The sequence below is a fragment of the Pseudorca crassidens genome, chromosome 11, assembly GCF_039906515.1.
Source record: "Pseudorca crassidens isolate mPseCra1 chromosome 11, mPseCra1.hap1, whole genome shotgun sequence".
Lineage (NCBI taxonomy): Eukaryota > Metazoa > Chordata > Mammalia > Artiodactyla > Delphinidae > Pseudorca > Pseudorca crassidens.
In genome coordinates, this window is record NC_090306.1 from 17,910,175 (window position 1) to 18,054,353 (window position 144,179).

The following is a 144,179-nucleotide window of genomic DNA, read 5'->3' on the forward strand; positions in this document are numbered from 1 at the left end:
TTATCTATCAATCATCTATCTAATTATTTGCTTACTGAGGGACAGCTGGGTTGTTGCCAGTTATAAGCCATTAGGACTAATACTGCAGTGTACATTCTTGTACACACTTCCTCATGTACATATGTGGGATTTTTGTATATACCTGGAATTGAAATTTGTGGATGGTAAAGAATGTCTATCTTCAACTTGATTAAATACTGCAAAATTTCTCTCCATAGTTTTATTTTTTTTAAATAAATGTATCTTCCCATCAGTAATGTACACTTGGCCCTGTCAGAATTCAAAAACTTTTCCAATCTAATGGATGGGTATAAAATGCTGTCTGTTGTTGTTTTAATTTGCATTGCCTTGATTATTAGTTATAGAAGTATTATTTTTGTAAGTTTATTTGCTGTTTGGATTTCTTCTGAAAATTAATATTCTCTTCCCATTTTTCTCTTGGGTGGTTTGGTTTCTTATTGATTAGTGGTATTCTGAATACCAATCCTTTTTTCATCATATATGTCACAATTATCTTTTATCTTTTTTATGACTTAATTTCATGAAGTTTTAAATTTTAATGTTTTCAAATTTGTCAGTCCTTTTCCTTCAGGGTGTTTGCTTTATGAGACTTCTTTATAAAATCTTTCCTTAACTTGCAGTCATGGAGACTTGATCCTATATTTCTATATTTTCTTTTTCTTTTTTTTTTTAATGTGACTTACTTTTTATTGAAAGTATCTTGCATTCATGACTGATGCTTTCTGGGTTATGCCATACATTTTAACATTAAAGATTAAATTATTTTTTACATGCAAGTAGTGTTTATGGTTTTTCCCACATAGGATTACTGATTATAAAAAGATGACACACCACATGGGTTAAGTGTCTTTTTTAATTGAAAAGCCAGCAAACTGTCTAATTCTGTTTCCTCCCAAAACACAAACTGAATAGTAACTGAACCTCTAGCCAACATATTCAAAGCTGAGAGGATTAAAAATGCAAAAACAAGTCCTCAGATCCAATTAACGGAGCCCTGCTACATACAGGCTAATCAATACCAGTGGTACTCTGACTCCAGGAAGCTGGAAGACATTCTGATAACCCCACTCTGATAACATTTACCTCAAGTAGCCTTTTTCCAGTTTCCAACTCATGAATAAAGATAATACATTGTTAATTCTATTTCAGAAAACTTTTGCAAGTTGTTTTACTTACAATGCCAACTTTTAAAGCATATTTATTTATTTATTTATTTAATTTATTTATTTTTGGCTGCATTGGGTCTTTGTTGCTGCACATGGGCTTTCTCTAGTTGAGGTGAGCAGGGGCTTCTCTTGTTGCAGAGCACAGGCTCTAGGGGCCCGGCCTTCAGTAGTTGTGACTCGTGGGCTCTAGAGCGCAGGCTCAGTAGTTGTGGCGCACGGGCTCAGCTGCTCTGTGGCATGTGGGATCCTCCCAGACCGGGGATCAAACCCATGTCCCCCGCATTGGCAGGCGGATTCTTAACCACTGCACCACCAGGGAAGTCCCTACAATATCAACTTTTAAAAGTCACTAAACTAAAGTTAACCGGACAATAAACTAGGCAGAAATTGCTTTACAAAAAGAGGGAGAGCCCAAAATGCTACTTTCTATGGAGAACCCACAGTTCAATTTTATTCAGAGCAAAGAAAAAAGAACTTTTGATCATACTAGAAGAAACTGAGCCATAAGTTTGGAATCAGTACTGAAACTACACATGCAATGAGGACAACATTCTGCTAATACAACTGATTTGCTGCTGCATTTGTGGACTGTTTTTCTGATATTAACAACTATAAACAAAGCAGTGCAACTAGTATTTGGAACAATCCTTACAGTGTTACAGCATCAGACACAAAATGTCACTTCTCACACCACTGGTTCTCTTTGTGTACCTGGGCTTCCTCTTCTTCAGTAAAATCTTTTTTTTTTTTTTTTTTTTTTTTTTTTTGTGGTACGTGGGCCTCTCACTGCTGTGGCCTCTCCCATTGTGGAGGACAGGCTCCGGACGCGCAGGCCCAGCGGCCATGGCTCACGGGCCCAGCCGCTCCGCGGCATGTGGGATCTTCCCAGACCGGGGCACGAACCCATGTCCCCTGCATCGGCAGGCGGACTCTCAACCACTGCGCCACCAGGGAAGCCCCAGTAAAATCATTTTTGATATTGAATGTCTTTCGAATCTCCTCAGGAATTTTCCCCTTGATCATATTGGCAACAGTCCTGCAGGTAACATCAAGCAAACCTTTGATGTCTAAGTAGTTTGCTGCCAATATAAGCTCAAAAAGTGTTCCTTGGTCAACTTTCAGGAATTCTTGATCCCAAACAGGGATATCGTCTGTTCACTCTTCTTTGTCCTCACCATCCTCAGGAGGAGGCAGATCATCCTTGTGGTGGGTGCACCCCTGAATGACCTTTTTTAATATTGCTGCATTAACATTTGGCAAGGGGACTGGACCAACATCTCCTTCATCAACCATTCCCAAATCTTCCAACATGGTCTTAATAGTCACAGATTGTTTCACAATTTCAACATCAACTTCAAATATCTCTCCACCAGAACTCTGCAACTTAATTGAAGGCATGGTGTTAGGGCTCAAGGAGATGGCGGGCCAGCGGCTGATGAGAGCAGGGTGGCATCTGCAAAAAGAAAAACAGAAAAGTGGAAAACAAGGCCAACCGATCCTATATTTTCTTATACACTTTTTTCATTCATTCATTCACATTTTGAAAATAACTACTGCCTTGTCAAAGACATAAGTATGAACTAAAGCCTCTAGTTTACATGAGGGTTCACTCTTTGTGTTGTACAGTTCTATGGGTTTTGTAAAATTCATGTCATCTATCTGCCATTACAGTATCATACAGAGTAGTTTCACAGCTCTAAAATTCCCTGTGCCCCATCTATTCATCCTTCCTTCCCTCTGGCTAGACGCTTGGCAACCACTGATGTTTTTATTGTGTCTAATATTGTTTTGCTTTTTCCAGAATGTAATACAGTTGGAATCATTTTATAGCCTTTTCAGATTGGCTGCCTTGACTTAACAATATGCATTTAAGGTTCCTTTTTTTTTTTGGTGGATTGATCCCTCATTCCTTATTATTGCTGAATAATATTCCATTGAATAGATGTACCAGTAGTTTTTGTTGTTGTTGTTTTAGTTTTTTTTATTCTTACTCACCTATTCACAAATATCTTGGTTGTTTCCAAGTTTTGGCAATTATGAATGAAGATTCTATAAATATTCATGTGCAGGTTTTTTGTGTGGATGTACGTTTTCAACTCATTTGGGTAAATATCAAGGAGAATGATTATGGATCACATGGTAAGACTATGTTTAGCTTTGTAAGAATCTTCCAGACTCTTCCAAAGTGGCTGTACCATTTTGCATCCCACCAGTGATGAATGAGAGGTCCTGTTTCTGTACATCTTCACCAGCATGTGTTGTATTTCGGATTTCAGCCATTCTAATAGGTGTGTAGTGTTATCTCGTAGTTTTAAGTTGCAATTCCCTAATGACATGATGTTGAACATGTTTTCATATGCTTGTTTGCTGTCTGTATTTCATCTTGGGGTGAGGTGGCTGTTCTGATCCTTTGGCCATTTTTAAACTGGGTTGTTTTCCAATTGTTACGTTTTCAGAGTTATTTGCATATTTCAGATACAAATCTTTCATCAGATATCTGTTGTTGCAAATATTTTCTCCCAGTCTGTGTCTTGGATTTGCATTCCCTTAACACAGAGAAGTTTTTCACAGAGCAGAAGTTTTAAATTTTAATTAAGTCTGTAAGCAGATAGGCTAGGGGGGTCCCCAGAGAAAGAAAACCAGGCATGGCTTTCTTGACATAAGAGAAGCCATTTTTGGCCTAAGCCATTTTGTGATCTAAGCTTGGCTGCAATGCTTGCCCTTGAACAGGTCTCAGTAATTAATGATCTTAAGGGAACAAAGGAATGTAGCAACAGTGGAAAAGCAGTCAAGCAGCAGCAGTTCAGCTATAAAACAGTCCTAGTTCCTCCTCAGTGGATATACGTAATCTGATACATACCTTTGAGTTGTTCTACAGGAACTAAGCAACCCCCCACCCCCACCCCGGCCCTTTAGTCCAAGACTAAAGCTTGGACTCTGTTGACCTTTGCCCCAATAATATGCTGAATTCTCCTTAACTCAAGCATATTCATGAATATGCATGTTCCCTTAGCTTAAAACTTCTCCAATTTTGCTGTTCGAGGAGACGTTGCTTTGGGAAAGATCCCTGGTGTTCTCACTTGCTGCAAGTAATAAATACTACCTTCTCCAGCTCTTTGCCTTGGTTGTGTCTTTTGGCTTGACACCCACGAAGAGGTAAACCCTGTTTTTGGGTAACAGTGGGATCAAAAAAATTTTCCCATACAAATAGCAGTTATTCCAGTACTGTTTCTCCATCCTTTCCTAATTTTCAATGTCACTTTTATCATATTCAAAGATCTCACACGTGTGTAGGTCTTTTTCTGGAATCTTTATCATGCTCCACTTGTCTATTTGCCCATTCTTAAACCGTTATATCATAAATCCTGGTAGGATGTGTTCTCCCAACTTATTCTCTAACCCTCCCGCCCCGACAAAGAATTATAGCAGCTTCTCTTCAACCTTAAGTTTTGGTGTGAATTTTAATGCCACTTTAACAAGTTCTGTGAAATACGCAATTGAGATTTAATTGTAACTGCACTATACTTATTGGTTTGTTCAGTGAAAACAGATCTTTTTAATAAGTATCTTTTCTTATTCATGGATATGGTTCATTTCTCCATTAATATAATTTCATCCATAAGGGTCTTACACATCTTTTGTTAGTTTTATACTTAGGTACCTAATAGTTTTTTTTTTTTTTTTTTTTTAGGTCTTTCTAGTTATTAATGGATACTTCATTAAAATTACAAACTTGTATAATCCCCCAAATAATTTTTGTAATTTGCTATTAAATCATTTCACAATTCAAACCATAGCTTCAAAATTCTTAAAATGCCAACTGTTTAATAATAAAAAATACAAATTATACAAAGATACAATAGAGGGAATTCCCTGGTGATCCAGTGGTTAGGACTTCACGATTTCACTGCCGAGGGCCTGGTTGGATGGGGAGCTAGGATCCAATGGTGCCGCCCAAAAAATTAAAAACCAAAAAAACCCAACAACAACAGATACTACCTGAAATGTGAAATTAGTATATTGATTATTTCTCCCCAAATTGAAAGGAATGCATAATTTAGAGTTTCTCCTAGTATACGATTTAAAAAAGAGACTAAGTCTGGAAAATGTTGAATCAACTGTCTTGCTGTCTATAAAACTCTCTTCTCCTTCTTTTTAATTTATGAAGTTTAACTTTATTGATAGTGAGCTATTTATTTTGTGATTTACAAAGGTAAGTATGTTCTTTCTGAACAATCAGAATGTAAACTGATGTTAATGAGATAAACATTTTGACTGTTAATTAAGCTGAGTCCAGTTAGCGACTTAATTTACCACTAACAAACGTATTCACCATTTACCAAATGCTGCAGGCAAGACATTAAGAGGTCAAATCTCAACCCATTTTCCTGAAATCACTGGGAAAATTAGGAGGTCCCAATAAATTACTTGTGGATTACCCAGTTTCCAATATTCCCCTAGCAGGGGAATTAGGTGCTATAAGACAATGAGACTAAATGTTTGAAGGTAGCCCTTTCAAGGCCCACTCAGGGATCCCCTGAAACAGGCATCTAGCGGCTGAGCCCCAAAACTCCATTCCTTCCATCTTCATCCTACACTATAACCTGTTTTGGCTGACTCTGAATAACTCTCGGTATGATCAAACGTTTGGCCTTAAAAACACATCTTGAAGTGCAGTCGCTTTCTTACCCAAATATCTTAACTGTCCCAAATACCATGATCTCCGTACACTGCTGATGGGAATTTAGTTGCCAACCCAACCATGTGGTTAGTCCTCAGCACACAGCGGCTCCGAGGTCAAGGAGACCCAGTTAACCCAGCTTGCCCAGACTCAGGCCAAATTCAGAAGCTGATCCTGGAGTTATTTCAGGGCACTTCCCTGGCTTCCCAGAAAAACTCAGCCCTACCTCAAACCCAGACCCCAAGACCCTCCCGATCAGGTGAGCTAAAGCTTCAGAGCCTTTCGTTCAGAGCTTGGCAGGGCTCAGGATCATTCCAAGCGGGAGCCCCACGTTTTAAAGACTAGCAGCACGCACCGCACTGTCCGATAACGGCCGAGGAACCTAACTCCAGGCACTAGGCCCATTGTGCCCGCGGCTAGAAACCCCGCCTTGATCCTAACGCAGCCGAGGCCCTGCCCCGCGCGTGACGCCAGCGTCAGGCCAGTCCCGGCATGCTCCGCGCCCGCCGGCGGCCGAGCGCAGACGAGACGGATATTCCCCGTGAGCAGTCGCTGGTCAGTTCAGCCGCTATCCAGACCTGGGTCGGCGAGAGTGCCGCCACCAGCTGTTCTCCTACCGCTCTGCCGTTATTCTGAACGCCCCCAGCCCTCCCGCGAGGGCGCCCCGGGACGGAAGGATCCAGCAGCCTGTCGGCGCCCGCCGTTCTCGTGGTCGCCGTCGCCGTCGTAGTTGTGGTAGTCTCTGCCGTAGCCTGGGCCATGGCCAATTACATCCACGTCCCGCCCGGCTCCCCGGAGGTCCCCAAGCTGGACGTCACGGTGCAGGATCAGGAGGAGCAGCGCTGCCGGGAGGGGGCCCTGAGCCTCCTGCGACACCTGCGGCCGCACTGGGACCCTCAGGAGGTGACCCTGCAGGTAACGCCCACACCTCAGCCCCGGGTCTCAGCCGATCTTGACGCGGCCCCGGGGGGCCGGGGGGCGGGGGCGGTCTCACCATCCCTTCTAGTCTCCGGTGAGCCGGCAGGACCTCTGGGAACGTCGTCTCCCCCCGTTCTTTGGGAAGTGATCCTGTATTTCCTCCGTCACACCTAGGAAGGTCACTCCCCCTTTTCCTTCACCATTGCTTATTGAGGTCGTCCTGAGGGCGGCTTTTCTCTTTCCAGAGGCGGCTACGTTCGTGACGCACCCCTTCCACCTCGGGAAGGTTCCTGTTGATCGTTGCCCCTCCTCCCACTCCCCTGTCCCTTCTAAGTGCGAAAAGAACGTTTTCCACTCCCTTGCGAGGGGTCCTCGCTTATCGGCCCAAGCCACCATCTCCTCGCCTTTCACAAATAATGTGGTAATTAATCTCTGATCTTTTCATTTCCCTTCCCTCCCCTCCCCCGTCGGTGTACTCCCATTGATGCTCACCCTAAGTCTTACCTTCTCAAGTCCTGGGATTGGCGACAGTACTCGATTCCAAAGTAATGACCGAGGTCCTCATGGGTTCTTCGGTAGCCCTGAACACGTTATTTTATTTGTATCGGTACTTCTGAAAATGTTTTAGTCATCTTAGTAAAACTAACAATATCTGATGTTAGAAGGATCAGCGGCTTGTGAATATTTCTTTTTCCTGAGCCACAGTATTCATAGATAGACAAAAATTGGGAGAAAAAGTCCTTAAGAACCTATACATTTTTAAATAGCTTATTTCTAATAAGTTACGATTAAGCATACATGAAATTTATTTTGAATACTAATTTGTATTTAACTTTTGGAGTTTCAGATACTATATACGAAAATGAACCTCCTTTTCCCTTGCAAACACAGAGTAATTTTAAAGGCTGGCATATTTTAGGTTTGTTTCAAATCTGAGCAATAATGTAAGAGTATTCATTTGAAGTAGCCACATCATCTGCCTTATTTTATTGACTGATTTGTTTCAGCAATGTTAACTGACTTAACAGTATCTCAGATTCTTTGGTAAAGTAGTCACCTATACAAAAATGAATAAAACATGAACAGTGCCCTAGGGCCCAGAACAGTTCTCGACACTTCAGCTTTCATGAATGTTGGCTTCAGTTCTTACTGCCTAGAAGAGTTAGGAGCAGATTAAAAGGACCCATATGTTTTGGAAAAAAGTTAAGACAAAAATTTTGAAAATTTAAGGGAATGTTTGTTAGCCAAGTATGTAGGACATAGTGAATCCAAAATGATTTTCATGTGTAATTAAAAAAAAATAGTATATTTTCTTTAAGGAAAATTAGTTTAATTGAAACTTACAATTTGAAACTCTAGACTTCTTTAGTTTATTATTCATTAACTTATTTGTAGTTTATTATAGAAGATCTTTATATTTATTAAAATGAGTTATATTCTGGCAGTCAATTATAAATTAAACAGATATTAATTAAAAACATTGCTACTTCGTGGTAAACTCTGGTACTGGCAAACCATATTACTTTTTAAGCAGAGACTTAAGAGTTTGAAGCTTTGAAGACTGGAATTTCAGTTGATGTGTTTGTCTGTAGAACAGCAGGAATAGCTACCCAGAGGTACATTAGGTGTGTTTTTAATCATTTAATCCCCCGAACAACCATTTTAGATAGATACTATCTTTTTAGGTGAAACTCAGTGAAGTAAAGCCAGGATATCGGTTTAAAAAAAAAAAAAGGATAAAATATGCTAACATCAAACTGTTTTTTGATTGTTGTACTTGGGATTGAATCTTAATCTGATACCCATGTAGCAGCTTTTGACTTTAAGACCTTTGGACTCATTGTCCAAACTTCTAATATACTTATTTGTAAGTGAAGGTAAATACTACCATTTTTTTTTTGCCCTTAGGGTGATTGTTATTTAGAAATATAATCCCTCCATTTGCAAGTAAAGCTATTGATCCAGAAGCTGGAACAACTGCTAAGCAGAGTAGATGGTTATTCATCTCTCAGTATGGTAGATCTGACTCCCACATTCTAGGTCATTATAAACTCTGCTTTTATGATGCTTCAGGATTTCTTTAGTAAATATCAATGGGAATATTTTCTTTTGAGATTTGCTTTTATATCCTTTGAGGTATAAAGATAAACATCATACCTAACATAATAGTCAACAGATTAAAACAGGTATCAGTAATGTAGCCCATATTTTAAAAAGATTTTTTCTAAAATTCTTATGTGAATAAAATGCTTTAAACATACCTTAGAAGCTTACTCTAGTAATACTTATTTTACCTGGCACTTACTCCTACAGCTGAACTATTGAGAGCATTTTGGAAAATCCAGAAGCAAACAGAAAAAGACTTCAATGCATTCAGAATAATAGACGGCCCAGTCTTTGCTCACAACTTATGGACACAGGGGATAATATATCTCATTTTAGATAGAGTCTTAAAAAGTTTAATTATTTTTTCCCTATCTGTGCAAAATTAAAAGAATACAATATAAAAGGAGTGGTGAGCTTTGTGGAGTGTAGTATCTTATAATAGGCAGAGTGGTTCTAAAACAATACCAGTCACAATGTTTTTTATTTAATAATATTTTACTATTTATAAAGAAAGCACTTTCACATACATTCTCCCAATGACCCTGTGAGATAGATGTAGACTGTTAATATGTATTTTATAGTTAAATGAAAATGAACTTGGGAGTTTGTAATGGTAGATCTGAGATGAGAACTCATCTTATGAATTATTGCTCTTTGAGAAAAGTTTATGTTTGTATATTATGATTAAGACAGGGAAGCCATTTCTGTGTGAAATCAGTAATTTTTTAAAAATTAAATCTTTGGCTCATAGAAAGATTTTGCTTTAAGTTCCTTAAACATAAATTTGCATTACTTTTCCACATGTGACATTATTTTGGAAACGGGATTCACTTCAGCTTTCTTTTAAGATAGTTACTATCTAATAGTAAAGTATTTGAGTGGGTGGTAGGACCTAAGACTATTTGACTATGGCTAAGAGAGATGTGTTGTTTGATAGGTTCCTATATATGTGGATAACATGTGGCCAAAAAGTCAGGAGCCTACTGTACTAGTTTATTTTCAGGTATTAATAGCTGTGTGACTTGGACTGAGCAAACCACTTCACCTCTCTGGGACCTCAGCGTAGTGTAGTGGAAAGAAGATGGGTTTTTTTTGTTTTTGTTTTTGCGGTATGCGGGCCTCTTACTGTTGTGGCCTCTCCCATTGCGGAGCACAGGCTCCAGACGCGCAGGCTCAGCGGCCATGGCTTACGGTCCCAGCCGCTCCGCAGCATGTGGGATCTTCCTGGACCGGGGCACGAACCCGTGTCCCCTGCATCGGCAGGCGGACTCTCAACCACTGCGCCACCAGGGAAACCCAAGAAGATGGTTTTTGAGTCCTGATTCCAGCCTTTTGTCACCTTTGGCAAATTTTAAAATCTCTATAAAAAGGACTTACTCTCTACCTTGGAAAATAGTAGCATAGTAGAAAATAGAATTTAACAACTATAGTACTCATAGTCATTTTACTGCTAGTACTAATTTTACTACTTTACTACTAAGAGTATCAGGAGAATTAAATGAAATACGTAAAATTATACATAGTATGTTTTAGTACTCCAACTTCCCCCAGGCTCTCCCCCCACCATTTGTAAGTGGAAAGTTGTTATGAAAGAATTGTAAGCTCCTAAAATTCAGTAATTTTAACATGTATTTTTTTGTACTGGCATAATGCTACTTCTCAGCAGCATTCCTTGTAGCAGAAGGTAGCCATGGGAGAATGGAGGAGGGAAGGCTTAATAGAAGATGGGGTACCTGAACTGAGCTTGGAAGGAAAGATAGGAGATGGAATGGGGAAGTATTTCTGGGCAAAGAAAAACTGCTTTCACAAAAGCTAGACTATGAGTATCTTGGACAGAATGGTGTATGAACAAGAATAGAAGTGGGAGTGATTTTCAAATAAGGGAGTGCTTAGATACGAAGGTTTTATGCCTCTTTAAGGAGGTGGTATTTTATTATCTAGGACGTGATGGGAAGCTGGTGAATGTTTTTAAGCAGGTAAGTTATATCATATATATTTTAGAGAAGTGGCAGATTACAATTTAGGCAGCATTCATTGAAGGAAATGCTTTGAATTGGGGATTAAGTGATCACTTACAAAGGACATTGGTGGTTTTGAAACTGATGGTTATTGCACACTAAGGATGCTAAATCAGTATAGTGGGTTGAAACCACTTCAGTTTAAAAAGATGAGTTAAAATAAGATGTGATAGGATAGATCAGAGTGCATTGCAAGTAATAAGGTAAGTATTATCTTGTGAAGCTTTTAGTTTTATATAAAAGTATATATGCACTGAATTAGAGGATAAATACATTTCTTTCTGTGTATTGCATTAAAAAATGTTTGTGAAAGACTACCTAGGAGAGACTTATTTTAGTACAGACAAGCGGTGCTGGGATCCAAATTAGGATAGTGGCCTTGAAGATGGAAATAAGGGACAGATTTGACATTTCAGAAAATAAATGTTCAGGACTTGTTAATTGCTTGCAGGTGAGGAAGGAAGTGGGAAGCTTAAGGTTTTTTTTTTTTGTGGGTGACAAAAATAAGGGAAGTAATGAAAAGTATATTTAAGGAATCAGGTTGTATTTTTCAGAATTTTATCTTTTTTTTTTTTTTTCTTTTAATCTTTCGGCCACGCTGCGTGGCATGTGGGATCTTAGTTCCCTGACCAGGGGTTGAATTCACGCCCCCCTGCAGTGGAAACACAGAGTCTTAATCACTGGACTGCCAGGGAAAGTCCCCAGGATTTTGTCTTATAAGGAGTTATTTTGCTCTGATATATCTGATGGACTATAAATAGGTAAATTTTTATCACCCTTTTAAAAACTGTGAGACACAACAAACAAACAGAAAAATGAATGAAACATAAATTGTTGTAGAATAAATACCTTCGTAACCCCAGCCCAGGGAAAGAGAAAATATTACCGGCAGCCCAGAATATCTCCCCTTTCTCTTCCTGCTCCTAACTTTTCCCTCCCTCTAGTGGTAATCACAATAGCAGTTTAAAAAAAAATTGTTAACAAACAGAATATTTTGAATTAGTCATTTTTTCCAGTACTCTGAGAAAATATACTGTGTATGAATTTTTTAAATAAGAGACTATATGATCATGAAGTAATTTAGTTTTACTGAAAAGATATATCACAATATTAAAACTTTGAGTAGAAAACTACCCACTTCCTATTCATAGTTTATTAAAAAAATCAACTGTTTTGTTTTGTTTATTACCTTCAATTTCTCCCTTAAATATTTTACATAGTTGTTATTGAACCTTATGTACAATTTTTAAAAATTAATTTTTATTGGAGTATAGTTGCTTTATAATGTTGTGTTAGCTTCTACTGCACAGCAAAGTGAATCAGCCATACATATACATATATTCCCTCCCTTTTGGATTTCCCTCCCATTTAGGACACCACAGTGCATTAAGTAGAGTTACCTGTGCTATACAGTATGTTCCCATCAGTTGTCTGTTTTATACATAGTATCAATAGTGTATATGTGTCAATCCCAATCTCCCAATTCCTTCCACCCCACCCCTTTCCCGCTTGGAATCCGTACATTTGTTCTCTATGTCTGTGTTTCTATTTCTGCTTGGCATATAGGGTCATCTATACCATTTTTCTAGATTCCACATATATGCGTTAATATACGATATTTGTTTTTCTCTTTCTGGACTTACTTCACTGTATAACACTCTCTAGGTCCATCCACATCTCTACAAATGACCCAATTTCGTTCCTTTTTATGGCTGAATAATATTCCATTGTATATATGTACCGCATTTTCATTATCCATTCCTCTGTTGATGGACATTTAGGTTGTTTTCATGACCTGGCTATTGTAAATAGTGCTGCTATGAACATTGGAGTGCATGTCTTTTTTTATTTTTATTTTTTTTTGCGGTACGCGGGCCTCTCACTGTTGTGGCCTCTCCCGTTGCGGAGCATAGGCTCCGGACGCGCAGGCTCAGTGGCCATGGCTCATGGGCCCAGCCGCTCCGCGGCATGTGGGATCTTCCCAGACCGGGGCACGAACCCTTGTCCCCTGCATCGACAGGCAGACTCTCAACCACTGCGCCACCAGGGAAGCCCTGCGTGTCTTTTTTAAAATAAATTTATTTATTTATTTTTGGCTGCATTGGGTCTTCGTTGCTGCGTGCGAGCTTTCTGTACTTGCTGTGAGCGGGGCTACTACTCTTCATAGCAGTGCACAGGCTTCTCATTGTGGTGGCTTCTCTTGTTGCGGAGCATGGGCTCTAGGCGCACAGGGCTTCAGTAGTGTGGCACACAGGCTCAGTAGTTGTGACTCACGGATTATAGAGCGCAGGCTCAGTAGTTGTGGTGCACAGGCTTAGTTGCTCTGCTGCTTGTGGGATCTTCCCGGACCAGGGATCAAACCCATGTCCCCTGCATCGGCAGGCGGATTCTTAACAGCTGCACCACCAGGGAAGCCTCATGTGTCTTTTTGAATTATGGATTTCTCTGGGTATATGCCCAGTATTCTGGCTCATATGGTAGTTCTATTTTTAGTTTTTTAAGAAACTTCCATATTGTTTTCCATAGTGACTGTATCAATTTACATTCCCACCAACAGTGCAAGATTGTTTCCTTTTCTCCAGACCTTCTCCAGCGTTTGTTTGTAGATTTTTTTGATGATGGCCATTCTGATGGGTGTGAGGTGATATCTCATTGTAGTTTTGATTTGCATTTCTCTAATAATTAGTGATGTTGAGCTTCTTTTCATGTGTTTGGCCATCTGTATGTACAATTTGTATTCCGTTTTTTCATGTAGCCTTTCATAAATATTTTCCCATGTTGGTATGGTATTGACCACAATTTTTGATAGCTACAGACATAATATTTGGTCATGTTAAACATCATGTGACTTAATTACTTTTAAAGTGAGGTTTTAAAAAAAATTGTAAAGAGTATAAAGAGGAAAATTAGAAAGGCTCATATTCTAACCCTGTTGATTTTGTTTAAAAAATACAAATGATACATGCCCTTAAAAAACAAGGCTATAAAATGAAAAGTAAAAAATCTAGCCCCCCCAACACTGAGTCATTCTCCCCAAAGATAATTTTGTGAACAATTTCTTTTGAACTTATAAAAAATTATCAAATTATAGATTTACCAGCGTACATTATCTACCTATGTTTATAAATATAGTAAATATAACTATATTCTTTTTTGTATACATAAGTAAGTTATTCTGTATCTTGATTTTAAAAATAATATATCTGAGACATCTCCATGTCAGTATGTATAACCTGCCCCATGTTTTTAAAAAAAAATTGAGTTGTTTTTATTTTTTAGGTATTAAAAAAAGTATTGCAGTGATCTGCTTTTATACATATATTTTGGATAACTTTTCTAAGTATATCCATAGAGTAAATTCTTATTAGTGGAATTAAAAGGTTAAAAGTAAAAGAAAAAAAATCATAATCTTCAAGGAATTGGCTCACACAAGTGTGGAGGCTGGTAAATCTGAAATTTGTAGGGCATTCTCTGGTAAGCTGGAAGCTCTCAGGCAGGAGTTGATGTTGTAGTCTTAAGGCAGCATATGTTCAGGAAAACTGAAGTTTTGCTTTTACAACTCTTCACCTGATTGAATGAGGCTCATTCATGGGAACTAATCTCTTTTACTTGAAGTTATCTGGTTAATACGTCTGCAAAATACCTTCAGAGCTGCATCTAAATTAGTGTTTGAATAACTGGGTATTGTAGTTAATCCAAGTCGACACAAAACTGTTATGCTGTTTCTCAGTTTCATATAATTTATACTTCTCAAAACAGTGTTGGAAAGTATCCTTTTCTCTATACCTTGTCCAACCTCTGATATTAAATTAAAAAAATTTTTGCCGGTTAGATACATGAAAATGGTATTTTGTTTTGTTTTTACATTACTTTTAATTTTGTTATTTTTGAAGATGGTGGAATCCAATAGTTACTTCCACAAAACGGTTAACTGACATGCATTAATTCCATCTTTCTAGGCTTATGGGCTGGTCCAGTAGCCATTGTCTTAAAGAATAATTGAAGCTTGTCTTTCCCGTTGTATTGGCCTGTGCAAGCTCATTCATTTGAATTCAGTAGTTAATCGGTCATTTTAGACCATAAATAAATATCGAAACTCTGCTTGGTATCTTAATCATCTTTAAGGACTAAAGAAATTTCATAGTAGCTAAGGTAGAGTTTAATATTTTTATCATCTCAGGGTTTGTAGTTGCAGGGCAGTGTCACGTACTGAAAGAAGGTATTGGATTATGTTTTGGGCTTCTCAAGATGACCTTCAAGTTCACTGATAATCACTTTAACTTCTAAGGTGTCATTAAAACTGTAATTTCTTTTTGTCCACCGGGTATTCTGTATTGCTTCAAAGAGCAACCTGTGCAGGTTTGGGCAATTCTTTAAGTTCCTAATTGATATGGTCAATTAGTCCTGGCTGAAGGGTGAATTTATGTCTTCTGTTACAGTACTAAAATAGGGAAAGTGTTACTATAGAACATATTTATCTCAGTATTACATTCTGGCAAAGGAGACAGAACCACCTCTCATAATACCTGTTCCAGCACTCCACTTTGCATACAAATATTCACCATCAACAGTGGCATCCTCATGTCCTCGCAGGGTAACTTGCTCCTTTAAGAGTCTCTCACATAGGTTTTGGATTCAGTGCATTGGGCTTCCCTGTCAAAAGGTTTCTTCTCTACCTCTAGGCCATTTTACCCACTTATGTGAATTTGGCCTTGGGTTCCCAGCTGCTGAGGGTTGGGCCAAGATCTTGGCCTCACAGTCAGTTTGCTTATTTCCAAATTGGTGGCAGACTCTTAATATCATCTTTGTACCCTGGCTTTTTAAAATCTCCCAAGCTAGAGTAAATATGGTGGATTTGTTCGGGGCACTCAATGCTGGGAGACCACTAGCAGGTCCCATCAGTCCATCCAATCTGATAATGCTTCATTAGAAAGTTTTGCTTCAACCCCATCAATGTCTGCTTTATTCATCCAGTTTTTTGATAACCATGAAAAACTTTCACTCTATTGGGACAAGTCATTTGCCATCTCCCTTATCTTTTCTGCTTACTTGTAATTTAGTTTTCTTACTATCATCCCTAAGACCTGTAAAGGGAAGCTTGAGACAGCAAATCAGATCCAGCATCCTGAACAGTTTATGTTGGTAACAGGAGAGTTACATGGGGGACCCATGTAGAAGGAGAAACCTTTATCATGGTATTCACCATGACCTAGGGGTGGGGCATATTAAGTGGTTGAATATCCTGGTCGCTGTAAGGCCAGTCTTGTATGGCCTGCATATGCAGTATATCAGCCACTTCATCTGGAGTGATTGATCCACTTTGCATGCAGAGGAAGGACCGCACAATTCCCCTTCTCAGGAAACCGACTTAGTAGCCACTTCTATCCATTCTTCCAGTCTAGCAGTCTTGCTGGGATTAGGTTGCTGTATGTTTGGGTTAGTTGCAGCCATTCAGGACTGTTCAGTAGTAAGCTGTGGGTCCTGCATTAGCCTAAACATGCCATGGACTTCAAACCATAGATTGCTCCTAACTTGACCATTCTGATGATGAGACAACTTTACACTATATCCTCAGGTTTCAGTAGTTTCCTTATTTTGTGCCCTTCCCACCTGAATCATTTTGGTAAACAGAGGATGAGTTACAGAGGTCAAAGAAGAGTTATCTGCTGTGGAGCACGAACTCTTTTGTGACAGTTCTGTGCTTAGCAGCCTGATGTTGTATCGGACCATCTGGAACCCGGGTTGGTGCAACATCAAGATCTACCCTATAACGGTCTTTATCTTTCTGTCGTAGGTAGTATGGCTAACAGCAGCCAAGGAATCACACATTTAGCCAATTTCTCATTATTTTGCACTTTATTGTGGATTCAGGGACAGCTGTTCTGGGGTTGGAGCTATCATTTTTAGGTTTCACTTACTTTTACCTCTTGTAATAGATGACAGCATGCCTGCTGTTTCATACTGTGGGGAATCTGGCAAACACCTAGGCATCAGGGATTGATCATCCACTGCCCCTTCCTTATTCGTTTTTCAGATAATACTTAACAATGTTACAGTGAGTCTAGGGTCATGCTAGCGAACCCATAAACTTGAGGGTGTATCCCTGAAACAGATTAAGAGTCATGACATCAGGTTTTTATCCTGTTTTGCCATTGTATGACTTTGGAAAAATATGAGAACTTACCTAGGTCATAGTTTTTTCATTCTACAAATTGATCATTCAGTCTATATATATAAAAGCAAACATTTATTGAATATCTCTGTGTTCTATGTTCCACTCTTTCTCAACGTTTTAGTAATTACTCTCTGAAGAGAAGGTTAAATTATGTTAATTTTTACCTAACAGGAGAAATTAAATACTGAAGAATAGGATTTTGCAGGTAGGGTCGAGCTTTAGAGAGCCACAAACCATTGTAACATCTCTAGATTTTTTTCTTCCCTCAGTAACCAACTTTTGCTCCTTTGGTGGTGATATCATCTCTGTTGAAAATGTAATACATGAAAGAAATTTTATTTTATTTTATATATATATGAGAGGATATGTATCTGTATGTATATCTGTATCTCCTCTTTAAGATAGTAAATTAAAATTAATTAAATTTAAACCAAAGTACTAAAGTACCTATGCATTTATTTTCAGTTTTAAAAACCTTATCGTTTTAGGAAATTTTCTCTAGGGTTACTGTGAGTTGAAGGTAATCAAAAGATTAATTGGCAGTACATTTTTTCTGATCTGAATATTACATTAACTCTTTTCTAGTTAAATTTGTTGTTGATGTGTGATATACATAATAAAAAGTGCACAAATCTGAAGTGTAGAACCTGATGAATTTTCCTACAAAGCAACCACACCCATGTAATAAGTATCCAAGTCAGGAAACAGATTTGGGAAATGGTACCCCAGAATCCTCTCTTACACTCTTTTGGAGTCACTATCCATCAACTCTCCCCAAGCAAGTGTTACTCCTATCCTGATTTTATATCGTAGCTTTCCCTCTCTATGAATTTTTTTTAATGGAATCGTATGGTATATACTTTTTTTTGGGGGGGTGGCATATGCTAAAGTTATGAGATTTATTTCTGTATATATAGTTAGTTCTTTCTTATTCTCATTGTAAGAATATACCTCAGTTTATTTATCTTCTGTTGGTGGACACTTGGGTTGTTTTCGGTTTTTGGCTATTACAAATTATGCTGCTGTGAACATAGCTGTATGTTTTTTGATGAGTGTGAATATCTGTTTCTGTTAGGCGGATACTTAGAAGTAGACTTGCTGGGTCATCTGGTATGTATTTTTAGCTTTAGTAGATACTTTAAGTTTTCCAAAGTGGTTGTGTCAATTTATACCCCTAATGGCAATACTGTATGAGTGTTTCAGGGGTGCTGCATTTTTACCAACAATTGTTATTATCTGTCTTCATTGTTATCATTCGGGTAGGCATTAAGGGTATCTTATTATGGGTTTGATTTGCATTCTCTTAATAACTAGTGCATCTTTTTTCTGTGGGTCGGATATTTGAATGTCTTCTATTTTGAGATGCCTGTTCAAGTTTTTTTGGCTAATTTTTCTCCTGGATTATTTTTTTCCTAATGATTTGTAGATGTTCTTTACATATTCTATATTTGAGTTCTTTTTAATTTTTTTTGGCCACGCTGCACGGCTTTGCAGTATCTTAGTAAGGATTGAACCCAGGCTCCCCAGCCGTGGAAGCGCGGAGTCCTAACCACTGGGCCGCCAGGGAATTCCCGAGTCCCTTTTTTTTTTTTTTTTTTTTTTTTTGCGGTACGCGTGCCTCTCACAGTTGTGGCCTCTCCCGCTGTGGAGCACAGGGTGCGGACGCGCAGGCTCAGCGGCCATGGCTCACGGACCCAGCTGCTCCGCGGCATGTTGGGATCTTCCCAGACTGGGATCTTCCCAGACTGGGGCACGAACCTGTGTCCCCTGCATTGGCAGGCGGACTCTCAACCACTGAGCCACCAGGTAAGCCCCCGAGTCCTTTTTTTAAAGAAATGTATTATAAATGTTTTCTGCCAGTTGGTGGCTTGTATTTTCACTCTTAATAGTGTCTTTTGATAGTCTTAACACCAGTTTTTCAATATTTTCTTTATGGGTAGCATGTTTTGTGTCTTGATCTCTTCCTATGCCGAAGTCCTGAAGATATTCCTCTATGTTTTATAGAAACTTTATTGTTTTGCTATTTTACATTTTGATCTGAAATTGTTTATGGTGAAGGTGGAGGAGGTCATGACTCATTTTTCTTCCGAATGGCTCTCAGTATCCAGTGATCCAGTATCACTTATTGAAAAGACCATTTTCTCCCCATTATAGTGTTTCCTGAAACCACCATTTTTCCACCATTATAGTGTTACCTTTGTCATAAACCAGGTGGCACTGTATGTGGGTCTCTTTATGAATTCTGTTCCTTTAGTCTGTTTTGTCTATTATTGTATCAGTATCACAGTGTCTTGACTACTCTCAGGTTTTGCTTCTAGGTCTTGGTATGGTATAGTTACTATAATCCTTGGTATGAGACACTAGCTTTTTTTTTTTTCTTCTTTAAAATTGCCTTGACTGTTCTTGGCTTTTTAAATTGCCATGTAAATTGTAGACTCAGCTTTTCAATTTCCTCAAAAGAAACTAGATGACATTTTGATTGATATTTTTGTGGAATCTATAGATATTTGAGGAGAAGTGAATTCATTAACAATATTGAGTCTTAGAATCTATAAATATGGTATATCCCATTTATTTATTTAGTTTCTCTCAAACTTTTGAAGTTTTCAATGTAGAGATCTTGCATTTTTCATGTCATTTTCCCCCCAGAAATTTGATGCTTTCTGATATTATTTAAAGAATATCATTTTAAAAAAAGGTTTGCTGTTGATATAGAGAAATTCAATTGATATGTTAATACATTGAATTTTTCACACGTTCTAATTATTTCTTTTAATTTAGATACTTTGTGCATTTTCTCTGTTTCTGCAAATAATGACAGTTTTGTTTTTTGCTTTCCTATTCCTACTTCTGTTGTTGTCATGTCTTTTTTTTCCCCCACATCTTTATTGGAGTATAAATGCTTTACAGTGTTGTGTTAGTTTCTGTACAACAAAGTGAATCAGCTATATGTATGCATATATCCCCATAGCCCCTTCCTCTTGAGCCTTCCTCCCACCCTCCCTATCCCATCCCTCTATCGTCACAAAGCACCAAGCTGATCTCTCTGTGCCATGCAGCAGCTTCCCACTAGCCTTACATTTGGTAGCGTATATGTCAGTGCTACTGTCTCACTTCATCCCAGCTTCCCCTTCCCCTACCCATGCCCTCAAGTCCGTTCTCTACGTCTGCCTCTTTATTCCTGCCCTGCCACTATGTTCATCAGTACTACTTTTTAAAATTCCATATATATGCGTTAGCATACGATAATTCGTTTTTCTCTTTCTGACTTACTTCACGCTGTATGACAGATTCTAGGTCCATGCACTCCACTACAAATAACTCAATTTCGTTCCTTTTTATGGTTGATATTCTACTGTATATATGTGCCACATCTTCTTTATCCATTCATCTGCTGATGGACATCTAGGTTGTTTTCATGTCCTGGCTATTATAAATACTGCTGCAATGAATATTGTGGTACATGTCTATTTTTGAATTATGGTTTTCTCAGGGTGTATGCCCAGTAGTGGGATTGCTGGGTCATATGGTAGTTCTATTTTTAGTTTCTTAAGGAACCTCCATACTGTTCTCCATAGTGGCTGTATCAGTTTACATTCCCACCAACAGTGCAGGAGGGTTCCCTTTTCTCCACACCTTCTCTAGCATTTATTGTTTGTAGATTTTTTTTTTTTTTTTTTGCGGTTCGCGGGCCTCTCACTGCTGCGGTCTCTCCCACCGCGGAGCACAGGATCCGGACGCGCAGGCTCAGTGGCCATGGCTTACGGGCCCAGCGGCTCTGCGGCACGCGGGATCATCCTGGACCGGGGCACGAACCCGCGTCCCCCGCATCGGCAAGCGGACTCTCAACCACTGCACCACCCGGGAAGCCCTGTTTGTAGATTTTTTGATGATGGCCATTCTAACCAGTGTGAGGTGATACTTCATTGTAGTTTTGATTTGCATTTCTCTAATGATTAGTGATGTTGAGCATCTTTTCATGTATTTGTTGGCCATCTGTGTCTTCTTTGGAGAAAAGTCTATTCAGGTCTTCCACCCATTTTTGGATTGGGTTTGTTTTTTGATATTGAGCTACATGAGCTTCTTGTATATTTTGGAGATTAATCCTTTGTCAGTTGCTTCATTTGCAAATATTTTCTCCCATTCTGAGGGTTGTCTTTTCACTTGTTTATGCTTTCCTTTGCTGTGCAAAAGCTTTTAAGTTTCATTAGGTCCCATTTGTTTATTTTTGTTTTTATTTCCCTTACTCTAGGAGGTGGATCAAAAGGATCTTGCTGGGATTTATGTCATAGATTGTTCTGCCTGTGTTTTCCTCTAAGAGTTTTATAGTGTCTGGCCTTACATTTAGGTCCTTAATCCACTTTGAGTTTATTGTTGTGTATGGTGTTAGGGGGTGTTTTAATTTCATTCTTTTATGTGTAGGTGTCCATTTTTTCCAGCACCACTTACTGAAGAGTCTGTCTTTTCTCCATTGTATATTCTTGCCTCCTTTGTCAAAGATGAGGTGACCATATGTGTGTGGGTTTATCTCTGGGCTTTCTGTCCTTTTCCATTGATCTGTATTTCTGTGTTTGTGCGAATACCATACTGTCTTGATTACTGTAGCTTTGTAGTATAGTCTGAAGTCAGGGAGCCTGATTCCTCCAGCTATGTTTTTCTTTCTTAAGGTTGCTTTGGCTATTCGGGGTCTTTTGTGTTTCCATACAAATTGTAAAATTTCTTGTTCTAGTTCTGTGAAAACTGCCATTGGTAATTTGATAGGGATTGCATTGAATCTGCAGATTGCTTTGGGTAGTAGAGTCATTTTCACAATATTGATTCTTCCAATCCAGGAGCATGGTATATCTCTCCGTCTGTTTATGTTATTTTTGATTTCTTTCATCAATGTTTTATAGTTTTCTGAGTACAGGTCTTTTGCTTCCTTAGGTAGATTTATTCTTAGGTATTTGATTCTTTTTTATTGTGATGGTAAATGGGATTGTTTCCTTAATTTCTCTTTCTGATCTTTCATTGTTAGTGTATAGGAATACAAGAGATTTCTGTGCATTAATTTTGTATCCTGCAACCTTAAAATTCATTGATTAGTACTAGTAGTTTTCAGGTGGCATCTTTAGGATTTTCTATGTATAGTATCATGTCATCTGCAAACAGTGACAGTTTTAATTCTTCTTTTCCCATTTGTATTCCTTTTGTTTCTTTTTCTTCTCTGATTGCTGTGGCTACGACTTCCAATACTATGTTGAATAATAGTGGCAAGAGTGGGCATCCTTGTCTTGTTCCTAATCTTAGAGGAAATGCTTTCAGTGTTTCACCATTGAGAATGATGTTTGCTGTGGGTTTGTCATATATGACTTTTATTATTTTGAGGTAGCTTCCCTCTATACCCACTTTCTGGAGAGTTTTTATCGTAAATGGGTGTTGAATTTTGTCAAAAGCTTTTTCTGCATCTATTGAGATGATCATATGGTTTTTATTCTTTAATTTGTTAATATGGTGTATCACATTGATTGTTTTGCATATATGGAGGAATCCTTACATCCCTGGGATAAATCCCACTTGATCATGGTGTATGATCCTTTAAATGTGTTGTTGGATTCTGTTTGCTAGTATTTTGTTGAGGATTTTTACGTCTATGTTCATCAGTGATTTTGGCCTGTAATCTTTTTTGTGTGTGTGATATCTTTGTCTGGTTTTGATATCAGGGTGATTATGGCCTCATAGAAGGAGTTTGGGAGTGTTCCTCCCTCCACAATTTTTTTTTTTTTTCCTCCGCAATTTTTTTTTTTTTGCAAGAGTTTGAGAAGGATGGGGTTAACTCTTCTCTAAATGTTTGATAAAATTCTCCTGTGAAACCATCTGGTCCTGGACTTATGTTTGCTGGAAGATTTTAAATTACAGTTTCAATTTAATTAACTGTGATTGGTCTGTTTATATTTTCTAATTCCTCCTGGTTCAGTCTTGGAAGTTTGTACTTTTCCAAGAATTCGATCATTTCTTTTGGGTTGTCCATTTTATTGGCATATAGTTGCTTGTAGTAGTCTCTTATGATCCTTTGTATTTCTGTGGTGTCAGTTGTAATCTCTCCTTTTTCATTTCTAATTTTATTGATTTGAGTCCTCTCTCCTTTTTTCTTGATGAGTCTGGCCAAAGGTTTATCAATTTTGTTTATCTTCTCAGGGAACCAGCTTTTAGTTTTATTGCTCTTTGCTATTGTTTTCTTTGTTTCCATTTCATTTATTTCTGCTCTGATCTTTGTGGTTTCTTTCCTTCCACTAACTTTGGGTTTTGTTTGTTCTTCTTTTTCTACTTGCTTTAGGTGTAAGGTTAGATTGTTTATTTGAGATTTTTCTTGTTTTTTGTAGTGAGCTTGAATTGTTGTGAACTTCCCTCTTGGAACTGCTTTTGCTATGTCCCATAGGTATTAGATCGTTTTGTTTTCATTGTTATTTGTTTATAGGTATTTTTTGATTTCCTCTTTGATTTCTTCAGTGATCTTGGTTATTTAGCAGCACACTGTTTAGCCTCCGTGTGTTTGTGGCTTTTACTGTTTATTTCCTGTAATTGATTTCTAATCTCATAGCATTGTGTTCAGAAAAGATGCTTGATACGATTTCAGTTTCCTTACATTTTCCAAGGCTTGATTTGTGACCCAAGGTGTGATCTATTCTGGAGAATGTACTGTGTGCACTTGAGAAGAAAGTGTACTTCTGCCTTCGGGTGGAATGTCCTAAAAATATCAATTAAGTCTATCTAGTCTGTTGTGTCATTTAAAGCTTGTGTTTCCTTATTTATTTTCTGTCTGGATGATCTTTCTATTGGTGTGTAGTGAGGTATTAGAGTCCCCCACTATTATTGTGTTACTGTCGATTTTTCCTTTTATGACTGTTAGCATTTGCCTTATACATTGAGGTGCTTCTATGTTGGGTGCATAAATATTTATAATTGTTATGTTTTCTTCTTGGATTGATCCCTTGATCATTATGTAGTGTCCTTCTTTATCTCTTGTAACTGTCTTTATTTTAAGGTCTATTTTATCTGATATGAGTATTGCTACTCCACCTTTCTTGTGGTTTCTATTTGCATGGAATATCTTTTTCCATCCTCTCACTTTCAGTCTGTATGTGTCCCTAGGTCTGAAGGGGGTTTATTGTAGACGGCATATATACGAGTCTTGTTTTTGTATCCGTTCAGCCAGTCTGTGTCTTTTGGTTGGAGCATTTAATCCATTTACATTCAAGGTGATTATCAATATATATGTTCCTATTACCATTTTCTTAGTTGATTTGGGTTTGTTTTTGTGGGTCTTTTTCTTCTTTTGTGTTTCCCACTTAGAGAAATTACGAGGATTCGCTTGTATGTTATTTGTTACTTTTCCCTTGCTGCTTTTAATATTTTTTCTTTGTATTTAATTTTTGATAGTTTGATTAATATGTGTCTTGGCATGTTTCTCTTTGGATTTATCCTATATGGGACTCTCTGTGCTTCCTGGACTTGATTGACTATTTCCTTTCCCATGTTAGGGATGTTTTTGACTATAATCTCTTCAAATATTTTCTCAGACCCTTTCTTTTTATCTTCTTCTTATGGGACCCCTATAATTTGAATGTTGGTCCGTTTAATATTGTCCCAGATGTCTCTGAGACTGTCCTCAATTCTTTCTGTTCTTTTTTCTTTATTCTGCTCCCTGGCAGTTATCTCCATCATTTTATCATCCAGCTCACTTATCTGTTCCTCTGCCTCAAGTAATTCTGCTATTGATTCCTTCTAGAGTATTTTTAATTTCAGTTATTATGTTGTTCATCACTGTTTCTTTGCTCTTCAGTTCTCCTAGATCCTTGTTAAATGTTTTATTTTCTCCATTTTATTTCCGAGATTTTGGATCATCTTTACTACCATTACTCTGAATTTTTTTCAGGTAGCTTGCTTATTTCATCTTCATTTATTTGGTGTCGTAGATTTTTGCTTTGCTCCTTCTTCTGTAACTTTTCTTTTTTTCTTGCGGTACACGGGCCTCTCACTGCTGTGGTCTCTCCCCTTGTGGAGCAAAGGCTCCAGATGCACAGGCTCAGCGGCCATGGCCCACGGGCCCAGCCGCTCTGCGGCATGTGGGATCTTCCCGGATCGGGGCACGAACCCGTGTCCCCTGCATCGGCAGGTGGGCTCTCAACCACTGTGCCACCAGGGAAGCCCCATACTTAGTTTTTTAATTGGATTATTTAGTTCTTTTACATTTAATGTAACTACTTATATGGTTGAGTTTTTCACTGTACCATCATACTTTTTTTTCCTCTTTGACACATCTTTTATATTCCTGTTTTTCACCTTTATTTTTTCTTCTTTCTGTGTGTTCCAAATCTCAGAGGAACTCACAGTAAATATGGAGTGGCAAATATAATTAAGAAATTACAGTACATTGTTTTTGTTTTTGGCTGTGCTGTGCAACATGTGGGATCTTAGTTTCTCGACCAGGGATTGAACCTGTGCCCCCTGCATTAGGACTGTGGAGTCTTAACCACAGGACCGCCAGGGAAGTTCCTACAGTGCATTTTAGTAATGCTATATATAGGTCACTAGCAAGCACTGAGAAGTATTTATGTCTTATCTGAGTTTAGGAATTGTCTCCTGGAGGTTATAACTCCTGTGTTGGAATTTTGAAGGAAGTTAGAAGTTAGTGAGGCGAAGGAAAAGAAGGGTGAATTTGTCAGGTAGATCACTAGATAACTTGGGAGGTATTGTGGAACTTGTACACCCTAAGGAACTTAAACTTTATCCTCTAAACAGTGTGGAGTCAGTTGAAGATTGCCAGTCATCATGTTCATGTTTGTATTTTAGATGGATTATTTTGGTGGCAGTTAGTGAGTGAATTTTTTTGGAAGGTGGGAAGGTGGTTAAACTGGCGTAAGAGAGACCAATGAGGTTATTAAAATACTGCAGATAGGAGATTGACAAGGGGATGGAGAAACAGGAGTGGATTTAAGAATTACCTAGGAAGAAAACATTTTATGTGGGGGATGGAGAGGGAGGGGTCAAGGTGACTGAAATGTGCCTGAGTGAATGGAAGATTAAAATGAATTGGTACCATTAAATGATTTATCTCTGGTTTTAAGCAGTTTTATTATGAGGTGCCTTGGTGTAGTTTTCTTCATGTTTCTTTGGCTTGGGCTTGTTGAGCTTCTTGGATCTTGAGTTTATAGGTTTTCATCAAATTTGGAAAACTTTTGACTGTCATTTCTTTAAAAATGTTTCTGTTCTCTTTTTCCCTTTCTTTGAGGACTCAAATTTTATATGTAGTCTCTCAGCTAATGGATGCTCTTCTCTCTCTCTCTTTGATAATTCATGTTTCCCTCTGTATTTTGTTTTGCATAGTTTCTATTCCTATGTCTTCAAATTTGCTAAATTGTTTTTTCTACTACCTAACCTAGTGTTAAATCCCATCTAAGTGTGTTTTCCCTTCAGACATCTTGAGAAGTTTAATTTGGGTCTTTTTTATGTCTTCAGTGACTCTGCTTAATTTTTTGTTGTAAGAATACAACACACTTTTTTCTTGGAATACAGTTTTAACACCTGCTAATTCTAACATCTGTGTCAGTTCTGGTTGGTTTCAATTAATTGACCCCCCTCTCACCCCCCATTGTGGGTTGTATTTTTCTGCCCTTTTTGCATGCCTGATAATCTTTTTCTTTTTGGCCGCCTCACCCAGCTTGTGAGATCTTAGTTCCCCGAGCAGGGACTGAAACTGCGCCCTTGGCAATGAGAGCGCAGAGTCCTAACTGCTGGACCGCCAGGGATTTCCCCATGCCGAATAATCTTTAATTGGATATTAGACATTGTGAATTTTACCTTGTTAGGCACTCGATAGTTTTTGTAGTTCTTTGGGAATAGTTTGCATCTTTGGGTCTTGCTTTCAAGGTTTGCTAGGTGGTACCAGTGCAGCAGCATACAGTCTAGGGTTAATCTATAACATAGATGTTGTCTTAATTATTAACTTTTATGATCTCATCATGAATTATTTTTCTGTCTTGTGTTCAAATTTAAATATGTAGTTATCTACATATTTGATAAGAGCTTAGTTTGTGTCAGGAACTGTTGTGCTTTTGTGTATATTAAGTCATTCTCATAAAAACCTATAAAGCAGATTCTAATGTGCTGATATTAAACATGAGATGAATGAAGCACATACAGGTAAGTGACTTGCCTAAAGTCACTCAGCTTACAGATGACACAGCTAGAATTTATAGTCAAGCAGTGTTGCTCTGTAGCTCATCCTCTGAACTGGTATTATCTTAAATACTTGACAAACAGTGCAGGATAAACCATGTGAAAAGGAGCTCCATGAGATTTGTAGTAGTTTTGTCCCCCCTCCATTGAGGTGGAATTTTATATTTCTAGTATATATCTAGTATAGTACACATACCTAGCATATGCCTAGTATGTTTTTAAATGTGTGTTTCAGAAGGCTGAAGCACCTTAAATTAATTGTTGGTTTATATATGAGGTGGGAACCATCCAAGAGCAAAAAGCACTGTCCATACATCTTTAAAGTCAGAAATCTCCATCAAGAGATCATTAGGATAAGCCGAACAAATTGGGTTTATTACTCCTTCCTTAAGGAAGACTTATTCCATGGGGAATGGTGGGGCTCTCAGTATGTGGGTGTTAGAAAGGACTTCGTATAAGATTTGAATTTGGTGATTTGGGAGAGGGTTCAAGGAAGCAAGGCTTTCCTCTGGATTTGGGTGTTGTCAGGAAGGAAGTGGGGCAAGTCTACGACTGTGTGGGTAATTTATCTTACCTAGAGGACTGGAGGAATGAAGCAGGACCAAAGCTGTTCCTGGAAAAGGAACGGCAGTCCCTCACATTAGCCAGAATAGGGGAGTGCTTGGTCATTTTTGTGGTTTGGAAAAAATGCATAATTTTGTCTTTGTTCAGACATGATTACAGAGTGACTTTGTTTTTGTCTTGATGCATTATGGTCACAGAGTGGCCTCATCTGATATTGATGTTCTATGAAATTGCTTATGTTCAGCAGAATCTCCAGGCCTTGCTGTACGTGCCATGTCAGTTCCTAGCCCCTTTCGTTTTTCTCACTATTTTAATTTTTTCACATGTAAACTAGATTGATTACGGGAAAAAAAAAAGAAGTGAGAAAACATATATAAGCCAAACGAGAAAAGTTTAAACTACTTAGAAATAAGAAAACAGGAGACAAGATTTAAACTACCTAATATTTTATTGGATATCTCTGCAGACATTTTTATCCTTATTTATACATAAACTACTTTTGTAAATGAAGTTATTCATATATTTATTTTTTTGCTCCAGGGGTTTATTGTGACTATCATTTCATTGCAAATATGTGGCTGTTTTGTGCAACAGAGTATGTTAGGGTTAGTGTCATTGGAGTTGTGACTCTATGTTATACTTATAAATGTCTATATAGTATTCAATAATCTTATCCCGTAATGTTATCCATTTCTAGCCTTTTTAAGTGCATATGTCTTTGTATGTACATTTCTGCATGTACACATAAATGTACAATATAGCGTGCACAATTAAAGAAATTTATTATTATAGGCAAGAGTGAAAGAATGAATTTGTTATAAGCTAGATCAAGAAGACAAGCTAGTGTTTAAGTATTAAGTCCTTACTATTTGTTAGGAGGATGTAGAAAACATAGATTTCACTCCTGGCTTTTGAGGAGTGTAGAATGTCTTTCATTACAAGCATTTCAGAATGTTAGCTTCTCAAACTTCATTACAATAATTGAAATACTTCATCTCTACATGACATGTGGAGGAGTTACAGAATAATATGTGTGAGTTGTTATGGCATTTTAATAGGAAACAACATGCTTTCAACATAGATTTTAATAAAATGATGGAATTTAGTTTAAGGACATATGCTTCTTGTCAGTGTCTCCCTACATACCATCTTTTTGAAATCTACGTGGAAAGCAAAGTTTGTATGTCTCTGCATACCCAAAAAACATAGATATTCAAAGGTGAATAAGGATACATAAATATTTTCTTTCAAATTTCAGCTTAAGATCTAAAGCCTTTTCAGATGTCATTTATCATTACAACAATCTTATCAAAACAGAAACGTTTACCTTCTTTCTCAGGCATTAGTTTAATGTGTATACATTTGAAACTTATTCTTTGTCCATTATTCCTGTTCTTTCCCAGTTGTCTTTGGAAAAATGTCCTTAATGCTTACTTTCACTTTTACCTTTTATCCCTTTATTCCACTGAGAGCCTCCAAAAGCTCTGAGTTATAATTGGGTAAATAGAAAATTAGTTTTAGTGTCAAAGTAGTGTAGAGGAAAATGAAAGCTACAATTTTGAATAGACTTAGAGAACTAATATTGCTAATCATCTGTTTACTTTTTAATATACCATTGTACTCAAATCTAAAAAGGACTTTAAGTACTTAAGACTCTTGAAGAGTCCTCAAACTCCCTTTTAGAAAATACCTGAGAAATCTCTATCTTCCTCTAATTAAGGTTGTGCTTCTTTTTTTTTTTTTTAGCTGTAGCATTCAAGTTTAAATTATTATAACCCGAATACTTAAAACAATTTTTTATACATATTATGTTAAGTAATCTTTGGAAATAACATTTAAAGTTGAGTTTTTTATAAATTAGAGATTTACCATAATATAAATTATGGTATATTATATTTGTATATTTAAACTTATGAACATTATTAAAGACTTTTTTATATCATATACTATGCTAGCAAGAGAGCCACTTTCCCTGTCTTCAGAGACTTTCCAATCTATTTAGATATAGGAGAGAGAACGTGTTTGTTGTACAACACAACATAGTAAACAGTGGTATTCTGTTTTGTTTAAATCTACAATTAAAATTATAGACATGTTAGGCAAAATTGTATTCAAAAGTTATATTAAGTAGATATTTTCTTTCAATTAGTATTTAATGATTTTCAAGTTATCTCCTATTCCTTCATTAAAAGTAAATAATTGTTTTTCCCCCATTTTTTCTTTTTTTTTGGGCAGCTTTTCACAGATGGAATCACAAACAAACTTATTGGCTGTTACGTGGGTAATACAATGGAGGATGTAGTCCTGGTGCGAATTTATGGCAATAAGACTGAGTTGTTAGTTGATCGAGATGAGGAAGTGAAGAGTTTCCGAGTGTTGCAGGCTCACGGCTGTGCACCACAACTCTACTGTACCTTCAATAATGGACTGTGCTATGAATTTATACAGGGAGAAGCATTGGATCCAAAGCATGTCTGCAACCCTGCCATTTTCAGGTACATTTCTTTTCCTAAATAATTTGTCCTTTTGAAAAATAAGAGTATTAAGTGCACTAAGGAAATGTTTTTTAAAACTGCCTTTTCTTTCTTTAGGCAACTATTTGGTTAATTTAGAAACTTTCTTTTGTTCGGGTTTTGTTTTATTTTTGCTAAAGAAAAAACATTCCTTTTTTCTGAATTCTCATAGTTAACTCTTTGCAAAAGAAAGGACTGCGAGAGGTTTTGGATTAGCCTTTCGCAGAAGGTCAAGGCTTCTCAATTTTTTAAAGTAGTGCTTGAATCAAAGCATTACACATTTCTTATTACTAAGTTTCGTTACTCAGCTGCTCATAGCTTCAGAGTTCTTGCTTACTATGAGTCTTAATTCTGTTAACACGCCTTTGTTACTTTTTAAACTTAAAAATTATTTAATTCAAAGTATTATGTTTTCTATAAGAATAATGCCTTGCATATGCTTGATCATTTTTCTAAAATTGCTAAAATTTTCTTTTGGGCTTGATTTGAAAACAGCAAGTTCATTGATAGTTTAAATCAAAAGTGCTCAAACATTTCGGTCTCAGGACCCTTTTACAACTCTTAAAAGGTTATTGAGGACCCAAAGAGCTTTTGTTTATGTGAATTATATTTATCAGCGTTTACTATGTTAGAAATTAGAACACAAAGTTTTTAGAATGAAAGATTATCAAGTGCATGTCCTTTTAGCTGTCGGTCAACATGATGATATCATCACACCACTTCACGTAGCTTCTCAAAACTGTACTGTACACTTGTTAGAAAATGAGAGTGAAAAAGGTAAATAATACTTTATGAAAATAGTTTTAACCTCACAAACTTCCTGAAAGGGTCTTGAGCCATAGATCAAAGTTCACAGTATTCTCTTGCTTTGGCTTCTTCAGACATAGCTACTTGCCTATATTATGATTATAATAAAGAGTATCTACTTTGAATATAAAAGGCATTGGAATGTATTTATGTTTAATGTAGTCTAGGGGAGGAAAAATGATTCAGTCAGCTGCTCTACTAGTAATTTACAGTCTGTGACAGACAATAACCTTGGGGAAAAAATAAGGTAAATAGTATACACAGAGGAACAGAAAAGGTTTTCAAAAAAAGTACAAATAATTTACTGTGGTATAGTTGGGAAATTAGGCAGTGTTTAACTGAGGTAACATTTGAATTGGATTTTAAAGGATGAGGCAGAGCATGGAGGAGTCTGAGGGAGATGATAGGTAAAGACGAATAGCATCAAGCTAATGCTTAACTAGTAATTCAACTTATGGAAGTTTATCATGATCTTTTTAATTTGAACTTTTGTGTAGCAATCAAGTATTGCAGAGACCTTCAAAATTTTTTTTAATTCAAATTAAGGTGTTTAGGAATTTTCTTATCAAGTATTTCTCTAAAACTTGCCTCTTGCTGGAAATACTGGCTGAAGTATAATTAAAGCCACTCAGCAACAGACATAATGGGAGAAATGCAATTTAAAATGAGTTATTGCTCACTTATCAAGAAGCATAACTAAAAAACACCAGCTTCCAGTGCTGAGGGTATTGTAGTGGAACTGATACACTGCGAGTTGCAAGTAAAATTGGTAATGTTGTCTTTCGGAAATTAATAGGACATTATATAGTAAGTCATAAAAGAAAGTCATATGCTTGATTGTGTCATAACAACTCATATTGTCTGAAACATACAAGATGTCTGATGCAGGACTAAGAGGAAAAATATCAGCTTACTAGTTGAACTGTGGCTGCAATAAGGAAATAATTTGCTTATGTGAAAACTCAAAGGGAGTTTGTAAAAAAGAAAAAAATTCTGTTGGGATGGTAGGATTAGGGATTTTTTTTTTCCAGTTTCAAAAAAATGCCTGTTATTATAATTTTTAAAAAGCTTCCAAGAGAGGAGCAATTAGTGAGTATTAGTGGGTGTTTGAGGAGATTCTCTGCAGCCTTGAGATTTTCAAACATTTGGCTTTATTGAGTATAGAATTTAAAGTAGCATTTGCCTTGATGTTAGTGCAGTAAAACCTTATCTTACTGAGACTAGGTAGAAGGACCAATCTATGATAGTGAAAATCAGAAATCTTAGTTTTTTATTACCTAGTTTTTTCTCTGTTGTACATAAAATTTACTAATAGAAAACAATTGAATTGCTCTAATACAGTTCTTTTTAAGAACTGTATTCTTTCTTATGACCATTTAATTAATTTAGTTAACATTTTTTATTTTTAATTGTGATAAAATACACATAACAAAATTTCCCATCTTAATCATTTTTTAAGTATACAGTTCCATAGTGTTAAGTACATTCACATTGCTGTGCAGCCAGTCTCCACAGTTCTTTTCGTCTTGCAAAACTAAAATTTTATATCCATTGAACAACAACTTCCCATTCTCCCCTACCCCCAGCCTTGGCAACGATCTTACTTTCTGTCTGCATGAATTTGACTGCTCTAGGTACCTTATGTAAGTGGAATCATACCTTTTTGTCTTTTTGTGACTGGCTTATTTCACTTAGCATAATGTCTTCAGGGTTCATCCACGTTGTAGCGTGTCAGAATTTCCTTCCTTTTTAAGGCTGAGTAATATTCCATTTTATATGTAGGCCATGTTTTGTTTACTCATTAATCCATGGATGGACATTTGGGTCACTTCTGTTGATACTTTTTCACTGTTGTGAATAATACTGTTATGAACATGGGTGTGCAAATATCTTTTTGAGACCCTGTTTTCAATTCCTTTGGGTATATAATCAGAAGTGGAATTGCTGGATCATATGGTCATTCTATTTTTAATATTTTTAGGAACTGCCTTACTGTTTCCCATAGTGGCTGCACCAATTTACATTCCCACCAACAGTGCACAAGGGTTCCAGTTTCTCCAAGTCCTTGCCAACACTTATTATTTTGTTTTTTTGATAGTAGCCATCCTAATTGCAAGGAGGTGGTATCTCATTGTGGTTTTGATTTCTATTTCCCTAATGATTAGTCACGTTTAGCGTCTTTTCTTATGCTTCTCGGCCATTTGTGTATCTTCTTGGGGGAAATGTCATTTCAAGTCCTCTTCCAATTTTCTAATGGGACTTTTTTTTTGTTGTCTAGATGTAAGAGTACTTTATGTATTCTGGATATTAACTCCTTATCACATATATGACTTCAAACACTTAATTCCATGGGTTGCCTTTTCACTCTGTTGATTTTGTCCGTTGATGCACAGTTCTAAATTTTGATGTATGTAGTCCAGTTTATCTGTTTTTACTTTTATTGTCTGTGCTATTGGTGTCATATCCAAGAAATTGTTACCAAGTTCTGTGTCATGAAGCTTTTCTCCTATGTTTTCTTCTAAGGGTTTTATAGTTTTTTTAGCTCTTACATTTAGATTTTTGATCCACTTTGAGTTAATTTTTATGTATGATTTAAGGAAAGGATTAAGGAACGTCTTTCTTTTACGTGGATATCCTGTTTTTCCAGCACCAGCTGTGGAAAAGACTGTCCTTTGCCATTGAATGGTTTTGGCATCCTTATTGAAAATCATTTGATCATAAATTGGAGGGTTTATTTTGGAGCTGTCTATTCCATTTGTCTGTATGTCTGAGGCTATGCAAGTGCTGCTCTGTTTTGATAACTGTAGCTTTGTAATAAGTTTTGAAATCAGGAAGTGTGAGACTTCCAACTTTATTCTTCTTTCTCCAGCTTGTTTTAGCTATCTGGGGTTCCTTAAAATTACATTTGAATTTTAGGGTGGATTTTTTTCTGTTTACGCAAAAAATGCTGTTGGGATTTTGATAGGGATTGTATTGAATTTAAAGATCACTTTGGGTAGTATTGACATCTTAGCAATGTTAAGTCTTCCAGTCCACAAACATGGAATGTCTTTCCATTTATTTCTGTATTTAATTTTTTTCAGGAACATTTTGTAGTTTTAAGTATAGAAATCTTTTACCTCATTGGTTAACTTTATTCCTAAGTATTTTATTCTTTTTGTTGCTATTGTAAATGGAATTGTTTTCTTAATTTCCTTTTTGGATTGTTCATCAATAATGTAGAACTGCAATGTATTTTATGTGTTGATTTTGTGTTCTGCAACTTTGGTGAATTCATTTACTAGTAAAAACCATAAATTTTCCTAACAAAGCCATCCTTCACAAATTGCGTGTTTTGTTCAACACCAATTTATCAAAAATTTTAGATGAGTATGGAACTTGTAAGTAGGACTTATTTAATTTTAAAAATCTCTTAGCAAAGCCTAGTTTTTAAGTATGTAGCTGCTATGCTTGCAGTTGAACTATACTTGTTATTTCCACGAGGATATTTGTATAATAGATTTTCTTCCTTTCCTTGTTAATTTTGCTACAGAAAAGATACACTGGTAGTTCTGAGACCTGTAGAAATTGACTTGAATCCTAGATTTTGCAAAAAAGGCTTATTATACAAGATGTCTTGTTAAAGGACAGGCAGTATTTCAAATGGATGGTCATTTTGTTTTTCTGTAGCTAGGCATTAATTTTGGCACAGTTCTTATTATATGAGATTTTTAAAAATCCAGGATAAATTTTAATCCACCAGAGAAAAACTCTAATAGTGGTAGAATCCTATGGTAAGTTTCTAAATGTATCCTGAGTCTGTTGCCAAGATGATGATTCTTATTCATCAGATATCTGTTAAGTACCTCCTTTTAGTGCTGAATGCTAGGATAGAAGAATAAGGCATGGTCTTTGCCCCTTGTATGATAACTTAGTGATAGTATTTATCAGTAGTATTGATAAAGCAATGTCAACTATACTATTATTATTTGCTGCTATTTTTTTTAATTACATAGGAAAATGTTACAAAACATTTTAAACACTCTTCTGAATATATTTTTACCTATTATGTAAGCATGATGTTATCATTTAACATTAACTTTGTCCCTTATATAATCGAATTCTATTTTAACAGTGCACCTGTAGGTAGGGTAAATATCTATAGTTTACTTTAGAAGATATTAATCATTAGCTCTTAAGTTTCGGTATAGTTTTTTTGCAAATATTAATTTTGCTATTGTATGGTGGTTGTTAATAATTTAGTTTGTTTTCCATTTGAGTAGGTTTATATCACATTATGCAGAAATGTTTTTAAAATTGCATATAAAATAATTTTTATAATTTCACTTGTAATTTCAGAAATTTGTTCAAAGGAGAATATATTTGATAATTTTTGATAAAAATCAAATTTGGAAAATTTGCCTTTCACTCCATAGTTTATATATATTTAACATTTCTATTAAACCTAGTAGGAAATTGGTATGAAATGGGAAGTTAGTCTACAGGATCTTTGTATATGAATATGAATGTGAAATTCCTGTTGTCATTATTGAACTTAAATCTCCAAATTGAGTAAATGTTTATGTAAATTTTTTTCTGGTATTCAGGGGCATATCACGTCAGATTTGAAGGAGAGCTTTAAGATTACGCCAGTAATTTGATTTTCCTTGTAAGAAATCTGAGACTCAGAGAAATGAAATGATTTGCTTAAGTTTAGACTTAAAATACAAGGGAAAAGTCAGAAGAAAACCCAACTAATTCTGTGCAGTGTTACTGCAGTATATTATAGTGGAAAGGCCTTGGCCTTTGCATCATATGATCAGTTCAAATCCTGGCTCAGCTCCACTTAGCCACCTTTCTGCCAAAAGAGTCAAGACAATCAAAATTAGTAGGTGCTTTTTCTTGTAGCAGCTATTCATGTTCAACAGATTCCATTAACGTGTAAGAACCCCTTGGAGTTGTGGCCATTTTGAAGTATTTACCTTAGAATTGTCATTCCAGTCACTCCTAGCTAAATAACTTATATTTGGACAACTTCTGAGACTACATTTTGTGTTTTGCAAATCAGGGTCTCATACAAACTCTGGGGTAAAACTATAAAAAATAGGCATTATTATTTATTTTTAAAACAGCAAATAAAATTTTCTGGTATTAAATACCTGTTCTAATATGTGACCCTTCTTCTGAATCACTGGTCTCATTTGTTGAGTAAACATTTCTAGGTCATAATGTTCTGTTGATATAGATTGCCCCTTGAGTTTTATGTAACATGGATTACCTTTCTTCAGGCCTTTTGTTCCAATTCCCCTCCTTAAAGTTTTAAAACCAGGTTTTAGTGACTTCAAATAGATATGTGTCACACACACATACACATCTATGTATGTATATGTGTGTTTGCATGTATATATGTGTATATTTGTACTCTCCTTTGTTTTGATTTTATTATCACTTTTATTATCATGAAGGTTCCTGATGCTTAAAGTACTACATGTTCATTTGGGCCTAGCTTTTTATGCAAATACTGTATGAGAGGTTGATATGAAAATAGATTTTTTTCCTATATTCTTGTAGAGTATATGGTCTTGGGGAAGATCATTTAAGCAATAATTATTTAATTTATATAAAAATGTTTATTTGGTAATTTCAGAGGTATGGACCAAAACACACATACCTAAAAAGATCACAGATTTTAATATTTTGGTAATGCATTAGGATTCTTTTTTTCCCCCCAAAATAAGATTTATTCTTCACATGGTTGCATACTCAATTATATTTTATTCTCAAATCCGCCAAATTTTCCATTTTAGAAAAGAATGCAGTGCCTTAAAGGTGAAAGATATTCTCAGATATATCTATGTCTCTCCTTTCACATAACTTCAGCATCCATAGAATCCTAACTTAATCATCAAAATAAAGGCCGAAAGCAAATTTTACTCAATTACAGTGAAACCTCATCATACTTATTTTCCATGGTAGAAAACAAGGAGAAAATATTGAATGCATCAGACACTACACTTGGCAGCAGTTTTAGGCTGAGGAGCTTGCTGAATGTGATCTACATGTAAACTTTAAGCTTCAGAATAACAATATAAGCAGGTTTCTCTTTAAAAATTTAGGTGGGTTAAAGAACAGCATTACAAATATTTTATTACTTATTTTAAATTCAGTAATAAAATCCAGTGGTACTCTGAAGACAAGAGAAACTCACCAATTTCTGTACCTGGGTACATGAGAGAATCAGTAGGGTAACAGCTAATTCAGTTACAGCTTTGGGTATCAAAGATTTGCAAGGGCTATGTCCTATAGACCTCTTTTCGTTGCATCAAGTACCGTCAGACCAATAGCAATTTTCTGCTCCTAATAGGCATTGAGCATTTTCCCCTACTGTGAAATATTTTTTAGATCATCAAACATCAAATGAGATGTGGTCAGCTGAATTACAGTCATCCAAACTGAAAGATGAAGAATATTAGTCAATCTATTGGTTCTTTAATGCTGTGTCCTTTCAAACAAAACATCAAATATTTCTTGTAGTAGAACTGAAACTCACTTGCAGTAATGCCTAAACACTTCTGAGATGCATTAGGACTTATTGAGAATAATAATTTGAAAATTCAGACTGACTCAAAGAAGGAGGAATTTGTCGATTCATATATCTGAGAATACTAAGTTCAAGCATGGGTGGATCCAGGGGCTCTAATAGTGCCATTAGGAATATCACTGTCTGTTTTGTTGTGTTACCTTTTTTATTCTGGCAGACTTTTCTAAGGAGTGACAATTATGATTCTTAGCAGTTACAGGTTTATCTAATCAATTTGCAGTGTGGGGAGTGTGTCCCTCCTTTTCTGATCGCCTCAACCAAAGTCAGTAGCTTCAACCAAAGTCTTGGAATCAAACCTTTTTGGCCTAGCTTGGGTAATATGCCCTGAACCGATCACTCTGGCCTGAAGGATGGAATGCTCTGGGCAAGTCTGTGTCATCTCTTTGCTCCTAAAGTTAATGGTGCCGGTGGGATAGGGAGTTAGGATTGAGATGAGCTCTGACTGAACCAAAAGTGAACTAAAAGTGAGGGGGATGGAAGTTTCTCCAAAGGAAAGTCAGGACTCTTATTAAATAATAAAACTAGATAGATGAGAATATTCACTGTAGTATAAAAATACAATAAAAGTGTGTTATTTAATCACAGATTGGTGAAGGATTACTACAATGCTAGATTCCCTGTGTACTTAGTTAAATGGTTTTTGTGTATTAGTCATCTGGGAAGCTTTTAAAATATCTTGACGCCCTGGCTGCACCCCAAACCAATTAATTTCTCGGGGTAATACCCAGGCCTCTGTATTATTTTCTTTCTTTCTTTCTTTTTTTTTAAGTTTCCAAAGATTGATTTTAGTACATAGCCAAGCTAATGTTTGTTCAGAGACCTTGTTAACACAGTTATAGGAATTAACTCACTGAACCTATTTATCTGCCCGCTTACCTTTTTACTTTAGTCCCTTTTGCCCTTTAACCTCAGTGACTTCAGAAGCAGAATTGGAGCATTATATTAGTGCCTCTCAAATTATACAGTGAATTAGGATCACCTGGAAATCTTGTTTAAAATGCAGTGCTGGGGCCTACCCATAGAGATTATCCGAGGTGGAACCTTAGAAATTCCTAAGTGGTGCTATGTTGTAGGTCCTAGGACTGTACTTTGAGGAACGTTACATTAGATTGTTAGCATCTTGAAAATTTGCCAGTTTGAAGTTCTTTTATTTGTAGATTATTAAGTCATGTTTCTACCTACTATTCTATGGACTATGTGGTAATTTAGTTCTTATTTCTATTTGGTATGCTTATTCCTCCATTAGCATTTGCTGTACTAGGTTCTGCAGATACAAAGATGGTGTGGACACAAATATACTACACAGCTTCAAACTATTTTGTTGTTATATCAGTATTGATTCTGACATCATAAAATCCTAACGTTTATTCAGAGTATTGTTAACAACACACAGAAATTAACTCATAAAACCTATTTATCTGCGCATTTACCTTTTTACTTTAGCCCCTTTTGCCCTTTAACTTCAGTGACTTCAAAAGCTCAAAATTAAAATGACTCAGTGTAATTTAAATGCATCAGTGATTAATATCTAATACGTGCCTTGAAATCATTTATAGTCGTGTATTGTTCTGCTGGTCACAAACATTGTATATTCAAAATAGGCTGCCTATATCCAGACACTCAGTCCCTTTTGGACACAATATTTAATTACTGTATTAATTTTAGGTGTTTTTCCTACTTATGCTTTAAACATTTGTTTGCCTCTCCTTGTGAGAGTTGACTTGCCATATTATTTTGAATCTTGTATATGGTAAAGATAAATCATGTTATAAGATAAAGGCACCCTAGTTATTTTAGTTTACCTATGAGTAGATATGAACTGTATGGTTCTTAACACTTTCTTTTTTATGCTGTTTTGTTTTTAAACAGGCTTATAGCACGTCAGCTTGCTAAAATCCATGCTATTCATGCACACAATGGCTGGATTCCCAAATCTAACCTATGGCTAAAGATGGGAAAATATTTCTCTCTCATTCCCACAGGATTTGCAGATGAAGATATTAATAAAAGGTAAAATTACTTTTACATTTTAAATTATGTTTTACATTGCTTTGCTCATATATTGGGTTTCAAAGATAACTGTAAGGTTTTTGTGTATAAAATCTGGTTTGGTTTATCTCTTTGCATTTAAGTAAAATAAGCATTAATTCATTTGACTCTCAAAAGGCACTACAGAAATTTCCTTCCCTTCCTACAGCTGACTCAAAAAAAAAAGAAGAAAAATAATCAACCCCTATAAAAGTGGGGAAGTGGTGAGCCAAGAAACAAATATGGAGTGTTTATTTGGCAGTAAACATAATATAAAGATTACTATGAATGGGTACATTTTTCGTAGTGTGAGTTGACAATAGAGACCTTTTAAAAAAAATTCCTTCTGTCCAAAGGAAGGCTGTTCTGAAGGGGCCTAGAGATCTATACTGGGACATACTTGGAGTATGAAAAAGTTTGGGTTTTAGTTTACTGTGACTATTTAAGTCTCATGATGTTGAAAATTAATTTACTGGAGTCTCAGCTTTTGTAGGACTTCAGGTTCAGAGTGACTAAGGTATTTCATTTCCTATATAGAAAAATGTGTAAATCAATATTTAGAATCCAAATAATATAAACATGTTTCTTTTCTTCCAGTTTTATTGAGATATAATTGACATACAGCACTGTGTAAGTTTGTGTACAGCATAATGATTTGACTTATATGCATTATGAAGTGCTTACTACAGTAAGTTTAGTGAACATCCATCATAAATAAACAATTAAAGACATAGAAAAAATTATTTTTCCTTGTGATGAGAACCCTTAGGATTTACTCTCTTAACAACTTTCATATACAACATGCAGCAGGGTTAAGGGGGCTAGTGCTGGCCTTCTGGTGGGCAGAACTGGGTCTGGGGGAGCAGGTTGTGGGACCAGAGGTCCCGGATGTAGTGTCGGCCTGCTGGTGGAAAGGGCCCAGATCCCAGAGGGTCCTGGGCCTAGTGCTGGTCTGCTGCTGGGTGGAGCCAGGTCCCAGTGTTTCTGGCTGCAGGGCCCTGGGGTTCCCCAGAGTTGGTATTAGACCCCCAGTGGGCAAAGTTGGTTCCTGGCACAGCTGGCTTTGGTGTCCAGCATGTCCTGGAAATTGGTGTCAGCTTGCTGGTGGGTGGGGCAAGATCCCTGGATGCTGCCTGAGGGACCCAAGGGGTCCTAAAACTTGGCCTGCTAGGGCGGGCCTGGGTCCTGGTGCCAGTAAGCTAGAGGGAGGGTTCCAGAATGGCACTTACCAGGGCGAGTGTCCTCCTGGTAGAGTGAGCTCCCCAAAATGGCTGCTGCCGGTGTCTCTTAGCCCAGGGTGGGCTCCATTTGCCTCCTGCCTCTCCAGGAGGCTCTTGAAGATCAACGGGTAGGTCTGACTCAGGCTCCTTTCAAATTACTGCTTCTGCCCTGGATGCCAGAGTGTGTGAGATTTTGTATATGCCCTTTAAGCGTGGAGTCTCTGTTTCCCACAGCCCTCTGGTTCTCCTGAAAGTGTGCCCTTAAAAAGCCAAATGTCTTCCCAGTGCAGGAGTCCCCAGGCTAGGGATCCTGCTGTGGGGCTTGTCCTCTCTCCTGTGGAGAACCTCTGCAATTGTAATTATCCTCCCGTTTGTGGGTTGCCCACCCAGGGGTACGGGTCTTGACTGTGCTGCATCTCTGCCCCTTCTACTCGTCTTCTTGTGGCTTCTTCTTTATACCTTTAAAAAATCTTTTGTGCCAGTCTTCTGGTCTTTCTCGTCAAGAGTAAGCAGCTCTGTAAGTAGTTGTCGTTTTGATGGCGCCAGTGGGAGCCGGTGAGCTGAGTCCTCCTCCTCCTCCATCGCAGCCACTCTTGACAGACATGCAGAGCACAGTCCTGCTGGGACCTTCTGAAATATTCGGCGGCACATGCCTCAGAAACCACACCAGACGTGTTTTTCCATAGTGTGATTAATACTAGTGCAAAAATTGGAAATTTTATTTTGTCTTTATACCTAAAGTGTACATGAAGATTTCAGCTTTTGTATTCAGGAAGTCTTTGCTTTAAGAACAACAGAAGTAAGCAGGACCTGTGGATTTTTTTTTTTTCGTTTCTTTTAATTTTTTATAACTCATTAGCGAAAAATAGCTGTATTGTTTTGAGCTTGATTATTTCAAAGATTAGTTTGACTCACTCTGTGTGTGCTTTATTTACAAAGTTTGTCAAACTTTGAATGGATAGGGATGTTATACCCCTTTAACTGGGATAGGCAGACACCTGGAAGTGTGTCAGGTGTATTGGATATTCAGAAAGTGATAACATAAAAACAAAAAAAATTCTCTTTTGAAATAGCTATTTTATTGAAAGATTTTGGGAAAAATCACTTTAGAATAAGTAGATGGCAGTGGTGCAGAGTTGAGAGGCAGTATGGTACTGTATGGATTAAGAGTACAAGACTGGAGCCAGACTGCCTGGGATCAAATCTCAGTTCTGCTGTGTAACCTTGGACAAATTACCTATTTATTCTTCCGTAAAACATAAATAACAAAGGTAGTATATTTACCTTTTAGGGGTTCTGTGAGGATTAATTGAGTTGGTATATACAAATTTCTTAGAACCGTGCTTGGCCATATAAGTGCTAAATAAATGTTAGCTGCTATTTTTAAAATTATTATTAGTCATAGAAGGTTACTTCAAATGCTTGAGGTTAGTGATACTTGGGTAAAGCTGGAGATGCAGTGTGGTAAATAATGAAAGAACCTCCCCCCAACAGAAAATATACAACTAAAACATTAAAAACAGTTAAAATATTAAAAATGTTTCATATTTTCTTCCATTCCTTTTTGTCTGTACATGATTGTAATTATGTTAATAATCCTTTGAATCCTATTATTTCCATTCAACTCAGTACTTTTAAAATAAATTCTTGAATAATTTCACCATTTTAAAAAGCGCATATAAGGATCTCTGTTGGAAGGTATGTGTAGAAGAGAATGCAGGAGTGGGGAGAACAATGAATAGGCAAATTCATTAAAGTAAACTCAGTGATACAGAATTTTTTTGTGTTATAAAATGGAAATGTAAGGGGTAATTTGAGAGACGATATAGAGAAAGAATGAAGAGAACTTATTTTGTAAGCCTGATGGTGCTATTGAAGAATTAGTAGTAGCACCTTATTTTTGTTCCGTTGTATTTTTATCAAATTATTACAAATACAGCACAATAAATAGTACAGAAAAGAGTGTAGGATAAAAAGCCATGATCACTAATCCTTCTTGCCATACCAACACTCATCCTTCCCAGTCTGACTACTGAGGCAGTTCTCTGTAAAGATGAGTATTCTGTGATGTGGTTACCATATGATAGTATCATAATTTTATATGATTAATGATTGTATGATTATCATATAATAATGAGTTGATTTATCAATAGTAGATAATATCTATTGACTATCAAATGTGACTTTAGCTGGTTTATACTACATTCACCCTTCCAAGCTTGAAATAGATGTTTTAGTTCTTTAATGGACTATCTTTGTAACTTTACATAATATACTTAAACTTTTTATTTAACTCTTTGTGTCTTGGTTTCCCCCATCTATAAAATGGACATAAACATAAGACATTTAGAATAGTGGTAGTAATTGTTAGCTGTTAGATATATATATTATTCCCTCACCCCATTTTGTACTGATACATTTTTTACTTTTCTGCCCTGCATTTTAACTGTTGATCTGTTTCTTTTTATTCATGTTTAAGTTCTTTTTAATGGTTTTTCTGTATTCTAATCTTTAGAATAATTGGCTTGCTTTAATTCAGAAGTCTGTGCATTTAAATGGAAAGGACTTATTAAAAATAGATTTTCTTTGGTATGTATAGAAATATCGAATTACTGTGTCATGCACCAGAAAGTAACATAGTGCTGCAGGTCATTTATATTTGAAAAACAAACAAACTCAGAGAAAAAGAGATCAAATCTGTGGTTACCAGAGGTGGGGTATGGGGAAGGGGGAATTGGATGAAAGTAGGCAAAAGGTTCAAACTTATAGTTACAAAATAAATAAGTGCTAGGGATGTAATATAAAACATGATAAATTAACACTGCTGTACGTTATATATGAAAGTTGTTAAGAGAGTAAATCATGAGTTCTCATTACAAGAAAACTATAATTTTTTTCTTTTTCTTTTATTTTGTATCTTTGTGAGATGATGGCTGCTCATTAACCTTATTATAGTAATCATTCCGTGATGTATGTAAGTCAAATTATGCTGTACACCTTAAACTTACACAGTGCTGTGTGTGTCAATTATATCTTAATAAAACTAGAAGGAAAAAAATCAGTTCTATATGACGAAAAGAAAAGAAGATTTTTTTCCTTAATGAAACTTTAAAAAATGTTTCCATTAATATAAACAAGATATAACTCTTTTTTTTTTTTTTTAAACTGAAAGGTTCCTAAGTGATATCCCAAGCTCTCAGATTCTTCAGGAAGAAATGACTTGGATGAAGAAGATTCTTTCTAACCTGGGCTCACCTGTTGTGCTTTGCCATAATGATCTGTTGTGTAAGAATATAATCTACAATGAGAAACAAGGTAGGTGTTTGACTTTAGCAGTGAGTAAGGTTTTTTTCTTCATGTTCTTAACAATCCTTTGATCTTTGTGTCAGTAAATTTAATTCAAACGCAAGGGTTAAAAACATGTGTGCAGTCTTCAACATTTTCTTTTGGTTACAAAGTCATGGTAACTGTGCTAAATTAGGAATGTATATTCTCTTTATAGTTGTATAAAATATGTTTCTTAGAATTGGTTTATTAGAAACAGTTTTTGGTTTCTGTTAGAGTTTTAAATGAAAAATGATAAAATGACTTGGTTTATGAATTTAATTGTAAATATTTGGTAGTTCATGGTTTGAAAATGCACCTGCTTGTAATGGGAGTAATTGAAAAACCAGCTGACATTGTACTATTTTATAAATATAGAAATTTTTTGAGTGTCGGGGGGGACAGCAGTATTAGAAGCAAATATGTCTCTAGGTTTCCTATTACCTGTTTATTATACTGATTTGTTAGATATTTTGATGCTAAGGAGGGAGCCACAGATGGAGGAAATTTTATTTGTAGTTGCTGAAATTTTATCTACTAAAGTAATAATCAAGACAATTTAGTAAATTGTTTTAACATTTTTTGAGATGGTCAGTGAACTTTTTGGTGAAATGTTTTTTGGGATTGTTCCTATCTTGCTGTATTCAAATTCTCTGTGTTTTTATAGTTAAGAAACACTTGGTTGTATTATATTATTGGATAAAGTGGTTTGAGGTTTGGTTGCTAAAGCGGTAGGTGCCCTTCAATACTACATTGGCATTTTTAAAACATAATTTTGGTTGGAAGATTAGTATTAATTCAAAAAGTCTATTTGAAACTTTGAAGCTATTGCATTTTGTAGGAAACCAGTTTTGAACATAGGTATCATAGTTGGAAGATTATTTTGAATTAAAAGTGTGCTGTTGTGAAGATATTGAAGCCAAAGAATTCTGATTAAGTGGTCATATTATGTTAAATTACTATTTATGACCATTCTTATCAGATTGTAAGCTGAGACTGTGCTAATGCAAAAGCTTTTAATATTTGTAACTGACTTTAATTTGAAGAAAACGAACCAAAGAACACTGTCAAGGGTGGTAGACTGAAGCACATATTTTCAAAAACACACTTAAGTACCTTTTATATTTGATATTTTAATTTGGATTAGAGATTCTATTTTTAAAAAATTTTCTGAGCTAACATCTTTATTTTGAATGTCTTGAAGTCTGTGTGGAATCGTTTTTTGAAAACTTCAGGTGTACCCCAAAACATTAAGTACTTGACAGTGTCCTTTAATTTATTATTATCCATTTATTATATATAATTGTCATAGTATATATGTACTACATTGTATACTAGTAACCAAATCTCAATGCCATTTGTGAGACTAGAGTATTAGTTATGCATTAAAGCGATGTATATTAGCTTTTAAGTTCAGTGCAAGATCTAATAAACACATTATTTTATATAACGGAATTTCAAGTGAGGGTCTTCATCTTACATTTGAAGTGGACACTCAGCTTTATTTTTAACTGCAAGTTAATTAAGAGAATCTGTTATTTCCTTTGGAATATCATTTTAACTTTTCATATTTTAATTTTATAAGTTTCTTTTGAATATTCATTTCACTGAACAAACTTGTTTATAATCTAAAACATAAGGGACCAAAAAAATCAGATTACTATGTCTTAGGTAAAAAAATTAATTTTTACTTTTTTATTTAACCAGTTGCCTATCTAAACTACTGATTAGTGATATGAAAAGTTCTCATATTTTCAAATAAAATATTTATGCTTCAGTCTGGCTTTAAGAGTTCAAGGTTGTCATTGTTTACTTTACCGCGAGTTACCTAAATCATACTTTTGTGTCTAATTTTTCTTCCCTACACAGAAGAATAAAACTCGCAGTTCAACAAGTGTAAATATGTTGATACAGGTTTTAGAGTTTGCCCTTCTTTACAGAAGTCTGTTATGTACCATTTGTTTCTTCTTGTCTTTGTGGTTGTGTTTGTGTGTTAGTTGTGGAGATATTCTGTTATTTTTTTCTTACCAGTGGCTTTATACTGTCCGTTAGGAAGGCTACTTTGGACTTTGTGGCATCCATTAAAATCAATTCCTATGTGACTAGTTGATACATAAGCATTAAGAAAACATGGTTGGAATATTGTTCAGGTAAAATCTGAAACTCATGACAATGGCAAGAAGCTTGTTCTTTTTATTATTATCTTACTCTGTTTCAAATTAGGAGCTAATGGTTTTGAAGTAATGTGACTATGACATATTTGTCTTTAGTTATAAGGAGAAGTAACATGCCTCATACTTTATAAAAGGTAAATTATATAAATTTAGTAAGTTTAATAAGCAGAAAATATATATATTTGAGCTGTAGCATAGCATTAGTACTTATAATTGCAATATCAAGGAGGATCATGAAAATTAGAAATGTGCACTGCAAAGTTCTTTACCTGAACTTGTTAATTGATTATAGCATCTAAAAGCCAAGTGTCAAGTCTTTTCAAATTAAAATGGTTTCTACAAAGAATAAATGATTAAGCTATATATTATGTTCACAAATGTGTTTGATTTGTTATCACTTGTTAAATCATTCATGTGATTTGAGGTCAGGACTTCACCATTTTGTATCCACCTATGATACATATAAAAATAACAAGATGAAAGCCACGGGACTAGCCTTTGCATCATCAATCTCAGTATCTCTCTGTAGTGTGTTTCAGACCCTTAATTTCTTGGAAGTACAAATTTTAGTTAAACTTCATGAATTTATATTGGATCATCTTGAAGTCTCTGCATGTACTTTGCAAACGTAGTGTTAGATTTTTTTATATGTTGTAACTAGATTAAAAATCTCTAAGTAACTCTTACAAGCAGATATATTACTCTTAAAAGAGCAATCAAACTCTTAACTCTTAAGTAACTTAAAAGAGAAGTCAAAAAGAATATAGATTTTGGAACCAAGCACACTCGTGTTCAAATCCCTGCTTAATCACATATGGAAGTAGGTGGTATTAGACAATTCATTTTATCTCTTCATTAAGTGTTTATATTTGATCCTTTACTATCTGCACCAGAATCACCTAGGGTACTTGGGAAACATGTAGGTTTCTGGGCTCCATCCAAGACCATCTGAACAAGAATTTCTACTGATGGGCTTAGGACTCTGCATGTTTAGCAGATTTCTAGGAAGTGCTTATACTGCTGATAGTCTAGAACTTTTATTTGCTTTATTTGAAACTTAGGAGATGATATCTACTTCAGATGGTTCCTGGCAAGATTTTAGATGATGCATGTAGTATAAATAAGCACCAGACTAGGTGCTTAGCAGCTCTCAGTTGCAGTTATTATACCGTGATAGGAGTTGGCAAACGTTTTCTGTAAGGGGCTATGTAGTACATACTTTAGACTTTTCGTCCCATGTTATAGTCTCTGTTTCCACTATTCAGATCTGTGTTGTGGCACAAACACAGCCATATACTGTTCATATAATTCATGAACAAATATGTGTGGCTGTGTTCCAATGAAACTTTGTTTACAGAAACAGGCACTGAGGTGGATTTGACTTGAGAACACATTGTTTGCCAACCCCTGTATTATGTTTATAGGAGATGCATTATACAAAATGTATCTGATTCTGAAAAAGTGAAAATGGTTACTATCAGTATAAGCCAGAAGGATTTATGGCTCATTGGTATGCGGTGACAATTCAGATTATCTTTAAGTGCAATTTACAGATTCTATCTTAACTATAACTTGAGTGACTAAAGTTTAAAAATGTATATATGTATATGTATATATACGTACTCATATATACACACACACAAGACTGTGAGCACCCTGCAGTTTATAGGCATTTTCACCTGCGAATGTTACAGAACTGGTAGGCATCACAGAAGAAATACTGCTTCTACTTGTTTTCATCATGTCAGTTGACAGGACTCAGGAATATGGGAGAAGAGTAAGCTTCCTTTCTGAAGTTGATGGTAGCTGTCAAGATTTTTGAAAAGTTAGTCAGTGCCAGGAATTAGGTGGTTGGTAAGACAGCAGCCCATTCCTTGGCTTCAGTGAAATGACATCTTAAAAAGGTAAGAAAAGTATACTTAATGATATGATGATAGAATTTGTTATATAATAGTAAAACCAAAAGCAGTGGTTCTCGCTCCAGAATTGTAAGATAAGACTTACATCAGTCATCTTTTAAATTAATCAGCAATTAATTAAAAAGAATTTATACTAAGTAGAACAAATTTCAGTATTGCTTATTGACTGACTTCAAATCTAATATTTTAATTTCAACTAATCCTTTAACTGCTGACATGTTAGAAGTAATTGCTAAAGCTTTTGAGTTTGTTGTCTCATGTCTTGATGCTCTGTCAGAATGTTTATTGGTGGCTGTTTTGTTTCTCCTTTTCCCCCATTCATAAAAGCTTCATAAAAAGTTCACTTGAAGACCTAATTGTAACTTAAAATGGCTGCCATTGATTATTTTCTCTGTCAGCAAATGCGAGAAGCTGATTCACAGCTATTTAAGGAAATAAAAAATGAGTGGAAGAAAAAGGAAGCTTTTCTGGGAATTACAGAGTAAGCCAGGTTTTTCTTTAGAGTTTTAAATAAAACAATATAAATAGAAAATGGGTGAGTCACCATTCTTAGTCACTTGATTGACTCTAAATCTTATCCACTTTATTGTTATTCATGAAAAGACATTGATATGGTTGTTATTTTATTGATATTTAAACAAGTTTTTTGTTTTATTTTAAAATTTAAATTATATTTTTATTTGCTAACCTATATTTTCCAGGGTGGAATTTTTATGAAGGATAATCTTAACCTTGTTTTAACTTGTAGTCTGGATCACTATTTAGTATAAAATAAAATAACCCTAAATCAGGTAATAAAAAACTTTAAATGGACTGTAAAAACCTGAACTATCAAGGAAGAGCTACCTTAAATAGTTACTAGTTCAGTGTTTTTTCTTTACTCATACATTCATTCCCACTGTATGTTCAGTCATATACTGGAATAAGAATGTCAGAAATGCCATATTTTGTTCCTCAATATTTCATGCTATCCCCCGCTTCCATTTAAATATGTGTTATCATTGTGTCTGAGCATTTTCTGCAAAACTTCCATTTATTTCACTAGCATTTGAATACTTCCTGTGTGCTAGGATTTGCTCTGTGGATTGCATAAGGAAAAGTGGAAGGGACCTACCTACTGCCTCTCCAGGAAGCCATGTGCCATGTAGTGGACGAGTCAGTCACAATACAGAAGTTTACATTCAGAATGATGAGTGCTGTGTGGTGAAGGTGTACACGTCCAGGGTAAAGTTACTGGACGCTAGAGTAAGGGATGAAGCGAAAGTTTCCCAGAACAGAATACTTCCTTTTTCTGTGTATTAGAGAGCATTTTGCCAACATTAGTGTAATCATGGTTACTTTTTCTCTCCGTTCTCTTTCTGCCTTACATAACACTGTAGAGCAAGTAGAGTGAGTTGGAAGCATTTTCAGGTTCTCATATTGGTTATTTTGCTTTTCATCTTTATCCATTTCTCTGTAACAACAATAAATAAAAGGAGTCCAAATGAATGTATCATGTGAATTATATAGCCTTAGTTAATAAGCTAATTTTTTTGGTTTTAAAGTACTTTAAATATTATTTAAACTGTACTGAAATTTGAACAATTTAACTCAGTAGAGTGTGGATTTCATTACTGCGAAGATACGTAAGAAACGAAAAAAGAAAAATGTAGCATTTGAACATTCAGATTATAGTTTTATTCAGTAATCTTATGCTTTACCCACTGTGTGCTAATTATATACAGATAAAATATAGTCTTAGCTCTTAAAGCAATGCTTTACTTTTTAGAGGTCAAGGATCCCTTGAGAATCTGGAAAATTGAGAATCCCCTCAGAATCTGCCTATATAAAATTTTGTGTAAAATTTTCGGGAGTATTCTCATTTTCTTTCCACCCTTGAATCCCCAATTAAAAATTCATATCTTAAAGAATTAACAAGATAGTCATGCCATATGAGCTATTAATTATTATAGTGATGTGGATGTTCCTCTAAATACTTGGAAAATTTAGAATTCAGAAGTTAAATTTGTAGAAGAAAAAAGTTCAGTGCATTTTTTTGGTAGGAAAGCATTTTCCAGTAATTTGATTTTTCTGGCACCCGAAATAAGGGAAGCAGGCCTCTTTAATTTTACTTTGTTGCAGAAGATTAAATTTAAGGTTGAGTTCCACTTTGTTTGCAGTTGTTTGAAAAGAATAGTTAATGCAGATTAAAAAAATTTTTTTTTCCTTTTAAGCTTTGTGTCTTGTAAAATGTGAGTTTGCCAAATTTTCTTCATCTGCTACAGATTAGGTATGCCATTGTTGCTGCCATGTGGCGGCGCACCCGTGCTTCTTAAACGCACTGACTGGAGGTTTATCGCATCACTTGTTCACATGCACGGAGCCTGGTAACAGCCTCATCTGTATCTTGTTAGCTTCATTTTCTTATTTTTAAAATTTCATTATTTATAAACTCAACATAGCATTTAAAAATAAAGGCTAGTTTTAATGAATTAATGCTACTACAAAAAGTCATTGCTAAAATTTTCATACTGAAACAGATTTTAACTTTTGTTAAAATGACCTATGCTTTATTTAAATTGTATTTATAAGCAGGCATGTTTTACCTGCCATTTAATTTATGTTTGCCAAATTCTAAATATAATTTTGAAAATTGAAATTGAAGCTTTTGTTTATGTGGCAAAAGTAAGCTTCAGGACTGGGCTGTGTATTTTTATTGGCATGTAACAGTTAATATGAGCTCTACAAGAATTTGTGTTTAAAAGAGCTAAAGCAATCAACAGCTGCAATTTAAAACATTGTTTATTAAAACTATTTGGTTGGCTCAGTAATACAACTTGGTAAATCCTCTGGAATCCTGATTTCTTGAAGGCTGGGTGGTTAGGTATTTCTCAAATCGTGTTTAGCCTCTTATTCATCTTAATCTTTCTAAACTGTCATTTTTTTTTCCTCCTAAAAGTAGTGTTTATTGCAAAGAATAAAGGAAGAAAGGTCACTTGTCTACCATCTGAAATGAAACTAGTAGAAACATTTTGTTTTGGTTTATTTCCATTCATCTTTTTTCCCCTATGCATTATATTTTTTTTCTTTTTTCCTCTCTTCAGGCATAATATTTTAATAATTTGGATCAGTGTGTTTACTATTTTATGTCTTTTTTCATATAACATTTGTAATTCTCCTGGTCATTTAATAATTTTTGAAAATGAAATTTTTATCATGGCTGCAAAGTATTTTGTCATGATGGTGGTCTTTACTCTCTCATTCCCAAGGGTACCTAGAAAAAAATTTTTAAATATGTTCTGACTTTTCATTTCGGAGCTTATTAGTAAAGTGATTTGGTTAAAGCTTGTTCTGTCTTCCCATCCTGCAAGTTTAGTGAAGTGATTTGGTTAACGCTAAGACTTTCTGTGGAATAGTTTTTGTGAATTCAGGAATTTAAACTGGTTGAGTTGTAGTGGTTTATGTAGTTACCAACTTTTAAAAACCTTATATTATTTTGTCAATATGCATATAGATTTTGGTAACTGGGCTTTTATACTTTGGTAATCTCACTTATTTTACTCTAGACTTGACTATTATAAAAATTTTGAATTAAATATTAAATACAATTACATTAAATTTTTTGGCTTTTGTCTAAAATACTCCACTTGCCATTACATTTTTCTGTCATATAATTCTTTTTCTGAGTTTGAATATGATCAACATACATCCCCAGATTAAACATATAAATCTGTATGACACATGACAGTTCAAAAGCTCTTTTATCTGGGAAAAGCCAGTGTGTATAAACCAGAAGTTTGTTTTGTTACCTCAGCTTGATGTTTTAAAAGACAATGTAACTAGACATATGCTGTGCATTTTCTCAATATCAGCAGCTTAGGAACTATTCTTATAGCCATCTCTGTTCATGTATCCATTTTAACTGTTGAGCCCTGTTAGCCTTTGAGTTTGTGATCCCTTGATGTGGACAGTGACCCATTTTGATTTTTTTTTTTTAAATGTTTCACTCTGTCTCTCTTTCTCTCTCTCTTTTTCTCGTCTTTTAAAAAATAGGACCTATATCTCTGTTGAGCCAAACCCTCTCTAATACTCAGTACTCGAAAATGAAGTGTTTATAAGCAGGAGTTTGTCCCCTGGGCAGGCGGAACAGGATAGTCTTTGGAGAATTATAATGAAATACGCATATCTGTATCTGTATTTAGCACTAATTTAGAATAGGAATCTCTTTAGTTTATGTAAAAATTTCTCAAATTAAAAAAATATTTAAAAGCAACTATACCTTTGCTCTTTTTAAATGATAAAACAACCACCTTAAGGCTGCTCAAATATGCTATTGGAAACCTTAATTATGTAGCATTCCAGGAATTTGTAAGAGTTTGATAGCAACTAACTTCTTAAATTAGGCATGTTGTTATGTTGATCAGCAAGTGCAGGGTTCTCAGAATTTAAGTCTTTGAAAGTCTGTATTTTATTTCCATATATAGATTAGCTTGTCAATTCACTGTTGGAGTATCATAGATTAATTTTTTGTTAAAGTTGCGTAGATTATTAAGTTTCCAAAGATAGTTTTCATTTCTAACCAAACTTGAATTTTTAAGTAACTGATGCCCCCATGTGGTTAAAGACATATTTTGCTTTTGTTTGAACTTGGAGAATGACTGTATTTTGACTTTTCTGTAGTGTAGTGGACATTAATGTTCACAAAGAAGCTGTTGACCCAGATAAATAATTTGAATTTTGTAAAGCTCATTGCCATAAAATTCACAGCCTTACCCTGTATTGTCTCAGAAGTGCATGTAACCAAGCACGTACAATGAGACAAAATATTGGAAGCTATTTAATTATAAATAGCATAGGGATTTTCTGATCCTATATGTGATTTCTTATGTCTCTGTTTTTGTGTCTCACATAGGTGATGTACAGTTCATTGATTATGAATATTCTGGATACAACTACCTGGCATATGATATTGGAAATCATTTCAATGAATTTGCAGGTAAAATCTAGAGGAACATGTTCCTCTAATGGAGTAGCATATATAATTTTGAAAGGATGCTTTTTGAATTGTTTTTTCTTTTCTTTAAAGAAGATCAGCTGGGGGTAGGAGCAACAATTTTTATTTTCTTCCTGACCTTTTTGGTTTTTCTTTATTATTGGAGGAAAGAGATGATGACCTCTTCCTTAATTTCTTAAGGAAAATAATGATTGTGGCTTTTTGTGTGTGTGGCTTTTGTTAAGAATTGACATAGTTGCTTCGTAAATCTCATCTCATCTGATTTTTTCTACACAACAATAAGTTGGGTAATATTCCCAGTTTACAAATGAGTAAAGTAACTCACCAAGGTCACAGTAAAATGCAAAGAACTAAGATTTGAAAACAACTTTTTAATCATTTAAAAGCCTTTGCTGTTTCTATTGTGTAGTAGGGCTTTTGGAATGTTGTTTAACTAAAAAGCTCAAGATTTTTTTTTTTTTTTTTTTTTTGTCATTGGCTATGAATAATTGAAAAGCTGGTCATTTTTACCCCTGAAAATAATCTTTTATTACCATCAAAGGTAAAAGTTTAAGTTTTTTAATGTAAGTATAATTAATTTAAAATACATTTTATGGCTATATTTAGAAACATGAAATGCTCTAAAATAGTGAAGATTAGGGAATTCCCCTGGATGGTTTATACCTAGCAGGAACTTTTCATTGCTGAATTTGTATTTTTATATATTTATGTATTCATGTATTTTCACATACTTCTGAGTTACCACACTGGGTAAAGAGAGTTGGGGGAAAGTTTTAGTTTACATGTTTTCAGTTATTTCCCTCCACCAAGCCTATATACATTGCCGTATCCCCAGATACATGTTGTACATAAATATCTATAGGAAGGGAAAGCAGTTGTGCATATAATGAGATATCACCGTGTTAGTAATATGGATAGTCGCTGCTGTGGATACCAAAGAGTGATCTTAATATGATTTTGTGTAGAAAAAAATTGAAAAAGTTAGAGTTTGGTTGTGCAGATAGAAGAGAAAGAGAGGGCACTGCAGGAAGAAGGAAGAAATCTTCAAGATGAGTATACCTATTTCTGTAGGATATAAAATCCATGAAGGAGAATAGAGTGTCATAAGACCAGAGAAGTAAGTTTGGATCAACTTAGGAAGAACCTTGAACACTGGGCAAAATACTATGAACTAAGATTAGTATTTTTCAAACTATACATCATGAGATCAGGTATGTGGGGTAATTAAAGCAAGGAATGGAAAAGAAATAGAAAGTATCAGAATTGGAAGGTGTAGTTAGGGTAAATATTGTTCTGTGAAACTTAGTATCAGGTGTGTGTATAAGGTTTCAATATAAAAATATATTTCTTACTCTGTGAGAAATGATTAAAGAAGCTTTAGAGCTACAGTTCTAGGAAATGCTCTAGATATTAGTGTGCATAAGAATCTCATAAGAATCTCCTGAGGTACTTATTAAAATCGAAGATTTGTGGCTTCTGATGCAGGTGATTCAAGCTTCATACTTTGAGGAAAAATTGAGGCAATGAGAATTGATTATGGTGATCAACTGTATTGTACACTAGAATTTAATTTGGAATACATTATGATTGGTTTATTATTCTAATAAATGCTATTTACTTAATAATATCTAGTATTTCAGCCCCAAATGGAAACATTTAATAATTTTTTTCTGAAAAAATATGTAGATGGTAGGGATTATTAAAGTTTGCACAAGGTGTGTAATGTGTTCTTAAAAATCTCAGTGTACTTTCTTTTCTATTTTAGGTGTGAGTGATGTAGACTATAGTCTTTATCCAGATAGAGAACTGCAAGGCCAGTGGCTGCGTTCTTACCTTGAAGCGTACAAAGAATATAAGGGTTTTGGGTCTGAAGTTACTGAAAAGGAAGTAGAAATACTCTTCATTCAAGTCAATCAGTTTGCATTGGTAAGTTTAAATTTAAACAATTAATGAAAGATTCTTGATATAATGTTAAAAACTAAAAATTTTCATCATTTTTTAAACAGTTGCCCATTTTGAGTTTTGTGAACTTGTTATTTGTTTAAAATAATGACAAAATGAGATTGTTTAAAATTCCCCCACTATAATGCTTTTGAAGACAAAAATTTTGTTTCATTCACTGCTATATCCCCAGCCTCTAGAACAACAGTGCCTAGGCACATGGTTAAGTGGTCAGTGAAATTATTTGTTTAATGAATGGATTCTAGTTAGAGTTAGGATTAATGGGCCTCTCACTGCTGTGGCCCCTCCCGTCGTGGAGCACAGGCTCTGGACGCGCAGGCTCAGCGGCCATGGCCCACGGGCCCAGCCGCTCTGCGGCATGTGGGATCTTCCCAGACTGGGGCACGAACCCGTGTCCCCTGCATCGGCAGGCGGACTCCAAACCACTGCGCCACCAGGGAAGCCCTCTTTCTTTATGTTATAAAAAACATAATCAAGGACAGATTTATGGGTAGTAAGGTTTTTCCACAATATATTTAATCATCACATGTTAACATGTTAACATATCATGTTAACATGATAAAAGTAGATTGGAAGGACTGGTAGAATTATGTTTTCATAACCACCAGTATTTTGTCTTACTGAGCTTCTTTTGATAAGCAGTTATTTCCTGCCTCTTTGATATTGTAATGCTTTATTATTTTCAAGACCCACTTCTCTTTACTCTAAATGCATTTATGTTTTCAAATTTTAGTTCATTTAAATTACCTTTTGAGAATGACGTGATGCCATTAGAATAAGCTTTCAGCTAAGGTGTTGAGACTAATTAAATTGAATACTGGGTTGAAGTTATTTTAGCTACTACTTCTTTTTAGTTTTAATATAATTCTCTGCAGTTGACATGGGGAATATTAGCTATGTAGTCTTCACAAATAGACCCTATTGGTGGCTCACAGGTGTACTGTTTCCATAGTCTTAAGAGCAGCATTCCCCCAGAGCCGTACAGAATACATCTTAAGTAAGAGGGTGTGCTGAAATGTGACTTCTTTACCTGCTGTTTTGATGTCTATTTTGAGTCGAACTGTTGGTTAAATTAATGACATGCTCTCCAGTTGGTCCTAGGATGCCTGCTGTTTCTATTTATTCTATTTAAGCATGATCTTAAAGTAGAGAATATAGGGTTTTCTTAACAATAATGACATAATTGCTAAATCCAGTTAAAACTCTTCAGTCTTTATCTTACTTGATCTGTCCATAGCATTTGACATTATTTTCCATTGATTGCAATTTTTCCTTTCGTTAATTTTTGTGGTCCCATTCTTCCTTGGTTTTCCTCTTTTGTGCCCTCCTGCTTGTCTCCTTCTCTGGCTCCTCTTTCTTCTTACTCTTCCTCCAACCCTCTTACATGCTAGTGTTTCCTAGTGTTCGGATTTTGGGCTTCCCTCCTTTCATTTTATGTACATTATATACTTTTTTTTTTTGGCCGTGCCACACGGCTCGTGGGATCTTAGTTCCCTGACCAGGGATTGAACCCAGACCCTCAGCAGTGAGAGCATGGAGTCCTAACCACTGGACTGCTGGGGAGTTCCCCACTTTATATACTTCTATTGGGTGATCTAGTCCCATGACTTTTATTGCCCTTTCTGTTAATGATCCCACTGACAGGCTCCAGATCAGTACTGACTGTATCTATCCAGGGTCCCATTAGTATTTGACCACAAGGTGTCCAAACTTGAATTTTATTTTCTGCATCCTATCCTCTGTCCCATTCTTTATTCTTTATTGTACTATCTTGACTTAATTAAAATGCTGTCCATTCTGTTGCTGTATTCTGAAATCAGGAAAGAAGGAATTTTTTTTCATGTGTTCCTCTTCTTCTCACATTTTTTCTATTTTCAGATTCTATTCTAAAATTCTGTCAATTCCAACCCTTTCTCCTTAATTGCATGACCTTTGATTAAGGCCTTTGTCTCTCACCTATGTTAGTCTTTACTGGTCTCTTTACCTGCAGGTTTTTTCTGTCTGTAATTCACACTGTATATTTTAAAAGTGCTCTTTCTAATAACTAGAATCTAATTTATGAATCTGATTGTGTCACTTTCCTACTTTATGACTCCCTGTGACTTACAGAATGAAATCCAAATGATAGCATCTACAAATTGTCTTATTTCCCACTAAATTTCTCACCTACCACCTCCTCTCTGGCAGAGTCATCTTGTTTTCTAAACACTCCAGGGTGTTTTAAGCCTGTATGCTTTTGTATAGATTATTCCTTTCTACCTAGAATGCCCTTTTCCCTGTATTCTCTGGCAAGTTCCTCTTGTTCCTTATGGATGTGTCTTAAATACTGTTTCCTCCTCTTTCCTTGATCACTTGTCATGAAGAAGACAGCACATACATACATTATAAAGCTGTTTTGATAAGGGAGGAAAAGAGGTTTGAATAAGATCAAGGTGTAGCTGTTCTAAATAAATAAATGTTTGGTAAATGTTTATTGTTTGGTAAATAAATGTTTGGCAAATGTTTGGTAATGTTCTAAATAAATAAATGTTCAGTAAATGGTATGATCAGACTTCCTCAGTATTAAAAGATTTCACTTCTAATTAATTGTTTACTATAATTAATTAATGTTGAGGAGATGACAAACAAAAGTAGGTATTTGCATTACAAAACCAAATAGGGAATACAGGGGTTTTTTAAGCTTTGAGGAGTTTTTAGACACATTGTTGGCAGACTTCAGATTCTTTCTAAGTAAAATATTAAAGTTATATTGAGGTTTTCAGGAAACAGTTTGAGGATTCATTTTAGTTATTTGTTCACCATATAAAGCTTTTAATTTTTCTTTGCAACAGATGTGGGTAGCCTAGGAATTAAAATACCCTTTGATAGACTTACATATCCATAACTTCCAAATCTGAGAGAAGTAGTATTAGTAAATCATAGAATCACAGATTATTATATTATTTGTACTTAAATATTCTCTCTTTGCCATTTTGGAGAATGCAAAATGACAAATGGGCTATTTCCTCACTTCCCCTTTTATCTGTTCATGAGTCTAATGTTACATATAAATTTTTAATTTTTCACCCTATAAAAGGTGTTACCTACCAAAAAAGTGAAGTTTTATGTATAATGCTTCTCTAGTTTAGAATTATTTAGTTATTTTCCATTACTATATGAATAAAATTGAGAAATACATTTGCCAGCACTGCTATTTTTAGGTGTAGAATGTTATGTTATTTTTAGGTGTAGAATGTCCCCTGATTTTAGTCTTTTCTACTACAGAACCCACCTAATAGGAAGAGATTATGATACCACTTGCAGATGATTTTTATATCATTAGAATATGCTGAGGTGATTAAGACTAGTGGTTCTCAAACTTTCTGGTCTCAGTACCTTATTTTACTCTTCAAAAACTTTTTTGAAGACCTCTACGAGATTTTGTTTATATGGTTTAATTATCAGTATTTACCATCTTGGAAATTAAAACAAATTCAAAATATTTATTAAATACATGTTTTTTTAAAAAACTCATGTTAACATAAACAGCATTTTAAAAATGAAAAATAGCTATTTTCCAAATCAAAAAACACTTCAGTGAGAAGGATGACATAATTTTTTACTTTTGCAAACCTCTGTAATGTCTGGCATAACAAAAGCTGTATTCTCATGTTTGCTCCTGCATTTCATCTCTTACAATGTATTGTTTTGGTTGAAGTATATGAAGATAGTCCTGTTTCGCACACATAGGGTTGTTGGAAAAGAGGAGTGTTTTGCCTTTTCAGGGAATTGTGGATATTCTTTTTTGATGCTTCACCAAAACTCAGCAAGTGATAGTTTCTTAAAGGTTAATTGTAATGTTCAATCTGAACACATAAGTTAACTTTTGTATTCTATTACATGAAACTCCATTAGTTTATCTTGCACTTTGAATGGTTCTTTTACCAATGTGTGATTTTGTAATTTGAATGTCATTCATTAGTTATTTGGAAAATATGGATTTATTGAGCTGTATAGATCTTCTAAAAGTTGATACATCTCATTATATGATATTTAAAAAATCACATTTATTGATATCACCACCAGTATCAGAAGAGTTTTAGTACTTTATTGAGAAGCTGATAAGCTCACAGAGTTGAATACAGATTTTCCAAAGTTCCAATTTTATGTTGAATAGTCAAAGTCTGTCATTGGCAACAAATACTGTCATTTATTCTCATTGAAATGACAAGTTCTCTTTTTTATATTTGAGAAATGTCTGCCAAATACCCAAGTCTAATAACTCTAGTTCATATGTCAGTTGTTCTTCAAGTAAAAATGACGTTCCATTAAAAATGTGCAAGTTTAGGTCACAACTCAGTCATATGTGGTTTTCCTTGAGACAGCCTTCATGCTTTGGGTATGCATCAGACATGCTTTATTTGTACTTCCTATATCATCCCACAGAATATCAGAATATCATGTACTCAGGGGTGGAGATTTAATAAAATTAATAGTTAAAGGACTTTAACTATTAAAGGACATTCTTTAGTGAGACTGGATTTGTACTGTGAGTGTGTGGTGGTGGTGAAGAATAAGACTACTATACTAATTCATTTTGGTACCACTGCCTTGACTTACGTTAAGGTACCAGGAGCTTCACCCAGTATTGCTTTTTCATCATTGCAAATGTAAACATAGTCGAAAAGACAAGTAACATATTAGTATTATTATGAAAATAGTTTTGGGCCTCAGAGTCTTCCATGGATTCATGGACCACTTTGAGAACCACTGATTTAGACTTTCAAAAGAAGGAAGGCATCTCATCTCATAAATCACTTTTCAATACCTGAGACACTTCCTTAGACAGAAAGAAGACCATTTTAAAAAATCTTCATCATTTTTGTCATTCTGGTTTCATATAATTAATAATTAACATTTTATTGAACGTTTGTTGTATGCCAGCTGCTCCGATGTGATTTTTTTTCCACACACCAATCAGTTCTCTAGTTCTCAGTAGGCAGTGATTGGGTGTCCTACAAATTTAACTCAGGTCTGACACTATCTACCTGGAGATAAGTGTCAGATTCCATAGGTTAAAGGTTCAGTCCCACAAGACTGCCCCCTTGCCCCTTTAGATGCCACTCGCAAGTCCACTGGCTTTAAATGGGAGGCTTCCACAACTCCCTCCTTGGGGCCTATTAATTTGCTAGAGTGGCTCACAGAACTCAAAGAAACGTTTACATTTGTTTACCAGTTTATCATAAAGGATATTATAGGGATACAAAAGAACAGTTGGATGAAGAGGTATAGTACGGTGAGGTCTGGAAGTGTCCTGGGTGTAGGAACTTACGTTCCTGTGGAGTTTCGGGTGTACCACCCTCCCAACATGTGCGTAGGTCATCTGGTTCACGAAATATGGAAGCTCTCCAAACTCCTTCCTTTTAGGTTTTAGTGGACGCTTCATTACCAAAGCAAGATTGATTAAACCACTGGCCATCTCAGTTTTCATTCCCTCTTCCCTCCCTGGAAGTCTGGAGGTGGTGGGGCGGAAAGTTCCAACCTTCTAATCACGTGGTTAGTTCCCCTGGCAACCAGCCCTCAAGTTTAGGGGCTTTCCAAAAGATACCTCATTAACATGTGGTTGAAAGGGTCTTGTTAAGAATAACAAAGACATTCCTTTCACATTATAGCTGTGGAACTATTTCAGGAACCAATGACAAAAGACCAAATATTGTAACAAAAGATGCTTCCAGTTGCTCTATGCTTAGGAAAGTCCAAGGAGCTATGAGCCAGGAACAGTGAATGAAGATCAAATGTCTATATCTTATTATAAATTATAATATCTCACTTGCATTTTACAGATGAGAGAACAGACGTACAGAGGGGTTAATTAAGTTGCTTACAACCACACACCAAGTAATTTTTTTCTAGTTATAGTATTTCTAGTTAGAATAGAGTATTTCTTGGGAAGTGAAGTCTTAGTGTTATCAGAAACTTTTTTTTTTTTTAGATTATCAAATATTTAACTCTGTTTAATGCAGTGTTGTGTAGTCCCAGCCTAGAAAAGCTAAGGAGTACAATGCAATGGTAAAACTTAGTAGAACCTGACCACTATAGGAAGATATGAAAATTAAAGCTGGATATATAGTAAGGTACGATTCCAGTAGGGAAAAATATAGATCAATCCATTTTCAATATATGAGAACAGATAGTCTAAATATTTGGATGTGGATTATAGCTAATCAAAAGATGCATAGGTAGAGATAAATGTAAGCCAAGTATCTATCTATGTAAATGTTAAAAAAGTACACATGCAACTATTTTATTTTTGCTTGTATGTACAATATAATTTATACCAATATTCTGTTTAATGCTTTCAAAGAGAAAGCCAATTGGAAGTCTCATAAATATGTAGCAGAAAAAACTGAAACACAGAACAAAATAGGTTTTCTAATAAGATGTAATAAGTAGGGATATAAAAAGAATGATGACTAAAAAAGTAAAATACCAACTGCTTTAAAAATCTGTCATTAAACAAGATAAATTGAAGACAGTAAAGTAGACAGAAAATAATGGGAAAAAGCAAGCTGGAGATAACTTTTCCTAAGTAATCAGAATGAAAGAAATGCATCTGAACCACAAAAGGCATAAAAACTAGGAGCCAGCATATGCTTGGCAGTCTTTTCTGTGTAGCTTTACTGAACTGACCAAAACACTGCCAGATTTTCTTTTTAATTGTACATAATTTTTTATTGAATGAAAGATTTAAAAAATTTTGTAGTGCTTTACAATTTCCAAAAGTTTCACACACGTGACTTCATATAACCCTATGATAACCCTTTTTTCCCCCACCCCTATATTGCCCATCCCCACAAGTGGTAACCACTAGTTTGTTCCTTTTATCTGTGAGTCTGCTTCCTTTTCTTCTTTTAATTTAATTTAATTTATTTTTTTATACAGCAGGTTCTTGTTAGTTATCCATTTTATACACATCAGTGTATACATGTCAATCCCAATCGCCCAATTCATCACACCACCATCCCCCCCACGCCACTTTCCCCACTTGGTGTCCATATGTTTGTTCTCTACATCTGTGTCTCAACTTCTGCCCTGCAAACCGGTTCATCTGTACCATTTTTTTACATTCCACATATATGCGTTAATATACGATATTTGTTTTTCTCTTTCTGACTTACTTCACTCTGTATGACAGTCTCTAGATCCATCCATGTCTTAACAAATGACTCAGTTTCGTTCCTCTTTATGGCTGAGTAATATTCCATTGTGTATGTGTACCACAACTTCTTTATCCATTCGTTTGTCAGTGGGCATTTAGGTTGCTTCCCTGACCTGGCTATTGTAAATAGTGCTGCAATGAACATTGGGGTGCATGTGTCTTTTTGTTTTTGTTTTTTTTTTGCAGTACGCGGGCCTCTCACTGTTGTGGCCTCTCCCGTTGCGGAGCACAGGCTCCAGACGCGCAGGCTCAGCGGCCATGGCTCACGGGCCTACCTGCTCCGTGGCATGTGGGATCTTCCCGGACCGGGGCACGAACCCGTGTCCCCTGCATCAGCAGGAGGACTCTAAACCACTGCACCACCAGGGAAGCCCGCATGTGCCTTTTTGAATTGTGGTTTTCTCTGGATATATGCCCAGTAGTGGGATTGCTGGATCATATGGTAATTCTATTTTTAGTTTTTTAATGAACCTCCATACTGTTCTCCATAGTGGTTGTATCAATTTACATTCCCATCAACATTCTTGCACCAACAGTGCAAGAGGGTTCCCTTTTCTCCACACCCTCTCCAGCATTCGTTGTTTGTAGATTTTCTCATGATGCCCTTTCTAACTGGTGTGAGGTGATACCTCATTGTAGTTTTGATTTGCATTTCTCTAATAATTAGTGACGTTGAGCAGCTTTTCATGTGCTTCTCGGCCATCTGTATGTCTTCTTTGGAGAAATGTCTATTTAGGTCTTCTGCCCATTTTTGGATTGGGTTGACTGTTTCTTTAATATTGAGCTGAATGAGCTGTTTATATATTTCGGAGATTAATCCTTTGTCCATTGATTCATTTGCAAATATTTTCTCCCATTCTGAGGGTTGTCTTTTCGTCTTGTTTATGGTTTCCTTTGCTGTGCAAAAGCTTTGAAGTTTCATTAGGTTCCATTTGTTCATTTTTGTTTTTATTTCCATTACTCTAGGAGGTGGATCAGAAAAGATCTTGCTGTCATTTATGTCAAAGAGTGTTCTTCCTATGTTTTCCTCTAAGAGTTTTATAGTGTCTGGTCTTACATTTAGGTCCTGAATCCATTTTGAGTTTATTTTTGTGTATCGTGTCAGGGAGTGTTCTAATTTCATTCTTTTACATGTAGCTGTCCAGTTTTCCCAGCACCACTTATTGAAGAGACTGTCTTTTCTCCATTGTATATCCTTGCCTCCTTTGTCATCGATTAGTTGACCATAGGTGCGTGGGTTTATCTCTGAGCTTTCTATCTTGTTCCATTGATCTATGTTTCTGTTTTTGTGCCAGTACCATATTGTCTTGATTACTGTAGCTTTGTAGTATAGTCTGAAGTTAGGGAGTCTGATTCCTCCAGCTCCGCTTTTTTCCCTCAAGACTGCTTTGGCTATTCGGGGTCTTTTGTGTCTCCATACAAATTTTCAGATTTTTTGTTCTAGTTCTGTAAAAAATGCCATTGGTAATTTGATAGGGATTGCATTGAATCTGTAGATTGCTTTGGGTAGTAGAGTTATTTTCACAATGTTGATTCTTCCAATCCAAGAACATGGTATATCTCTCCATCTATTTGTATCATCTTTAATTTCTTTCCTCAGTGTCTTATAGTTTTATACATACAGGTCTTTTGTCTCCTTAGGTAGGTTTATTCCTAGGTATTTCATTCTTTTTGTTGCAGTGGTAAATGGGAGTGTTTCCTTAATTTTTCTTTCAGATTTTTCATCATTAGTGTATAAGAATGCAGGAGATTTCTGTGCATTAATTTTGTATCCTGCAGCTTTACCAAATTCATTGATTAGCTCTAGTAGTTTTCTGGTGGCATTTTTAGGATTCTCTATAGTATCATGTAATCTATTAACAGTGACAGTTTTACTTCTTCTTTTCCAATTTGTATCCCTTTTATTTCTTTTTCTTCTCTGATTGCTGTGGCTAGGATGTCCAAAACTATGTTGAATAATAGTGTCGAGAGTGGACATCCTTGTCCAGTTCCTGATCTTAGAGAAAATGCTTTCAGTTTTTCACCATTGAGAATGATGTTTGTGGTGGGTTTGTCGTATATGGCCTTTATTATGTTGAGGTAGGTTCCCCCTATGCCCACTTTCTGGAGAGTTTTTATCATAAATGGGTGTTGAATTTTGTCAAAAGCTTTTTCTGCATTTGTTGAGATGATCATATGGTTTTTATTCTTCAGTTTGTAAATATAGTGTATCATATTGATTGATTTGCATATATTGAAGAATCCTTGCATCCCTGGGATAAATTCCACTTGATCATGGTGTATGATCCTTTTAATGTGTTGTTGGATTCTGTTTGCTAGTATTTTGCTGAGGATTTTTGCATCTATATTCATCAGTGATATTGGTCTGTAATTTTCCTTTTTTGTAGTATCTTTGTCTGGTTTTCATATCAGGGGGTGGCCCCATAGAATGAGTTTGGGAGTGTATCTTCCTCTGCAGTTTTTTGGGAGAGCTTGAGAAGGATGGGTGTTTGCTGTTCTCTAAATGTTTGATAGAATTCAGCTGTGAAGCCATCTGGTCCTGGACTTTTGTTGTTGGAAGATTTTTAATCACAGTTTCAATTTCATTACTTGTGATTGGTTGGTTCATATTTTCTATTTCTTCCTGGTTCAGTCTTGGAAGGTTATACCTTTCTAAGAATTCATCTATTTCTTCCAGGTTGTCCATTTTATTGGCATAGAGTTGCCTTTAGTAATCTCTTAGGATGCTTTGTATTTCTGTGGTGTCCTTTGTAACTTCTTTTTCATTTCTGATTTTATTGATTTGAGTCCTCTCCCTCTTTTTCTTGATGAGTCTGGCTAATGGTTTATCAATTTTGTTTAACTTCTCAAAGAACCAGCTTTTAGTTTTATTGATCTTTCCTATGTTTTCTTTGTTTGTATTTCATTTATGTCTGCTCTGATCTTTATGATTTCTTTCCTTCTGCTAACTTTGGGTTTTGTTTGTTCTTCTTTCTCTAGTTCCTTTAGGTGTAAGGTTAGATTGTTTATTTGATATTTTTCTTGTTTCTTGAGGTAGGCTTGTATAGCTATAAACTTCCCTCTTAGAACTGCTTTTGCTGCATCCCAAAGGTTTTGGATCGCTGTGTTTTCATTGTCATTTGTCTCTAGGTATTTTTTATTTCCTCTTTGATTTCTTCAGTTATATCTTGATTATTTAGTAACATATTGTTTAGCCTCCATGTGTTTGCGTTTTTTTATGTGTTTTTCCCTGTAATTCATTTCTAATCTCATAGTGTTGTGGTCAGAAAAGATGCTTGATATGATGTCAATTTTCTTAAATTTACTAAGGCTTGATTTGTGACCCAGGATGTGATCTATCCTGGAGAACGTTCCCTGGGCACTTGAGAAGAAAGTGTAATCTGCTGTTTTTGGATGGAATGTCCTATAAATATCAGTTAAATCTATCTGGTCTGTTGTGTCATTTAAAGCTTCTGTTTCCTTATTTATTTTCATTTTGGATGATGTGTCCATTGTTGTAAGTGAGGTGTTAAAGTCCCCCACTATTATTGTGTTACTGTCGATTTTCTCTTTTAGAGCTGTTAGCAGTTGCCTTATATATTGAGGTGCTCCTATGTTGGGTGCATATATATTTATAATTGTTATATCTTCTTCTTTGATTGATTCCTTGATCATTATGTAGTGTCCTTCCTTGTCTCTTGTAACATTATTTTAAAGTCTATTTTATCTGATATGAGTATTGCTACTCCAGCTTTCTTTTGATTTCCATTTGCATGGAATATCTTTTTCCATTCCCTTGCTTTCAGTCTGGATGTGTCCCTAGGTCTGAAGTGGGTCTCTTGTAGACAGCATATATACGGGTCTTGTTTTTGTATTCATTCAGCAAGCCTGTGTCTTTTGGTTGGAGCATTTAATCCATTTATGTTTAAGGTAATTATCGATATGTATGTTCCTAGGACCATTTTCTTAATTGTTTTGGGTTTGTTTCTGTAGGTCTTTTTCTCCTCTTGTGTTTCCCACTTAGAGAAGTTCCTTTAGCATTTGTTGTAGAGCTGGTTTGGTGGTGCTGAATTCTCTTAGCTTTTGCTTATCTGTAAAGCTTTTGATTTCTCCATAGAATCTGAATGAGATCCTTGCTGGCTAGAGTAATCTTCGTTGTAGGCTCTTCCCTTTCATCCATTTAAGTATATCATGCCACTCCCTTCTGGCTTGTAGAGTTTCTGCTGAGAAATCAGCTATTAACCTTATGGGAGTTCCCTTGTATGATATTTGTCATTTTTCCCTTGCTGCTTTAAATAATTTTCCTTTGTCTTGAATTTTTGCCAATTTGATTACTATGTGTCTTGGCATGTTTCTCCTTGGGTTTATCCTGTATGGGACTCGCTGCACTTCCTGGACTTGGGTGGCTATTTCCCTTCCCATGTTAGGGAAGTTTTCGACTATAATGTCTTCAAATATTATCTTGGGTCCTTTCTCTCTCTCTTCTCCTTCTGGGACCCCTATAATGCGAATGTTGTTGTGTTTAATGTTGTCCCAGGGGTCTCTTAGGCTGTCTTCATTTCTTTTCATTCTTTTTTCTTTATTCTGTTCCGCAGCAGTGAATTCCAGCATTCTGTCTTCCAGGTCGCCTATCCGTTCTTCTGCCTCAGTTATTCTGCTATTGATTCCTTCTAGTGTAGTTTTCATTTCACTTATTGTATTGTTCATCTCTGTTTGTTTGTTCTTTAATTCTTCTAGGTCTTTGTTAAACATTTCTTGCATCTTCTCGATCTTTGCCTCCATTCTTTTTCTGAGGTCATGGATCATCTACACTATCATTCTGAATTGTTTTTCTGGAAGGTTTCCTATCTCCACTTCATTTAGTTGTTTTACTGGGGTTTTATCTTGTTTCTTCGTCTGGTACATAGTCCTGTGCCTTTTCATCTTGTCTGTCTTTTTGTGAATGTGGTTTTTGTTCCACAGGCTGCAGGATTGTAGTTCTTCTTTCTTCTGCTGTCTACCCTCTGGTGGATGAGGCTGTCTAAGAGCCTTGTGTAAGTCTGATGGGAGGGACTGGTGGTGGGTAGAGCTGACTGTTGCTCTGGTGGGCAGAGCTCAGTAAAACTTTAATCTGCTTGACTGCTGATGGGTGGGGCTGGGTTCCCTCCCTGCTGGTTGTTTGGCCTGAGGCAACCCAATACTGGGGCCTACCTGGGCTCTTTGGTGGGGCTTAATGACAGACTCTGGGAGGGCACACACCAAGGAGTTCTTTCAGAACTTCTGCTGCCATTGTCCCCATCCCCCAGTGAAACAGAGCCACCCCCCGCCTCTGCAGGAGACCCTCCAACACTAGCAGGTAGGTCTGGTTCAGTCTCCCCTGGGGTCACTGCTCCTTCCCCTGGGTCCCGAGGCGCACACTACTTTGTGTGTGCCCTCCAAGAGTGGAGTCTCTGTTTCCCCCGGTCCTGTTGAAGTCCTGCAATTAAATCCCTCTAGCCTTCTAAAGTCTGATTCTCTAAGAGTTCTTCCTCCCATTGCTGGACCCCTAGGTTGGGAAGCCTGACGTGGGGCTCAGAACCTTCATGCCAGTGGGTGGACTTCTGTGGTATAAGTGTTCTCCAGTCTGTGAGTCACCCACCGTGCAGTTATGGGATTTGATTTTACTGTGATTGCACCCCTCCTACCGTCTCATTGTGGCTTCTCCTTTGTCTTTGGATATGGGGTATCTTTTTTGGTGAGTTCCAGTTTCTTCCTGTCAGTGATTGTCCAGCAGCTAGTTGTGATTCTGGTGTTCTCACAAGAGGGAGTGAGAGCATGTCATTCTACTGCACCATCTTGGTTCCTCCCTCAGAATCTTAAAATATCGTGTTTAAATGAAAATAGATTGTAAAGCACACATACAAAATTATTGTGCAGCTCCTAATTATACAGTCATCTGTTTACTCTTTACGTCCTAAGACTCATTTTTCTCCAACATAAGTCAAGTTGTGTAACTTTATATCATCGTTGATTGCGCAGAATTGTTGGGTCAATAAAAATTGATTTCAGAAATTTGTCACCCCCTGAACATCTTCAGGTCTCAGTATATGGTTTATTTTTGAGATTTGGATTTTCCTTTTTGTGTATATTTTAAGAAACAAAATCCTTTGGTAATGTATTTTATAGGAAATCCTGTTAGCAATTATGACCCATTAAAAACACTTAACTAACAACATGTATCAGTGCTGGTGCCAAACTCTGCCCACACAAAGCAGGATACAGGAACTGGGCTCTATTTATTTTTTAGTGATTATAATTTATTATAACCTCTTTTGTGGACAAAAGTGGTCTATAGCCATCCAGATAACTGTACACTTCAGTATTACCTGTGTTTTAGATACTTTGTGTTAAAAAAGCATCAAGAAAGTATTGTTCATGGAGTTGATGAAAAAGGAAGAAACTTACAATTCAATATTTGTTTTACAAAGAAATGCATTATCATAATTCTTGATTTTTCTTCCCTTTTTTTAGGCTTCACATTTCTTTTGGGGATTGTGGGCTTTGATTCAAGCCAAATACTCCACTATTGAGTTTGATTTCCTTGGGTAAGTTTAATTTTACTGTATGCATTACATTTGTCTCTACTGTTGGGATTTACATTTAGAATTTATAGGGGACATTGTAGTTATTATTTTTAGTCAAATGTTGCAGAGGTTGCATACATTTAATAAATTGGTCTGCAAAGAAATCTGGTATAATCTGTTAAATGATTTCAGTATTAGAAAAGTGTCCAGTAGGTGGTGCAATAAACTAAAAATATGTCCCTTGAAAATTTAAAAACTTAAAAAAAATCAGTTTAGAACGGGTGGGTGGAAATAAACGAAGGATTAAGGTTTTTAGCTGTAATTACGTTGTTACTCTCTTTTCTCAATAGGTATGCAATTGTTCGTTTTAACCAATACTTTAAGATGAAGCCTGAGGTTACTGCATTAAAGGTGCCTGAGTAAAGAAGACATTTAATTATTCTTAAGTAGCTGAACAATGCTTGTGGATATTTTAAGAAATTCCAAAAAGCCAATATATGTTAAAATTCTTTTAATTTGGTTATCTTGCTTTACAAATTATGCTTCTAAACAACCAATTTATTTTTTAAATAGAATGATGTTAAGAAATACACCTACTGCTCTCAGTATGTGGTGGGTTAGAAGTTTGTTAAATCAGCAAAAAGGTATAAAGATGTCAGTTTAATCCTTTGATAATTTAATCTATGTTATATGTTAATTATTTATTATAAATTTAACATGAATTCTGTGACTGTTTTCATCTGTTTCATCTGTTTGTTGAGTGTAAGCAACAAAAATTTTCCAGAGAAAATTTTCTTTTAAGTTTTACTTTAATAACATTAATTTTAGTAAACATTTTAGGTGTTTAGTGTAACCTTTTTATTTTGACACACTGTTAGTTAAATGAATCATTTACTCTTGGAATGCCAGACACTGGTTTAGATAAATTAAGATGTTCATAGAAAAATATCTGTTTAGGAGAGTGAAGTACATTCACTGTCTATGCTAGTGGTACATCTTTCTGGAGTACTGGAAAGCATTTTTTTGGGGGGAACATCTTAGAATTAAATTCCCCTCTTGCTACATAGTCTGGCAGTATAAATATTAATATTTACCATATAATCCTGGAATAGATATATGATGATTTTATGTTACCAAAATCTGTATTAAATAATGTTTTCACATACTATATATGGTCATTTAAGTTACAGTTTGTTTTTAAAATTTTACTATATCAAATTGTTTCTAACCAAAAATTTTGTTTTACTTATTGAGATGTTGTATATTTTGTTTGTTATTAAATAGTAGCTAGTACAGCAATTGTTAATTTTTGAAACAAAGACAGAATGCTTATCATACTTGGGAACAAGAAAATGTCATTAGTTTAATTCTTTTTTACTTCTTCAGATTCATTCCTTACAGTGTGGTTTTAATGTTTTAGTCTGGCTCCATGTCTTTAGAATGATAGCAAATGATTACTTGATAAATGTATCAATAGTTTCAGAGAAATAAGTTGAGATGGTTAAAAGAATTAAATAAGGAACCTTTAGAACATGAATCTTGTACACTTAAAATCTGATATAACAATGTGAATTAAGCAAAAATACTCCTGGTAGGAGGGCTTCTGTTTGGTTTGATTTCTTTTGATTTTGTTTGTTTGTTTTTGTCTGTTTGAGAGTGAGAGGATGGCAGTTATTATTTGGAAGGAACTTAGATCTTTGAGATAGATAAGCAAGCATCCAGTTTTGAAGACTGCTGTGTAGAGTTGAGCAGTCATGGTTAACTTTACTTAGAAAATGAGTCTGACAAGCTTTGCACTTTGGTCACATAAGTGCCCATGTACAAAGTTGGCTTAATGGATCTGCATATTCAGAATATGCAACTACAAATTAATCCTCTGAGAAATCTTCTGGGGAGTCTGATGTATTATTCCAAGTGACTTGTATTCTCAGATAAGTGCTTTAAAATACTTGGATTATCTCAAGATGTTTAAAGCTAATAAAGTAAGTAGAAACACTTACAGGCCATTTAAAATGGTAAATTCTAGTTACATGAATAGAATCTTAAAATCTGTTTTGTGTCTATATTAACAGTGTTAGACCAAGATTTGTTTTCTACCTCCCCAATGTTACAAATGTTCACTTCTGTTTTTATAAACCATATTACTGTAGGATCAATAGAATTTTACCTAATTAACTAAATGAAAGGAACCAATTAAACAATGAATAGCTTTTTATATAATGTTAGAGTGAACTTGAAAAATTGTTTTTGGTGGAATTTCATCTGGGGCTGGAACATTTTCTTAGAACAATGAAGAATATGTAGTACTCTTGCTTTCCGACTTCTTAAAAGTGCAGATATATCTTGGAGAACTGTGGGAAGAGAGAAGATCATTTTTCTACCTTACTCCATATTCTTCAAACTATTTTGAATAGAGATTCACTGAGCCATTGCTGGTAGATTGTGCCTAGCTGCTAGCTGTGATACTCTTGTAAGTGGTTCAGAGAGATTCATATAGAAGTGAATGTAAAGGGGAATAAAGGCTCTCACTTTAGCCCTAGGCAATGAATCTTGGGAACAAAATAAGCTATTTAAGATATTTCCCCCACTTTTAGGCTAGATTTTGGGTATTATGATGTTCCCACTTCCTGTACAGGTTTTTGGGATCATGCTTCAGCCTAATAATAGGGTTCAAAATTTGCTTCCCTTTTAATTGATCATTTAAGGGATTCTAAAGGGAAAACATCCCTCTAAAATTTGTCCTGTGGCTTGCTGAGATGTCTTTTGCCTTTTTATGTTAAGCTAAGGAACTTGAATGCCTTACCTAATAACTCAACTGATAGTAAGCTCATTTTGTAAATATGAAAATGGTTGTTAGAGAAGTGGCATTCATGTATACTCAGTGTTAGTCAATAGACCATAGTGGCCTGGATGCTTTAGCAAGCAAAATTCCACAGTTTGTTTTCCCTTTGTTCCTTACATACTTGTATGATCTTAACTGACCAGTAATACTTGATTTTTTCCCCTCCTGACCCCATGCTACCACCACTTTCTGGGAATTAAAGAGATGTGGTAGTAAATCATACTGTTCACATGATCATTTGAGATCAATATGAGCACAAAACTCATCAACTAGGTCTGCCTGGAATGTATATAAAACAGTGTAAATAAAAATTTGTAAATTAGTGTGACTTGTATGTTGCATATGAGATTGTGTATTGTTTTGCATTCTTTTCCCTTTTGTAGACATTTTTCTGTAAGGTCATGATCCAGCTCTTTGGTTTTAGACTGGAAATAGCCAACAAATCGGGCTGCACAGTGGGATAACAAGAGGAACTGGAAATAGGGTTTGTCAGTTTTTGTTAATGTCAGTACTTATTTATTTAGCCTCTCAGTGCCTAATATGACTTTTTTTCAAACTTTAGTTGACCACTAGTTTTTGGAGGTTAGATTCCTGCAAGCAGTAAATTAATACATTGTTAGAATTCCATTATTTGAGTCATGACTCTAAGCTAAAGCAAATTAAAAATATAATTTTATGATTGCAGACTGAAGTGTTATCCTTTTCTGTTTTCAAGGCTGTTAACCTTTTTCTACAAAAAAAACCTTTGAGTCTTTATATATCTCAGTGTGAATCTTAAGTCCCACATATACAAGGGAGATGATAAGTAATAGCTCCTAGTTCAACTTAAGCATGTCTCAGTTGGCTTCTCTAAGTATAAAGTTGTTCATTATGGGATTGTAAAACACAGAAAAGGTATGTGCTCTTTTAATGACTGCTAATTCCATACTTCATAAATATATTTATTATGAAACCTTCCAGATTTAAAGGAAAAATTCCCCCCAAACACTCTCAATTAAGTTAAAAACCTCCACTTTTAAAGTTATATGGATATTTCTTTTTTACATTACACAAAGCTTTCTGTACCATTTTTGAATTCCTTCATAATGTAAATGAGAAAACTATCAGTTTGATTTCTGTTTTAAATTGCTTTTAATAAGCATTTTATACTGCATTCCAAAGTGATATAGACTTAAGCTTTTAATATTAGTCATTCAATTGATAGACAAAGTTAACAATGCTTTATGCTAGGAGAGTTTTGTTATTGGCAGCAACTTGCACTACTTTACACAAAAGGCAAATGCTAGTAGTTTTTATGCACAAAGGAAAGTGAATTATAAGTATGTGGTAAAGCAGCTTTATCTTTATTTCAAAATTGATTTGCTCTGAATTTTCTTCATTAGATTTTTAGAATGTCTTTGACTGGAAACTTAATTACATATTAAGGCAATCTCTTTTGTTTTTGTTTCTTTTTTAAACGAAAGACATTAGTTATATGGAACCACCTTTTTTTTCTGCTACATATCACTTGTGAGATTACAGTGTTATGTCTTGGGTTTGATGTCTTCAGACAGAAAAGTGTAACGATTATTTTAAATGAATTTTTCCCCATCTTTGAAGTTTAGTCCATAAATGTATTGCTATAAAAGAAAATGCTTGAGTTTGCATTACTTGAATACTTGAAAACTGAAATTAATAAGATATATTACACAATGAATTAGACTTTTCTGAACAGTTTTTAACACTAAAATTTTCCTTTCTGGATCATAATTTGAAATGGACAGATTTAAACTCTTTGGATAGAAAAAATAATATAGTGCTTATAGAAAATACCCTTTTGACTTTGAGGCATTCAGAATTCAAGTTTTTAGTAGGTTTCTGTCCTGAAATCTGCTTTCTCTTCTTTCCTATACTTAATGCACTTACTATGCTACTGCTGTTATCAAACAGCAAGTTAAAATCTGTGTTCGTTATGCATCCTATGGCTTTCTAGTTACGAAAAAATTGCTCTGTAAAATACTCTTAATCCCTAAATGTAGGCATATTTTTGTCTACACCTTGCCCATTAATGGTATTAATACCATAAATCATTTTAACAAAACACAAGGTGTTTATACAAATTGAAAACATTACATGTTACATTTGAACTAGTTAGTGAAGGGTAAGAAAAAGGTGGCTGATTTGAATTGTTCCATTAGTTAAATTTCAAAAGGAACTTTGAGAGATTAAGACCTGATAGTATCTGTGTAAACTAGCTCCTGTGAACTGGGAAAGACCCCCAAAGCAGTGGAGGAAATGAGAGCACTTGCATGGTTGTACTGTGGTGCTACTTAAATTATGTAGTGACACCGTGTAATTTTTATTGTTCAACAATCTGAAGAAGTTTCCTGTTACTTACATGTACTAAAGTAATTATAAATTGGTAGAATCTGCAAAAAGGAAACTTTTAAACTCTACTGTATTTAGGAGCCTTTGTGTAGCTGGGTGAAGTTTCCATGATTTGAAGTATTTGGATTTTAAAATATACCATTATTTTAAGAAAGAAGACCTGGCATTATTACATATTCTTAAATGACAATGTCCTTATCAGTTTCAGAAGAAAAAACCAAAATGAATAATTGTCATTGCATTAGCTGTATGTTGAATTGGGAAATTGTGACATAAAGGTTAAATTTATGTTTCTCAAATGTGAACCATAGTAGTATAATGCTGCTCTGTAAATACTGTAAGTGCTACAAATAGTCTCAGCACTGAAAATGTATTGATACCTCTCAAATGAATGCAACGTTTGATGTAGGTGTTTTGATATGCCTCAGAAAGTATCTGAGTGTCTGGGAACTTGTTAATCTGTTTGGTAATGAAGATACTTCCTGTTTTTTGTTGCTTCTTTTCATGTTTAAAATTTAATTTTTACATTTTTACTACTGTTAATTTAAGTAAAATTTGTTCTCTGGTTAAAATGGGGTTACCAGTGAAGAAAATTAAAAACAGCCTCATTCATGTAACTGCTTAAATAAAAATGCAGTTTTGCTATGTGTTCATAAACTTTTAATGAATCTGTATTTCTGTTTAAATATAAGTGATGTTTAGGCTTTATTTCTGTTTAATAAGGCCTTTTATCATTGATTAAATAAAGGAATGTATCTTTTTGAAGAGATTTATATTCTGTAAATAAAAATTGGTTGTAACAATAAAGTTGAGTTCTAACTGCTTGTATCCATAAATCTTGTTACTTCAACTTATTTTTGTGGTTTTCCTATTGTAGAAAAAGCTTTTAAATGTTCGTGTATAACTATTTGTATATTTGAAGTGAGTCTTTAAATTTCTAATCTCTGGTTTTTTAATATAGTGTTTAAAAGTTTTGAAAAAAGTTTACTTTTGAAAATTTGGTTGAGATGAGAGTGTAGAATATTGTATAAATTATGAACAAATTTTGTTTACCTAGTTTAAAAATTCATTATTCTAGGCACTATACTTTGTGTTTTCACTGTGCTTGGGGCTGGAAGCAGGAATAGAGACACTGTTTGGGACTTAGCATCTTACAGTCTAGGCAAGGACTATGCATTCAACTAATGTTAGTTAAGCTCAGTTTCTAATTGTCAGGTAGTGTGATAGATGGTGGAGATACAAAGATAAGATATGATTTCTACCTTCAGATAATGTTTATCATGAAGATCAATTTTCCATAATGAAAATAGTCAGCAGTGTGTGTGTGTTTGTTTTATTAGAATGCCTTCCAATTTGGGTTTGTCTGGTGTTTTCTAATGATTAGATTGAGGTTATGTATCGCAGCCAAAATACTACAGAAGTGATTTGTCCTTGTTAGAGTATCACATGTGAGGAAATCAATGTTGATGTTAATTTTGATCACCTGGTCAAAGTATTGTTCTATGTCGTCACTGTATAGTTGTTTTCCCTGTGGTAACTAATAAGCAGTCTGTGGGGAGATACTTTAAGATTTAAGTATTTTGCTCCTTGGCAAACATCTCCTGTCCTCCTCCCCTGATTTAACAATACTTGATAATTATCTAAACCAGTCTTTATTGTGATGGCTGCAAAATAGTCACTTCTAGTGCTGCTGCATGCTTCACATATATCAACCTTTTACTGTAAGGAATATCTTGTCTATCATCTATCTATCTCTGTTTACTGTAAGGAATCATCCTCTTGTGTCTGTTATCTTTCTCTGATCTGCCATGCATGGGACCGTATTTTAAGTATATACTCATGGGTTTCTGTTTTATTCAATGCATTATAATTTGTTACTACACTTACATATATTGATGTTAAATTGTCTGAGATTTGGCTTGGGGGAACCCCATCAAATCTGGTTCCTATGTCCTCTTGAAATTTTTTGAGCACTTCCTTACCTTCTAGTAAAACAAGAAATTGCAGACTAATTTTGTACTTCCCTTCCTGACCCCTGGAATCAGGCATTTTCTCCAAGGAGCCTGGTTCCTTTTGGGGGTGTTAGTGTTTAGAAATTTAGATCTGAGAACTAGGGATGCTCATTGCTCCTGGGATATTACTGATCTTAGGCCCTTTTAGCTGGCAGAGCAAGGGAACGCGCGCGCACGTGTGTGTGTGTGCGCATGCACACATGCTCATACTCATATATGTTTTAGAAATTGAGTCCATACTGACACCTCCAGTTTCTGATTCAGCTTTCCAGAGTTCTTCCTTGCCTCTACCATTCCATATTTGTTTTTCTTATTTCCTTACTCTGATAATACAGATAGGTATTTTTGTCAAGACTACCATAGAAATAGGTCCTTTTCAGTGTATCATATGAGGTGTAAGATGTTAATACATATGTTACTAGTGGTTTTAACCTTAGTTACTTAATTGAAGTGTCTGCCAGGTTTCTCTCCCCACGTTTTACTTTTAATTGGTAATAGCTGGTGGAAGAGGATACTTGGAAGTTGTGTGGTTTCTTTGCTATTAATTTTAGCATCCACTGGCAGTTTTTTCCTGCAGCAATATTGTGATGTTTGCATGATGTTGATTTTCTATTTCTCTCTTTCCTTCTACATTCATAAATTGGAATTTTACTGTAAGGAAGAGCTGTACCTTTATTATTTACCTTTATTTATTTATCCAAGCAGTAAGGACACAAGGATATTCTGTGGGCTATAATTCTATTACAGTCATTCTGTTGCTCAGTTTATTTCTAGATTGGTGATTGAGAGCTCCTTCAAGTTGGCTGCTGTATTCTTTCAACATTGCCCACCTCATTTTTAGAGCACTTCCTTTTCTGGCAACATAAGGTGTTCCAGGCTAGGTTTGTACTTTCCCTGCCCCAACCCTCAATTCAGCTATTTCTTCACGGATCCCTGACATTTTTTTTTTTTTTTTTAGAGAATATTTAGAAATTAAGGCCTGGTTGCCTTAATTGTTCATTGTTGGGCATTACTGCTTCTAAATTCCATCAGTTGACAGAATTAGGAAATACTAGAAAAGTCAGAAGAATGCTTCAATGCACTCCCATATATCCTCTTCCAGATTCCCCCAGTAATATTTTACTTCCTTTGCTTTACCATTTTCTATTTCTTTTTGTGAATTATTTGAGCAATTTACACACATAAATCTTCTTTACCCCTTAATATTTCAATACTTGTATTTCCTAAGAACAGTTTTGACCTGTGATGAGTTGGTGATCATTCAAATGAATGTCCTCTGTTTGTAGTGTGGTATTTTGGGGTTTTTGTTTGTTTGTTTGTTTGTTTTGGCTGCTTGCATGACCTGTATTTAATTGGTTTTTAGCAGTTTGATTATTTAGATGTGATTTCCTTTGTATTTATGATTCTGCTTGAATTTTGACCATTTTGAATCTGTAAATTTATGTCTTTTACCAAATTGGGGAAGTTTCAGCCATTATTTCTTCAAGTATTATATTCAGACTCGTTCTCTCTTCCCTTTATGGGTCCCTAATTACACATGGTTAGACTGAAGTTGTTCAGCAGGTCACTAAGGCTCTGTTCATTATTTTTCCAATGTCTGTTTCCTCTGTTTTCCAGATTGGATTATTCTGTTCATCTGTCTTCATACTTCGTTGACTTCTTTCCTCCCTTCTAATTTCCAAACTGCTGTTATGTCCATTCAGTGACTTTTTAAATTTTGGATATTATTTTCAGTTCTATAATTTCCATTTCATTGTTTTTTAGAGTTTCTATTTTTCTTTAAATTTTCTATTTATTCAATATAAGTATAGCCTTTGCATCCTTGAACATGGTTGCTTTAAAATCCTTGTCCACGAATTTCAACAATGGATCATCCCAGGGACCATCTGTTGATTTGGTTTCTTTTGAGTATGGTTCATATCTTCCTGTTTCTTTGTATGTCTAGTAGTTTTGATTTGTTTCCTGGACTTGTGATTGATATGTTGTAGAGACTCTTGATTCTGCTATGATCCTCTGAAAAGTATTGATTTTGTTTGTTTTAGCAGGCATGTAACTTGGCTGTACTCAAACTCTGGCTCTCCTTGGTGGACAGCAGCTAAAATTTTTGATCAGTTTTTTTTTTTTTTTTTAGATTTAGTTGGGCTGTTTGGAATGTGCCCCACACCTGTGTAGTTTACAAGTCAGCCAGAGATTTGGTCGGTCTGTATGCAGATTTTAGTGTCATCTCTGGGTCTCAGAATTTCTTTCCATACTTTCCAGCTGTTGCGGTTACTTTGAACTCTGTCCTCTGGCTCGTCAAGTAAAGACTGCAGGTTTTTTGAGTTTTAGGTGCCCCACAAACCTCTGACTTGTGGCTTGCCCTCAGGTTAATAATATGGGAAACTCAGTGCCATTCTCTTTTTCTAAATGTAAATCCTGATCAGGTTTCTTTTGCTATTTATTGCTTTCTAGTGCTCTTAGGTAGTTTTATATCCCAATTTTATAGTTATCTGTGAGAACTTTGGTCCAATAGGAGATATTCCTCCATCATTCAATGTGGAACCTCTTTAATGTAGCTTTTTCAGTTGGGAATTTAACTGATACGGTAAATTAGCACAGATGTTAACAAAAACCATATATTCTAACTTGCAGTGTTTTAATTATTATTCAGAAATTGTGTAATTTGTATATATTTTCCTTTTTACCCAAGTTTAATTTCTAGGTGGAAGAACCTTTTTAATTTTGGTTTTGTTCTTAATATCTTGATTTATTCCATTGTGATCAGAGAGTGTTTTTGTTTCTACTTTATGGTAATTATTGATATTTTGACCTAATGTATGATTCACTTTGGGCGCTGTTAACCTGTGTTCTTGAAGAAGGCATATTCTCTACTGTCAGTGTGTAGTGTTACACATGTATATATTTATGTGTGTATGTGTGAGTACACACACAGTTTATCCTCATTATCCATGAATTCCATATTTGTGAATTCGCCTACGTGCTAAAATTTATTTATTTTTTGGGAAAGTCAATTTTGGGGGCACTTTTGTGGTCATTTGTGGACTTGTGCCTGTGCAGAGTGATGAAAAATTTGAGTCCCTTGACACGTGAATTCCCAGCTGAGGTTGAACAAGCTGATGTTCTGTTCTGCCTTTTGTTTTAGCTCTCATACTGTAAATGTTCTTTTCATTACGTATTTAGTACCACGTTTTTTCCATTTTTGTGCTTTTTTTTGACGATTTCACTGTTTAAAATGGCTCTCCAAGCACAGTCTTCCTTGGTTTGGTCTCATCTCTTCTTTTCAGCTTCAGATTCTTCTCACCTACTGCCTTATATTTTCAGATAGAGCAACACCCATCTACTTATAGTTCTGGGACATGTCAATCTTGTTCAAAACTCTGTGCTTTTTTCCATGTTTCTTATCCTCTTGACCAGGTTAATTCTTGACTTTGTTAAAGCTTTTAAAAACTTTGTGCAAACTACTTTGGAAGTATCGCTTCCAGAAAGCCATCTCCGTGTTTGCGCCGTTGTCCCTTCTGGCCCTTTCCTCTGCTTCACTGCAGTGCCCAGGACACCTCTTACCAGTGAACGTATCCAGGATTGTCTGGCTATAAGTTTGCCTCCCCAGGTATACTTTATGAGCCTTCACAACATGAGCCTTCTTTATCTTTATGGTATCATAACCTTACATAGCGCTAGTTATGTAATGGGACTTCACTTTATGTTTGTTAAATGAATGAATCAAAGTATTGAATAATTAGGAAATATTTCCAATCGAGCAAAAAGCAAGTAAAATCAAAAGGCAGTGGTTGATCTTGGAGACAGATGAGCCTCGGAAATGGCTATCCAGAATCACTTTTCCTGAGTTGATGTGATACCTGAAAAGTGATTTCATTAGGGGAGCTATGCTTCACTACTTTGGAAGTTAGAAATCCATTCTACTTTTTTACATATACTTCTGCATGGCTTGATGTTAATTTATATAGTTGAGCCCAAATTTGGAAAAGTTTGAGATATTTTGTTAACTGTTGTTGATTTCCTGGAGATGACCAGAATTCAGTGTTCTTAGAATCTAGCATCCCAGCAGCTTTTCAAGCCCCCTCAACCAGTGTATATTTTTTAAAATGTATGTCTAACATTAAAACAAGCAGTGAAAGATTTTTTTCTCTCTAGATGAGTTTCAGTCAGAATCTATAATTGTTTTTCTCATAATATTGTATAAGTGTCAATAAAACCCAAGCCAAACATGATTGATTTATACCAGAACTTTATTTTTTAAAGTGGCCATCATTAATAACTTGTTATGCAGGTAACAATCTACTTTTTACTAAAGATTTGGCAGTTACATTGGACTGTCTCCTCTGCTCCCTTAACCCAACCAGAATATCACAAAAGAGGAATCAACCTAAAACTACTCCGACATATCAAGTATTTTTACTGTACTATTTTAATTCAACACAAGATTATGAATCAAACATTCTGGTTTCTACTGCAGTTTCTCTCACGGTTTCTCTCCACTCTTTGTATTGTGAATCTTTTTTTTTTTTTAATAATAAATATTTAGTTATTTGGCTGTGTTGGGTCTTCGTTGCTGTGTGCGAGCTTTCTCTAGTTGTGGCGAGCGGGGGCTACTCTTTGCTGCAGTGCGCGGGCTTCTTGCGGCGGCTTCTCTTGTTGCAGAGCATGGGCGCTAGGCGTGCGGGCTTCAGGAGTTGTGCCACACGGGGTTAGTTCCTCCGCGGCATGTGGGATCTTCCGGGACCAGAGATTGAACCTGTGTCCCCTGCATTGGCAGGCAGATTCTTAACCACTGCGCCACCAGGGAAGTCTCTGTATTGTGAATCTTAATAGTTGAAAATGATTTAGTCTCTTTTATTAAAAACTATATATATTTAGTAATAAGTTGATAAAGGATTGCCTTTTTATTCTCACCACATTTGACAAATCTAACTCAGACTGTTCTCTTTCTTCCTCTTTGTAACACTTTGAAAAGAATTTAAAATTTTATTGTGCTTCTTGCAGTTATTCTTTTTTTTTTTCACATGGAAGCAGAAGGCTGTGTAGGTGCCTTGTAAAAGGCTGTCTTTATGACATCCCTAACAACTTAAAGCAATCCTGCTAAAAAAGATTTCTGAGTTCCAGCTTTGAAATGGTCTAAAAAGAAAAATCAACAAGAAAAGTAACCACTTGGCTACCTTTGCCAGTGAGTGTCCTTCCTAGGTTAGAGGAGCAGCATTCTTTTCCTTTGTCTTCATGTTACCTGATACTATGTTGACAACAGCAGCTCTTTTATCTTTTGCAATAAAAAAATGAAAGCTTAGAGGGGGGTTGGTAATAGCACCAGTCTTTGTATAGGTTGAGTGGAGTTTAGTTTCTGTTCTTTTTCCTTGTCAACTCAGAACATCTTTTTGGAGACAGCCAGAAACTAGAGGTAAAGTGTCACATAGTAGAAAGATCCTTTTGTTCAGGTGGCAGGAACTCCCAGTAATGACCAGGAGTCCTGTGGACTTCATTTTCTCATTTGTAAAATGATCAGATTAAATGAGATTACCGCTAGAGTCCCTTCTAGTTCTAAAATGCTAGAATACAGTAACCAAAATACTTTTGAAAAGATTCCGTATAAAACTTGGGACTCTTCGGTATTATTCTGCACTTTGGTACATCCCTGCCCTTCCCTTGCTGTGCCCCCTACTTAAACGGCTGAGTCACGCAGCTGGTACATGAGCTGACCCTCCCCGTAGCTTCACCTTATCTGAACACTGGCTACTGCAGGGAGGTACCTTGTCTTTGGAGGTCTCAGGCTTTGAGTTTCACTTCTTTGAGTCTTTTATCTCTGAAATATTATGTAGGATCTTGCCAAATAAGGGTCATTTTTGCGTAGCTTTTGAATGGTTTTATGGACTGAATGTTTGTGTTCCCCCAAATTCATATGTTGAAGTCCTAACCCCCAGCATAGAAATGGGGCCTCTAAGGAAGTAATTCAGGTTAAATGAATTCTTAAGGCTGGGGCCCCGATCCGATAGGATTACTGTCCATATAAGAAGAGACACTAGAGAGCTTGCTCACTCTCTTCACGCGCTCATTTGCTGAGGCAAGGGCTTGTGAGCACACAGCGTTTACAACCCAGGAAGAGAGTTTCTCATTAGAAAGGAAGAAGGTTTCTCATTAGAAATCTAATCAACTGGCACGTTGATCTTGGATGTCCAGGCTCTAGAACTGTGAGAAAATAAATATTGTTTAAGGCACCTAATCCGGTGTTTTGTTATGGCAGCCCAAGCTGACTGATACAGATGGCAGGAACACAGACTATCTTAGGGTTTTTCTGTTGTACGTAGGGAAGGCAAGTAGGTAGTATGTGTGGGTGTGTTAGGGGGTGGGGTTTAAGGAAAGAGTGTATAAAAACATTAACTGTTTCACAAGGTATTTTCTTCTTTGCCTGAACTGAGAACAGCTTCTCTCCTGAGGATACCACTTAGTCAGAGTCCCCAGAGCAGAGGCTGCTCATGCTTTCTTTAATCTGTGTGCCTAGGGCCCAGAGCACTATAGAATTTTTCTTAGCCTTCCACTACTGTTTCTTTCCAGCAGACACTTGCCTTATGTGAAGTTCATGAACTATGCCATACTCAACCTGTTCTTCTTACTGTCATTTTCTGGTCAGGCCTCCTTGCCCACGAGGGGCTTCAGGATCTCAGTCACAGTCCTCTCTCATCCCCACTGCTGTCATCACCACGGACAACTTAGCTGTACCTGAGAATGTCTCTCCAGCAACCCAGGCTGGAAGTTCTTTACCCTCTTCAAATTTTAACATTTCCATTTCATATCAGCGTCCTATCTGGTTGATCATAGTCTATGCCTAGGTCGTCATCTGAAAATGAACCCCAGAAATATAAAACTGTTAGCTACACTTTCCTATTCATCTAACTTCTTCCATTTTCATTTTCTTCCACCTTACTTTTTCTCTTCCTTCATTAAAACCTCCAGAACTTGGACCTCTTCCTTTTCTGTCCAAACATCCCTCTTCTGGCCTGTCATTGTTATATAGCCTAGACTCTGGTGTGTCACCTCAGGCCCTCCTACCAGCATCCTCACCCACTGGCCACCTCTGTTTTTCTCCCATCATTGTCTAACCAATCCTTAGGCTTTGATATATCCAACCATATGCCTCATCCACTCTTGCCTCTGGGGCTGGCCCTGCTGGGGGCACAATTTTGCTAGTTGATGCTCCTACAGTTTCGTAGTCTCCAACGTAGCTTGGCCTTTAAGAGCACTTTAACAACCAGCTATCTCACAAGAAAGCCCTGAAGTGTTTGCCAGTTCCCATGGTATAAAAACTCTCACCGTGGCCAATTTCAGGCTACTAACTTGATGTCACTGATTGCAGAGTTGGGAAGAGATGCTAACAGTTGGCTCTCATGAGCTGGTATCAGCTAGCTACAGCACATCAACGGGTCATTCAAGACCACTGCCTGAAGAGTTCTCATGTGCTGCTTTTGAAATGACTCTTTCTCACGTATGACCAGAATGAGTAGGGTTCTGGGTTACCAATGGTCTACTGCTGACTCCTGGGATTGAACCACTTGTAGGCCCATGCATTGATTCTCTACTATATGTTTTGACCATGGTACTGGCTCTGGTCTACAGCACCCAAGGGCAGGGAGCGTGGTTTTTAGCATCCTTTACTCTGCATGCCCTTCTTCTGCTGGTACTCAGGGTGGTTACTGCACTCCTTAGGCTTGGGCAGTTCTCCCAGGGTGACTGCATTGCACCTCTCTTCTTTGAGGGCTTTCAAGACCATTGCTCTGTGATGCAAATGGGTACTTCTGATTGATGTCCTTTTTTGCCTCTGACTGACATGAGACACACTTAAGCCATGCCAGGATCAGAGAGAGTATTCATTTACACGGAAGGAAAAACAATATATATTTGTAATCTTATTCCAGGAAATGTTTAACTTTCTCATTCTCTGACATAATATAGTCCGAATAGATCTAGACCATCTGGACATCCCCTGGAACATCATATTGATCCATTACAGCAATGACATTCTGCTGATGAGGCAAGATAAACGGGGTCAGGGGTAGCTAGCGTGCTGGAGGCCTTGGTAAAACACATACATGATAAGCCCTAAGATGATTCATAGATCTACCTCTTAAGTAAAGTTTCTAGGAGTCCCGTGGTCAGAATATGGAATGATGTCCCCTCCCAAAGGAAATGAGAAAATGCTATATTGTGCATTTTTGACTATGAAGAAGGAATCACTGCATAATAGGTCTGTTTGGATTCCAGAGGCACCACATTCCACACCTAAGAATACTGCTTCCTCCCATATAGTGAGTGATATGGGAGACTGCCAGATTCGAGTGGGGCTTAGAACTGGTAACCTCGGCAACAAATGGAAACTTTGGTGTAAGTAGCTCAGCCACTTGGGCTGTATGGTTTCATAGACCTTACAGTGTTGGAGGTGTCAATGGTAGAGAAAGATTCAATGAGGAGTTTCTCCCAGTGGAAGAATCACAAACTGGCCCCTTGGGGTTTGGGAGTAAAGTCTTGCCATCTGCAGCAAAGAATTAATTGCCTTTTGAAAAATAGCTGTTAGTGTGCTACTGGTCCCCAGTAGAGATGGAACAGTTGAACATGGGACCCCAAGTAACCATGTGTCTTAAAATGGCCATCATGATCTGGATCCTGTTGGTCATACCAGGTTATAAAGTCAGGTGGGCTCAGTGGCAGTCCATTATAGGTTGGAAATAATACATCTGGACCAAGTATGAGCAGGACCAAAAGATTTCAAGCAGAATGAATGAGCAGATAACCCACCCCCTACATTATCCATCATATTCGCACCACTGCCCCTCCAGTTCACACCTTTGGTCACGTGGGAGGGCCTGTAGGACCAGCTGAAGGAAGGCGGAAAATCCTCAGCTAGCTTGATAGACGGTTTGGCTTGTTTTGTAGATGTAAGCTTGATGTGGGCAGCAGCTGAATTACTGCTCCACTCAGTGTGGTCTTGAAAAAATTACAGTGAAGGAAAATATTCCCAGTGGATGGTACACTAGGCTGTCCACTTCGTGTGGAAGGAAGTTACACTGTATGAGGACTAACGGCAGTGACAAGTTGGTCAGAGATAGAAGGAAAAAAGATCGGGAGACTGGTGACAAGATCTAAGAGACATATGGATGAGTATATGGGAGTGGACATGATGTGTAAAGATCATTCTTACATTAGCCATGCCCCAGATAGAATCCACCATGGGAGAGGCACTAAACAAATAAGCAGTCAAAATGGCTTGAGCTTTGACGTTGCCAGCCTATATCAGTGGCCATGCTAGGGCTAGCACGATGGGCACGTAGATGATGTGACCACATTAACAGTGATGAAGGCTATGATGTATGAGCTTAATAGCATGAATTCCTACCTACCAAGTCGGATCTGCTTCCTCTGAATGTCCAACAATAGAGAACAACCCTGAGCTTCTGGTACAGCATAATTCCTCTTTCACAGGTGTTACTTTCTAGTGATCCTTTGTACCCCCAACTCTGTCCCAGTGTCTGCTTCCCAGAGAACACCACCTGTGATGAAGTATCTTTTCCAAGAAAACATTATCCAAAAATATATCATGCTCTTAAAACGATTCCACCCGCTGTACACTCCTTTCCCTCTAGCAGTTGATCTTGCCTCTGATTTCACAAAGAATCAGATAAAAAGTCCCACCACACTACATCTTCAAAACTTCAGATATTATGCATCTCCATAACTTACTTTTCTGCAACCTTGGAAGTAGAGATGCTCTAATGCTCTCCATCTCATTCGATCCCAAGGCCTCCCTCTGTGTCCTCTCCTTTATGTTCAATATTTCCCTTCTAATAGCTTTCCTCATGAGACACGAGAATGCAAGTCTCTTTTTGCCTTAAAGCAAACAAAATAACAATGCATACCTCTCTTCACCTCCACCCTTCTCTCTCGACTTCACAGCCAAAAAGTTCTTTAAAATTAGTGTATTCTTACTATCTCTACTTCATCTTTCTATTAGTTAGATTTCTCTAGAGAAACAGAACCAATAGGATATGTATACATATACATATGGCTGAGAAGTCCCATGGTCTGCTGTCTGCAAGCTGGAGACCCAGGAAAGCCGATGGTGTAGTTCAAAGGCCCGAGAGCTAGAGAGTCAATGGTGTAGTTTCCGGCCTGGGTCCGATGGCCTGAGAACCGGAAGCACTGAGGGCAGGAAAAGATTGATGGTCCAGGTGAACAGTCAAGCTGAGAGCACAGCTTCCCTTCCTTCACCTCCCTCAATAGGTTGGATGATGCCCATCCACGCTGGGGAGGGCCATCCGGTTTACTCAGTCCACCAATTCAAATGCTAATCTCTTCTGGAAACACCCTCATAGACACACACGGAAATAATGTTTAACCAGCCATCGAGGTATCGCTTGACACAGTCAGGTTGACACATACAATTAATCATCACAACCTTCAACTCCCTCTTTCATCTAGTATGATTTTAGTGGGGGTTTTTTGTCAGAACAAAAGAATTTTCAAAATGAATATTTGATATCCATTCTAGTGAGACAGGAGATTTTCCCTATTGGTTTTCTTTGTAAATCAAACAGTATGAAATTTTTGATGAAACCTAAACAATTTCCAAGCACTAAACTCTGTCCACTGAGCTCTGGGTTAGGGGAGGGATGCCCAGGTCTAGTGAAGAAGATCCAGATAGTCTGGGCAGACACTTGGCCTAGATATTCTTTGTGCACTACTTCCACAGATATCCCTCCTGTTCTCCATGAATAAAGGAAGTTTCTAGTATTCTCCAAGTCCCTGTAGTAAGGATGGAGGCGAGTGAAGGGGTGAGCTAGGGCAACCAAGGAAACAAGGGTTATGTGAACAGTCTGACCCATAATATTGACAGATATCACCTCCTCTTTCTAGCTCCCTCCTCTTCAAATCATTTCCATTCACTGACACTGACCTCAAGTACATATTGATCTGAGTACTTGACACTAAGGCACATATGACCAATTGGCTTAACCTTCTGTAAAACTCCATTGGTTTTTGTGTTATTAAGATTCAGATGCTCTTTTAGATTCAGGCCAGCTTCCTAGGTTCTCTCTTGATGGCCTCAGGGACTCTGCCGCCTTTCCTTTCTTCTTCCTCTTATCTTAAAAAAAAAACAAAAAAAACCCACCCTTTATTTTTCCCCTTTTTATTTTAAAGGCAATACCTGTTCACTGGAGAAAAATCAGAAAGTACAGAGAAATATGTATAGCTGATTCACTTCGTTATACAGCAGAAACTAACACACCATTGCAAAGCAATTATACTCCAATAAAGATGTTAAAAAATAAATAAATAAAATACAGGGGAAAAGAAAAGAAAGTACAGAGGAGCCAACAATTACATTATTTATAAACCTATTTCCATTTTGGTTATACATATTTCCCAAACTTTCACTATGCATGGGTATCTTATGTTTGTGTATAAGTGTATGTATGTACATAAGTCTATTGCATTAGTCCATGATAGAAATAAACACATGCATGCACATGTGCACACACACACACACACACACACACACACACACATGCATGCACTATTAAGTTGGCCACAGTTGTTTTATAACCAGCGTTTGTTTTTTGCTTTTCAAGAGAATAATTTTAAATTTCATGTTATATAATTTTTAATGACTGCCTAGAATTCCATCATATGGTTATACTGCAATTTGCTTTTTAAAGCTCCTATTCTCGACATTTTGGGTTCCCAGATTTTTTTTAGGCTGTATCAATACTGCTGTGACAAATATTCTTATATCAAGGTTTTTGTGCATATTGTCAAGTGACAAATATTCTTGTATCAAGCTTTTTGTGCATATTGTCAATTTCAGTTCCTACACGTGGAATTCTGGGTTTAATGATATACATATGTTTGATATATTTTGTTGTATTTACTTCTGCAAGACTTGAACACATTTTTACTTCCTCGCTGAAGTTTAAGAGAGAATCCTTGCTAACACTGGCTAAGTATCATTAAAAAATACCGAACCCAATCAGCTCCAAATGGTATCTCTTTTCTTCATTAAAGCTCTGGCCACCCACTCTATACTTTGGAGATCAGATTTCCACAAATAGCTGCAGAGGAGAAGGCAGCCAATCTTTATTGCATACCCACGCCTTGCGGGCCACTGTGCTAAGTTCTGGGAAAGCTTAAATAAGTACAGCACAGTTCCAGTTGTCTTCCATTTGAGTCTAAGGGGGCTAGAGGCAGGGCTGTAGAGAGACCTGTAAACACATCATCACAACACAATAAGTTAAGTGGAATAGCGTTAAGGTGCTATGGGAACACTCAGGTGGGAAGTGCGGTCAGCTGTGTTAGGTCTGAGTCTTAACTCAGTGTCTAAGTTAAGACAAACCAAGATTAGGAGTTAACCAGGCATAAGAATGGGTTTTCAGACGGAAATAACAATCTGTGCCAAGGCAAGGGAGTGTGACACATTCAGTGGCCTTCTTGGGAATAGCAAGCAGGCTGGCATGGCTGGAGCGGAGTGTGTACGTTGGGGACACTGCAGTGGATAAGACTAGAAAGCAGGAATTGTGCTGGGAAGAGCTTGGCGGTCTGCATTTAGGATTTTTTTTCTCGTGGATGTTAGGAAATCCTGGAAGGTATTAAGCGGAGAATCACAGGATTGATCTGCATCTTGGAGAAGTAACTAGATGCAGTGTGGAGGGTCAGGTGAGGGCACTACCGGATGGAAGCAAGGAGGCTAGCTTGGAGACTAGCATAGTCCATGCCAGGGAGTCCAGCAAGAGCTCACACAGGACGAATGTGGATGGAGAGGAGGCGGAATTTAAAAGATAATACCGGGTGATAGCAATTGCATCGGGGCTATTTGGGCTGTTGAGTATGAGATGGAACGTTCTTCTTTGGGTCATCTGACTGAATAGTGGGGCCACTTTAGCTATAGAATCCCTTTGGTTCCACATTTCCAATCCTTTCCTTTGTCTCGTGGGGGCACTCCCACACTGTATGAATACCGTATGCTGCTCTGTCATATACTGCAATGAAAAGTAACTTCTGTGGAGTTGGACAAGGTTAGAGAAACGTGAGTAGACTGCACAAGGAGATGGAGGAATTGGAAATTAAGATTAGGCTGGAGTTAGAGTGGCAAGTAGATGATATAACAAATAGAGGTGATGAATAGGTTTATTACCTTGATTGTCCTGATGGTTTTGGCATATCTCCAAAGTCATCAAATTGTATGCATTAAATATGTCTAATTTTTTGGATATCAATTATCTCTCGATAAAGCTGTTTTTTAAAAAATAAAATAAAATAAAATACACTAAGGGTTTGGATAAGGTGAACAAAGATTTGTTCACAAAGTCCTGAAATACCAAACTAGAAGCTAATCCTGAATATATAAAGTGGGACATTCAGGATGATAAAACTTAGTAAATGTGGGAACCTTGTGAGAATGAGTGGAAGTACAGTCTGAAAATATTAGGAGAGTCAACTAAATTTCAGTCACAAATAATAAACCTCCAGACAGAAGCTTAGGTATGGCCATGACCTCAGTTACACCTGGTGCAAGTGTAGGCATGACATCCCCACAAATGCCTACAGGTGTGAAAAAACATCATGGCTGGAGTATTTAGGGGCAATATCCTAAAAGACCACAAGGTGGTAATGTCATTTCACAAGTCTGTCTTTCACTTGGTTGCTTCCTCTTTTTCTGTTTGTATTTATGCCTTTATTTCTCTGTGTTCCAGTCCTTTTCATCTTTCTGCCTTTTTCCGACTTGTGTATCCTCCCTTTAAAAATTTCCCCTCTCTTTCATTATCTCCCTAACTGGCCATGATTAGGAGTAATGCAATTTTTCCATTATTCACTGAATAGAATCTTGTTTTGTCCTTAAACAAAATCTGTTATAGAAAAATTGAAACCTATATGAAAGTGCACGGAATAGTATAATGAATCCCTACGTACCTATCACCCAGCTACAGTTATCAATTCATAGCCAATTTTACTTTACCTATGTCCCCACCCACTTTCCCACTTCCCAGGTTTTTTTTTTTTTGGTTGGGGGGGTAACCGGGCCTCTCACTGTTGTGGCCTCTCCCGTTGCGGAGCACAGGCTCCGGACGCGCAGGCTCAGCGGCCATGGCTCACGGGCCCAGCCGAGCCGCGGCATGTGGGATCTTCCCGGACCGGGGCACGAACCCGTGTCCCCTGCATTGGCAGGCGGACTCTCAACCACTGCGCCACCAGGGAAGCCCTTCCCAGATTATTTTGAAGCAAGCTCCAGCCCTGTACCAAGTTCATCTGTAAGTGTGTCTGTATCAATCTCTCAAACCTGAGGACTCTTAAGCAAAACCACAATGGCAATGTTACTCCAAAAATGTGAGTAATTCCTTAATGGCACAAAACCCAGTTAATGTTGACATTTCTAATGCCTGTCATGCCAATTTTTAAATATTATTTTATAATTTGTCTGCTGGAATCAGTATCCAAATATGTCCCCACATTGTGATGCGTTGTTCCTTCTCTTCATATTTTTTCAATGTACAGATTCCTGCTTTCTTTCTCTCTTTCAACTTATGATTTATTTGTTGAGGCAACTAAAATTATTTTTCCTATAGTTTCCTACAGTCTAGACTTTTGTGATTGCTGTCAATTTTTAAAATGGGTAGTAGAGCATTATGTAAATTTCTACAGAAATTTAAGATGAAGCTAACCACTTGCTTTCTTTGCTCCTGTTACTGAACTTCTGAACCCTGTTGGAAAAAATTACACACCTGTGCAATTTGTGGCACTAGGATCCAACCTCAGGTGAACTATCAATACAGATCAGATCACCCTTTTTCTAACCTTTAACAAGTTCTATCTTCCTCTGATTCAAACCTTCCCCATGCTCCTTAAACTCAAAAATGGATTGTTTCCATCTCCTGCCCTGTTCTCCTTTACTTTTCTTTTCTCCGTTATCTTAGATTGATGACTCTATTTGTCCTTGCATTCTGGTCTCACTACCCTGAAATAATTCCTTGCCTAATTCCTAGCAAGGACCACCTCCTGGGAGTCGAGCAGGTTTTGTCCTTCACAAAGATCCTCGGCTCAAGGGGAAGTGTTGCTCTGCCTGCCAGTCCATGTGCTCTGGTGCAAGTTGTGGTTTTTTTTTAATAAAGGAAAAAAAGTCCTATTTTCTATCTTCATTCAATTTTTTCTATTTACTTATTTATTTTTATTAAAAAATTTTTTTATTGAAGTATAGTTGATTTCTATCTTCATTTGATTTTACTCAGATAAGGTTAATGGCACAACTCAACCCCAGGCTCTGCTTTTCAAGACTCTCCCCTCTGGTTTTTCCAGAACACCCTTCTCTCCCAGTTTTCCTCTTAGCTTTCTCACTGTTTCTTCTTTATTTCTGTTACAGGCTCTCCTATTGTCAACAAATTCAGGTCTGGCTGCTCACTGCTTGAAAGCCAATGCTCGAGAGATAAGTGTTGGTGGGAAAGGAGAGGTTGCTTTATTCAGGAGGCCAGCAACCTGGGGAGAAGGTGGACTCATGTCCCAAAGAACCAACTCCCAACTGCCCCTCACAGGGCAGGAGCCTTTAAAGGGGAGTTTCAAAGGTGTATAGGCAGAGGGAGGGGGTTACATGCAGAACAGCACAGTCAGCTCCAACAATCATCTTGAAACTGGTCATGTGGTGGTCTGATCAGTGTCATCTTGATTGTTTTAGGTACAGTTAATCTTCAGTTCCAGGGCTGGTTCCTTCCCGTTCCCCTTGAGACCTGTTCTCGGAATTGTGTAAGATGGAGCAACTCATGTCATGGCTACAGTCTGGTCATCATGTAGTTAACTCCTTCCACCTGGTGGGGGTTTCAGAATCTGCAAAGCAGCTCGAAGGATATGGCTCCAAATATTGTCTATAGCCCTTGAGGAGGAACTAAAGGTCCTTGACTTTGCTTAATGGTTGAACTATTATTATTTTGTCTTATTTGACTATTTTCCTTTGCTTTTTGCATTTTCTCATCTCTCTGTTTAAATTATTTTTCTTTGGCTAAAGTTTTTCTACAGACAAGAGGCAGGCAGAGGGGACATGGGCAGGGGAGGTGGGGGGTCTTTCCTGGGAAAGCCCCATAGAGTCCTTCTTGGTTATAATATCTCTTAAATTTTGTGGTTGCTCGTGGTTTCCTTACTTCTCTTCTCCTTCCCTCTCACAGGCTCTGCCTGGTTTTGTCCATTTCCATGACTTCAGGACTCTTTCTAACTCTATACTGATGACTCCAAAATCTCTAAAATCAGTCTCAACTTTTCCCTGGTGTTCCAGTTCCAAACATTAAACAGCCTTCAACATATATCAATCTGAATTCTGTAGACACTTTAAAGCTGTCTTGTGGGTTCTTGAGCTCTATCACCATCCATTCAGTTTCCTTAGCTAGAAGTTTCAGTCATTTAACTCTCTCATCTCTTAAATCCAATTTATCCCTCAATTCTTTGAATTTACTTCACTTATTCTAAACATATTTATGGAGGTTCTGTGGGGCAGTGTTCTAGGCACTAAGGATTCAGCAAAAATCCTTGTAAGTTTTCATGGAACTTATAATCTAGTGAGAGACAGAAAATAAACAAATTATTAAGTAACTATATGGTATGGAAATGGTGGAGTAAGTCGTGTGGAGAAATTTTTTCCTGTGTCTTGTTCTGGCCTTTCCTTCCCACTGGTCTGCCTCAGGCCCTTTTTATGTCTTTTTTTTTTAAAGCATTTTTTTAAAAAATTAATTTTATTTTATTTATTTTTGGCTGTGTTGGGTCTTCATTGCTGCACACGGGCTTTCTCTAGTTGCAGCGAGCGGGGGCTACTCTTCTTTGCTGTGCGCAGGCTTCTCATTGCGGTGGCTTCTCTTGTTGCAGAGCACGGGCTCTAGGCGTGTGGGCTTCAGTAGTTGCAGCACTGCGGGCTCGATAGTTGTGGCTCATGGACGCTAGAGTGCAGGCTCAGTAGTTGTGGTGCACGGGCTTAGTTGTTCTGCGGCATGTGAGATCTTCCCAGACCAGGGCTCGAACCCGTGTCCCCTGCGTTGGCAGGTGGATTCTTAACCACTGTGCCACCAGGGAAGCTGCCCTTCTTTATGTCTTGCTTTTGCTATTGTCTTGGCTTCCAAACAGGAGCCTTTTCTTCTGATCTTTCTCTCTACTCCATTATCTGTACTTTAACTTGGCTAATATTCTTTAAAAAAAAAAAAAAAAAAAGCAACCCAAGAGTTAACGTTAATAATGTAATACTTTTGCTTAAAAGCAGTTGGCTCCCTTACCTGAAAACAATATGCAGACTTTTTAGCATCACAGTTAAGGCCTAACTTAACCTTTCAGTCTCTTGTCACTCTCATCCTCTTCCTCTCTCCATGGTCCCACGTCTCGTGCCATCATATCAAGATTTTTGCCTTTCCTGGTACATCCCCTTTTATAACATTGTAGTTTATAGTCTGTTCTTCCTCAGATATTCTTTGTCACATTTGTGGCTTGAATGTCACTCCCCTGGGGAAGCTTTCTTCAATCCTCTAGGCTGAGTTAGTTATTCCATTTTCCATGCTGGACCACCACTCTGTTCTTAGCTCTGTAATAGATTTTAAGGTGTTTTTCTTGGAATTTATGCTCTGGGTGGATGTGGGGCAGAAATATTGTCTTCAGCATCCATGCACATGACTCTAGGACCTACTGCAGAGCTTCACCCAGGGTGAAGGGGAAGGCAGTCAGTGAGTATGGCTCAGGCTCTGGGGCCAGACTGACCAGGTCTGATTCCTGGTCTGGCCACTTGCTAGCTGAGTGACTTCGGACACATTAATACACTCCCTGTACCTCAGTCTCCTTATGTTTAAATGGATATTGGTAATTAAACATAACTTACAGAGTTATAAAGATTGGTAAAAATAATGCATATAAATTGCTTCACACAGTGCATGGTAACCATATATGCTCAGTAATGCCAGGTATACCAGATACATATAAAATGAATGACTTGAGCATAACCCGTGTGTTTCCCAGTTAAATGATTATATTGTAGGCTAGTAGCCCCTGAGGGAAAAAGAAAACATCACTCACCACCTGTTTAGAGGATTCAAAGGGAACAACTCCCTAAGTGTAATTAAGGGAATCTGGGAATACTTTGATAGGACACGTACCATTTTATACCTCCATCCATGTCTAACCCGTACCCTTTAATGGGAAGCAAAGTCTCGGCACTTTATTTAGGATGCTATCAGACCTGTTATGAATGGAGCCAAAGAGTTTGTTTTGAGGAATAAAGGACGTAGAGGATCTGAGGGAACCATTAATGAGCCCAGCTGCCATTTCACATGCAAGAAGGAGCAGGTTCACAGCACATGCTTCTCAGGGAGGGCAGGGAAAATGTCAAGGATTGTACTGGGAAGGTGTTGGAACATTTTGTGCGAATGTGGATATTTGGATGAAATGCCTCTAAGGCCCCAAGATATCACCACAGGCTGTAAAGAGACGAGGAAGAAATAAGACAGAAGAGGAGTGTGCTTCTCCGTGGTGAGTATACATGCTGTATACAATTCGGACGGTACAGGGGTCAGTGGGATAAAAATGTTAGCTAATGCCATTAAAAAAAAAAAACCAGCATCACAGAAAAGCTATGACTAATTCACTCTGGATTTGACTTTCATTCTGCTGCTGTTACTGTTGCTTCTAGAATGATTAAACGAGACTGAGTTAATGAATTCTGTTTTACAGCATCGAGGAGGTCTGATACACCTGAAAACACCTCTGGTACTAACGCAAAACAGAACTCCTATGGATATTCTAATATCTTCTTCTTCCTCTTCTTCTTCTCCTTCTTCTTCTTCCTCCCCTTCTCCTTCTCCTTCTCCTTCTTCTTCTTTTTGTAATTTGTTATACAGTATTAGAAAATTAAAATTAATACAGAAGAGGAGAGAAAGGATGGAAGGAAGGAGGGAGGGAAGGATATTTGGTCATAATTTCCACTCCCTTGCTCTCTTTCCTAAGACAGAAAGACATACTTAGCTACAATTCATAAATTTTGAAAGGCTAATAAAAAAGAACTTCATGAAGTCCTGTGTAGTTTTTAAGCTTCTAGATTATACTTCATGGATGCCTTACCAAATTTACTAAAGTAAAATATAAGCTAGTGCCACCTTTATTTTGGCTTATTTTCTTTAAAGTTGAGGGACATGAAAACGTTAAGGTTTTAAGAGAGTTTGCTTATCTTTCTATCTCGATTAGCTTTTTAGATTTTTTACTTTCCTATTAGGTTTCTTAGCATCCTGCATTTGACCTAAAATCTTTAATTTGCGTATTATATCATATATAAAATAGTATGTATCCAGTTTTATAACTATAAATAAAATAAACATTCATATATATCACCCAATTAAAAAAATAGATCATTACTACTACACCTGTGGCTCCCGATATGCTCATTCCAAATTGTACCCTCATCCCTCCACTCCACACAATTTTTTAAAGTGTAAATTTCCCCACAAGGGGAGTTTTGTTGATGACACTAGCTTATTTCCCTCCCCGAAGAACAAAGCAACCAAATGAAGTGAACATAACCTCAAAATTGTATTGTCTTCATAACAAAACAAAGGATGAAGCTTAGATCTGGATCCCTTGGCCCTTTCTCTTATCTCCTCCCAGTTCCAAAGCTTGCATCTCTAAATATCCAGGATTCTTTTAGATCTACATTTGGGCTCAATACGTTCAAGCCTTAGTGCAATCTTCTTTGTAGTTTTAGCCTTTTCCTAGAAAAAACAGCTTAGTCTATGCTTACCATAGTCGCTCTGATTCCTGTTATAATGCTGCTTTCCCTGGGCATACTGAGGACCCTTGTCCTTCTTGTACTGTCATTTTGGGGGGTTGGCGTTGCCACCCTTCTTACAGAAAGTCCAGTGGATTTTAAAAATGTTCACCATGTTTGCAAGAGTGTTATTGGCATGAGAAGAAAAACACTCCATAAATTTTAAAAATGTTCTCCTTATCCTTTTAGTAACCCTAATATATATATATATATATATATCTTAATCTTCTCTGTTTTAAACTCTTTTTGCAAAAGGTTTTATTATATACTTTTTTGTGCCTTGATTAATTTAAAGATATTTAAAAGATATTCTCTTGATTTTTTTCCTGAGTTTTAAAGTTTTGTTGTTAACATTTTAATTATTTTTTATTTGCATACCAGTTTTCCTAGAACCATTTAATGAATGATCCACCCTTTCCCCAGTGATCTATAATGTCAGATCTGAAATAAATCAGGTTTTCATAAATGCCTGATTTCTATTATAGTCCATTGATTTGTTTTTCTGTTCCCATACCAATGCCACACTCTCTTAATTATTATAATTTTTATTCAAAATTTTCCTGTGTGGTAAAGCACCTGGCTCTTCCTTTTCAAGAGTGTCTGGGCTATTCTGAGCTGTTGACATTTCCATATGATTTTCCCCCAACATTTTATTATGAAAAGTTCCAAGAATGAAAAGAAGTTGAAAGAATTTTATAGCAAACAAACACCCATGAACCCACTACTTAGATTCTATAAGTAACCTTTTGCCATATTGCTTTGTCACATAACTGTCCATCTCTCTATTTACCCATTAATCTACATATGATTAAAAAATTAGCTTTTAGTGTTCCATAAAACCTACTGAACTGTGATTAGAATTAAATTGAATATACAGAACATGTTAGGGATAACTGATATGGTTAGAATACATACATGTTCATGTAATCCATGAACATGGTATGTCTCTCATTTATTTAAGTCATCTTTCATGCCTTCCAGTGAAGTAATATATTTTTCTTCTTGGAGATCTTGCAAAGATTTTGTGAAATTTATTTATACAACTCTTTTTTTAATTTTTGATTTTTAAGGGGGGTATTTTTAGAAGTTGTGTATTGTAAATGTTCCTGGTGTGTAAATGTACAATCAACTTTTTAATATGGATTTTAAAACTAATAATCTTATCTCTAGCTACCTTGTTAAAATGTCTTAATAGTGGGCTTCCCTGGTGGCGCAGTGGTGGAGAGTCTGCCTGCCGATGCAGGGGACACGGGTTCGTGCCCCGGTCCAGGAGGATCCCACATGCCGCGGAGCGGCTGGGCCAGTGAGCCATGGCCGCGGAGCCTGCGCGTCTGGAGCCTGTGCCCCGCAACGGGAGAGGCCACGACAGTGAGAGGCCCGTGTACCGCAAAAAAAAAAAAAAAAAAAGTCTTAATAGTTCTAACACTTTACCTATATAATTTTTTTTGAGTTTTCTATGTATACAAGCATAAAATGATGGCTGTTGACTTTTCCTGTTTAGTTCTCATGTTTTTGACTTATTTTCTTTTTCTTATTTTACTGGTTCAGATATCCTGTATAATGTGAATAGAAATGGTGATATCAGGCTTTTGCCTTTTTTCTAATTTTAAAGTTAATGCTCTAAAAGTTTCACTATTGTGTTGATGTTTGCTGTAGGTTTTATTTGAGGGTGGGGTAGATGTTTTTGTTTGTTAGCAAATTTGGAATTTATTTTTGAAGCAAATTAAGACTTTCCATGCAGTTCTGAATGTTTTGGGATTTTTTTGTTGTTGTTGTTTTGTTTTGGGATTTGAAGCAATGATTTGAAACTATGAGAGTTACTTTTTTAAAAAAAAATTTTATTTATTATTTTTGGCCATGTTGGGTCTTCGTTGCTGCACGCAGACTTTCTCTAGTTGTGGCGATTGGGGGCTACTCTTCATTGAGGTGCATGGACTTCTCATTGAGGTGGCTTCTCTTATTGCAGAGCACGGGCTCTAGGCACAAAGACTTCAGTAGTTGCAGCACTCGGTCTCAGTAGTTGCGGCATGCGGGCCCTAGAGCACACGGGCTTCAGTAGTTGTGGCTCACGGGCTCCAGAGCGCAAGCTCAGTAGTTGTGGTGCACAGGCTTAGGTGCTCCGCGGCATGTGAGATCTTCCTGGACCAGGGATTGAACCCATGACCCCTGCATTGGCAGGCGGATTCTTAACCACCGCGCCAACAAGGAAGTCACAAGAGTTACTTTTTAATGAGGATAAAATTTCTCAAGGGAAGATCTCTCTTTCATACTTTTATTTTTAACCACTCAGTAAGCAACCACTCCCCACTGCCATCTTTGCCCTCAGCTTAACGTTGCATGAGCACTCAATAAATACCCATTGATTAATGCCAAGGATTTATATGCTTCTAGTCCTGGGATTTGATGGTTCATTTTGCATGAAAAACTTTTGCCAATTTGCTTTATTCTTGTTCATTCTAAAGCTGATATGTTGCTTGAGTCAAACTGTAGATGTCCTTTTGCTTGTCTTTATCTCATGCACAGCAAAAACAAAAGCAAAAACAAAAATAGGGAGGAGGAAATTTTTAGTTCTCTTAGTAATTCAGAATTTCTGTGAGTTTCATATAGAACTCTTTTCCCAATAAAATTCTTAACATCCAGCAGTGACCACAGGTTAGAGTCAAGGTATCTAAATTGAGATAAGTTGGTAGTATGGGAGAAAACTGGGAATATGACTATTCTGAACTCTATTTTGGTAGTGGTCATAGGCAAAAATTTTTTTTCTTTGTCTAAGTCTCCATGTTAGTCAGCTGTTGCCAAAATAATGCCACATCCCAATCTGCCCAGAACTCAGCAACTTACACAGCATTAATTTTCCTGGCTCATGGTCCTGCAAGTTTGTTGGGTCATATCTGCTTGAAGATGCTCGTTGGTTGACCTTGGCTCTAGGTTTCAGGTTGAGTTTAGGTCTGCTCCATATGTTTCTTCATTCTTCTTGAACCAACAACAATCTCAAGAATTCAGGATGACAAGTCAAATTACACAAACACATCTGTGTTACATGTGCTAACAACCCATTAGTCGAAGTAAGTCACATGGCCAAGCCCAACATCAATGGGGTAGAGAAATATACTCTGCCCTCTATAACGTGCCGTGAGGTTGCATAGCAGAGAATGGGAATGAGTGAACACCCAAGAACAATAATCTAATCTACCACAGTCTTTCATATATATGTGATGATCAAATGAGCTAACATATAGAATGTGCTTAAGGCATAGTAAATGCTCAGTAGGGTTGCCTATTATTATTGTTATTATTTTATGTAAAACAAAGCAATCAAACTAGCTGATCTTCAGAGTACTTGATGTATCTAAATTTTTGCTTTCCATTTACCACTTAAGATTCCTTCTTTTTCCTCACTTTTCTCCCCTGTTCTTTCCCTATTGTAGTAGAAATAACAATAATATGGCTTTAGTCAATAAATCTCTTTGGGGGCTTCCCTCGTGGTGCAGTGGTTAAGAATCCGCCTGCCAATGCAGGGGACGTGGGTTTGAGCCCTGGTCGGGGAAGATCCCACATGCCACAGAGCAACTAAGCCTGTGCGCCACAACTACTGAGTTTGTGCTCTAGAGCTCACGAGCCACAACTACTGAAGCCCGTGCGCCTACAATCCATGCTCCGCAACAAGAGAAGCCACTGCAAGGAGAAGCCTGCGCACTGCAACAAAGAGTAGCCCCTGCTCGCCGCAACTAGAGAAAGCCCGAGTGCAGCAATAAAGACCCAACGCAGCCAAAGAGAAATTTAAAAAAAAAAGTCTTTGGTATTTTTATGATTATAGTCTTGTAATGTTTAATACTCTCAGAATCTTTATCTGTGTGAAATTCAGTGCTGCATCTGGTGGAAGAAACATTGGCTGTTTATTTTCTCTTCTGTGTCTGCACTGGTTGAATGTTATATCGTGCAGATAACTGCTTTTGATTCAAAGAGGCAACATGATTTCAGACCTAATTACTACAGAAGTAATTGCTCCTTGGCAAACGGGACCTGCCAGTCTGCCCAGATTTCAAATGTCAAAGGGCCAAGTGAATGCAGGGCATGTTCAGATCCTCTAATGGAAATTCATTGCCCTTCTCAGTTTGGCAGCCTGAAAGACTAGGATTTTAGCCACCCGAATGTAAAAGGGAACTCTTTAAATCCCTGAGGCCGCAAGACAATAGAAGCACTGCATGCCAAGTGAGGTGCAGCCTCACTTAGACACATTTTGAGAAGATGGTAGTTATGGACTGATTTTGCAGATCATCTGGCGCCAGTCTATGAAAGAAGTTGGAGAGATTGAGAGGACTTCGTTGGAGATATAAGAGACGACTCTTTAGAGAGAGTTTTTAGTATGTTGCTCATCCCCTTTCCTCATGGAGATGAAGTAGGAGAGGCTTCTTCTTGCTTTAAGTCAAGCAAAATATGCTTCAAAGGAATACATTGGTTTCCTGTTGTTCACGGGGCAGAGTTGACCGATGTCTGACACATGCTTTAAGCACCTAAAAGCAAGATTCTCTGGTTAGAGCTCCCTGCTTGGATGATGGGACAGAGAATGACATGAGTCTTTTCCATGGATCAAATGTGGGCCACCTGTGAGAAAGAAAGCTGGTCTTGGACTGCCTTGAATCCTGCCCAAGCACTTGGGGCGGGTAGGGCAAGAGAGCTCATCGAGAAAGGCGGCAGGAAGTCAGGAGCTGCTGCAGGACCTGTGAGCCAGGAGCCAGAGCAAAGCGATTTTCCTAGTTCTGTGTGTGACAGGTCTCAGTGAGGGCACGAGCTCCACAAAGAACACTCATGCACCTCATGAGTGGGTCAGCTTTACACAGTAGCCAGCCAGAGGGAGCCAGTGGCAGATTGCATCGGTTTTAGTCAGGCAAGACCTCCTCTCTGTGTCCTTACCTCTTCTCCCTTCCCTCTCCTGACCCCAGTTCCACCTTCAATCTTGCGTAGGGGAGAGGAAGCTGACTGAATGAGATGGAGGAAAGGGAGAAGCAAGAGGGGAAATTGAGAAAAGGTTGAATGTGTGGGTCCCCATTGGGAGTGCAGGTCCGAACAGGGGGAGGAGGGAAATTTTAGCTTTAAATTCTGTAATTTTGACTTTCAATTATGAGACTCTTTTTCAGACAAAACGACTTTCTTATCTGAGAATGCCTGCAAAAACTAATTCCATCTTCCCAGAATTTCTTTCGGGAGCAGAGGAAGCATTAACCCCATAGAATGAACCAAAATTGAGGGTGTTGAAGAAAACAGTGGTTCTATAATTGAATCCTACTAGTTTTACATGTTCACACTTGAAGAGAGGAAGCTTTTTGTTTTTGTTTTTCCTCCAAGCAGTTGCATGATTCTTTATTCCAAAGAGCATCAAGGGATCACATCCACCCTGAGTACTTCACCCTCCATCCACTAGGAGGCATGAAGAAACCTGTGGGTGGGAGGAGAGGATATATGTAAACTGAAAATCCACCCAAATGATTGCTTCCCTGTCCAACACCCTTATTTAAAAATTTCTCCCAGAGGTAGACCTCACACTTCTCTAAATGGTTCCCCTGTCATCTGGAAAAATTCTTTAAAATTACAGATTCTTATGCTGTATCATAGACCCACTGACTCAGAATCTCTGGGGGGTTTAGGAAGAATCTTACAAATCTTGCAGGTGATTGTGGTCCACTGGGTTATAAGGTTTGGCATTTTGGAGGATGGATGAGATATTTTGAGAGTGCTGGCATCTGCAATGAATATATTGCTCTAAAAAGACCAAGTATTCTGGTGAAAGGAGTGAGCCTTCAAGAGTTTCTGCTATGTATTCTTTTAACAAAATTTATGTTTAAACATTTAGATTGCTATTTTAAGTGACTAGATAAATGTTAGCGTGTTTATTGGGTTGGTCTTTTCCCACTATATTGGAACATTACCTCTATTATAGTGGCTTCTTAGCCATCTGGTAATTCTGTTGATGGGAGCTAAAATGGAAAACAGAGGGCACTATTAGCCCACAACTCCAAAACATAACAGTTGTTTGATTTTCCACCAATCTTGCCAAAAGTAGGCCAATGACAATATTGTTTCTAACCCACATGCCTCCCTCAGGCCAAGTTGGAAACCCATCTCTTGCGGCAGAACAAGTCTGTCACTGATGGAAAAGAATCAGTAGGTTAAAAAATAAAGATCAGGTCCAGGAGTTTTGCCAGCATCAAGAATGTGCTTCATCAATAGGACAGGGTATAGGATAATGATCATTCTAATTTTCTTTGTCTTTTGCTTTGGAACTCTTTGCTGTTGTCGAATAAGGACCAAATGAAATGCACTACACTGCTTTACTAGTGTTCTCTTAGCCAGTATGTTAATTATTTTTCCCGACAAATGTCTGCGAGGAGCGGTATTAGAGTAGCCTGATTTATGGCTACTTCACTTTGCAAGTCAAATGCTCAGGATAGCACAAATAGAGGAATATTTTAAGTGCCAAAAATATGAAATGTTAAACTTATTTCTGAGTGATTTTATTTTTGTTCTTGATTTAGAAGCATTAGTATATTTTCTTGACAGCTGAACAGCGAAGGGGATGTTTTGCCTGGTGTAAATGCCTATAGGCTGAAGAAGAGTGCATGTATCTACTTCCTGAGTTTGGGTGTGCTGTTGAGTTGAGGAATTTTAGATAAGGCACCTCTTTACCTAATCAAAGCACTGGAGGACAGTAGGATGGGGAATGGCATTTTATTGTTCTTAGTTCGAAGAGGAGTGCTTTTTTGAGTGGTGAGGGAAAGAATGTGATAATTATTCTCAAATGACTGAAGATTTATCATAGGGAAGAATTCTGTGATGCCCCAGGGGGCAGACTTAGAGCCTTCTCCTTCAATCCCCATATTGGACTGGTCAAAAAGTACTGATGATGATTTTACTTCCTTACCTCTGAAATCTGTTGGTTCATCTCTTCCTCACACGTATCACCTTTGTTTAGACATATTTCCTATTTCAGAAGGAAAGAACAGAGAGAAGGTAGGAGAGGGAAAGGGGAAGAAACAAACCATTTACAGGTCTCCTCTCTATTCTTTCTTAGGTTTTCTCCTTTCTCTGGTTCATCCTCAACTTCAGGCAGAGTAATTTTTCAAATCAGAAAATAAACTTATGGTTACCAAAGGGAAAAGGGGGGGAGGGATAAACTGGGAGTTTGGGATTGACATATACACACTACTATGTATAAAACAGATAACCAACAAGGACCTACTGTATAGCACAGGGAACTCTGCTCAATATTCTGTAATAACCTAAATAGGGAAAGAATTTGAAAAAGGATAGATATATGTCTATGTATAACTCAGTCACTTCGCTGTGCACCTGAAAGTAACACAGCGTTGTAAATCAACTATACTCTAATATAAAATAAAAATTTTTTAAAAAATTCTAGGGAATTATACACCACATCTGCTTAAAACAAAGCTGATTAATAAAATTTTAAAAAAGAATGTCAATCATGTCACTTCCTCATTTAACATTCTTTACTGATTCCCCATAGCCTGGAGTTCAAACTCCTTGTCACGAAGAACAAGTGTTTTCCTAATTTGCCTCTAACAGACTTCTGCCAGTCTTATCTTCTGCTCCACAACCTTTTATTCGGGACATACGGAGCCACTTGAAGTTTCCAAATATGTTGTGCTCTTTTAGGCTTCCAGGCTTGTATTTATACTATTCCTTGGACCTGGAATGTTCTTTTTCTTTTGAGTCCTTTTCACCCTTTCTCTAATACCATGCTCTCTTTGAAGCCTTCTCTGACCCCTCCCTTAGCAGAGGTAGTGGCTTCTGCATCCAGTTTCTCAGAGAGCACTTTGTATGTCTGTGTACTGGCATTTATTATTCCACCGTCAGATGTCCTACCCCTGCTCGCATGACACTGTGAGGTCCCTAGAGGCAGTTGTGTCACTGTCCCCAACTCCCAGTACACTGTGTTTCTGCAATGGAGAAACACTTTGTGTTGAAGCTCTTTAAGAGGTGTTGAAGCTCTTTACAGGAGGATTTCATCTCGACATGAGTTAGAACTTTTAAACAATTATAGCTGTTCAAAAATTGAAGAGGCTGCCTGGTACAGAGTAGGTGCTCAACAAATAAGTGGATTATTGAATGAGCTGTGAACACTTGAATCTCCTGTCACTAGGAAGTAGTCAAGGTTTTGACAGGCTCATTCAAGCATCATAAGAAGGGCTTCATGATGAATCATTGAAAAATTTTCATCAAGAGTTGACGAAATACAGTTAGGCTGTATTTCACTATATTTTGGGAAGTATCTATCTATCTATGATATCTATCTACACACACATATACATATGTATGACTAAAAGTTTCTCTCTATCTACCTAAATGATTAAAATAATACGAATTTTTTTCTACATCATATTTCTTTCTCTTTTTTCCTGCTTGAAGATTTGATTAGGACAGTCAAGTGTGAATATTATTTAAAGTATTTTTCTTTTACTTTCAGCAACTAGGGCTATTCATACCTTCTCAATTCGTTTGCACAAGTCTTCAGGGTAATTCTTGCTGCTGTTGATGACTAAAGTACCTACATGATAGGAGTGGATTGAAAAAGTTAATACTTTGAAGGGAAAGGAAAATCCTCATAGTTCCTCTTCAAAGTCAGAGAAAAAGAAGAGAAATTATGCAAAAAGGGAAATGGCATGTTTCATATTTTAATTTTTAAGACTGACTTGTATATGATAATTTATATCTCTTTGACTATAGCATTTTTATGTAACTTTATTATTTATCCAACTTTTCAAAGTGTCAAAATTTATATAGGAAATGTACTACCTATTATTATGATGTACCCTTCGGTGTACAATCCTATACAATCCTTGACATGAAGTGATGCTCTTGATATCATTGAGGTAAACAGAATATCCTAAAAGAGAATCTTCCCTGATACAAGGACAGGATAATACCACATGGAGGAAAGAAGGGGGCATAGTTAGGGATGGTATAACAAATAGACAAAAATTACAAAAGTCTACATCAACTGTACTCCAATAAAAAAATTTCAGAAGAGCAAAAATATATATATAAAAGTCTCAAGCAAGAGAAGTTTATTTCTCCATCATATAAGAGGGTGAAGGTAAGCTGGTGGTCCAGGGAGAGTAGGCAACTCTGCTCAGTGAGGATATCAGCCAACTAGGTCCTACTTGATGCTTTGCATTCCCGAGGGCAGCAGTTTTCAAACGTTAGCCTGTGTCAGACCTGGAGGGCTCTTTAAAACACAGAATGCTGGACCCCAAGACCAGGGTTTCTGATTCAGTATGTCTGGGGTGGGGACTGAGAATCTGCATTTCTAAAAAGCTCCCAAGTGATACTGATGTTGCTGGTCAGGGGACCAGACTTGAAGAGGCACTGTTCTCGAGTGCTGTCTCCATTCTCCCTAGCTCCCTGGAAGGGAAAAACAGAAAGCAAAAAAGATATGACCCAGAGGTTACACATACTTCTTCTGCTCAGATTCTTTCAGGCAGAATATAGTCAAATGGCCACATCTACCTCCAAGAGAAGTGAAAGTACAATAGTTTCTATTATTAAAGAGAAGAAGAAATCATTCCAATATTGAGTCTTCTGACTTATGAACAAGTTATATTGTCCAGGTTATTTAGGTCTGTGATTCTCTCAGCAATGTCTTGTATTCTTCAGTGAGCAGGTCTTTCACATCTTCTATCATAATTATTCTTAAGTGTTTCATATTTTTGATGCTATTGTAAGTGATATTATTTTTAATATTAAAATTTTGAATGTTTGTTGCACATATATAGAAATACAGTTGTCAGTTCTTTCCAAAGAGATCTATAGAATCAATACAAATCCAATCAAAACCCTAGCAGGCTGTTTGTGTGTGATATTGACAAACTGACTCTAAAATTCACATGGAAATGCAAAGGACCTAGAAGAGCCAAAATAACTTTGAAAAAGAAAAACAAAATTAGAAGGCTAATATCACCTAATTTCAAGACTTATAAAGCTACAGTAATCAATAAACTATGGTAATAGTGTAAAGATAAAAAAAAAAAGATCAATGAACCAGAAAGGTCCAGAAACAGACTCTCACATATATGGACAATTGATTTTTGACAAAGGTGCAGAGAGAATTTAGTGGAGAAAGGATAGTCTTTTCAACAATAGTGCTGGAATAACTGGATATCTATATGCAAAACAACCAGAACAAACCAGTTCAAACCTTATGCCATATACAAAAGTTAACTCAAAATCTCAAAATGGATCAGAGACTTAAATGTAAAATCTAAAACGATAAGACATCCAGAAGAAAGCAAAAGTAAAAATCTTTGTGACACTAGGGTAGATAAAGATTTATTAGCTATGACACAAAAAATATGATGTATAAAATAAATATTAATAAATTCAACCTCATCAAAATTAAAAAACTTCTCTCCAAAGGAGAAAAGAATGAGAAGACAAGCCACAAGCTGGGAGAAAATATTTGCAAAGCATATAACTGCTAAAGCACTGTATCCACAATATGCAGAAAACTCTCAAGACTCAATAACATGAAAATAACACAGTTAAAAATGGGCAACAAAATTAAACAGACTTAACCAAAGAAGCTACATGCATGGCAACTAAATACATGAACAGATCCTTAATATCACTATGTATCAGGAAAATGCAAATTAAAACCACAATGAGATTCCACTACACACCTATTAGTTGGCTAAATTAAAAAGATTGGTACATTAAGTGTTGACCAGGATGTGGAGCAGCTAGAACTTTCAAACTATGCTGTTGGGAATGTCAAATGGTAAAGCCACTTTGGAAAAGTTTGGCAGTTTAACTTTCTTAAAAATTCAACATACACTTACATATGACCCAGCCATTCCACTCTAAGGTATTAACCTAAGAGAAAAGAAATCATATGTCCATACAAAGAACTTCTACATGCATGTTCACAGCAGTTTTATTTGTAAAAACCCCAAACTGGAAAAGAGCCAAATGTCCTTCAATAGGTGAATGGATAAACAAATCGTGGCATATTCATACAATGGAATGTTACTTAAAAATAAAATGGAAGGAACTAATGATCTATACAACATAGATATATCCCAAAATTTCTATGAAGGAGTCCAGATATTGAGTACATATTGTACGAGTCCATTTTGATAAAACTTTGAACATGAAAACTTATCTATATTGACAGAGCAGATCAGGTGTTGCCTGAGAGGGTAGGTGGGATGAGTAAGTGAGAGGAATTAGAAAAGGCATGAGGAAATTTGGGAGTGATAGAAGTATCATTACCTTGAACGTGATAATGGTTTCATGGATTTATATGTATGTAAAATTTATCACATTGTACACTTACTGTGCTTATTGCATGTTTTATATCTCAATAAAGTTGCTTTAAAAAAGGAAAAGAGAAAAAAATAAGGATCAAATAACATATGAGTTATTGTCGCTTATATTGATTTTTAAAAGATGTACTAGAATTCAATTGAACTAAATGGATGTTTGACTATTTTCAACTATTTTAAAAGCAGTTCATGTACATGAAAGCCTAAGCATGGATGAGGTTCAAAGGATATTTTAGTTCTGTTGTCTTCATGTTACCAAATAGGGAACACGTTTCTAGAGTCAGAGTGATTGAGAGGAAGATCTTGGAAGACCAGAATTTTAGTTCTGATTTCTCCAAGTGTCCTGGAACTCGCTTATTTATCTGACCAATCTAATTTTGCCACCTGTAAAATAGACAAAATAATACTTAGCTCAGAGGACAGGGTGGAGAAAGGAGGCAGAATAGCTAGTAAAAGCGCTGTTAGATTGTTTGAATTACTATCCCTACATATTCTTTTTCCGGACACTCTCCTTAGTTTTTCCACTCCCTGGAAATCTCTTTTGTCATTCATGTCATTCAACTTCAGTTGGCATCTTTCCTATTTAAAGCAAAAAGTGTTGAGTCGGCAGATTTGACGGACTTCTGAAGCCTCTAGTGACTCGGGGCTGACAAAACTCTTAACTCTTTTTGGCCCAGAAACTGAAGCTCAGGGATTTGCCCTTTTCAAGTTGCTTTGGAGGCAATTGTGGCTTTTCCCCAAGCTTGGTCTTGCCGGGGCAGCTGACTGAGTGAAGGAGTGAGTCTGCTTTTATACCCAAGCTGAAGCTTTGAGTAAAACTTAGCTGCTGTAAGAGGATTAGGGGAGGGCTGGAATGCACTCCTTGCCAGATTGAAGTGCTAGCATCTCCCAAAGGTGTCTGTTTGGGGCAAGTCATTTTAGCTGCTTATATCAGTGCTCAGCACAGACCCTTGTACAGATGCTTCAGAGAAACAGCACTGAGGTGTCCACAACTAACACATAAGCATTACCACCAAGCACTAAAGTTATAACGAGCAGCCTGTGAGACCAGCTGGGATGTAGAGGATGGGCTTTTGTATCATGCCTTCCCAGGGACAACCTTTCCCTTTCCTACAGGATAGAGGAGAACTTCAATCAGTGGGGTGCTGGTAAATGCTTAACCACTGGCTCCGGGTGGTGGGGAGAGGACTGATTTGTAGTGTCTTCCAATTTCCATGATTTAAATACTATCGTCGTGGTCAATTTCAAGTTTCTAATATATTGTCAACCAGCTCACAAATTCCACAAAGTTTAGATTGGCTCTCAAAAGCCGGCGCAAGCTGACTCCAACACGCCGCTGGATTAAACAAACCAGTGGGTAAGGGCAGCCATAAAGTAAAGCCAGGGTCATTCTCCATATCTCGCCCCTAACTCTCCCCCTGGACTAGCAGGTCCTGTTACAGTTCATGAATTGCCTAAGGTCCCACCAACACTCAGAGACAGAGATGAGACTTCTTCTAAAAACTAAAGAATGGATAAGATATTGGTTTTTTCCTTCTCATACTTTCTGATTAAACATGAGTGTGTCTTGTACAGTTTGAGTCAAACCTACGAAAATTTCTCAATTATCAGGATCAAAGTTCCCTTTACAGGTAGTTGATTTTTAATTTCTGGGCTGAAATGGTGCCCACAGATGCTGAGAAAGAAGATGCTGTGGTGTTCTCTCTGGAACATTCCCCAAGCATACTAGTTCTCAGTGGGGTCAGAGTGATACATCCCCTGGGGAATGTTTAGGAAATTTGTTGGGAATATTTTGAATTGTCCCAATGATTTAGGTGCTTCAGTGGCTTAAGTGTCACCACAGCATATGGAGAGGCAGAGACACTCAAGATTTTGTAATACCAGAACAGTCTCACATAAAGAATGGTCCTGTATTCTGTACAACTTCAGATGTTCCCAATAGGCACCCATGTAAGTGAAAAACGCTGTTTACAACTTTCTAAGCCTGGAATGTAACACCATTTTACCTATGAACATACAGTAAATTTTTACCATGTAAACATATACAGAATTTTCTAAGAGTGCAACTATGATGTAAGTGGAAGGGAAATTATGTCACATTTTGGTGAGAACATTATCAAGCATGACATAATATTACCGAGTTATCTCCCAGTTTGGAACAGCGTATCATTGCCCAGAAGATGGCCTAGTTTTTGTAGCTATTGCACATTCAAAGTGATTTAAAGTATATAGGAATAGAGTTGTTTAGCCTTTATTTCAAGATGTCAAATAGAAACAAAAGTGTGTTTTAAATCTAAACACTTGTTGTAGATAAGTGCAAACATAGGACTACTTCATTATGTTTTCTGATGTATTCGTGTTTGAGCATTTCCACCTTGAAAAACATATCATTTCATTATGTTTACTCTGTCCACTGTCCAGTCCAGCACCCCAGTCAGGAAACTAGGAAACTCAGCTCCTCTCTCCTTCCCACTCCTTAGATTCATTCACTATGTTCTGTTGATTCCATTTCCTACTTGTCCTCTTCTCCCAGTACACCGGTACTGCTTTAGTTCAGGCGCACACTATTTCCTGTCTAGACCATTCCAAAGTCTACCAATTAATCTCTCATTGTGCACTCTCCCCACCCCACTCCCGCCAACCCATTCTCTACACAAATGTTCAATGATCTTTCTAAAACACAAATCTGGGAAAGTTGCTTCCCTACTGAACACTTCATTGGGTCCCTGCAGAAGAGAGGATGAAACCTAGACTTCTCAGGATGGTGCCACGAGACAGTCTCTGTTGATCTCCGTCTGCTCTCAAATCAGACTTCGCACAGGGAACCATCACGCCATTTCATTTCTCTGCGATTTGGACACACTGTTGTATTTGTTAGGAAATGTTTCTCCTCAGTCCTGCCAGCCTGGCAAATTTCATTCATCCTTTAAGACCCAGCCCAATTTTCTGTTCCAAACCTCCCTGACATGATGGCTTCAAGTGACCCTAGTACTCCCCTTCCTTAACGATGTTTAGTGCACTCTATTAGAACAGTCCGATTACTACCAGGCGTGACGCCAGCCCACTGTCCCACTTCCCTGTCCGTATAAGATGATGGCGAGGGAATAAAGACGTCACGATTGTCAAGGTTGACCTGCCAGTTGGTTGCGGGCAACTGGAGGCTCCCAGCCCTCTCCCCTGTCTTTGGAATGTACATTTCACCCACCATTTCCACACTAGGAGCTATTTCAAGGACACAGCCTTGAGGGGTAAGATATTGTTGAGACCATCTGGATGGTACATACATGACTGAACATAATTAAGGCCTGTATATACATTTTTAAGATTCCCGCCAGCAGGTGCAGAGACCTACTCATCTTGTGGTCCCAAGACAAGCCTCCTAAGTAATCTCCCTTGCTGATTACACCTGCCACCTACCAATCTGGAGTGGTCTGCCTGTTTCATTGGTCTCTCCTCTGGGTAGGGGGGCCAATTTTAAATTTCACCCAGGTAACCAACCAAATTCCTGAGGTTGCAAACTAACAGTGATCCTTGGCCTTGAGGGGAGGGCTGTCCTTCCCAGCCCTTGCTTTACCAGGATGACAAAGCCAATGAGGAGGCCTTCAAGAGGACTACTTGAAGGATGGGGAGAACTGCATCTCTTTTTAAAATAATTATTTATTTATTTTTATTTGTGGCTGTGTTGGGTCTTCATTGCTGTGTGTGGGCTTTCCCTAGTTGTGGCGAGCGGGGGCTACTCTTCGTTGAGGTGCACGGGCTTCTCGTTGCGGTGGCTTCTCTTGTTGCGGAGCATGGGCTCTAGGCGCACAGGCTTCAGTAGTTGTGGCACGTGGGCTCAGTAGTTGTGGTGCACGGGCTTAGTTGCTCCGCGGCATATGGGCTCTTCCTGGCCCAGAGCGCAAATCCATGTCTCCTGCATTGTTAGGCAGATTCTTAACCATTGCGCCACCAAGGGAGTCTGAGAACTGCATCTTGATTCCTGGCTGGATTTTTTTTTTTTTAAGTATCTTTTTATCATTATTTTTTTTTTTTTTTTTTTTTTTTTTGGTTTTTGATTGTGGTACGCGGGCCTCTCACTGTTGTGGCTTCTCCCGCTGCGGAGCACAGGCTCTGGACGCACAGGCTCAGCGGCCACGGCTCACGGGCCCAGCCACTCCGCGGCATGTGGGATCTTCCCAGACCGGGGCACGAACCCGTGTCCCCTGCATCGGCAGGCAGACTCTCAACCACTGCGCCACCAGGGAAGCCCTTATCATTATTTTTTAAGCACAAATGCTCACACAACTTTTACTTACAAGGTGGTTCTGTATAGACTGAATTAAAAAGTTAGTGACCTTGATATTACAAATTATGTACAATTAAATGTAGTTCACAGGGTACATAATTACACTTCTCACTTCAGAGGGCAATTATAGTTGAGACTGAAAGAAAGTGTAATGTCCACTCATAGGTAACAGGATGGGAAGTCTCCCTGAAGTTTTTGCAGATGATTTTTTAAAAAAATTATTTATTTATTTATTTATGTATATTTTTGGCTGTGTTGGGTCTTCGTTGCTGCACACGGATTTCTCTAGTTGTGGTGAGTGAGGGCTACTCTTCGCTGCAGTGCACAGGCTTCTCATTGTGGTGCTTCTCCTGTTGTGGAGCACAGGCTCTAGGTACACGGGCTTCAGTAGTTGTGGCGCACAGGCTCTAGAGTGCAGGCTCAGTAGTTGTGGCGCACAGACTTAGTTGCTCCACGGCATGTGGGATCCTCCCGAACCAGGGCTCGAACCCGTGTCCCCTGCATTGGCAGGCAGACTCCCAACCACTGCGCCACCAGGGAAGCCCTGCAGATGATTTTTATTTGTTATTGCACAGTGCGAATTTCTAGGGGAAAAAATAATACACTAACCCTTGGGTCCCATACAGGCAAATTAAGATTGCATTCTTCAGGTTGTTTCAATAGGACTGGCTTTTGCCATTCCCATTTAGAAAATACCAAGAAAAATTTATGTACAGGAGTTGATGCTATTGCATTTGGATAAAGCTGGCAAGTTCTTGCTACTAGCATAGCCCAAGAAACACCACAGAGGAAACCTAATATATTGGAATAGATGTGGCATTTAGCCCACAGTTTGATAGATCTCAGGGTTAACCTGAAGTTGTCTATGTTTAGTACTAGATGTAAAATTTCATCAGTTACCCTGCAACGTTAAGATTTCTTATGTATCTTGCATCTAAAGTTTTAAGCAGACTGTCATCTCTTAAGTCCAAGTCTTCTGGAAAAGTCTGCAGTGCTCATCTGGCAAACAAAATATCAATCTCTATCCCATGAAAACACAGCTTGATAACTTATTACAAATGCCTGTTCGACAGCTCTTACATCTTTTACTTCTCACTGTAATCTCAACTTATCATAGAATGAGGTGGAAAAGTCGCTTCGATCATCATGTCTTGGGGCAACATACAACGCATCCGTATCGGTACCTTTCGTAGGTACTCCTCACCTATCAGATCCAAACGTAAAAACTCGTACCAGGTTATTTAATTTTCCCCAAATGAAAATCCTGCGCTGCGGTTCTCTTCCTCTCCCAAAACCCCCAAAGGACTTGAGTGGCAATTAGTTTCTGTGTAAGTAGGCGGTCAGATGCCTTGGGGGATGCTAAACTGATGGGACAGATGACGCCATGGTGCTTCTGCCGCGGCTGCGCTCGCCATGATCAACGCGTAGTACGGCGGCCACTTCCGCCCTGGGCGTGGCCACTGAGGCGGAAGGGAGAGGGGGGCGGGCCTCAGCCCCGCGTCCGCGCCGCAGCCCCGGGTCCGCGCCTCAGCCCCGCGTCCGCGCCTCAGCCCCGGGTCCGTGCCCACCCCCGCGCCCGCTTCCACCTCAGCCCCTGCCGCCTTCACTGCTTCTCCTCCTTCCCCTTGGTCCTCACGTGGCGCCGGAGCGCTACCACAGCAACGTTCTAGAACCCTGGCTGGATTCTTGATGAACTTCAAAATCAGTAAGTCCTCCACGTTACCGATAGAGCCAAGTGCGGTTAAGAGATTTCTTGCCAGAAAAACAGTGATAAATACCATTTCTGCAGAGCTTATCGTATACCAGACCCTGAATATACATTATTTATGACTCCAAAGAACCTTCTGGGATAGGTATTACGTTCTCTTTTGCAGAGACACGCTTTGAGAAGCTAGGTTACTCTTGGTGACTGACTGCTAAGTGGTGACGTAGATATTCTGTCCTAGGGTGCTCAGCCCATTCACTTTGGATTATCAGGGTCACAGAGTAGCGAGGGTAGGAGAAAGACCTGTTCACTTCCTTTTTTTTTTAAATTGAAATATAGTTGATTTGCAGTGTTGTGTTTCAGCAAAGTGATTCAGTTATACATATATATATATCTTATTTTTTCAGATTCGTTTCCCTTATAGGTCATTACAAAGCGTTGGTTATAGTTCCCTGTGTTATATAGTAGGTCATTGTTGGTTATCTATTTTATATATAGTTGTGTGTTTATGTTAATCCCAAACTCCTAATTTATCCCTCCCCACCTTTCCCCTTTGGTAACCATAAGTTTGTTTTCTATGTCGGTGAGACCAGTTCACTTTTAAAGACACGCCAATCATAGTAAGAGTGAAGAGAATAAAAATGAGACTAAATGGGCAATCCAGAATTATTGCTCTTTGCAGTTTTTTTTTTTTTTTTTTTTGTGGTACGCGGGCCTCTCACTGTTGCGGCCCCTCCCGCCGCGGAGCACAGGCCGCGGACGCGCAGGCTCAGCGGCCGTGGCTCACGGGCCCAGCCGCTCCGCGGCATGCGGGATCCTCCCGGACCGGGGCACGAACCCGTGCCCCTGCATCGGCAGGCGGACCCTCAACCACTGCGCCACTGCGCCACTAGGGAAGCCCACTCTTTGCAGTTTTTAATGCCATTATATAGCAGGTACAGCAGTATTTCTGTTTTTTTTTTGATTTTTTTTTTTGCGGTACGCGGGCCTCTCACTGTTGTGGCCTCTCCCGTTGCGGAGCACAGGCTCTGGACGCGCAGGCTCAGTAGCCATGGCCCACGGGCCCAGCCGCTCCGCGGCATGTGGGATCTTCCTGGACCGGGGCACGAACCCATGTGCCCTGTATCGGCAGGCGGACTCCCAACCACTGCGCCACCAGGGAAGCCCTGTTTCTGCTTTTAGAAAGGACACTAACTTTAAAATAATGTACTGCCAATGTCGATATTTTAGCTTGTTTTAACCCTTTGACTTCTTTCTGGTGTGTTACAAGAATTTTAAATTACTCCAGCTTCTAAAACAGAGAATATCTGTTTTTGAACTAAAAATCATGTTACTCTTCATTTTTTATAGATTTCAGGGCATATTCACAGATACTTGCTAATTTGGTCCCCACAATCACATTGTGATGGAGGGAAGTGGCTATCAGTATCTTATTTTGCACACGATGAGATACCAGGTGCCATCAGAGATACACAGTGACTCCCTCAAGGTCTCACAGCTGATCCAAAATAGGGTTGAGACTCAGTCTTAACATCTTCCTCCTCCAAGTGTTCACTGTGATGTCTCACCATCCACATATCTTTTTCCTTAAATTTCTTAATTTTTAAATTTCTTAATTTTTATTAAATTTAATAAAAAGCAATATGGAAACATGAAGACAGTTTGTTTTTCTTCACTAGATTTAAATTTAAATTCTTAAATTTCTTAAATACTGAAGAAAAGTACTTCATGTAGCAATTTATCAGGACTTAAAGGCTGGAAGCCGAGGGTATGTACAAGTTATTTCTGAAATTCTCCTTATGAAAAATGATTCTTAATATAGATTACAGTTGCATCACACGGTTGCCATAGCTAAGAGCTATGAGGTTTTCTTATGTTTAAATTTTTGAATAATTAAATGAACAGCAGTAAGTACAATGTAAATTTCTTAAACTTAATTAAAGGATACCCCTATAGAAAGCACTATTGTGAAATGTATGTGGAATGATTAAAGCGTTTAGTACATATAGGGTAATTTTTCCTAGTGCTTAAAAGGTCACTAGAAAGAAAAAAGTGACAAATATGCTGTTTTAAGCTCTTTTTTTTTGCCACTTTAAAAATGTCACAGTGAGTGAAAGGAAAAAGCTGCCCGATAGCAGATGAATGGGTATTGACAGCTGCACCAGTGTTAAATGCTGCATGGCAGAAAAATCTAGGGGAAAAAAACGAAACTGTATTCACGTTTCCATATTGCTTTTTATTAAATCTCAATAAAGAGACTTTGACTTTGATTGATATCTGAATTTGATAATAAAAGCAATTTGTGAGACAAATCCATGTACACACAGAAAAGATAGGTATATAATATGACATTTTAATCATGCACTAAATGTAAAATGATCCTGACACCACATGTGATATTTTATGGTGTCCATATGGTATTGCATATGCAGCTTATAATATACAACTGGTATCTGGATAACATATGATATAGATGTAAAGCACAACCTACAAGCTTAGAATTCTATGGTTACACACACACACGCGCACACACACACACACACAATATTCATGCTTTCTCTGTGCTGAATATACATTATACATTTAACCCTTGCGCCTGTGTATTCATATTGTGAAGGGCTTGGGTTCCTTTCTAGGGACATGTTAGATTTCTTTTGGCTTGAACAGCTCTTTCCCCAGAAGCCTGGAAAATTCATCATGTTGGATAGCCAGGTGTTCTCCATTTGCAAATATTACCTTGTAGGACTAGAAGAAGGTTTAATTATGAGAAAGGATAAATAAACAACGCAGTAGGCAGAAAGGCCCACCAGGCCCCTTTGTTTGGGGGTGTCCTCTAGGAACTCATGGTCTCATAACGCAAGGGGGAGAATTTCTAAGCCAGAGACTACAGGGTCTCTGCCTGCAGACTCTGATGCTCAGTCGCAAGAGGAGCCCAGAGGTTAGTGTCTTTTGCTCTTGATTGTTCTTTAACGTTGATATTCCTTCAGAGCAGGCCTGACTGTTACCCGGAATACCCATCATTCCCAGGATGAGCTCATCTACCACACCCAATGTTAACCACCACAGGCAAATCCCTTGTACATCTGTCTCCCCCACTAGACTGGAGCAGAGAGACCCATCCTTTTCATCCGTGGATCACTGCTACCTAGTACCTTACCTAATAGGTATTCAGTAAATATTGAATGAATGAATGATTGCACCTGTATCTTAACCTAAAGTGGGACACCTTTCTGGAGTTCTTTAGTACTGGGGATAGCTTGTTGTACTTTTGTTGTCTGGATTCACAAATCGATAAAGGCTGTCTGAAAGTTTCCTGAGTTTTCTCACTTTCAGGACCCTCCTTCTGAAGTAATTCTTTCAGACTCTGCTGTCACAGTTTGCTCTGCTAACAGTGAGCCCACAGTTATATCGAAGATGCTATTTCTCCCTGTCTTTGGGGTTTCTGGTTATGCAGAATAAGAAAAGGAACTTGAGAAAGAATTATAAACTTGAGAAATAAGAAAAGGAACTTGAGAAAGAATTATAAACTTGAGAAATAAGAAAAGGAACTTGAGAAAGAATTATAACCCAGACATCACCTTGGGTTATATAGTTATAATCCACAAAGAAATTGTGAATAGTGTTAATGGAAAGTACCTGGACTTTGGAGTTTAATTTTTTTAACTTTGCAAACATTTTAGAGAGTATAACCAAACACCAAAAAAATTACATTAACAAAATCCCTTTGTTGTATAATTAGAACATTCTAGCAGCATATATAAATTTTGGAAGTGAATGCTGTCAGTTTTTATTTTAAAAAATATATCTTGTGATGGATGAACAATAATCACACCTGGAAACGGTTTTATAAATAAGAAAATTAAATCGCATGAAATGATATTCAAAGGTGCTAATGAGTGTCAGTATTGCCTAAAAAGAGAAAAGATGATTTTTTAGACCCTCAAAATGTGCTTATGTGTTAACTAGATGTATTTATGTTTCACAGCCAACTATGCTATAGTTTATATGCATAGAAATTGCATTAATGCCTTCTGAGCTGTGGTCATTTATATTATTTCCCACAATAACAATGCCTCTAATCTTTATTACTGAAGAATCCCGCCCTAGAGTTTATAGGTAGCTTGAGCTATATAAACATGATACAAAACAAGCGTATGAAAACTAAAACTCTGTTAACCTGTTAATGCATACGGGATTAAAACCTATGTTTTACCAAACCGTGGTAGTTCATTTTTTTCTCATTGAATCAACTGAGTTTTCAAATGAAGTCAAACAAATAAATACTCTATTATTTAGTTTCCTGTTGACAAAATTATAAGACATATAATGAGTTTGAAAAAAATCACCTAGTCCATGGTTTCTCATCCCAAGTTATCCTGCAGACTGGTGGGACACCACAGTTTCCTCACCTGCTGGACCACTTTACTCCATGTTAGTTTACACCCCTTTAGAGATGATCTCCCCTAGGTGTTCGTAGGGAAAAAGTAATGATCAGATTTCTCAGTTGGCTAAAATAATGTAATTGTTTGGTGTTTTCTGAACCAGTAAAGCTAATGTTGATTTCCAAGGGGAATAACAGTTAGGCTGATGATTTTCTCTTTTTCCAGCAGGAGTCGAAGCTCACAACTTTGCTCCTTACACTTTGTCTTCTCTCAGTTGCTCCTGGGAAGGTCTGTAGAGAAATCAGGTGGTTGTAAATTAAGTATCTGTCCATGCCATGTTCAGTTGATCCTGCCAGTGGAATGAATGAAAACACATTTCTTGCTAAAAAAGGATTAAAATAGGTTCATTCTTTGTTGAGTATGTGATGGGAGAGGAGGCTTCTGTGAATCCGTCAAGTCTTCTGTGCTACTGAATTGGGCCAGCAGGAGTTGGTTTTGGCCTCCCAAAGACGCGTGGGTTGGGAGAAGCACATTAGAAGCGTGGGGTGGTTATCCTCGCAGAATATATCACTTAATCTGAGGGTATTTGGGAAGAGTTGGCTATAATTCTGTAAGTTAGAATTTGGCTGAAATACTGGGATCGATACCTCTCTCTTTGATAAAATTATCAGGGGACTGTTAATGATCCCAGGAAGTCTGACCACGAGCCAGACTTATAGAGCATTTATAACTTACTAAAGCTCTGACTACATAAAAGCCATAAGTGAACCATTCTTTATTCAGTTGACTTTGCTTGCCAATCATAATGGCCATTTGGATTGGTGGTACAGTCAATAGATTCTCTCTTTAATAGGCTTGCATATATCAGGTTGACCTTCTTCATGCTGTTGTCTTTAAGCATATGGACACAGTGGCATCAGAGTGAATTTCACTTGTTTAGGTGGATTTTCTAGGTGGCCTAAATTACTTCTGTGAATAAGTTGAGCACATTTGAAAGTCACATGAACACTTAAGTAATCAGAAAACTGTATGGTTTATGGAGGCCATAACTTAATCTCAGGGAATAGCTGATGTTGTGAGAATAATTTAGGTGCTAAGAAAATTTAGTACATCAGGTAATAACTAACTAAACAGTACCCTAGAGGTTTGAAGAGTTATTGTCATTTCCAAAGCTGTGTAAATTATTCCCAGAGAGTAGCTTAGCATGCATGGAAGAGAATTCAATGAGCCACCATAATCTTTTATAGTACCTGGGTTCACCGTTGAAATCTGTTTTGGACTTGTTTCATTTCTTTCTCTCTCTTTTTTAAAAAATTTATTTATTTAATTTATTTATTTTTGGCTGTGTTGGGTCTTCGTTGCTGCACGTGGGCTTTCTCTAATTGCGGCGAGCAGGGGCTGCTCTTCGTTGCGGTGCGTGGGCTTCTTATTGTGGTGGCTTCTCGTTGCGGAGCAAGGGCTCTAGGCACGCGGGATTCAGTAGTTGCAGCACACAGGCTCAGTAGTTGTGGCTCACAGGCTCTAGAGCACAGGCTCAGTAGTTGTGGCGCATGGGCTTAGTTGCTCTGCGTCATGTGGGGTCTTCCTGGACCAGGGCTTGAACACGTGTCCCCTGCGTTGGCAGGTGGATTCTCAACCACTGTGCCACCAGGGAAGCCACATTTCTAATTTCAAATTTATAAAACGTGAGCTTCTTTGTAGAATTTTTGGTCACATCACCACCTTTGAAATCCCTTTTCATTCTTGGTATCTTCTCAGAATTTATAAAATAGCTTTCAGAATTCACTATAACAAAGTCCTTGCTCTAAATTTTGTTTCTTTTCTTATTTTCCAAGAAGAAATGGCCACTGGTTTTTAGCCACGTCAACTAACTCTGAAATTTCTCAGTTTAAAAGCAATTTTAAGAATATATTTTGAAAGTACATGAGATATATGAATTACATGAGATATACAAGTTTGGTGTTTTTCCAGTCTGTATTTTAATGCAACATATAGTTCATATATATACTTGTATATACGGTACTATTTTTTTATTTAAAAAAATTTTTATTTTATGTTGGAGTAAAGCTGATTTACAATGTTGTGTTAGTTTCAGGTGTAAAGCAAAGTGATTCAGTTGTACATGTATCTATTCTTTTTCAAATTCTTTTCCCATTTAGGTTATTACAGAATATTGAGCAGAGTTCCCTGTGCTATACAGTAGGTCCTTGTTGGTTATCTACTTAAATATAGGCTGGGCGTTTGGGGTACTATCTATTTTTATACTGCATACATATGCAATAGATGTAGTACACATCAAAACTCATAATAGTGAGTTTTGTAATAAAGAGGGGAGGCAGGAAGGGGAATAGAGGGAACTTCAACTGTATTTATAAGGTTTTATTTCTCTCAAAAGTGACTTGAAGCAAGTGTGACAAAATATGAGCGTTTATTAAAACTATGTAGTAGATGCATAAGTGTTTATTATATTATTCTCTGCATTGCCCTGTATTTTAAAGACATTTTTAATAGAAGAAAAGCTATCTAAAGCCATTTTCCTTGATGTTGCCTTCGTGCTGAATTCCTTCCCATCAATTGCTCTTTATTTAACTTCTTAAATTCTTGTCCTTTTTTCTTCTTGAAAACCAGAAAATTACTGCGGCATTGTTTACAGAATGATGAAAATCTCATTTAGATCTGGATTGCAAAATCCTTGCTAATTCACGAAAGCATTTATTTTTTAAACATTAGTTTAAGTCTGTTCCTCAGACTGTCACATCTTTCTTCAGGGGTTTCTCATAGTCTTAGACGACTCCATCTGCTTTTCTAAAAGGAGAACATCAAACCAGTTTGTTAGATGTGACACAATTAGATCTCAGATGCTCAGTTGCCTGACCATTTGTAAACGTATTTTCTGGAAATTAGGAATAGACCAAAGAACTCTGACTTTCTCTAAGGCTTTTATGTAGCCTTCATTTTGTGTGACTTTGGTTTATATTTCTATACAGCTTCTTCTACTGGGAACATGAATAATTTTGGTTTAACGTCATTCTCCCCAAATAGTACTACCACTGGTTATTCATCGATGGTTATTTCTCCCCTTCTACTTCTTTTTCATCTTCTTGTTGAATTGTATGGTTAGCAGACATTTGGTCCATGCCAAAAATTTTTGGATATTTGGTTCTGTCTAAAACCATTTGGCATGGACCAAATGTGCTCATGGACGTTTTGGATTGGACCAAATTTCAAGGAGCTTTTGGTGTGGACCATGTGTCTTATGGACCTAATGTATTATGGACTTTTTGGATAGGACCAAATGTCTTGCAAGGGAATTGTGTACTTTAGAATTCACGGCAACTAATTCATAGTCAAGAGATATGTTTCCCCTAGTTTTAAAAATTGTGTGTGACTGAAGAAACAATGCATGAAAAAAAAAATGAGCACACATACATTTAGTTAGGCACAAAATAGTTACATCCTCTTGAAAGGCCAGGAGGTCTGCTACTTCACCAGCGGATTCTCCAAATGACAGAACTTTGGTGTGGTCTTTGATATAAAAGATCAAAGAACTCAGCTTTGATAGTTTAGTCAAGCAGACAGGCTTGATGTGTCCCAGCTCACAAACAGTGATGTATAAACCAGAATGCCAGTTCGTTAATTTACTGTGAGAAAGCTGTGGAGGATGCCAGTGGTTCTTCCATTCTCTCCTTGTAGGGGAAAAAAGAAAACCTAAGAAATAATGTATAACCAGAAGGTCTGGTAATTATTGTATCAGAACAAGAGGTGTTGTTTGGATGATCTTGATCTGAAATACCCCTCCTATGGCTAAGTTATTTGAAGTGCTCAAACTATTTGGCCAGAGTACTGCCTCCCCTGAACAATCCTGGATAAACTTTAAGGAATTCTTCCTCTTTTGGGCTCGCATTAGGCTTACTGACATTCTTTCTTTTTGCAGACTAGCCGAAGTAGAACTGAATATGCCACGGATTTATGTTAATACTTTAGATAATATATGTAAAACACTCAGCCCAGTGTCAGGTACAGAGGAACAAATGTGGCTTGCTGGTTCTAGGGACTTTGTACATCTTAGTGGCAAAATCTTGGGCTCTGCAGCAAGCCTGCCTGGCCTTGAATTTCAGTCCTGCCCCTTACCAACTGCACGGCCTGCAGTGAGTTACTGATCCCCTTTGTGCTTCACTTTGTTTAGGGGTAAAATGGAGACAGTAGTGTACCAATTTTACAGGATTGTTGCTAGGATTAAATGGGATTAAGCACAAGGGCTTCTAATGTTGCATTTAAAATTGCAAGCATTTAACCCTGTTTATTTTGCGTTAAGATGACACGTGTCAGTCATGATTGGTCTTTTGTTTCTCTTGAAACACAACTACTCATTTAGTTTTTCTCTTTGGATAGATTGTGTTATAGGTGACCCATTTACTTTGTCATACATTTCTTGTTGATAATTTTACTCATTTTTCCTTTTTTACTTGTTGAATTCAGGATTGGAAACATACCAACTACAATAAAATCTGTAGGTTATTGTTGAAATAAAATTAAGCCTCCCAATAGTATCCACTGACACATTTAGTATTATGCATAGTCCTTATTGTAAAGCATGAGCATTAGAAATGAATGCTCAGTAGTTTACATAAGAGACAATAGTTTGTGTTTCTGTTACAAAGCCAGGGAGAGGATCTGGCAGTCAACGAATGGCACCGATACTTTCCTGAGGCAATATATGTTTTAATCATCATTGTTACTGTATATATACCCATATAGAGTTAAAGAGAAATGTTCTAGAGAAAAATTCCTGAGAGCTGAAATTCACGTACCTTTCTTGGCCCACCTGTACACCCCCTCCCCCCAGTTTCCTCCTGTGGGTCATCTTCTCTCAAGAGTCCCTTCCAGGGCTGCAGAATCACACCACTCCAGAGGATGCCTTTCACATTGCATCTAAGTTAATTAAGCCCCTGGAGCTGTGCCACGTGGTTGCCCTGAGAGTGGCCGCCCAGCAGCATCCAGCTTCCTACTTCCATCATTCTACTGCCTCTTGATTGGCACTGTGGGGCACCAGCCCAGGACCATCACTGTAATAAGAGGGGAGTCAGGAAACAATTACACATTGCAGCTCTGGTGAAGAGTGAGCAGCAGAAAATAACCATGTTTTTTCTCCATACCTTGAATTCTGTTCTTTTTCTGTGTGTGTTGTAGAAAACTTGAGCTCAAAAGATAAGGTCAGGGACTAAAATGAGAGATTCATGTAACCTCTGGGCCAGAAATGTAGGTGAATACATTCGGTCACTCTGACCCTTAAACAATATTTTCAGTAAAGGGACAGTCTCATTGAGTGCATCATGACCTCCGTGAGTACGATGGCCATGATGGAGGCTGATGGCTGACTAGGCATAGGGGAGAGGGCAGGAGCAGGGTGAATCATCTTGGTATCCTCAGTATTTGTGAGTCTTGGAGCAGAGGGGGAGGAATTAGAGTCAAGGACTGGGCAGAAGGAGAGAGGGAAAGGGGCAGCTAATTGGTGAAAACTGCTCGAGAGGCCAGTGACGCCAGAGCATTCTCCTCCACGCTTCAGAGTCCTTGGGGAATAGGTCTCCTGTGGTTGTAGCCAAGTTCTCTCCTCCAGGAAATGAGGACCCTTGAGAAGGTGCCATAAGGGGAGGAGACTGGTCTTTCACAGCCCTTCTCACTTGGCCTCATAAAGCCACATGGATGGTCAGAATATGATTTCACGGGTAAGGAGCCAGTCTCTGTTCCCTTCTCTCACTTTCTTGCTGAGTCTTGAAACGTTTTTTTTTCAAGCAGGAGATAAAAGCTTTCATTTTGTAGAGCAAGAAAGGGGCAGTATACACACTTGTTGGATGGTCATCTCCCCTCCCACTATTGCCACACCAGCTTGGCCCAAGCCTTCCTCTTTCCTTGCTGTCCAGGTGCCCAACACTTCTCATTGATGCCCTACTTTGGAGCCTCCCTATTGACACAGAGCCATCAGATTGTCCAGAACCTTAGTTCTCAGAATGTGGTCCATGAATCAGCAGCAGTAGCATCACCTAAGAACTTGTTAGAAATGCAGACTCTTCAGCCCCACCCTAAACTACTGAGTCAGAATTTGCCTTTCTACAAGATATCTGGCTGATTCGTATGAATGTTAAAGTTTGAGGAGCTCTGGCCGGAAACACTTCTTCATATGTAGCCTTAACCGAAATCTGATTTATAAATAATGGCAATCATCACAGCGGTTTTTAATAGCTCATTAATCATTTGATTTTATCATGTCCTTAACAAATATTCATGGAATGTCTACCAAATTCTTGGTACTACAGTGTTAAGAGTTGGGGAGACCGAATAGATCCTGTACCACAGAGCTCACTGCATAGCACACATATAAAAACAAAACGCAACGAAACAAAACACCCAAACAAAAAAACATGTAATTTTTCCCCCAAGTTTGTTCAAAGCTATGTCCTCTAATTAATGCTTTATTTTTCTCCTCTTGTCTTTACTTTTCTCCATGGACTTTGTGAGAAAAAAACAACAACAAAACTTGAAATGTTACCCTCTTTCCATTTCTTTTCCACTTCATAACTGTCATCGCATTGCCAACATAAGCTTCTTGAAGTAGTAATCTCGAGCCCAAATAGAAAAAAGCAAACACATAAAAATTTTCAAAAATATCAGATTTTAAGGGTGTTTGCTGTTCCATTCTCTCAGAGTATTTTCAAGGTATGCATCTCATCTTCATTAGCAGTCTTCTCTCATTATTACATGGCATATTCTGGAAATTTACTTGTTTCAGTTTTGTTTTTTGTTTTTTTTTGAGGGGGGAAGGGAGAAGGAAATGATTGTACTTATTTACTGAGCCCAACTAAACCTGTTTAATTTTTGGAGATAGCAGAAAATACTTTAAAAAAAATTCATCTAACAGCACAGAGTGAGGGCCCCAAAGATACCATTACGGCAAGAACTCAGTGTGTTTATATGAACTTAGAGGAACTGATTCTGGTGACTTTAGGAAAATACTTGGAGCATTGTGTAAAGAAGCCTCATCTTCTGTGGGAAAACAGCTGCTGCATCTATTTCCAGGGCTACTGCCTTCCTTTGAAGTCAAAACTTCTGATTGAGTTAAGTTTAGCTCTCTTGATCAAAAATATCAGATGATATGAAAAACCTGATTATCTTATCTTTTGGGAATTTATGGCATTTCTTTTATTTTTGAGATGGCTTTCTAGAGCATATTTCAAAAAGTTTTTTGCTACATTCTGCCATTATGCTTTTCCTAGAAACTTATACTAATATAGTTACTAACAACAGAGTAAATGAAATGTCCATCTTTTGGCTGTCATTCAGCAGGTTTTGCTGTTTTTGACTTGACTGCCATTGTAGCTGTCACCATGCTGGCCCAGCAGGTTACTTCAGTCTGGAGAAGAGTGAGGCGCATTTGCATTGCTTGCTCAGCATGTTATTTCTCTTTGGAGCAAAGTGCAGTGGCTTCTGGTCAATTTTTGAATTGATTTTAGGATGGTTTTTAATGATTTTTAAAGCAGCATTTAAGTTCATCCATTTCGGTTTTGTTTGCCTCATGAAATCACACTAAAGTGTCTAAGGCTACAGCGGTCATCCCCTAAAAACAAACACACAAAAATAACTCTTTGGAGAAGATTCTGTGTCAATCTCTGCCTACAACCAAAGCTTCATATGCAATCATTTGACTTTTCAAAAACTGAATTTCAGTGATTTCATCCTGTCAGATGTTTCAAAAAATTAAAATGATGACTTGTACAAATGGAAAGGGAGCACATATCAAAGAAATCATTTGTATCCCTGCTTGATAAAAGTCTATAGATTAGAATGTGACCTCAGAGTCTGGGTTATAGTCAATGGTAAATAGTAAGTCAAGCAAAAGTACATTCTTGTAGAGAATTAAATAGATGTTGGGCAGACATATTAGAGAATGCCACAGTATGATATTGAAAAGATAAGCTGTCATCCTTTTGCTTTGTTTTCAAGTTTTGGATCATTTTTCTTAACAAATTACAACCCCCCCCCATGATAATAATTAACTCCAAAGATTATTCTTGATCACAAAAAGGTTTTATTACGTCGTGTATTGTTCTGTTCATTTACATTGATGCAACCAGGAATGTTAATATGCACATATAAACCTCTCTGGAATATGGTCAACAAATCTAGAGCCCTGCAGTGGTGAGCAGCTATTAATCCAGAAAGTCAACTTCTATCCGTCATCGTCTGCATCTCCAATTACACATATATTAGACATTTCAGTAGCGTTCCCCAAGTTCTTTAAGCTCTGTTCACTTTTGTTTTTCAATCTTTTATTCTCTATCTTCTTCAGATTGTATAATTTCTATTGTCTATCTTCTAAGTGTCCTGTTACTGTTGTTTGCTTTAGAAAATAAGTGAGGGCATAAAAATTCAGGACAAAGCACACAGAATGTTATTCTGCTGAGATACAGAATTTCTGTTACCTGGGCTGGTAAGAGAAAATGTGAAGAATATCTTTTTACTACCTCTTATTAAGAGCAAACTAATTACTCTGAGAAGAATTTTTCATTTTAACGGAGAGAAAACCCAATTATAGTCTTTCATGAAAGCATTATATTTTGAATTAATGCATCAAACTAAGCATACTTTGCTGATTTTCCTTTTACACATTTCATTTCTTCTTTTCAGACTCGTTGTTTGCAGGTATTCGAAGCCAAAGCAAATGGAGTTTACTCTCTGTAACCTTCTATGACTTTCTATATCCATTTAAGTTTTCTTTCATTATTCCCTTCCATGTTCTGAAACAAGACACTGTACTTTAAGACAAAGTCGCTCTCTTTTTCCTTTGGGAAAAAACTCACACACACCCCATTTTCTTACTTTCACATTTGTACATAATTGTTCTAGTACACCTTCAACAACACAGTTTTTAACCAAAGTAACTAACTTCTATTAATCAGAAAAAATTTGGAGGTAGTTCATTGTGAACTGTTTGTGATACACAAGCCTTTTAGCAGACCACAAAACCTATGAGCACACACATATTTTATAACTACACACACCTTTTTATACCTTCTTTTTATACCTTTTATACCTTCTTAAAAACTAACACATTTGTTAACAGAGCTCAGAGGTGTAGCCTCTGCAATGTGCAAGAAAAAGAAACAAAAGCACATATATTAAAACTATGATTACGGGGCTTCCCTGGTGGTGCAGTGGTTAAGAATCCGCCTGCCAATACAAGGGACACAGGTTCGAGCCCTGGTGTGGGAAGATCCCACATGCTGTGGAGCACCTAAGCCCGTGAGCCACAACTACTGAGCCTGCGTGCCACAATTACTGAAGCCCGCGTGCCTAGAGCCTGTGCTCCACAACAAGAGAAGCCACCGCGATGAGAAACCTGCACACTGCAACGAAGAGTAGTCCCCAGAGCCCCCGTAGCCCCCGCTCGCTACAACTAGAGAAAGCCCGCGTGCAGCAACGAAGACCCAGCACAGCCAAAAATAAAATAAATAAGATAAATTTATTAAAAAGAAAAACCCCACAACAAACTATGCTTACTTAGATATTGTCAGGTATCCAAGAATAATCCAGTAATTAACTCAATTTAATATTAGTTTTCTGTCTTAAAGTTAAAAAAAAGACCTTGGAAAACAAGTTTCAGTTGACACACTACAGGACATAATTACTGTTGAAATAAAGTATTTATCAAAATTGTAATTATTTAGTTGAAGTGTAATTTTCCTCAATTAAAAATTATATAATAGCAATATTATCTGAACTTATAAACTTAGAAAAAATAAAATCTAAGAACTTCTGATTCCTAGTTTCTTCGTGATAAGTAAATACAAATCTTTAAAAAGGTATGCTTTTATTATCCTTCACATTGATAAGACTAGGGAAAAGACAGGAAGCTCTTTTTAAGCAAAACTAGAAAATTCATTGTGGTTTGTCCAGTAATATTCACTTTCATTGCATGAACTTGGATTATTATATAAAAATGCTTCTGAGCTAGCAGTTTCTGTGAAAGGTTCTATTTTTGCTTTTTAAAGCCTAGCACATTCAGAGCATTAGAAGTTCAGTTTCTTTATTTCATAATAATTCTGGAAATACTAAATTTATTTTTATATTTTATTTTTGGCTGTGTTGGGTCTTCGTTTCTGTGCAAGGGCTTTCTCTAGTTGTGGCAAGCGGGGGCCACTCTTCATCGCGGTGCGTGGGCCTCTCACTATTGCGGCCTCTCGTTGCGGAGCACAGGCTCCAGACGCGCAGGCTCAGTAGTTGTGGCTCACGGGCCTAGCTGATCCGCGGCATGTAGGATCTTCCCAGACCAGGGTTCGAACCCATGTACCGTGCATTGGCAGGCAGATTCTCAACGACTGCGCTACCAGGGAAGCCCAGAAATACTAAATTTATGTAAGCCCATATAGGTCTCTATAACCAAGCAGAACAGAGCTACTTTAATTTGAGGTTTTATGGTTTAATGTATTAATATCTTCCAGAGGTAGGAAAATATTTCATAGTTACACAGTGAAAGGAAAATGCTTTTCTCAGTCATTGACACAGAGACACACAGAAAGCTTGCAGCTTCAATTCCACAACTACAGACACAGGTCTAAAATAAACAGAAACAAAAAACTCACCCTTCTAGATCTCAAAGAGATTTTCTCCTTTTTAGTAAGCATAAAACTTTTTCCTAATTGGGTTGGGCTCACTTGCACACAAAGCAACAAACCAAAAAGTCAAACAAACTAGATATCTGTCACCTCTCATCTGACAAAGGTCCCCATTATATTGACAGAGTCATACCATAAAATCAGATTTCCAATCACCCTTTGTACCAGTGAGGAATAACTTATTAGTCATGTGTGAAGCAGACTCATGTATTGATATATACAGGGTGATCTCTAGACTACCTAGTTGAGATTGGCCTAATGGTCCATTATTTATAAATCCCTAGGCTGGATGGTGGAAAAAGACATGGCCAAAATCACAAATTTGACAAAATACAGACTAACAATGAGAAATGAAAATAAAAACATAAAATCAGAAGAATAAAAAACAGACAGTCAATGCAGAAAAGTTATATGGCCCTTGGGATTTCCTCCAGGACTCAAGAGAGATGTTCCTGGGAGGAAAGAACTCATAAGGTGTACTTCTTGGACATCACAGTGTAACAGACTCCAGCAGATGAGTGTATCCTAGTGGGAAAAAGCTCACAAATGACTGAAGTATACTCTTCAAAAAGTTAAAAACATGACTCTCATACAAATATAAAGTAAGAACGTGTCAAAATTTATTTAACTCATTCATGAGGGATCCAGCTGGAAGGTAAAGCTGGTTTAAAGAATTCAAGGAACAAAGATTTATATTGTCAGTTCTGAAAGGAATGATAAAAAAAGCTGCCTAAATAAGAGACAAAACAGGTTTTTATCTCACAGAGTAGTAAAACCATAAACATTAGGGTTATTTTTCTATTGGAGACAAATCATCACTTATCAGATTAGATTCCACAAATTAATATGTATCTACATAGAGTCTGGGCTTTAATGAACAGTAAGTAATGAGTCAAACAAAGATATATTCTCCTAGAGAATTAAATAAACCTTGGGCAGACCTGCTAGACAGTGCTCCGGGATGACATTGAAAAGTAAGTTTGGCATCTTTTGATTTATTTCAAAGTGTTGGATCCTTTTCCTGAACAGTTCTAACATCTTAGAGTTCTTATAACATTAGTCAGCATTTTTCAGTATTATAAATGTTTAGAGAAAAGCTTGAATAACATTTGTTCGCCACATCATGACAAAAGACATATCACTTTTATGTCCTTGAAATTCTTTGTTAATTTACAAAGAAAGTCCTGAAATTTGATATGGCACTTGGTTTGTTAAACCCTGTGTTGATTAAGGGAGACCTATCATTCATTTGTACTATTCTACGTTTCAGTGGTGATTCTTTTTTTTGGCGGGGGGAATTGATAGTTCAATTTTATTTACTTATTTATTTATATTTTTGGCTGTGTTGGGTCTTTGTTTCTGTGCTAGGGCTTTCTCTAGTTGCGGCGAGCGAGGGCTACTCTTCCTTGCGGTGTGTGGGCCTCTCACTGTCGTGGCCTCTCTTGTTGTGGAGCACAGACTCCAGACACGCAGGCTCAGTAGTTGTGGCTCATGGGCCCAGTTGCTCCGTGGCATGTGGGATCTTCCCAGAACAGGGCTCGAACCCATGTCCTCTGCATTGGCAGGCAGATTCTCAACCACTGCGCCACCAGGGAAGCCCTCAGTGTTGATTCTTAAAAGATGTCTGCAAATTCTTTAATATTCCTTCCTTCATTTTAAGAAGTGGAGGTTAATTCACCTTACCTTGTGCTAGACTTGGTGACTCACTTATAACAAGTTGAATATGGTGGAAACAATGAGAATAGGAATCAGTGAGACTAGGCCATAGAAGGCATTTGGCTTCTTCCTTACAGTGTATGAATAACTAAATTAATGATTGTGAGAAACAAACACTCAAGAAGGTAGTTGTGATCTGGTGGGTGTGTGTGTGTGTGTGTGTGTGTGTGTGTTTGTGTGTATTGGTAATGAGAGGGAGCTTTTGAGTTGTGGATGTTTCCCTCTGGATACATTGCCCTGGATAGATGATAATTTGCTCCCATGTAACTGTAGAACAGAAAATACGGTAGTGCCAGCCCAGTATCTCAAGGGTTTGTGGGGCAACCTTATGGCAATGCCAGAGACTAGCTTGAGTGAGGAGCAGATAACAGATAAAGAATGACTTGCTGCCCCCAAACATTTCCTCCTCCTTATTTCCCTACTCCTCCATACTCCAAATTAGATCAATATATCAAGGAAGGAAAACCCTCAGAAGAGAGCAGTTTCAAGGTTAGAGGAGTAAAGATATCTTCTGAGAGCTGGGGACACAGGACAGAGGGCAATAAATAGAACTGGTCAAGATACTGAGCTCCCTGGCCTGGGGTGTGGTCACCTGTTCTTCATAAACCTATGAAGAGAACAAGCAGAAGTCTGAACTTTGCCCTTCTCGCATTTCAGCTAAGACAGGCAATTCCTCTAGGGTAAAATAATCTTCAATTGGCAGAGAGCTGAGAAACACAACAATAACCAGAGAGCTGAGGAGCACAATATGCCTAAAGAGAAACACCTGGATTATCTATCAAAAGCAAATCAGAATTAATGAAACAGATTAAGAGTTTAAAATAAATATAATAAATGTCAAAGAGATGAAAGAATATTGGTTACATGAAGCATGAAGGAGCAGTTAAAGAGCCAAGTAGAAACACTGGGTATAACAATTGAAATAAACAATTTCAATGAGGGTTAAATAGCACAAAGGGTGGAGGCAAAGAAAAAGTTAGTAAACTGGAAGGTTAGTCTAAGAGTATCTTGCAGAAGACACAGGAAAGAATGAAAAAAAAAAAAAGAATAGAAAATAAAATTTATGATAAGGAGGATAAATGAGAATATGCCTATGATGGATTCTCAGGAAGATAGGAGAGGTGGGGAATTTAGCAGAGGCAAGGAAACAACTGAGAAATAATGACAAAGGATTTTCCAGAATTAAGAAAGATGAGCAATAGTTATATAAAGGAGCTTATGGAGTACCAGATAAGATAAATAAGGAAAACCTCACACCTAGAGGTGTGAAATTTTAGAATACCAAATTCAAAGAGAAAATTTTAAAAGTTTATAAAGATGATCCACAAAATTGAAAATATTGTATTGAAACTAGACTTCTCAATAGCAATACTGGAGGCAAGAAGACAATGCAGTAATTGTGTCAACATGTTAAAGAAAAATAACTTTGAACTATAGTTTCTTTTTTCTTTTTTTTTTTTTTTAAGCAACTAACATTTGTTAAGCCCCTGGTTAATATAACATTTCAGTTACCTTGCATGTATCACCAACTGTGCTGACAATGTTGCATATTAGACATTAACATTCTTTCATTACCAATGAAGAAAGTGAGGCTCACAGATGTAAAGCGACTTGTTCAAGGTAACATGGATAGTGGCACAATGGGGATTTAATTCCAGCTCTAATTCTAAAGTCTATTCAAACTATAATTTTATATTTAGCTAAACTATCTTTTAAATGCAAGATCGTGATAAAGAAAGTTTCAGTCATGACATGGCCTTAGAAATTTTGACACACAAAGACCATATTTTAAAACTCTTTTGGAAGAAATGCTCCACGAAGGAGGGAAGTAAATCCAGGAGAATGAGTTGATTGATATATGAAGTATGGGTTTTAAATAACTTAGAAAAGTTTATTATGATCCAAACAAGAAAAGTCTCCTCATAAAGAAGCAAAAGTATATCATTATAATGATATAAATTATATCATTTATAATTTATCTCAGAAATAAATTCTAAGATATGTCCATGTGTCCAGGGGTAGAAGGTAGGGTACAGCAACCAGAGGGAAAATATGATAAAATACTTTTTCATTTTGTGGGAAAATATCCCCCCTAGCTTTATTGAGGTATAAGTGACATATAATATGGTTTAACTTTATGGTGTACAGAGTATACACTGTTAAATGGTTACCACAATAAGGTTAACACATCCATTACTTCACTTACCATTATTATTATTTTTAAATTTTGGTGGTGGTGAGAACTTTTAAGATCTACTCTCTAAGCAACTTTCAAGTATACAACACAGTATTGTGAACTATAGTCACCATGCTGGACATTAGGTCCCCAGAATTTATTCATATAATTTATAACTAAAAGTTTGTATACCCTTCGACCACCTTTACCCATTTCTCCCACCTCCCTGCTCCTGGCCATCATCAATCTACGCTCTGTTTCCATGAGTTTAGTTTTTTTGTTTTTTTTTAAAGATTTTTACAGTATCTGTCTTTGTCGGACTTATTTCACATGGCATAATGCCCTCAAGGTCCATCCATGTTGTCGAAAATGGATTCCCCTTTTCTTATGGCTGAGTAATATTCTATTGTGTGTATATATATATATATATATATATATATATATATATATATATGCCACAACTTCTTTGTCCATTAATGCATCAATGGACACGTAATGTTGTTTGCATGTCTTGGCTATTATAAATAATGCTGCAATGAACATGGGGGTGCATGTATCTCTTTGAGATAGTAATTTCATTACCTTCAGATATATACCCAGAAGTGGGATTGCTGGATCATAAGGTAGTTCTATTTTTAATTTTTTGAGGAATCTCCATACTGTTTTCTGTAGTGGCCGCACCAACTTACATTCTCACCAACAGTGCACAAGAGTTTCCTTTACTCCACATCTTTGCCAGCATTTGTTATCTCTTGTCTTTTTTATAATAGACATCCTAACAGATATGAGATGATATCTCATCGTGATTCTGATTTGCATTTCCCTGGTGATTAGTGATGTTGAGCACCTTTTGCATGTACCTGTTGGCCATTTGTGTATGTTCTTTGGTAAATGTTTATTTAGGCCCTTTACCCATCTTTTAATTAGATTATTTATATTTTTGCTGTTGAGTTGTATTAGTTTCTTATATATTTTGAATATTAACCCCTTATCAGATATATGATTTGCCAATATTTTCTCCCATTCCATAGGTTACCTTTTCATTTTGTTGTTTCTTTTGCTGTACAGAGCTTTTTAGTTTGATGTAGTCCCACCAGTTTATTTTTGCTTTTGTTGCTTGTGCTTTGGTGTCATATCCAGAAAATCATTGCCAAGACTAATGTCAAGGAGTTTTTCTGTAGGAAGATATTCTTAAGTATTGAAAGTTTAGAAAATTGATGTTGATAAAAGAACATGAATATGGGTCTTATTAAGATGGGGTATCCACCAGAAAATGGAAATAACATGCATAAAATTTTTTTTAGCAGAAGAAATTTTGGCTTACTGAATTGAAGAAAGTAAAATAGGGAGAAAGTATAAAGATGGAGTGAACAGAAAATATAAAATAAGATGGTGGGAATATCTGATTATAAGTATAGCCGTATATTGTTTATAAGACACTGAAGTTTTAAAGTAAAGAAGTGAAAATATTTGTTAGGTAAATATGAACTAAAATAAATACCCTGAGGAAACAAGTTTAATATCAGAGAAATAGAATTCAAGACCGAAGTCATAAAGGATTAAGGGAGACATTATAAATGGCAAAACGGAAATCAGATAAAAAGATACGGTGTTTTTTTATATATATATATATACACATATATATATATATATATATAGCACAATATACATTCAAAATATACAAAGCAACGAATGATAGGTTTGTAAGGTGAGACAGATGGCTCAATAATCATAGTTGGAGACTTTAATTCACTCTTCTCAGAAAATGGTAAATCAAAGAGACAATAAAAATTAAATGTGGAGAGTTGGAATAGGATAATTAATTTGCTTAAACTTATGTGTAAAATGTATTATTGGATGTAAAGTTTTATAGATGTCACATGTATTATTTGTATATTATAAGTACACATATCTACATAGATTTATTCAATATGTAGGAAATACACATTTTTGTAAAGAATGTATGGAACATACACCAAACTGTGACTGATAAAGAAAATTCTAGTAAATTCCAAAGAACAAGATCATACTGACTATAGCCCTAGTCCACCAATCAATAATAAAAGAATAAGTTTTAAATGTCCATATAGCTGGAAGTCAACATTACTGCAAATACCCTTATAGTAAATATAAAATATTAAGAAAATGGAAAAATAATTAGAATCAATGAGAAATGAAAATTTACATGGTGAATTTTTTACTGTTTTAACTGTATTATATTAACTGTATTTTAACTGTATTATACATAGTATAATACAGTTAAAACAGTCCTTTAAGGGAAGTTTCATTTTAAAAAAATGAGTTAAACACTCAGCTCAAGAAGTTTGAAAAATATTAATAGAGAAGACCTTTCTGAGAGAGAACAAAATTAAAAGGATAAAGACAGAAATCAATGAAATAGATGACAACAGAGATTAACAAAACCCAAAGCTGTTGTCTGAAAAGATTAATAAGGTAAAAGAGGTGCAAATAAAGTAAAAAATAAAAATAAAGACGTGACTATAGATATGAGATTAAAAAATATGAACAACTATATGCTAATAAATTTGATAACTTAAGATAAAAAACATAAACTGACATAAATGAAGCAAGAAGAAAGAGAAAAATTAAATAACTAATAATTGTAGAAAATGGAAATAGAAATCATGTATCTTTGCTCTCCAAATCCTCTGGCCCAGACAATTTTGCAGATAAGTTTTATTAAAATTTTAAGGATCTGTTGATTTCTATCTTATTTTTCACTAATAGAAAACAATTTAGAGCTACCTAATGTATTTTATACAGCTAGAATAACCTTAATTTCAAAATTACATATTGTAGTAATGTATATATATATATATCTACTACACACACGCACACACACACACATACAGGCCCCTTAGTATATGAACATAGATGTAAAAATCCTAAGTAACATATTAGCTAGTTGAATCCAACAATGCATTAAAACTACATTATTATTATTTTATCCCACATATATGAAACAAAGAAGACATTTTTAAAAATTATCTCAATAGATGCAGAAAAAGCATTTGACTAAGTTCAATATTGACTTACAATTTTTAAAAACCTTATAAAATCAGGAATGGAAGGGATTTCTCTATTTTGATAAAGAATATTTTCTGAAAACTTTTAGAAAATTTTTTACACCCTGGAGAAAATTCAGCTACATGTCCATTAAGGTTAAGAACAGGACAAGTTAACCACTATCACTACAAATGTTTAACGTGATTTTGAAGTCATGTTCAATGCTATAAGACAAGAAAAATGTATGAGATATATGGTTTAAAAGGAAATTGTTACTATTTGAGAATAATATGATGATCATCATAGAAAATCCAACAGGACCAACAACAAAAAGAAGCTATTAGAAACAGTGCTAATTAGAGTTCATCAAATGTGCTAGATAAAAGATCTAACAAAAATCAGTAGTATTCCTCAAATCAGCAATAATCATATAATAATCAATTTGATCAGTAATCAAATTTTATTAAAAATTTAATAAAGTATAAGATAACATACACATCACAATAAAGACTATGCTATATCTATGAATCAAACTATGAAGGGATGCATGAGAACTTAGCATAGGTAATTTTGTAATCCTGTTAAGGACATAAAAGATTACGATAAATGGAACTATTGATATATTCCATGTTGATAGATGAAAGGATTTAGTAAAGGTGTTAATTCTCCCTCAGATAATCTACAAACAGTGCTGAATTCCAACTGGATTTTTGAGGAGCTTGCCAAACACATTCTAATATGTACAATAAAGTTAATAAATAGCTACATCGAATTTGAAAAAGAATAAAATGAGGATTCTTATCCTACAAGAAATTGTCATACTACATAGCTTTCAGAAATAAAATAGTTTGACTTGACTCATGAATAAGTAAATTGACCAATGGAGTATAAAGAGCTCAGAAATAGATTTATTTAAATACAGGAGCTCAGCATACAATAAATACAGCATCACAAATTAATGGGGGAAAATGTGAACTATTCAGTACAAAATGCTATAAAAAAGCTCACTAAAATGGGGAAAAATATTGCTAGATCTTTATCTTATACCACATATAAAAGTGGGTTCCAGATGAATTCAAGTAAAAATTTAATAAAATTCACTACATCAAAAATATGGATTTCTGTTCAGTAGAGAAAACTGCAGACAGTACTAACAGACAGATGACAGAATAGGAAAAAACCTTTTTAGCATCTTAAATTGACAAAGGTATAATTCCCAAATATAGAAAGGACTGAAAATCAACAAGAATAAACAGGAAACTGAGGAAACAGTATGAACAACATATATGAATAGGCAATTTATAAATTATAGAGTCTAAGTGGTAGCAGGTTTATAAAGTCATCTGTTATCTAAGATACACAAATTAAAACAGCAATGAAATACCACTTTTCAAATATCAGAAAATACGAAGTTAAAAAAGGCGGTAAATATTGAGTCTTGGCAAGGATTTGAAGAGATAGGAACTCCTTTGTATTGATTATGGGAGTGTTAACGGTCATGGTCATTATGCATAGCAATCCGGTAGTGTTTGGAGAAATATACCAATGCCCTACGGCCTAGTATCCCACTCTTGTGTGCATGTCACTCGAGCACACATTCAAGATCTACGAGGGAGAATGTTGAAGAAAGGTTTTTGCTCCGTTATTTTTGGTAGCTTAGAGCTGGAGGTTACGCAGCTGTGGTAGATTGGATGATTGGTCCCTAAACTTCATTCTTCCGTAGCAATGTAATACATCCACCCCCTTGCCAGGGCTCAAGGTGGACTTGGTGGACTTCTCACTTGTCTTTGAGTTAGACCGTGTGACTTATGTTTATGCAGAAACCTTTACGTGAATGTCCACAGCCTCTTTAGTTGTAGTAGCTAGAAACTGAAATAACCAAAATGGCCTCCAACAGGTGAATGGTTACACAAACTGTGGTGCATTTATACCATGGACTATTATTCATCAATAAAAAGGAAGAAATGCTTGATACATGCAACAACCTGGATGAATCTCCAGAGCTCTGTTGAGTGAAAATGCCAGTCTCCAAAGGATTATGTACTGTACAGTTCCATTTGTATAACATTCTTGAAATAACAAAATATGGAAATAGAGAACAGATTTGCGGTTGCCAGGGCTGAGTGAAGCAGTGTGGGCAGGAGGAAAGTTGTGTGATTATAAGTGGGCAACAAGAGGGATTCTTATGATGATAGAAATATTCCGTATATTGCTGCATCAGTGTCAGTATTCTGGTTGTGATCTTGTACTATAGCTTTGCAAGATGTTGAAAATGAGTAAAAAGATCTCTATATTATTTCTTACAATTGCATATGAATCTACAGTTATCTCAAAATTAAAAGTTTAATTATAAATACATTAAGCCTCCTCCTATTTTGAGGAGGGAAATGTGAATGGGGCACAGACAGGAAGGGGAAAATAGAGTGAAAAATTAGCAGACCTTTAAATGGATTAATTAGGAGTATAAGCTATAAGCTGACAGGGATGATATACTCATTTCTGTACCTGGTTTTCTTTTTTCTTTTTTGTAAAGGGAAGAAAAATATATAATACTCAAAATTGGGATACCACCTTTTTTTTTTGCTTTTGGGAATCCAGAAGATGTTATTTAATTACTTATTCAACTAACATAGTTTTAAGAACCAAGAACACGCCCTTTGCTACATGCTTTAGAGATACCAGTGAGCAAAATGAGACATAGTCTCTGCCCTCATGGAGATTACAGCCGACTTCTATTTCTAGCCTGAAAGCTTTAACCAAAATAATGGTCTAAAGGAATTTTCCTGAATTCAATTATTGCCTAGGTTAGACTGTAGTGAATAATTATAAATGAGCATGTGTAAACTAATAATAAGTTGTATAATTTCCTTGATATTTTGGGACTGATAGAGTGGCATGATTGTGGAGTTTCCTTGTGGAGAGGTCATGAAGCCAATCTCTGAGTAATTTTGGCCCTAAATACATTTCCTTATTCACACTCCCCCCAGATTAAACGTATAAAGAATTATGATTTGTTTTGGCCTTAGGAGCACCAGACCACCTGGGAGGAGCATGGATAGGTTGTATGAATAGGGCCAGGGGACTGGGACTGGCGGAGGGGAGACTTGTCCAGGAACCAGCCCAGAGGGGTCCATTAGCAGAGTACAACAGGTGGAAGAATGCTTGTGCAAAGAGGTCAGGGAGAGTGGATGGTAGCTCTTGGATGGGAGGCTAGGAAGGGGAGTGAGGATGGTAGGCAGTTAGCAAAGAGTGAATAAAAACCCCAACAGGGTATGTCCATGTTGAAGGGGAAACGACGATGTCACTGTTGCAGCTTCTTTTTTATGCGTGGCCTGATTTGCTTTACCAGTTTGGGAATGGAAGACACTAAACAGTATCGGGGAGCAGTAGAATCTTTGAGTTGAAGGTGACTTATCTTCCATTTTTCCCTCCACGTCTACATTCCACCTTTCTTTGTGCCCCAGGAGGCTGACTTGATGGGCTGCATTCACAGATTTCCTTGCTGTTTGGCTTCCAGTTGGATTTGGAAAATGGGAGTCACCGGCAGGAGATGGGAGGGAGGAAGAAAAGTGAGATTAGGGTGTTTGTTTCCCTGGACTCCTCGCTGCTGGGCCATTGTGGGCTCCTCCCTTTGGCAAAGGCCACATTGCCATCAACCTTCTCCATAAAGTCTCTTGTCTGGGGCTACTGTTCGGCCCTCCCCTTGCTCTTCAGACCTGGAGATAGTGACAGCTTGCTGCCGTTACTAGCTCCGGGGGCCTATGCCATTCCTATCCCTTTCCTAAATGATTATAAGAGTTTCTTTATTAATCTCTTCTCAGTTACCCAGTTGAGCATACCATCTGTTCTCTGCTGGTACTCTGATATAGAAGTCACTAGTATACTGGGTGTTAAGCTATTTTGTCTCTTCTCATTGGTTCTTGCTCTCCTTTCCCAGCCAACATTAGTTTTGTGTTTTTCCTTTCTTTTTTTGTATAAGCCCGTTAAGTGTACCTTGCACTACTACTTTGAATTTCTTTAAGACACTCCCTTTCTTCTTCATTGGAAATCACTTGACATTGTGTTGCCTAACTTTATGTTTTAGAACTTCTCATGTCTCTCAAATACTTTTCCTTTTAGTCCTATGCCTATTGAATCACATCTGTCTTCTCTCTGCTATTCCTCAAATCTGCTTCTCTCAAATCTGCAGTCCTGTGAAAGGGAAAAGCAGCTCCTGAGAGCTGGGACCTGACCTAGCTAAGCTGTGGGGTTGCTATGAATTGGCCTCACACTCACATTTAGGCCATGATGGCCTCTTGTTGAGCATAGCAATTTTATAGAACATAAACATCAGACGAGGCCACTTTGTGACTATGATGGATCAAGACAAAACAAAACCACTCCACAATCATGTCCAAACACAAGCCCCAAATCTGAGCATTGTCCAACCACAAAAACTGAATCCAGAGCAAAGCCCCACTTCTTGAATCCTCCCCACAAACATCTAAGCCAAGCCCCAATCTCATAACACACTCTTAACAGCTTCTTACTGGGGGGCCCCATGGTTCTCTATGTGTGTGTTCTCCCCCATTGCAACGTGTCAATTCCCTTGTCTTTTCTGCATTCCTACAAGACCTGTAGGATCACTTATGTCTCTAAGATGGAATTTTGGACAGTGGGAAAGATTTGCAGAAATCTCAAAAGGTATAAAGCTGCCTTATCACCCCATATTTAGGGCAGACCTTGATTATTGGCCACCTGAGGCATCTCTGACCATAGTTAACCTCTGCCTTTACCCCCCCGTCATTGCTTTCTTCAATTTCACTTCAGGTATTTCTGCATGTTGGTGCTGGGGGACTTTAAGTGCTGCCCACTCATTCTACTCAGGAAAATGCGGATGAGGGATCTGGCCAAGGACACGACTGATCCGTGGTCCTAAGTGATGGAGCTCTCTTGTTCAGCAAATACATTAAAATATTTTCTTTTTATTCAGTGTAATCTCTTGCGCTTTCTCCTTCTCTTCATTGAGTTCCTCTTTTTGGATTCTTCTCTCTGGGTAATACAGGCCTAAGATTGTCTCTACTTAGGTTGGCTATCACTCTTCCCTTGCTAGCCCACTAGTGACTGGATGGCTAAGGGTAAACTCTGGTCTGGGGACTATGGTAGCAAGTCATTGTCTAGAATAGCGCTCAGCAAACTATGGCCCATGAGCCAAATCTGGCCTAATGCTTGTTTTTGTAACTAAAGTTTTGTTAGAAAACAGCCATATCTATTCATTTACATATTGTCCATGACTGCTTTTGCACTATAATAAAATTGGTTTGTGTAACAGATATGGCCCCCCATACCTAAAATATTTACTATTTCACCCCTTATAGAAAAATTTGCTGATGTATGATACATAGAGCACTAATTCCAAGAAATATTAGTAGTTTTTACATAAAAATGAGTTCTATGGTTAAATAAGTTTGTGAATTACCATGGTTATAAAATTCAAGCACATTTCTTAATTGTAAATCTTTTTAGTGCCTTAAATGTATATATATTTAATTAATATGTCCTTTTATTTATATATTTAAATAAATTAAGAGACATATTTTTATAAATATTATAGATATATTAATAGTAATTATTTAATAAATTAGATTATATACTTAATTAAATGTATATAGTATGATTTGTGATTCTTAAAGAGATGGAAAAAGTATTCAAAGTTTTTCAGAGGCGCTTGACCATTGTAACCTTTTTGGTGTAGATTATTCTATGGGACCAGTGGTCCATGGAACACACTTTGGTAAATGGGAGTCTAGATGGCTTAAACTGCATATCATCCAAGAAGAAAATATTACTCTCTGCTCATATGAGTTCACCAGGATCAAGGTTTCCATATACTTTTTTAGGGTCAAATCCCTAGCCAGCAAAAAATAATGTGTATTTTCCTAACTTCCTCTATCATACTCTCATGGATCTAGCAGGTGTAGTTGAACGTGGGTCTCCTGAATTACTCTGAGGTTCTCTTTTGCAGCGGATCAGACTCTGGATTTGGCTTTAGCTTAAACACAAGTTCCTCCAAGGGAGGTCTTTCCTGACGTCTTCTCTTGCCCATCTCAGACTGTGTTCGGGACTCCTGCTATTCTATTTTAGCGTTTTCATACTTTATCATTGCTAGTGACTTAGAGTGATCTCTCCACTCATTTGTAAACTCTGTGATTGCTGGAATCCTTATTCTTGCAGCACAATGGTTGTTGGATGAATGATTATGCCTCGGCAGGCCAGTTGGCCACTGGGCCGTGCCCATAAGTCACAGCTTTTCTTCTCCCGTGTGCTCCACTGTCTCAGAGTGGGTTAATGCTTTGGTTTCTTCGATCTTGGCTTCTAGTCTCTTCCTGCGGTTCTGGAGCCCAGCTCTTGAACCTCAGCGAGAGGATAAGGCCCTTGCTGTTCTTGGTCCTCTTTCCTCTTTTCCAGTGACTATAATTTAAATGAATAGGTGGCCTCAGATTAGAAACAGTTGATATTAAAACTTCTAAATGTCAATGGTCCCCTGGATTCCATTCGATGTGCTGGGACCTTGCACCATCTGTTGCAACCCTAGTGCTGACAGTGGCTAAATCAAGACAGAATTAGCCACTCTCTCTGGGCATTTGCCTTGCTTGACAGAGGGAGCCCCTGCTATTGGCTGGGTTTGTGTCTCGGTCTCAGGAGGTTGGTGTGTACAAACTCCCGTCTTCCTCACCAATTTACTCAAGAAACCACAGTTTGTCCATCCTTAGTCTACCCCTAAATAATACCGTGAGAAAAGAGATTCAGACTTTCTAAACTTATCACTGCTGCCTTAATAGAATTTTCTTTCCTGCTCACTCCTAGAGGTCATGATTCTCAGGATCAGCTATTACTTATTGAGTGTTCATACACCTGTGATGAATTCAGAAAAAGTCAGTTTTAAAAAAATCCTGCCTTATAATTAGGAAATTGTATCACAAAACTCACAGTCTTGGGTTGGAAACACAGGAACTCTAATTTGGAAAAAAAAAAAAATTAACAGGGAGCCTGAGGAGGATTAAATTAACTTTCATTTTCCATGCAATAGTTTTCAAAACAAACTGGTGAAGTGTAGAGTTGGGAGAAACCCAAATAATTCCATTAAATATGATGATATTTAAAAAGAACTAAGGAAGAGGGTAACATTGTAGATGACTTTATTGATGGATATTGTGCTACATGTTTAATATTTAACTTCTTTTTTGCTGAATAAACTCAACTAGTCCATCAGTCATAGAGTCCAGCTTAAAGACATTATCTTCTCATAGAAAATCTCTTCTGAAGTTTTTTTTTTTTTCCAGGAAGTATAATTCAGTACATTAAGAATTTCTCGTATATATTGTAGCCTTAGGAATATGTACGGAAAATCCCTGGCACTGGACCTGAACCCAAAGTTCTTATCTTTAATTCTCGCCAGGGAGTTGAGACTACATACTACAATCAACAAACAAAAATTTATGAAACTGTAAAAGGCTAGATCAAGGTCAAGAGCTTTATGTTAAGTTCTTTTGCTGCCCCAAGTCTCAGCAACTATTATGGTGCCAGAACTATTTAGAAGACCAAGAAAGAACTACATGTTTTAATTAAATAACACATGGCAGAAAGCACAAGATACCAGCTTGGGTTTATCAGGCAGAACAGGAGCTATCCTTGTGCTAAACAGACAGGCACCAAGGAAAAGAGAGAACCCGAGAGACAAGTCTAAAAAAACTTGGGAGCTATTTAATACAACATCCTAAGACGAAATCTAACGCTAACCGTAGACGTGAGGAGAGCTGCATTTAAGAAAGGCAGTCTAGTGTAGAATAATGATGGAGTAAAGTAAATGACACGGAACTGTGACAAATTCAAAACCCAACTGGAAAATTAGGAAAGAGAATGAAGTGTCGTGTATAATGACACCCTGACAATTACCCTCGAGCAGTGGGGCATGTCCTGACACATTTACCTATCCTGGTGCTGCAGGCACTGGTGTCTAGGCTTTCTGTTTGCACAATGGGGCTTTGTGTACCACTGTGGCCCATTTTCCAGCTCTGTGTCTCTGTCAGGCATGGGGCTTCGAATGCCTGGCTTCTGATGATTGTTAAAAAGAGTTCAGAACAGACACTGTAGGACCTGCAGGTAGCTGTATTCATATCTTTCTAAATGAAGACAGAATTTAAAAAAAAAAGGAAATCATTAATACTAAAAGCCATTTATAAAATTCGACAAGGAAAAACCCTGAAAAAGAAACTGACTCCTAGACCTAGAAGAGGTGTCAAAATTTAAGATTATTTTATCCTCCTGTATACAAAATTGCAGAGAAAAACAAAGCAGCAGGAGGTCTAAACATGTCAATCAAAGAGGAGACAGCACATTCTAGACTGGGAATATAATTAAGTAGAAGATATAAAAATAGGATTTCCCAACCTGGCAAGTGGAAATATAAACCAACTGGCAGAGAAAGAGTGGAGAGGATAATCCCACCCTTTTGGAATAACTATAGAAAAACATTAAGAATCAGAAAATGGAAATATGTGAAGAAGTAAAGAAAGGGGAGGCAGATGAAGAAAACTTCTTAAGTGCGTGGAAGTGATGCGGTTGCCAGGATCTAAGACAAACCTCTAGCAAGCTAATTTGGGGGCAAAGATACTGACATTTTTGGTAAGAGATTAATAAGTGATCATCTTCAGACTTCATCTGATTGATCAAGGAGTTAGTCCCTTGGCT

At 37.1% G+C, this 144,179-nt stretch overlaps 1 protein-coding gene and 2 pseudogenes across 1 annotated transcript; 1 reads left to right on the forward strand and 2 right to left on the reverse strand.

Moving 5' to 3' along the window:
- Positions 1-1,290: 1,290 nt before the first annotated feature.
- Positions 1,291-6,406, reverse strand: LOC137201716 (S-phase kinase-associated protein 1-like; annotated as a pseudogene).
- Positions 6,407-6,606: 200 nt separating this feature from the next.
- Positions 6,607-75,151, forward strand: ETNK1 (ethanolamine kinase 1). Its single transcript, XM_067695912.1, has 8 exons — positions 6,607-6,783; positions 30,103-30,362; positions 39,637-39,777; positions 44,188-44,330; positions 53,324-53,407; positions 55,191-55,351; positions 69,054-69,127; positions 69,457-75,151. The coding sequence occupies exons 1-8, from the start codon at positions 6,628-6,630 to the stop codon at positions 69,527-69,529; spliced, it is 1,092 nt and encodes a 363-aa protein (XP_067552013.1). The 5' UTR covers positions 6,607-6,627; the 3' UTR covers positions 69,530-75,151.
- Positions 75,152-112,337: 37,186 nt separating this feature from the next.
- On the reverse strand, positions 112,338-113,554 carry LOC137202717 (poly(A) polymerase alpha pseudogene; annotated as a pseudogene).
- Between the last annotated feature and the right edge of the window lie 30,625 nt (positions 113,555-144,179).

What these genes read in the sequence shown, in the direction of transcription:
- ETNK1 (XM_067695912.1), top strand. Translation starts at nt 6,628, where the DNA reads ATGGCCAATTACATCCACGTCCCGCCCGGCTCCCCGGAGGTCCCCAAG. An exon ending in CTCAGGAGGTGACCCTGCAG is followed by an intron (nt 6,784 to 30,102) that starts GTAACGCCCACA and finishes TTTTTTGGGCAG; the next exon opens with CTTTTCACAGATGGAATCAC. An exon ending in AAGTCAATCAGTTTGCATTG is followed by an intron (nt 55,352 to 69,053) that starts GTAAGTTTAAAT and finishes CCCTTTTTTTAG; the next exon opens with GCTTCACATTTCTTTTGGGG.